The sequence below is a fragment of the Procambarus clarkii genome, chromosome 1 (genome assembly GCF_040958095.1).
Source record: "Procambarus clarkii isolate CNS0578487 chromosome 1, FALCON_Pclarkii_2.0, whole genome shotgun sequence".
Taxonomy (NCBI): domain Eukaryota; kingdom Metazoa; phylum Arthropoda; class Malacostraca; order Decapoda; family Cambaridae; genus Procambarus; species Procambarus clarkii.
In genome coordinates, this window is record NC_091150.1 from 12,533,402 (window position 1) to 12,656,467 (window position 123,066).

Below are 123,066 nucleotides of genomic sequence, written 5' to 3' on the forward strand. Positions count from 1 at the left end.
TGTTTGTTAGTCATTATTTGTTTGGTAATTGAAGGGGCTGGGCCGGGTTAAGTCTTAGAGAATAAGGAGGAGAAGGAGAAGGAGGAGGAGGAGGAGGAGGAGGATGGGAAGGAGGAGGAAAAGGATGAGAAGGAGGAGGAGAAGGAGGAGGAGAAGGAGGAGGAGGAAGAGGAGGAGGAAGAGGAGGAGGAGGAGAAGGAGAAGAAGGAGGAGAAGGAGGAGGAGAAGGAGGTGGGGATTGGGAACTTTTAAAAGTCATAGAAATTGTACTGGAAAATTTATCTAGATAACTAATTGGAGGAGGAGAATGAGAATGAGATGGTGGGTGTGTTGTGGCAAGGAAGGAAGATTGATCTAGAGAAATTAGAGGAGGAGAGTAAGTAGGAGTCCAATTAAAATCTTCATCCGTCATGTTTTTTTCCATATTTTCAGTTTCCAGTAACTCGGAAAAGGACATGCTTCTTTTCCTTGTATCCTGAATTTCAGAATCTGGATCTATAAAAAAAATAAAAAATAAATAAATAACCAGCTATGGCTAGGAAAAACTTTTGCTCTGATTTTTCATTTTATAGCCACCACATCTGTCCTGAGTTTCGGACAAGGAACTCGGCAGTTATACACTTGAATTGATCCTATGAAGTATGTATGATCATCACCATTCTGTATCGCAAAGACTACAAGACTATGGCTAATAATATCTTATCTCTGTGAATGGCTTCCAGGGTCACGGCACCTTAAAAACAGAAAAGACTTGCAACTCACCTTTTACTTTACTGGAGAAATCTCTTGCTAAACCCTTAGAGAGGTGATTTATAGTAGGGACCCCATGGTCCATACTGTTGGGTGTAGCAGGGACACACTGATGTGTGTGGAACCTCGAGTCCTTTAATATTTATACCCTGACAGGATGGGACTCTCCCGGATGGAGGCAGGGGGGTGGGGGAACTCCGTTGAGACCACTAGAACGCACAACACCACCCTGACACATCGAAATAATACTCTTACCTTTTAAAAAAATGAATACAATTTCACGAAAGATATTTCTTCTTGTTTTGTTATCAGTACGAGTAATAGTTAGTCACAATCCCCATTTATATACTGAATGTGCAGTCAACGAAAATGGAAAAAGATTGACAATATTTCAAGATTCAATTAAATTTTGGTTTGTAAGAAATAACCTCAATTTTATAATATCTATTTATTACGATAGAAATTTAAATGAATTATTAGGATATAATAATACAGAACAACATAAATGGTTAAATGCAGAGTTAAAATTTGGGAATGTTTCACAACTATTTATATTAAATAAATTTCAATTACCAATGAAAAGACGACTGAATCAAAATACAACAAGTAAATTAATAGGAAGATTTGTAATATTTAGCCATATCAATATTCTTCTAGGTTGCTCTCAAGGCTGGCCATACAGAAAATTATCATCATCAATGAAATATGATTTACAAATTGCTGCCTCAGGTAAGGAAGAGGAATATCTTATTCTGACGCCCTTAGCAGATACCTATGTTAAGTTTTTAATAAATGGTCAAAGAAAGACACTATGTTTGGATCACAGTCATTCACAAATAAAGGTTGTGAATAATGTTAATAAATTATCAGAAAAGTGTGATACCTTAAATAGAATGTCGTCTGTTGTTATCAAATTTGTGTACGATGAGAATAATATTAAAATATTGGATGAACAAGATAGCATTCTTGACAATATAACAACATATAATAATAAGACTCGTCCTATACTTAAAGTTCTTCGAGAAGATTTAAATGGGACACTGTATATAGCACAGTGTATTGGTAATTGTAAAAAAAGTATTGATTTGCATGCTATTACCTATATGCATCAATATTTGTTTGTTTTGAGTATAATAATAATTATAATTTCAGTAAGTTTATTAATTATTCAATTATATTATATTATATGTGTTAAAAGTAAAAAAAAAAAAAAAAAAGGCAGGAAGAAATAGGAGAGTATATTTCATACGAACTTCCCGAACCACTTTAAACTAAAATTTATGTTAATAATCATCAACATCCCATCAAAAACTTAAACTATTTCTTTATCAATGTCTAATGTATCAAAAAATGCCCCAAACCCAAAACCCAAAACAACCATTGGAATTTAAAACACAATTCTTGAGATAATCCAACATGATTTGATTGATGTGTATAGTTAATCTGGTATACTAATAATGGTGTTTCCTCTTTGAAAAGAAACGATCTAGTACTACTTACTATCGGATATATATAGCAAATATCTTCATTTTTACTAAAAGTTCGGCTTGAAATGAAAGAATTCAACAATGTTAAGTTAATAGGAAGTGCACACTGGTTGTTTTCTACTTTACGTATTTCTACTCTACTTATTCCTTTAAAGAGTAGAATTTCTTTAGTATGTTGAATACCACGATTCAAATGACAAATTATTCTTCCCTCTAATGTTTCCAAAGGGTTATTTAATTTAATCTTAACCGTGGTCATTTTACATTCATATATTTTACATCCTATATAGTATTTATTAGGATCTGGAAAAGTTTCGTATAATAAGCGTCCCTCTGTTTCTTCATTTATATCTACATTTATATTTAATTTTGGATATAAGAAATAAGAGTATGTATAACATGCACCACATGTTATTGAAAATGAAATATTATAAACAGTTGGGATCATTACTATTTCTTTAAATAATTTTGTTTTTGATTGTTGATGTCTTGTTTGCCATGTAGGATGGAATGGGTCATTTATAAATGTCATGTATGGAGTTTTAATAGATAATGGAGCCCATGGAATTATAGAATGAGCAAAACAAACAGTAGTAATTTTTCTTACGGTCAATATTAATAATAATACTAATAATTGATTCCAATCCATTACCTTAATTTATAGGATTAATGACTTTGATTTTCTTGGTCGCACACTTCTTTATATATATATATTTTGGGAGGATATTGCTCCTGTTTATTATGCAAATCGAACCTTAAATAGTTGGCTTTATTGATGTGTGTTATTAAACCAAAACAACCGTATACCCCAAAAACGGAAAACAGCAAGTAATTATTAATTATTATTATATACGTTTATGTTTTGGTGGCTTTGATGTTCTGCCGGATCGATTTTAATGTTTTTAAAAGTATAATAAAGGCTCGATTAAGTCCAGGTGGGGCATTCAGGGTTAAATAAACTTTTTCCCATTTATTCAATCTCGTGTTGTCCTTTGCCTGGTTGGCACTGATGATAACATAGCTAATTCTACCTGTTAACAGGTAGTGGATTTTTTTTTATATTTATTCATTATAAAAGGATATAGATATTTTTTATTAGGTAAGATTACAATTATGATTTCAATCCATACCCCTAAAATGAAACTTGCCAGCTACATAATTGGTCAAGCAAGAGGATCAGCTGCCATTTGTGGAGAATATGCCTCTGCTACATTAGGCGTGTTGAATAATTATAAAGATATTAAAATATATTGCCTCATTGGGAAGGACTGGCTTGTTGATAAACTTTCAAACTTCATTCCCATCGAATATTCAGGTTATACACTTGTAAAAAATGAAAAAAACAAAAAAAGGAGGGTTCATAGCAATCGCTGAATTAATACATCCGGAAGATGTACCAGTATTGATATACTTTATTGAGTCTCCGTCAATACGAGTATTGCTACCTAAAAACTACATTACATGGAAAGAACAAATTACATCAAAGTTCACAGTTGCAAATGGTACCCTTGACAATGGAGAACCTCCCAACTTTTCCGATATTGTTGGGAGATTTTATGAAGAAGTAATAAAAACTATGGATACTGATGCCGAAAGATGTGGAATTTTTCCTTCATTTAAAACAGATCAAAAAGTTTGTAAATTGTATCCAGTAGATCTAAGGTTGACATTTATTCATCCCCGTTTTGAAATTAAAAGGAAACGAAAAATCTGTGAGTGGTTTAATGAAGATGAGTATAATATTCCATTTCTTTCAATATTCGAGAGGTTAAAAATACCTGACCTTTGTAATGCTTCTTCAACGACATTACATGAAAGGGAAGGTACTGCAAAGAGGACTATAAAATGTAAATTACAAGGCAAGAAAATTCCCATTGGTCTCTGTGTACCTTCGCTAATATTATACAAATTTGGTTATAAAAGGGCTGAAATATTGAAAGAGCCTATAACCTTAGGCATAATGGCTTTAGGAACCAGTAATCAGAATATGGACGAAAAAACTTATGTCATGGGAGCCTTAAAGAAAAGATGGAGTTGTACTCGCAGGAGGAGTGGGCAAATAAATAAGTATCCACAGTATGTAAAGTGTTATGAGCCAGTTGGTCTCGTATATGAGTCTCAGATATTTGATAGATTCAGTCATAACCTAATTGATGGTTATATAATATCAAATAATGATGACCAATACTTATTCAGCCCATATGTCTGTCTTGGGTTACTGACTCGAAATATCAAAATCCTTCCTGTCATATATACTCATTTGCTATTCACCAGAGGAAACGTTTTTGTAATTCAGAAGTCTGATGTAATCTGGTGTGTTCTCGGAAATTGCAAAGTGGCTCCTCCAAATACTATAGTTAATTGTATGAATGACCTCTAATTTTTTATAGGCTTTAGGGGACGTCGCACTTGGCCTACAACTTTCAAGTTTGTTTAAGTTAATTTGTTTATATTTGAGTTAATACGAATTAACTTAAATAAACTAACACAACAAGAAAATCAATCTGCCTTATTAGGCAAATGGGGTCTTTTTTGCATAGTGGCTGAGAAGTACGTTCTATGCCAGAGAACAAACGTCTCGGCCTACTGTGCAAGAAAGACCCCATTTACCTAATAAGGCTGAGTTCATTAGATTATTTTTAGTCTCCTCACCTGTGTTCTATACTCTGTCAGAATCGATCAAAATAACAGTTTGTGAACTGGTAATAAATAATAAGCCCAAATACAAAATATAATTCTTTACTGATGAGTATTTAAACCAAACCAACCATATATATATTGAAAAACGAGCGAAACGGCATTTTACTTTTTGGTGCTATGAGTTTTTACATAAATTTTCATTATGCCGGCATTTTTTGGTACATTTCTGATTATTTCTTTTGCAAATACATCTATGATTTAAACAAGATAAAAGTTTACAGTGGCATACTAATTGTTTCAAGTGCCTATCATCACTGAGAAAGTAATTTGATTGTCTACGAACAATCTCACGAAGCCCAAGTTGTTGATTCTTATTAATTTCGTTTGGCATTATTCTTTCGATTGTTTTATCAAAATCGTTTCTTGATAGATATTGGTTAATTGTTCCAAATTTTGTAGCTACACGATATAAATCTCTTTCATTGTCTATTTCGATGATAATTCCACTGATTGTTCGCATTCCTGTTTTGTTTTCCCTATCTTCTTTAGGTATTATCACATTAACAGTATCATATAGGCTAACAGGTGGTACATTTGCCGATGACAATTGTAACATTTTTGAGGCATTAGTTATCTGACGCTCATAAACTTTGCTTCTAATAGTTCCTAAATTTTCAATATGTAAATTATATGAATCGTTATTTACTTCAGAATTATTATTATCATTAGGTTTACCATCTTCTAAATTACATAATCTTCTATTTATTATTACTTTAGGCGACAGCACAATACCAGGTGATGATGGTGTTGGTGGTGATAATATAGGGGGTAATGAAGGTGGCGGTATTTGTGGCAGGGATAATATGGAAGTAGAGGCAGTTGTAGCACCAGCAGCAACAATAACAGTAACCTCCTCAACCTCATCAAAAATTATTTCTTCCATGTCTGGCAACGGTGAAGAAATCTGACGCAGCAGCGGACTTGATGATGACAGGGAATACTGCAATTATATAAAAAAAAAAAAATTTTAGTATACAGAAATTAATTGAGGACTCTTGTTTTCCAAGGTTGAACTGAAAACAAAACCAATAAATATTAAGGAATTTTACCTTTGCTTCTTTGCCTCTTTTTTCTTCATCCTCTTTGTCGTCTTCTTCTTCTTCTTCTTCTTCTTCTTCTTCTTCTTCTTCTTCTTCTTCTTCTTCTTCTTCTTCTTCATTGTCATCATAGTGACAGTTATTGAACAATTGGCTATATATTGAGGGCGAAAGACGAATCTTCATAACTATTGGCGGTTCTATACCAAAAACTGCCTTGTAAGGCGATATGCCAATTCCAGGTGAATATGCTGTGTTTTTGGTGAATTGCACAAAGGGAAGTCCAGCTGACCAATCTCGCGTTTGATTCTCACACATCCAACTGCCAAGCATTTTGATTACATTCCCATTTGCACGTTCAATGCTCCCTTGGCTCTGTGGATGACGAGGTTTGCTATTAATGAGGAGCATGTTGGGCCACATTTCGTTTTTTAGCTCTTGAATGACCTCTGCCACAAATTCACGGCCGTTATCGCTCTGCAGAATTCGTGGGGCTCCCAAGAGAGCAAATATATCGAGTAAGTGGCGTGCCACTTCAATCGCCCGTTTACTGCGAAGAGCTCGTAAAACCGAAAACTTTGTTAAATGATCCTGATAATGTAAAATATATTAATACACACATCCTCCTTCTTTTTGCATATTTATTAAGTCCATTTGTCCTCGCTCCACAAAACTGGTCGATACAATGGGCCGTATTACCCCCTTTTTTCGTCGAGGAAGTCGTTTCAAATTGCATATGTGGCAGAGTGAAATAAAGAGTTTCACCGATTGTTGAGTGACGTTAGCGATAGTTTTACTTGCTTCAAAATAAGTTCTTTTTTCTCCTCCGTGACAAGCTGCTCTGTGTGCATCATAAATCGTATCATACAATTGCCCTTGATGTATGAAACGACGACACATCCGGCCAGGATCAGCTGTTGTTGTTCCTGTTGTTGTTGTTACAGCCGTAGTAGAATGACGATTGTCACTGGTCAGTTTACGCTTGGTCCCCCGCTTCATTCTTCGTTCAGTTTCGTCGATGGTTACTAAGACGTCATCCCCAAATAGATTTTTGACATCATATCGAGACAATAGATCATATTCATGAGATGTCTTTGTAGTCAGTTTCAATTTAGCATTTTTGACTTCCTCAATGTATTGGGCTAATTTTTCTCGAGTGAAAATTTTCCGGCTTCCATGCCCACCTTTTTCCAACATTTGGCTAATTTTTAATTCAAATTCCTTTTTTTGTATCACCTCTTCTTCTCTCTCACACCCTTCATTAACTTTTTGTCCCAAAGGTAAAGACGTGGATGATGAAGGTAATGGTTCTTCATCAACACTAGTATTGTTATTATCACTTCTTTCTTGTTGTTTCTGTCCACATGTTAATGGAGAGGAAATTGTAGGTGTGTCCTCCATGCTGGAGCAAAATCGACTGACTCTGATATTATCCCTCACACGCTGAATATTTTATATTGACCAATCACTGGCAGGCTTTCTTGGTTAAGCTGGCAGTTTACAGTTCGTGCTTATTTGACTAAATTATTCCCAACACAAACATTGTTGTTACATTCTAGGTCAATTATTTCAAGTTTCCGTTAAAATGTCAGTGTCATCAATATCTAGCAAAATTATTATAATACTTTGCCTAATGGGCAGAGTGCACTTATTGTATGTGGAAAAAAAAAAAAAGGAACTAGACTAAAATTTAATTTATTGACTATCATCAATTCAATGTGTGTGTTGCGGGTTACAAACAAAAAATCAGTGTAGCATCATACCCTCCCTGAGAGAGTGAAATATCATCAGTTCAATGTGTGTTGCTGGTTACGAACCAAAAAAATTCAGTGTAGCATCATACCCTCCCTGAAAGGGTGGAGGGAGGTGTTAAACAATGATAGGGTTAATTACCAATGTTTGAATGTGGTTTGGGGAAGTTGGTTGACGGTTAGCCAATTTCCTTAACTCTCAAAACTTAGCTGATGTTCGTCTTTATGTTAACGACCACTTGTATATCTTCCTTAAGTATGTTAACTATAGCCTGAAGTGCATCCTGCTGCCATTTTAGGTATTGTGATATATCCTGCACTTTGTCAACAACCAGTCCATATCGTTGGGCTCGCGGAAAACTACCAGGCTTTATAGACTGAGCCATTAGTTCATTCAAACATCCCTTGAGGTCCTGCAGCTGCATATACAAGTTTTCTAATCGCAGTCGAATCTGATCCTCTATTTCTTCTAGTGGTAGATTTTTTTTCCTTTCAACCTCTTGTGCTGACACCAATTTTAGAACTCGGCGCATTATATTTGTCTGTTTCAACTTAAAATTCTGAATGGTAACTTTAATTGTCGTCTGCATACAACTTAATTGTCTTATTTCATCCATAATATTCTTCATACTATTATGAATTTTATTGCCATATTCTTCTTGATACTTGAACTGTTTCTGTAATTCCTGAAATCCCACTTTTACAACAGGTATCAATTTCTTTGGGTCAGGATTTTTTTGCTTGCCCAGTTCCCACAATGCTGGATCAATTCCTATAAACAATAAATAATTTATTTTAATTTTTAATTCCACAAATGTAGGTACAATAAAAAAATACCCCGTAATATCTTCACTTTTGTCATTATGTCACGATAAGTAGATGGATTGGTCATATCAAAATCATTTACCTCTTTGCGGTGTATCAAGATATTTCTTCATTTGTTGTTCAGTTTAAGTCATCATTGGAATAATCTGTTCAATAAACAAATTCTGAAACAGAAAAAGTAGGCATTTTTGTCTCTGTCTGGCTATCTACCTGCCTGTCTATCAAAAAACGTTCCATTAATAATGTCCCTTTTAAGCTAATTTGATTATTTAAGCCAACCTGATATCAAATCCCATTAAATAGATTGGTGCAAGCTATAATAAGGCTTACTTAGGCTTACCTTAAAAATTGGATTGTATGATGCTCTTAACATATGACTAAAGGTGTCAGTGGTAGATGCACGTTGAATCTCTCCTAGAAGGTATATTATAATATAGAGCAGTTTGCATAATACCATACTTGAAATCATTTTTTATGATAATTATTATTAGGGAAAACATTATAAAATCTTTAAATTCTTTTACCATTAGGAAAAACTTGCTGAATGTAAAATCTGAAGTTCGTTTTGTTTGGTACTTCAGCAGCAAAAAATTCATTAAGAACAACTTCATTACCTCCGAATAATAGACTCAATGCTGAAATAACTTCCTGTTTGTAGGCCCTGGAAGAATAAAAAAAAATAAAAAAAACATTTTTTAATGTTCACGGATCCTAGTCATATTTAACACTGAAAAAATATTAGAATATTATACAAGTATATGATTATTAATTACTTACTCCACTTCTGAAAGGCCCCTTCCAATTATAATTTGCACAATACCATCTTCATTACGATAATTGGGAATTTTTTTATAGCAAACTACTTTGAAACGACAATATGGATTTTCAGATGTGAACTCTACAGGTGACATATTGGACGAATAATAACCTGGAATAAAATTCATAAAATTATACTTTATTTTAATTATATACATTTTACAATATTATAAACAACTAGTCAAATCTACTAAGTTTTCCATAATGGTTTACTCACTACCTCATCGAAAAAAAAAAATCCACATATTTACCTTTACCAAACCCCCAAAAAGCTTGAAGTTGATTCCACTTTCGCAAGACCTCATCATTTTCATTATTGAAGTAGGAAGGAGCACAGATTGCAATATGTAATGCCATTGATGATGAGCCCGGTTGTTGGTGAAGCATCTGAAACTGATGATTGCCCCTATTTGATTCGACCAGTGAAATAAAAACAATGTACATCGAATCCTCACACATTATGGTGAAACCATTTAACACACCATCTCACCAAATGACCTGCAACAGATCACAATTGCCTTATGATATATTAATTTAACTAGTCAGTGGTATGAAGAAAACATTCAATAAAACATATCACTAACTAGTACAAATCAATAAATATCCAGCGGCAGGCCTCCGTTGCAGAAATAGGAAAGCGTCTTTTCTTCACAGAAGTTCGTTTGTCAAATATTATGGAAAAAAAACAAAAAAAAACCACTTAAATCAATATCATAATGCGCTTCTGTTGATAGGTCGAATTAAAAATTTTAACAATAATATATATCCAGCAGACAACATTGAGTTAAGAACCACACTTCTTTTTGGCAAGACGATACTTTATAGTTGATCTGGTGGTTTTCAGTCTATGACAAGCAGGCAACCCACAATCATCATTAACACATGAAGACACATGTGTATGCAAGAGGGTTGAATATAAGATTAACACCGAACAATGTGGATGTCTAGAAACTACTACATGATGACGAACCCGGCGAAACATTAGACAAATCGGGGTACAAGTTTTTTTTTGACATGATGCACTGTGGGCAAATTCATACAGCAACACATCGGTTCCATCGTGGTTAGCAAACCATTCTAATATTTGTAATAAACTTTGAGTATTAATTTCACAATAACGTTGTTTTTTTTATATAGTCTCAGGCGTTATATTAACCAACTTTCTCAAAGCCACATTTTCATCATTGGAATGGATATGGTTTTCTATTTTAACAATAATAGACTTGCTAGTTGAAGTAGTATCTTTTTTCTCTTTTATCTTCTTCTCTTCGGCTCCCTCACTGATATCGCTAATATCATCCTAGAAAGATTAGATTTCATCACAAATGCACCTGAGACATTATTTATTTATTTATTATAATATAGTGTCCAAAGCTTCACCATGCTTATCATAAAATAACTTTTAGGTACTTACACCACAAGATTCCTTGGATAGCTCCATTACACAGTAGCCCGTATTACTACTGAACAGGATTCTGGCATACTGGTTGACTGGACTGGATACGGAGGCTCTTATATATTGTATCACCGGCATATTGCATGGAACTTAATGTAATGATTCATTTCTCTCTTTGAATTATATTCATTGGTGAATATAAAATAGAAAAGTTGATTCAATGGCGATAACCAAACTTAGTGTTTACATCGGACGATAGTAGCACTGCTTGGTAATCATGTGATATGTTGATATTTTATAAAGAAGATTATGGTTTTGTTATTATGTCCATAATTACATACCTCATATTTTGTAGTCTTGTAATTAATGGAAAGAGAGAATGTAAGGTATTTAATTCATTATTCATCAAGTCAAAATATAAATATGATAAGTAAAATAGTAAAAGATAATAGATATATATTTTTATTTTTATATTAAATTATTTATATTCTATATAAAAAAAACATGTTCTATTCCATCCATCAACTAATTAACTAAAAGTCTGAATCTAATGTAAAAAAAAACTGTATTGATCTGAATTCATTACACCATATTTTAGATATTCACTTACTTTTTTTTCAAAAAAATTAGTTTTCCCTTCTAATGAGATATTTTCCATAAAGTCAAATGGATTTTCTACATTATAAAGTTTCTTAAAACCGAGTTCAAAGAGAAGTCGGTCAGCCACAAATTCTATATACTTCCCCATTAGATCACAGTTCATACCAATAAGTTTGATTGGCAAGGCATCTGTTAAAAATTCTTGTTCAATCTTCACAGCATTATCAATGATAGAATATACATATTTCTGATCAGGCTTATTAATCAAGTACTTAAATATCAAGCAAGCAAAATCTGTGTGTAACCCTTCATCTCTAGAAATCAGTTCATTACTGAAGGTTAGACCTGGCATTAAACCACGTTTTTTTAACCAAAATATTGCAGCAAATGAACCACTAAAGAAAATACCCTCTACTGCAGCAAAGGCAACAATGCGTTCGGCATATGTTGCCGTTCTATTGGTAATCCTCCTTAGAGCCCAATCAGCTTTTTTCTTAACAGCTGGCAGCGTTTCAATAGCATTAAATAATCTGTTCTGCTCCTGTAAATCTTTTATGTATGTATTAATAAGTAAACTGTACATTTCATTGTGAATATTTTCCATGGCAATCTGAAAACCATAAAAACACCTCACTTCTGGTATTTGTCCAAAACTCTTTTACAGCTATTACCAATTCCATTTTCTTAGCAAAAGGCATTGATGGTACTTGATTTTTATAGAGGTAGTTAAAAAGATTTTGGGCAGTAAGACGTCGATAAGAAAACAAGCGTTTCAAGTCTGAAGTATAACATAAAATTATATTTAGGGCCTCTTGAGAACTTTTAGGTGAAAGGCAATGATTACCTGTTGATGTCTGAGCCAGACATCTAATATCTTCAGGGCTCAGTGTTTTTAACAAATCACGTACATTGGCTTCATAAGGGGAATTTATGAGGTTCATAACATATAGGAAGGAATACAACACTAAGAATGGAGATAAATAATATAAAAGTCTATTTATTTACTTACTTCTTTATTTATTATATAAATATATAGAAAGTACATTAATGTACATAATAAAACTGAATGTAGCCTCCAAAAAATATCATTGAGTCAATGTCGCTATAGAGCGACACACACAGGACACTGTCTCTGACCACACCCTTGTCGAGTCCACTTCCTCCACACCTATCGCACTGTAATAATCCATTCCGTGTCCAATCATTGTAAGAGTCACTCACCACTGATAATTGTACTTTTGACCAGAAGAGGGCGCCTTCTTTTCCCATACTTGTGGGTGACGGCTCATAGATAGCAGCGCTGCCATCGCTTTTCCATTCTCTGTGGAGGCGTCGGGTCCATAACACAATTACAATGAGAGCCATATTTATAAATCGTGAAATAGAAATACTCACTCATTGTTAACAAAATTTATTTAGTGTTGGGGTTTGAATAGGGTAGTATCATCATATCTTTGTCTCAAATTTCCCAAATAATAGGTAATTGGGATTAACATAGTAGTATATCAAAAGGCCCTTCTTACAATAATGTCAGTCCAAAAATTAAAACTCTTTATTGAGGATTAAGTTATTATATCTTAGCCAATAGCCAAGGCTACCTACCATGCTACCTACCACCAAAGTACAGCTCACCACCCATATATTTTCCTTCAATGTTGGAATGATTGGAATTACCAATATAAAATTTCAAGTCATATATACGATATATATGGGAATTTAGGGGATATTACAAAAAAAACATACCAATTTAAAAACACCATGTAAAATAATTATAACATTTAAAATTGTGAAAACAATTGTTAATATAATGAAAAATTTCTTAACAAATAATGATATCGTTTTCTTCGTGTGTGTAATACCTATATAAATGGTCCCATTTGTAACATATTTACTGTTATTTATATTTAAACTATTATCAAGGATTGTAATGTTATATTTTTCATATAACCAACACATTATGACATTCAAATTATCTTGTAAATTATTACACACCTGAGTTTCGTTATTGATACCTCCTACTATTATAGACAAGTAATTCCAACATAGTAGTATATTTTTATAATCCCACAATACAGAAAAATTTCATATATTTAACAGGAGTCCTAATCATATATGCATCTTTAATAAAAGATAAATTTTGTACATTTTCATTATAACTTTGTACATTTTCATTATTATAATAACGGCATTCTATTAAAATTGACGCTAAGTTAGTTATGTTTATTTGGTTTGGAAGTATAATAGATGAATTTCGTCCTATTAGTATATATACCTGTATAGTGTCTTTAAAGTTTAACTGGAACTCGAACCATTCTTGTTGTGATACTAAATCATATATATTGAAAAGTTCTTCATGTTTATATTTAATTTGCTCATCACCTCTATCAAACCAGTATTTAATTGAATCTTTCAATACTATAACTTCATTGCAATCATACTCTTGATTCATTGAAATTACTGGAATAATTAATAATAATAATAATAATATTAATATTAATAATAATAATAAAAGGGTTGGAATCATTTTCAAGCCACAAAATAAACTAAAAATAATATAACATTAAAGCTTGTTTTTATATTTTAATCTTTCAACATTTAGTAAAAAATATATGGTTATGGATGTCATTATTAACAATCAAGGAAATCAGCGACCAAAAGCAGATCTAGAGCAATATTATTTTCAATTGGAAATTCAGGATCAGTAGTAATCTCATTTTTCTTGAATTGAGTATTGTAGGTGAAATATGTACACGCTTTTTGAAGAAGATATGATCTGAAGAAATAAAATAAAAAAATAAAAGTATTATAATTATTTATTTATTATATACAGTTTATATGTTTCTCTAAATAACAGTTTATCTTTAAATATAACAGTTTATATAATAACACTTTGTTCTAACAGCTTTATACTTATGGAATTGTTTTAAAATGGATTTCATTTTTTTCATTTTCAATACACGTTGTTGAACTTGACATCATAGCTTGAATTAAATTTGAGGTGAAGGCATCTTTCCTTTTAATGATGAATTCATGGTCATCACAAGATATTAACTTGATGTATGTGGAATTAGGTCCTTCACATCCACCATAGAAAATCTGGTAATATTGTGTTAGTGTTTTTTATCTTCAAAAAACATTCAATCCTATTTTACATCATCTCATCATGATAAAACTCAGTATGTATATTGTGGAGGTTTCTCTACATTTAAGTTATCATTTTTCATAGCTAACCAAATTTCTTCGGAATGGGGTTTACTTGGATGAAAAAATTCATTTACAAGAAATTTAAGAAATATTTGAGCATCCTCAGTAACCCACATATTACAACAATTGTTTGCATAAACATAATATATATGAACATATACCAAACAATTATTATACTTAATTCTTGCTGTTATGGTGGAATACCAACCATAATAAATGAAATAATTATATATCCGGTCCATATGGTCATATTTAATAAAATCTTGAAATCCGGATTCGGATAATTCTTCTTTAGTGAATGTACATTTTTCTAAGCATTCAACTTTACATTTAGTTTCAAGAAATATCCTATCTAGCTCACTTTTCAATTCTTTAAATTTTTTAAAATTAGAGTCATATTTAAATGGAGCGTCAAATTTATTTCTAAAAAACTTGATTTTTTCATATTCCTCTTCATTTACCTTTTTATCTTCATCTTCTTCTTCAATTACCTTTATATCTTCATCTTCTTCTTCAATTACCTTTATATCTTCGTCTTCCTCTTCAGTTACCTTTTTATCTTCATCTTCTCCCCTTTCTTCATCTCCCTTTTCATCTTCAACTCCTTCTTCATTTACTTTCCTCTCTTCATCATTTCCCAATTTCTCAATGCCAACTGCTTCCTCATTACCAATATCCATTTGGTTCATTTTTACCAACCTGAAAAATATATATATTATAATTGAAATAGTCTGGTGTATTGAAATAGACTAAGATGATCATCAATCTATTCAAGGAGAAACAGAAACAATCTCAATCAAAAATTGAAAGTTATCTACTACTTAAAGAAAAAAGAAAAAAAAAAACACTGAAATACTCACGCCTTATTTACGCCTTAGTAAGTGTTAATATACTACACCACAATGGTTGTAAGAATAACTTTTAGAAGTTCACTGTAGTAATATCCAAAGAAAGGCAGGATGAGAATTGAGATACAGCTCGGATCCCACCTCCTTTTATACAACACACACACACACACACACACACACACACACACACACACACACACACACACACACACACACACACACACACACACACACACACACACACACACACACACCCACACCAACACAAAGACACACACCCACACCAACACAAAGACACACACACACACACACACACAAGGACACACACACTTACACACACAAAGACACACACACACACACAAAGACACACACACACACAAAGACACACACACACAAAGACACACACAAAGACACACACACACACAAAGACACAAAGACACACACAATGACACACACACACACAAAGACACACACACAAAGACACAAAGACACACACACTTACACACACATAAAGACACACACAACGACACACACACACAAAGACACACACACAAAGACACACACACACACACACAAAGACACACACACACACACACAAAGACACACACACACAGGCCGGTACAACAAAGACCGAGACCGAATGATAAAGATAGTGTTTGCAAACGAGAACACAAAGGAGAAGATCCTATCAAGGAAGAGCTCCCTGAAAAACGTGGGAAAATTAAAAAATGTATTCCTCCAAAGAGACATGACAAGGGAGGAGAGAGCCGTGGGGGCAGAAGCAAGGAAGAGGCGCAGGGCGAGAGGGGAAAACCAGGAAGTCACAGCTCCCAACCCAACACCCCCAGAGGCGAGGGGGGAACCCACAACCAGCTACCCAGTAACGCCAGAAGGGAGGACAACCCCGCCTCCCTCCTCTGCATAGAAAACCCCCCTACCCCAAACCCTCCCTGCCCCCACTCAAATGTTCAGCAAAATCTCCCTCCCCCCACACCCAATCCCCACCCTTCTACCCCTCCCCTCCTCCCGAGTCCTCCCTCCCCCCCTTTCCTTCCCGTCCTCCCTCCCCTTTCACCCCATACCCTCCCTGTCCCTCCCCCTTCACTGGATCCCCCGCACCTCATCCCAGTATCCTCTGAGACCCTGTTATCCACCTCACAGGTCCTCACACCCATGGAACAGCCTCCCCCACCAGCAGAACACTCACCAAGGAGGCGATTTGAGAAGGGACAGAAGAAAGTGAGCCCCAAAGCGATGTACACAAACATAGATGGAATTACAAATAAAGCAAATGAGCTTGGAGAACTGGTACTAGAGGAAAACCCAGACATAATAGCCCTCACAGAAACAAAGATCACGAAAACGATAACAAATGCAGTGTTCCCACAGGACTATTATGTTATGAGGAAAGAGAGGGAAGGAAGAGGTGGGGGTGGTGTAGCTCTGCTGGTAAGACAAGGCTGGGATTTTGAGGAGATGGATATTCAGGGCTGTGAAGGTTTTAGTGACTACATAGCAGGTACTGTAACAAATGGAGGGAAAAAAATTATAGTCGCAGTCATATATAATCCACCACCAAATGACAGAAGACCTAGACAGGAATATGATAGAAACAACATGGCCACCATTAACATAATAGAAAGAGCAGCTTCTGTTGCTAGCAGGAATGGATCTGGACTACTAATTATGGGAGACTTCAACCATGGGAAGATAGATTGGAAGAACAGAGACCCGCATGGAGGACCAGAAACATGGAGAGCTAAGCTGCTGGACGTGGCAACAAGAAACTTTCTAAGCCAGCACACCAAAGAACCAACAAGAATGAGAGGAGAAGATGAACCAGCAATGCTTGATTTGATATTTACCCTAAATGAATGGGATATAAGGGAAGTTAAGATGGAAGCGCCCTTGGGAATGAGTGACCACAGTGTATTGAACTTTGAGTACCTGGTAGAGCTAGGACTTATCTCCCCCCAAAAAGAACTAGGAATCAAAAGGCTGGCATACCGAAAGGGGAATTATGAACAGATGAGAAGTTTCCTAAGTGAAATACCTTGGGACACAGACCTCAGAGACAAGTCTGTACAGGGTATGATGGACTATGTTACCCAAAAGTGTCAGGAGGCAGTAAACAGGTTCATCCCGGCCCAAAGGGAAAAATCCGAGAAGCAACAGAAGAATCCATGGTATAATAGGGCATGTATGGAAGAGAAGAAACTGAACAAAAAGGCGTGGAGGAACTTCCGGAATAACAGAACACCAGAAAGCAGAGAGAGATACCAGAGAACCAGGAATGAGTACGTCAGGGTGAGAAGAGAAGCAGAGAAAAATTTTGAAAATGATATAGCAAACAAAGCCAAGACCGAACCAAAGCTACTCCACAGTCACATCAGAAGGAAAACAACAGTGAAAGAACAGGTATTGAAACTTAGAACAGGCGAGGACAGGTATACAGAGAATGACAGAGAGGTGTGTGAGGAACTCAACAAGAGGTTCCAGGAGGTCTTCACAATAGAACAGGGTGAGGTCACTGTGCTAGGAGAAAGGGAGGTAAACCAGGCGGCCTTGGAGGAGTTCGAAATTACGAGAGAGGAGGTCAAGAGACACCTGCTGGATCTGGATGTTAGAAAGGCTGTTGGTCCAGATGGGATCTCACCATGGGTACTGAAAGAGTGTGCAGAGGCACTTTGCCTGCCACTCTCCATAGTGTATAGTAAGTCACTAGAGACGGGAGACCTACCAGAAATATGGAAGACGGCGAATGTGGTCCCAATATACAAAAAGGGCGACAGACAAGAGGCACTGAACTACAGGCCAGTGTCCTTGACTTGTATTCCATGCAAGGTGATGGAGAAGATCGTGAGAAAAAACCTGGTAACACATCTGGAGAGAAGGGACTTCGTGACAAATCGCCAACATGGATTCAGGGAGGGTAAATCTTGCCTTACAGGCTTGATAGAATTCTACGATCAGGTGACACAGATTAAGCAAGAAAGAGAGGGCTGGGCGGACTGCATTTTCTTGGATTGTCGGAAAGCCTTTGACACAGTACCGCATAAGAGGCTGGTACATAAGCTGGAGAGACAGGCAGGTGTAGCTGGTAAGGTGCTCCAGTGGATAAGGGAGTATCTAAGCAATAGGAAGCAGAGAGTTACGGTGAGGGGTGAGACCTCCGATTGGCGTGAAGTCACCAGTGGAGTCCCACAGGGCTCTGTACTCGGTCCTATCTTGTTTCTGATATATGTAAATGATCTCCCGGAGGGTATCGATTCATTTCTCTCAATGTTTGCGGACGATGCTAAAATTATGAGAAGGATTAAAACAGAAGAGGACTGTTTGAGGCTTCAAGAAGACCTAGACAAGCTGAAGGAATGGTCGAACAAATGGTTGTTAGAGTTTAACCCAACCAAATGTAATGTAATGAAGATAGGTGTAGGGAGCAGAAGGCCAGATACAAGGTATCATCTGGGAGAGGAAATTCTTCAGGAGTCAGAGAAGGAAAAAGACTTGGGGGTTGATATCACGCCAGACCTGTCTCCTGCAGCACATATCAAGCGGATAACATCAGCGGCATATGCCAGGCTGGCCAACATACGAACGGCATTCAGAAACTTGTGTAAAGAATCATTCAGAACTTTGTATACCACATATGTCAGGCCAATCCTGGAGTATGCAGCCCCAGCATGGAGTCCATATCTAGTCAAGGATAAGACTAAACTGGAAAAGGTTCAAAGGTTTGCCACCAGACTAGTACCCGAGCTGAGAGGTATGAGCTACGAGGAGAGACTACGGGAATTAAACCTCACTTCGCTGGAAGACAGAAGAGTTAGGGGGGACATGATCACCACATTCAAGATTCTGAAGGGGATTGATAGGGTAGATAAAGACAGTCTATTTAACACAAGGGGCACACGTACTAGGGGACACAGGTGGAAACTGAGTCCCCAAATGAGCCACAGAGATATTAGAAAGAACTTTTTTAGTGTCAGAGTGGTTGACAAATGGAATGCATTAGGAAGTGATGTGGTGGAGGCTGACTCCATACACAGTTTCAAGTGTAGATATGACAGAGCCCGATAGGCTCAGGAATCTGTACACCTGTTGATTGACGGTTGAGAGGCGGGACCAAAGAGCCAGAGCTCAACCCCCGCAAACACAACTAGGTGAGTACAACTAGGTGAGTACACACACACACACAAAGACACACACACACACACACAAAGACACACACACACAAAGACACAAAGACACACACACAAAGACACACAACACACACACACACACAAAGACACACACACACACACAAAGACACATACACACACAAAGACACACACACACACAAAGACACAAAGACACACACACACACACAACGACACACACACAAAGACACACACACACACAAAGACACACACACAAAGACACACACACACACACACACACAACGACACACACACACACACACAACGACACACACACACAAAGACACACACAAAGACACACACACACACACACACACACACACAAAGACACACACAAAGACACACACACACACACACACACACAAAGACACACACACACACACACACATTTTCTGATACATAAAACGTATTCTCACACAGGAATCACACACACACACACACACATATTCTGACACACAAAACGTATTCTCACACAGGAATCACACACACACACACACACACACACATTCTGACACACAAAACGCATTCTCACAAACACACACAAAACACATATACACACACACACACACACTCATTCTTACACACACACACACACACACATACACACACACATAAAGACCAACACACACACACACACACACACACACACACACACACACACACACACACACACACAGCTCCTCCCCTCAGTCACTCTTTGACATCCGGCACCCACAAGCATATATACACACTTGGTTATTTAAATCTAGATAAGGCAACACTATTTTAAATCATATAGACATCTAATGTATAAAAAAATTCATTTGAAATTAACTAGAAAGTTGGAAGTTTATGAAGAATGGTATATAAACCAGCAAAAGATTAAACATGAATACACCCAACAGGAATAATTTTTTGTGACATTAACACGGAATCATGTGACGAAGGGAATTACATTCGTATTTTTAGTGATATTGATGACCAATGATAATATTGTTTAAGAACCCGAAATCCCCATCTCTTAATCGACATCATTCAAACCGGGAAAAAAGGATGAAATTGTAACGTTTATCAATCAAGATGAAGGTTTATTACCAAAAGCAGCAGCAACACCACCACCACCACCACTTAAAAACATTGGTTCACCATCTTAGTATAATGTTTCTTTCTATAATAAAAATCCAGCCCCTCTTTTTTTATATATATATATATATATATATATATATATATATATATATATATATATATATATATATATATATATATATATATATATATATATATATATATATATATATATATATATATATATATATATATAAAATGTATAAAAAAAAATCCCAAAATCAATCCTTAAAATGGATTCTGACCTATCACACCTACCATCACCATCACTACCACAATCACCACCGACACCGACTCCGCCACAATCACCACTGCAACCAACACCGCAACAATCACCACTGCAACCGACACCGCAACAATCACCACTGCAACCGACACCGCAACAATCACCACTGCAACCGACACCGCAACAATCACCACTGCAACCGACACCGCAACAATCGCCACTGCCACCATTCAAAGAAGATAATACTGAAAATTTAATGATTGTGGAGGATCAAACAAACATATTTATTAATAATCAAAATGATGAAGAAGAAAAACGAAAATATGTTCAATTTATACAAGAAAAAGTTTCAAATTATAAAAACAACTTTCATAATTCCCATTCACCTTAGCTTTTCAAATTAGCTTTTATGATCATTAATAATATGGTTATCCCGTATTATAATTCTTCAAAATGTCCAAATAAAATTTCAGATGCAATTTACAAACAACTTATTTTAATGCCGAATGAGCAAATTTTTCATGATGCATTGATTAATTATTATAAAGAAAATCCTATTCCTCTATCACCAAATTGGAAAATTGACACCACAAATTTAAATAATTTACAGTTGTATTATTTGTATCACATGTTAATACAATCTGGTTATGATATTGAATATAGCAATTCACACTTATTCTCCATATAATTAAATTGACAAATAAGTATTTTAATAATAAGTAGTATAGAAATTATATATATTTTTTTAAATACCTTTATTCTTATTGTAAATATTATTTAAAAAAAAGTATCACTACAGAGAGTATATCAATTCGAGTTGGATATATGTGGTACCTAGTAGCCAGAACGGACTTCTCAGCCTACTATGTAAGGCCTGATTTGCCTAATAAGCCAAGTTTTCACGAATTTATATGTTTTCTCTAATTTTTTTCTTATGAAATGATAAAGCTACCCATTTCATTATGTATGAGGTAAAAAAAAATTTATTGCAGTTAAAATAAACGTAGATATATGACCGAACCTAACCAACCCTACATAACCTAACCTAACCTAGGTTAGGTTAGGTTAATATAATATATGTTAAGTAACGGCCTATTGAATGAATCTCAATCATCAACTCCCCACTGTATGATATATGACTCACGCCGTTTACCCGCGCTTCTTTGAATTTCTTCACTTTGACATTCAGAGCACTGGGCAGAAATCACATTACATCAACATCTATCTCTGACCATCCCATTGCTTTGCTTTGTTTTAATTAGACAGTCGGATTCCCCTGGTCCATGCCACTTTCGAGTTGATTACTATATATGATGGTCAATGTTGGAAACTAGTTCAACAAACAATTTAGTTATCATCGAACCTATATCCAATATTTGCATTATGAATTTCAATTGTGATGATGCTGGGTACCCATACATCTTCAGTAGAACCCATCCAGAACCATTTTGGGTTTATGTGGTATGTTTTTCATATCTTTTTTTTTGGGGGGGGGGGGGGGGGACACTAGTACTAGTTTCATTTAGTCTTTATCATTCCCAACCAACTTTCAGTTCAGTCAAACTTCTCGTATCCTAAAACAAAAACAAAAACAAAAACAAAAATAAATTAATAATGAACCTTGATATTTAGCACGTGCATTTTAACTAACATAAATAAATTTGAAGAAATAATGTACTATTAACTCATCACCTCTATTCTTCTCTTAATTTCAATTGCATCATCTTTATTAATGAAGGTGTATTATTATTCATATTTATTGGCGGTTCTATACCAAAAACTGCCTTGTAAGGCAATACGCCAATTCCACGTGAATATGCTGTGTTTTTAGTGAATTGCACAAAGGGAAGTCCAGCTGACCAATCTCGCGTTTGATTTTCACACATCCAACTGCCAAGCATTTTAATTACATTTTCTTTTGTACATTCAATGCTCCCTTGGCTCTGTGGATGACGAGGTTTGCTATTAATGAGGAGCATGTTGGGCCACATTTCGTTTTTTAGCTCTTGAATGACCTCTGCCACAAATTCACGGCCGTTATCGCTCTGCAGAATTCGTGGGGCTCCCAAGAGAGCAAATATATCGAGTAAGTGGCGTGCCACTTCAATCGCCCGTTTACTGCGAAGAGCTCGTAAAACGGAAAACTTTGTTAAATGATCCTGATAATGTAAAATATATTTATACACACATCCTCCTTCTTTTTGCATATTTATTAAGTCCATTTGTCCTCGCTCCGCAAAACTGGTCGATACAATGGGCCGTATTACCCCCTTTTTTCGTCGAGGAAGTCGTTTCAAATTGCATATGTGGCAGAGTGAAATAAATAGTTTCACCGATTGTTGAGTGACGTTAGCGATAGTTTTACTTGCTTCAAAATAAGTTCTTTTTTCTCCTCCGTGACAAACTGCTCTGTGTGCATCATAAATCGTATCATACAATTGCCCTTGATGTATGAAACGACGATACATCCGGCCAGGATCAGCTGTTGTTGTTCCTGTTGTTGTTGTTACAGCCGTAGTAGAATGACGATTGTCACTCGTCAGTTTACGCTTGGTCCCCCGCTTCATTCTTCGTTCAGTTTCGTCGATGGTTACTAAGACGTCATCCCCAAATAGATTTTTGACATCATATCGAGACAATAGATCATATTCATGAGATGTCTTTGTAGTCAGTTTCAATTTAGCATTTTTGACTTCCTCAATGTATTGGGCTAATTTTTCTCGAGTGAAAATTTTCCGGCTTCCATGCCCACCTTTTTCCAACATTTGGCTAATTTTTAATTCAAATTCCTTTTTTTGTATCACCTCTTCTTCTCTCTCACACCCTTCATTAACTTTTTGTCCCAAAGGTAAAGACGTGGATGATGAAGGTAATGGTTCTTCATCAACACTAGTATTGTTATTATCACTTCTTTCTTGTTGTTTCTGTCCACATGTTAATGGAGAGGAAATTGTAGGTGTGTCCTCCATGCTGGAGCAAAATCGACTGACTCTGATATTAACCCTCACACGCTGAATATTTTATATTGACCAATCACTGGCAGGCTTTCTTGGTTAAGCTGGCAGTTTACAGTTTGTGCTTATTTGACTAAATTATTCCTGTAAGACAACACAAACATTGTTGTTACATTCTAGGTCAATTATTTCAAGTTTCCGTTAAAATGTCAGTGTCATCAATAGCTAGCAAAATTATTATAATACTTTGCCTAATGGGCAGAGTGCACTTATTGTAAGTGAAAAAAAAACAAAAAAAAAAACAAGGAACTAGACTAAAATTTAATTTATTGACTATCATCAATTCAATGTGTGTTGCGGGTTACAAACAAAAAATCAGTGTAGCATCATACCCTCCCTGAGAGAGAGTGAAATATCATCAGTTCAATGTGTTTTGCTGGTTACGAACCAAAAAAATTCAGTGTAGCATCATACCCTCCCTGAAAGGGTGAAGGGAGGTGTTAAAAGTAAAACAATGATAGGGTTAATTACCAATGTTTGAATGTGGTTTGGGGAAGTTGGTTGACGGTTAGCCAATTTCCTTAACTCTCAAAACTTAGCTGATGTTCTTCTTTATGTTAACGACCACTTGTATATCTTCCTTAAGTATGTTAACTATAGCCTGAAGTGCATCCTGCTGCCATTTTAGGTATTGTGATATATCCTGCACTTTGTCAACAACTAGTCCATACCGTTGGGCTCGCGGAAAACTACCAGGCTTTATAGACTGAGCCATTAGTTCATTCAAACATCCCTTGAGGTCCTGCAGCTGCATATACAAGTTTTCTAATCGCAGTCGAATCTGATCCTCTATTTCTTCTAGTGGTAGATTTTTTTTCCTTTCAACCTCTTGTGCTGACACCAATTTTAGAACTCGGCGCATTATATTTGTCTGTTTCAACTTAAAATTCTGAATGGTAACTTTAATTGTCGTCCGCATACAACTTAATTGTCTTATATCATCCATAATATTCTTCATACTATTATGAATTTTATTGCCATATTCTTCTTGATACTTGAACTGTTTCTGTAATTCCTGAAATCCCACTTTTACAACAGGTATCAATTTCTTTGGGTCAGGATTTTTTTGCTTGCCCAGTTCCCACAATGCTGGATCAATTCCTATAAACAATAAATAATTTATTTTAATTTTTAATTCCACAAATGTAGGTACAATAAAAAAATACCCCGTTATATCTTCAAATTTGTCATTATGTCATGATAAGTAGATGGATTGGTCATATCAAAATCATTTACCTCTTTGCGGTGTATCAAGATATTTCTTCATTTGTTGTTCAGTTAAAGTCAACATTGGAATAATCTGTTCAATAAACAAATTCTGAAACAGAAAAAGTAGGCATTTTTGTCTCTGTCTGGCTATCTACCTGCCTGTCTGTCAAAAAACATTCCATTAATAATGTCCCTTTTAAGCTAATTTGATTATTTAAGCCAACCTGATATCAAATCCTATGAAATAGAATGGTGCAAGCTATAATAAGGCTTACTTAGGCTTACCTTAAAAATTGGATTGTATGATGCTCTTAACATATGACTAAAGGTGTCAGGGGTAGATGCACGTTGAATCTCTCCTAGAAGGTATATTATAATATAGAGCAGTTTGCATAATACCATAGTTGAAATCATCTTTTATGATATTAATTATTATTAGGGAAAACATTATAAAATCTTTAAATTCTTTTACCATTAGGAAAAACTTGCTGAATGTAAAATCTGAAGTTCGTTTTGTTTGGTACTTCAGCAGCAAAAATTTCATTAACAACAACTTCATTACCTCCGAATAATAGACTCAGTGCTGAAATAACTTCCTGTTTGTAGGCCCTGGAAGAATAAAAAAAAATAAAAAAAAACATTTTTTAATGTTCCCGGATCCTAGTCATATTTAACACTGAAAAATTATTAGAATATTATACAAGTATATGATTATTAATTACTTACTCCACTTCTGAAAGGCCCCTTCCAATTATAATTTGCACAATACCATCTTCATTACGATAATTGGGAATTTTTGTATAGTAAACTACTTTGAAACGACAATATGGATTTTCAGATGTGAACTCTACTGGTGACATATTGGACGAATAATAACCTGGAATAAAATTCATAAAATTATACTTTATTTTAATTATATACATTTTACAATATTATAAACAACTAGTCAAATCTACTAAGTTTTCCATAATGGTTTACTCACTACCTCATCGAAAAAAAAAAAATCCACATATTTACCTTTACCAAACCCCAAAAAAGCTTGAAGTTGATTCCACTTTCGTAAGACCTCATCATTTTCATTATTGAAGTAGGAAGGAGCACAGATTGCAATATGTAATGCCATTGATGATGAGCCCGGTTGTTGGTGAAGCATCTGAAACTGATGATTGCCCCAATTTGATTCGACCAGTGAAATAAAAACAATGTTCATCGAATCCTCACACATTATGGTGAAACCATTTAACACACCATCTCACCAAATGACCTACAACAGATCACAATTGCCTTATGTTTGTAAATATATATTAATTTAACTAGTCAGTGGTATGAAGAAAACATTCAATACAACATATCACTAACTAGTACAAATCAATAAATATCCAGCGACAGGCCTCCGTTGCAGAAATAGGAAAGCGTCTTTTCTTCACAGAAGTTCGTTTGTCAAATATTATGGAAAAAAAAAAAAACACTTAAATCAATATCATAATGCGCTTCTGTTGATAGGTCGAATTAAAAATTTTAATTAACAACCACACTTCTTTTTGGCAAGACGAAACTTTATAGTTGATCTGGTGGTTTTCAGTCTATGACAAGCAGGCAACCCACAATCATCATTAACACATGAAGACACATGTGTATGCAAGAGGGTTGAATATAAGATTAACACCGAACAATGTGGATGTCTAGAAACTACTACATGATGACGAACCCGGCGAAACATTAGACAAATCGGGGTACAAGTTTTTTTTTGACATGATGCACTGTGGGCAAATTCATACAGCAACACATCGGTTCCATCGTGGTTAGCAAACCATTCTAATATTTGTAATAAACTTTGAGTATTAATTTCACAATAACGTTGTTGTTTTTTATATAGTCTCAGGCGTTATATTAACCAACTTTCTCAAAGCCACATTTTCATCATTGGAATGGATATGGTTTTCTATTTTAACAATAATAGACTTGCTAGTTGAAGTAGTATCTTTTTTCTCTTTTATCTTCTTCTCTTCGGCTCCCTCACTGATATCGCTAATATCATCCTAGAAAGATTAGATTTCATCACAAATGCACCTGAGACATTATTTATTTATTTATTATAATATAGTGTCCAAAGCTTCACCATGCTTATCATAAAATAACTTTTAGGTACTTACACCACAAGATTCCTTGGATAGCTCCATTACACAGTAGCCCGTATTACTACTGAACAGGATTCTGGCATACTGGTTGACTGGACTGGATACAGAGGCTCTTATATATTGTATCACCGGCATATTGCATGGAACTTAATGTAATGATTCATTTCTCTCTTTGAATTATATTCATTGGTGAATATAAAATAGAAAAGTTGATTATCCACCTTAGAGCCCAATCAGCTTTTATCTTAACAGCTGGCAGCGTTTCAATAGCATTAAATAATCTGTTCTGCTCCTGTAAATCTTTTATGTATGTATTAATAAGTAAACTGTACATTTCATTGTGAATATTTTCCATGGCAATCTGAAAACCATAAAAACACGTCGCTTCTGGTATTTGTACTTCTTGGCAGAAACGTTCAACAAGATTTTCATTGACGATACCATCTGATGCGGCAAAAAATGCTAGAACATGTGAAATGAAGTGACGTTCCTCTTCATTAAGTTTCTGTTCCCAATCTACAATATCCTTTGACAAGTCTACTTCTTCAACTGTCCAAAATGATGCTAGCGCCTTCTTATACATTTTAAAGATATCATGATTTTTAATTGGGAACAGTGTAAAACGTCCTGGATTTTTAATCAAAAAGGGTTCAATCATCTGAAAAAATATATAAATAAATAAATAAAATATTTATTTTAACATTGTGTTCACTATCATAGCATAATAAACGAATGAAATTATTGAATTTTGAGTAAAAAAGAGATTAATTTACTACGTACATGTTCTTCCATCCTATATTTTATGTAAACTAAAATAGGTACACATACATATATATATATATATATATATATATATATATATATATATATATATATATATATATATATATATATATATATATATATATATATATATATATATATATATACATATACATACACACACACATATATATACTGTATATATGGTTAGGAAGCCGAAAAAGTTAGGTTAGGTTAGGTTAGGTAGGTTAGGTAGTCGAAAAACAATTAATTCATGAAAACTTGGCTTATTAGGCAAATCAGGTCTTGTATAGTAGGCTAAGTGCTTTTCTTTATTTTTGATAATTTGTTTCCAATTTGTTTATTTGAATTATTACTATTATATTACATTATAATCATGATTTATTGACTTAATTGTGTTAGTTTAGTTTAATGTTATGATAGGATAGGGTAGAAAATTTCTGGAAAAATATATGAATTTTGTTAAAATTTGGCTTATGACCTAGTAACATGAAGAGAGCAGGCAAAATAACCTTGCTCTTTTCGTTGACAGGGCTGGAGCTTATTACTCTGGCGGTGTCTTGTGCTGCTTTTCTTTGACACGCTTCCCAATGAGCAGTATCCATTATAACACCAGGCAGTAATACTTCCTATGTTTTGAAGGCATGCCAATTGAACCTGATTGTGACTCACTGCTGCGTTTGTTGCTATTTACTTCAGTAACAGTATATTCACTCTCTGGGAGAACTTCAGAAGGGTATATAGGGGGTATTTCATTGTTCCAAGTATCAAGTAGATTTGCTCTCAATTTTTCTGAATTGATACTCCCTATATCTTCTGTTAAAATATTTAAAGATTTTAAATGATTAATACTAATGTCTGCAAATTCATATGAAAGATACTTATTTACCAATACAATATTTTGTTCCCAGTCATTCATACTTAAAATAATCTTAACATCTTCAAAATGTTTTAAATTAAAGTTTTCCACTTTATTTATTGAGGGCCAAGTAATTGAAGCACATTTTATAATAATTATTTCACTGTTTTGAAGATCAATTAATACGTCGGTGTTATAAATATATGTGGGGGGCTTCTATGGGGTACTGGTACTATTAAGGGGTAAGGGTAGTTAGAAGACAAGAGTATCAAATATGGGAGAGCTAAAAGGCCCGGCCCCCAAAATAAACTATCCACAGTAGTAATAACTTGCTACTAGACCATATATGTTAGTCTAAGGGTTGATCAATGCGCTCCCACATAGGAAGAAGGGATACTCTGTAATTCATGTACTTATTTATTAACCCCTTAACAACCCCCCATATACACTCACACCAATAACAATAATACTAACTTTACCACACTATCTTACGTTAAAAGCCTTGGTCCACCTAGACAGGATACAAGGTTTACACTAATAACAAGCTAGGGTAAAGTACTACTGGATAAGCACTGAAGCTGGATGCAGCTTAGGGTAGTGAGACCATGTGGTACCCTAATACAAAACACAACACTTAGGGGTACCCAAAACACTGGCAAATACTATCCCCAGGTCTCACCAATATTTACTACCAGAGTAGGCACACTTAACACCATATAATACTTAACTTAAGGGTACAGGAACTTAGGGTAAGGGAAATAAGTAAGAGGAGAAGGGAGGAGATTAGGGGTGCAGCCACAGAGTAGGTCTAGTCCGCACGAACACCAGCCAGAGAAGAGAGAGCTCCTAGCGACCAGCTGGCCTCCCTCATGTCGTGGTGCCGGAAGGAGCCTAATTGATCGTGCAGCTAAGCACATTAAAGATCTTTCCCTATGCAATGTATTGTTACTTTACAAATGATTAGAAAGTATTAGTAAGCAAAGTTGGTGCCTATGTTATTATTTAATAATCAACCCCCAGCTCAGTCTTTAAATGCTCTTTGAGAAACAACAATAGTCTTACGTCTGGCAGGGAAGATACAAACAATTGCCGCTAGTGATGCACCCAACTGTACTACCAGAAAGTTTAATAGCTCAATTTTGACCTCTGGTTTCCACTGGAGAACCCAGGGTCGTAACACTCCTCCCCCCTTCAGAGAAAAAAAAATGTGACTACTAGAATAGTAGTCATATTTTTTGTAAGAGTATACAGAGAATAAAAAGAAAAAACATATGACAAAAACAAAAAATCAATCAAAAACAATTTCTCTGCAAAAAAAAAAAATACAAAGGAGTTCTCTGAAAGAAAAAAAAAACATACACAAAAAAATAAAAGAACAGGGAAGTAAATAAATTGGACACGGAATATTTAATGTCACAGGAGAACCTAAAAAAAAATTAACTAAAGCATGACAGTTGGTAAATGGCTTTCTGTGGCTCAGATGAATGTTATTCAGGCAACCGGGACAGAGTGTCGGCTATCACGTTGAGTCTGCCCGGTAGGTGGGTAATGGAACGATTGAAGTCCTGTAGGTACAATGCCCACCTGAGGATGCGTTTATTCTTACCCTTCATCTGAGTCAGGAAGACTAGTGGGTTATGGTCCGTGTACACTTCTACTATATTACCTGTGAGGTAAACTTCGAACTTTTTACATGTTAACACTAGCGCCAACGCCTCTTTTTCTACCACTGAATAATTGCGTTGCGCCTTGTCGAATTTCAGAGTAATAATATACTGGGTGTTCCACCTGATCATCCCCAGTTTGCAACAACACTGCACCAGCACCCGAGTCAGACGCGTCAACATGAATTTTAAACGGTCGGTCGAACCTTGGACTAGCAAGCACTGGGGCGGAAGCTAAGATCAATTTCAAATTTTTAAATGCCTCTGCACAGTCTGATGACCACTTAAATTTAACGGCTTTCCGCAACAAGTCTGTGAGAGGAGTGGCAACACTGGAAAAGTTCTGACAAAAACGTCGATAGTACGCACACATACCGATAAATCTTTGAACGTCCTTTTTAGACTTTAGTACTGGATACTCCAGAATGGCACCGATTTTATCTTGCTGAGGTAACACTTTTCCTTGGCCCACTTCATAACCGAGGTACGTCACTGTGCCTTGGCCAAAATGACACTTTTTAGCATTTAAGGTAAGATTTGCCCTTTTCAAGATGGCAAACAACTGGCGTAACCTAGCTATGTGGTCAGCCCAATTACTGTCAAACAGCACGATATCATCTAAATACGCCCGACAATTTGGCACCTTAGCGAGTAGAGAGTTCAAGAGTCTCTGGAACGTGGCCGGAGCATTACGCAAGCTGAACGGTAACACTTGATACTCAAAAACACCCTCGGGTGTCACAAACGCCGTTAGCTGTTTAGCACGTTCAGTGAGTGGGATTTGATAATACCCCCTCGAGAGGTCGAATTTCGAAACGTACTTGGCATTTCCCAACTCGTCGATGCAGTCCTCGAGGAGGGGCAGCGGATAGGCATCCACAATGGTCACCTTGTTGAGCTGCCGATAGTCGGTGCATAATCGCCAGGAGCCGTCTGGTTTGGGGACCAAAAGGCAGGGCGAGCACCAAGAGCCCTGGCTCGGCCGGATGAGGCCGTGCTGGAGCAAGAAGTCGACCTCCTTCCATACGATGGCCTTTTCTGGACTCATCCGATAGGGTTGAAGGCGAATGGGAGTGTAGTCCGTCAACTCGACATCATGGCAAATGGCATCAGTCTGGGTCGGGACCTCCCCGAACAGACTGGAGAATTCATCAACCAACGACTGCACCTCTTCACGTTGGGCCATCTGCAAATGGGACAGTCCCTCCACATCATTCACAGAACTAGAATTATTGAAAATGAGATTAGTTGGGTCCCCAGAACAATCATCCCCTCTCTCACTGGAAATGGAAACATTGGTTAGTGCAATGGGCCTGGGGCCCTGGAACTTCTTCAGTCGATTTACATGTATGAGCATTACCTGGTTACGTTTGTCAGAGTGCCTCACTTTGTACGTGAGGTCCCCAGTCTTTTCTGTCACAATGTAGGGGCCTTCGTACTTGTGGGACATAGTGTTCCCTAGTCGAGGCTTTAATACCAGGACAGGGTCGCCAGGCTGAAATACCCGTAACTTAGATTTAGCATCATTACGTTCTTTCATCTTTTCTTGGGCCTTGCCAAGATACTTTAATGCAGCCGCCTTGCAGTCCTTGAGTCTCTGGTGGTGTTGCGCAAAGAAAGCCGAACCTTCGGTTAACGTTACGTTCCCTAACAGATTCTCCTGTAACATTTGCAAGGGTCCAGGAACTTTATGGCCAAAGACTAACTCAAAAGGAGAACAGCCCAGTGAACTTTGTAATCCCTCTCTGGCCGCAAACAAAACATACGGTAAATTCTCATCCCAGAAGGTGTGGGAACTCTCGCACGATGTCTTCAACATCTGCTTCAGAGTTAGATGGAAACGTTCAATTACCCCCTGACTCTGTGGATGGTATGGGCTGGAAACCTTATGAGTTATTCCATGTTCCTTACAAAATTGCTCAAAAACATCAGACTTAAAATTAGTACCATTGTCAGTTTGCACGATCCGAGGCAGTCCAAAAGTGGAAAAAAATTGCAACATACGAGCAACAACAGTTTTTGCTCGGATGTTCCTTACAGCAAAAGCCTCTGGGTAACGAGTAGTGCTACACATCATCGTGATTAGGTAAATATTACCAGACTTAGTTCTAGGTAATGGTCCAACACAGTCCATTACCACATGAGAAAATGGTTCCTCTGGCACAACAATAGGCCTTAGAGGAGCTTTAGGTGGAGTCTGGTTTGGTTTCACAACCAGTTGACAAACAACACACGCATTACAAAATTTTGCCACATCGCTTTTCAGCTTGGGCCAGAAAAAATACTTTAAAATTTTGTGATACGTAATATTTATACCTTGATGTCCCTCCATAGGATCATCATGAGCAGCTGCCAAAACTCTTTCTCTATAGCAGGTCGGCAACATAACCTCGTGTACTACCTCCCACTCATTTGACAAGGGAGCACTCTGTGGTCTCCATTTTCTCATCAAAATCCGATCATTGTAGTAGTACCCAGTTGCTGCGTCTACAATTTCCTCCATAGAGACAGCTGTCTCATGACAATCTGCAAGAGTGGGGTCAGCTTTCTGTAACTCACTCAAGGAGGCATCTAGGCCTTGGTCAGATGCCATTGGCCGAGGCTCAACAGTGTTCTCCTCCACCTCCCCACTACTCTCTGTAGATGGCGGTGGCAGGCTCTCCACAATGTCCTCGGCCACGTCATCGAGTCGGGCCATGAATGTGTCCGCAAGGTCCACTTGGTTTTCACCACTCGGAAAGCTCCTCGTGACCTCGGGATTTACCACCTTGGCAAGCACAGGGCTGCCCTTACATTTAAGTTCCATAGACCTGGTCACCGCGCACGCAGGGTACACAACATTATCCTCTGCGGCGGGTGGATCCAGGCAAACCTTAAGGGTAGGCAACATAATAGGCAGTCTGGAGTCCCCTACCTTATCCCCTGCTAAATCATTACCAACTATTACATCAACATTAGGGAAAGGTAGGTATGAAGTGACTCCGACTGTACAAACACCCTTGTGGAAATCAGATTCCAGGGTAACCTTATGTAGGGGTACTGCTCGAGTATCACTAGTGACACCCTCGACCAGTACCACCTCTCCAGTGTCGAGAGTGTTGGCACCTTGCAACGCACTCTCTAAAATTAAAGTCTGGATGGCACCGGTGTCTCGGAAGATCACCACGTCCTTCCAGGAAGAACCCTCAGACAAAAGTAGTCTCCCTTTCGATAAGAATGGGGTAAGCAAGTCCAACCACTGTGGGTTGGAAGTCTTACTCCCTAACCCTTCCGAAGGCCTCAAGCCCTGTGTCACAACTAGAGCATTGGGTCTTTTTTCTGGGTACAGTTGCCAACAACGGCTAATATTGTGGTTTGAACGATTACAGTGACCACAAAAACGTCGGGGAGAAGAGACATTACTAACAGAATTACCCTTCGGTTCACCCTTAGGTGCCGTGGGGCTAGACACTTTAACAGGGTTAGTTATGTCTGAAACAGAAGGTGCATTAGGTAAAGGGTTAGAATGAGCTGGTCTGGACTGGCTGTGGGTATAAGTTTTGCTACTCTGTGGGGTATAATTATTTCTATTGGGCCGTTTGCCCGCCAATTGGTAGTTTTCTGCCAACTTGGCCAAATCCCCTATTTTAGAATTTAACTCTATCCTTCCTTTAATGTACTGTGAAACATTCTCTGGCATAATATCTATAAAATGCTCCATTAAAATTAAGTTCCTGAGAGCCTCGTATGTTTCGGCTTTCGCCGAGCGAATCCATCTATCAAACAATCGAATTTGATCATTCACAAATTCAGTGAGCGGTTGGTTGTGAGTAGGCCTAAGGTTACGATAAACTTGGCGGTGAGCTTCAGGAGTAATTTCATATGCCCGGAAAATACATTCCCTGACTTTATCATATTCGAAACACTCGTCGTCAGGCATGTTTATGAAAATATCTTGTGCTTTACCCCTAAGTCTTCCCTGTAGGATTTTCACCCACTCTTCCTTTGGCCAGTTCATGGACATGGCCAATCTCTGAAAATGGTTGAAAAACCTTTCAGGGTCTGACTCGGAAAATTCAGGCAAATTATGCTTTTTCTCATAATGCCTGGGATTTGAATCCCCGGCAGGTGGAGGTCCAGTGGCATTCGCTCTAATTCTAGCCTCCTCGGTTTTGAGTTTTTGCTCCTCTAATTTTATTTTTGCTAACTCTAAAGCTAATTCTCTATCCCTATGAGTTGCACTTTCTGCTTGGCTAGGCTGGCATAAAGGTGTATCACTTGCCAATAGTTCTTCATCAATACAATGTTGTAATATTTCATTCACCAAAGTCCACTTTTTATCTGCGACATTTAATTCTAGGTCAAATTCCTTGCCTAACAATACTAAATTAGACTTGGTAAGTTTCTTTATCTCTACTGCTGAAGGCTCCCTTGCCAGTCTTTGCATTTCAGAAGACATCACTAATAATTTCAGTTCCCAGCCAAAGAAAAAATTAAAAAATAAAAATTGGAAAAAAACAAAAATTTGCACGGCCCCTAACACAAGGCCACACTAACCTTAATCGTGAAGGAATCCAGCTGGGTGTCAGTAAGTGCAAGAATGTCCTTTGCTAGATGAGCTGGACCCTAGGCTAGCTCACAACCGTTCTGCGGAAAACAAAAAATTTTAATTTTGGCACTCAAGAATCTAATTTTTTACACTTATAATGTTCCTCCCGGACTGGCCAACCACTTGTTATAAATATATGTGGGGGGCTTCTATGGGGTACTGGTACTATTAAGGGGTAAGGGTAGTTAGAAGACAAGAGTATCAAATATGGGAGAGCTAAAAGGCCCGGCCCCCAAAATAAACTATCCACAGTAGTAATAACTTGCTACTAGACCATATATGTTAGTCTAAGGGTTGATCAATGCGCTCCCACATAGGAAGAAGGGATACTCTGTAATTCATGTACTTATTTATTAACCCCCTTAACAACCCCCCATATACACTCACACCAATAACAATAATACTAACTTTACCACACTATCTTACGTTAAAAGCCTTGGTCCACCTAGACAGGATACAAGGTTTACACTAATAACAAGCTAGGGTAAAGTACTACTGGATAAGCACTGAAGCTGGATGCAGCTTAGGGTAGTGAGACCATGTGGTACCCTAATACAAAACACAACACTTAGGGGTACCCAAAACACTGGCAAATACTATCCCCAGGTCTCACCAATATTTACTACCAGAGTAGGCACACTTAACACCATATAATACTTAACTTAAGGGTACAGGAACTTAGGGTAAGGGAAATAAGTAAGAGGAGAAGGGAGGAGATTAGGGGTGCAGCCACAGAGTAGGTCTCGTCCGCACGAACACCAGCCAGAGAAGAGAGAGCTCCTAGCGACCAGCTGGCCTCCCTCATGTCGTGGTGCCGGAAGGAGCCTAATTGATCGTGCAGCTAAGCACATTGAAGATCTTCCCCTATGCAATGTATTGTTACTTTACAAACGATTAGAAAGTATTAGTAAGCAAAGTTGGTGCCTATGTTATTATTTAATAATCAACCCCCAGCTCAGTCTTTAAATGCTCTTTGAGAAACAACAATAGTCTTACGTCTGGCAGGGAAGATACAAACAATTGCTGCAAGTGATGCACCCAACTGTACTACCAGAAAGTTTAATAGCTCAATTTTGACCTCTGGTTTCCACTGGAGAACCCAGGGTCGTAACAGTCGGCAAATGTTTTTCTTACATTTATCGATGAAACATTATCTAATATAAGTAAAAATGAATTTTCCACTAAATGATACAAGTTGATTGTTGGATTAAAGTTTTGTAAAAATTCCACTTTTATTTTTAAATTATTTCTCCATATGACAATTTTATCCCACACTTGAATTATATTTTGGGGGGCTGTTAGTATTATAACAGAATATTTTCTGGGGTAGATTTCATATTGCTTTTTCATGGTTTCCAAAAAAAAAAAGCAACTGCGCCACCCTTGCTGACAGTTGGGATCTTGAAGAACAAATAGAACCAATATCACCATCACTTTATAATTATCTGAAAATGATAAAAAAAAAATAGTTCCTTGTATATTATAAGCTCATAAATATATAAAGATGTGTTGATACAAGAGTAGAATGAATAATTTGTTCCACAAGAACAAATCTACATACCTTATTTTTTATATAATTATCTTTTTAGTAATAATATTTAAACAGGTTACTATATCATGCTTTATAGTATTATAAATCCTACATTTTAACCGTGATCCTAAATTTAACCACAGCAAATGGATCCTTCATTATATTAATATTTTTTGCCCACATTTTACATTTTATAATATTTTCACCTGGGCTAAGTTTCAATTGAATAGGAAGAAGTGGGGCATAATATCCATCTATATGTTCCTTGGTTGGAAAATAATAAACAGGAAAACCTTGCGGAGTATATTTGTTTGGACTATTAACCCAAATATGTGAACAAGATACCCATACACATTTTGGTAACTTATTACCATTAGCAATTGAGCTTTTCTTCATATTTTCACGCAGGCTTGTAATCTCATGATCTGCAGAGGGTGGAAGATCTTCAATTCTATCATATACATTAGGTAAAAAATTTGGAAGATTACGAATAGATAATCAAATTATCGGTGTTAAGGTATTAAAATACCAATTCTCTTTTCTAAATTGATCAAATATGGATGTATCAAATTTACAAAATACATTATTATTTTCATCATTAGGATTAATCGTTGTATCATCATTACAATTAACTGTATTTACATGAGAAATCATAACGTAACCACGATTTTGGTCCATATAATACTTACTTTCAAAGACAACATACAGACCAGCAGGTTTAGTATTAGTTTTTGTAATGAAATTCATTGACAGTTGAGGATGCTGAGTTGAAATTGTTGACCTATTTCTTGAATAATATAAATATATAATTAAAAAGATCACAATTAAAAATATCATAAATATTATAATATATAAGGAATTTGATAGTGACATTATTATTTTATTTTATATAAAAAAATGTCTCTCACATCTAAACTAATAATGTATACTAATGATTATATTATATATATAACGAAACAACATTCTTGTTGACTTAGTTGTGTTAGTTTTGATACGACGGTCATTTAGTCAATATGTGAGGTTACCTGCAGGGGTCACGACTATCCTCAGTTCTAATCTACACATGAATAATCTTCCATTTAGACCACCACACAGCTGAGTGGATACGAACATTAGATAGCGTCTTTCACCCTGATACCCCTGTTTCATAGCAGTGCTGTCAGGGGCTGCTTCCTGGGGGTAGAAATAGGCCTGGTCTAGGACTGGTCTGCGGGGACACTAAATAGTCCCTAAATCATCTCAAGATAATCTCAGGATATTTAGTATATATATATATATATATATATATATATATATATATATATATATATATATATATATATATATATATATATATATATATTAAATTATTGTTGACTCGAGCTCCTTCTTTATCTGTGATATAAATGCTAAAATTATATTGATCTCATTTTCAATTACATCAGTTAGAATATTATCTCTGTGTGATGTTAATGTTTCACTAAAGGCTTCCTCAAGAACTGTTGGAGTATAATTCAACAAATGAAGGCAACCATAATTATGAACATGTTGAGCCACATTACATTTGATTTCATCTGTATGGAATGAGCTGTAAATAATCTGTGCATGACATAAACCATATGGATTCTGGCAATTCAGTTGTTGATTAACATTATTAGATATTGGTGATGGTGGAGATGATGTTAGTTCAAGTTGAGATGGTGGTTGGGAAGAAGAAGGTAGTCTAGGATTATGAATAGGTTTTTGTGATGTAACTTTATATGGATTTTGGGAGTGAGTGGGTTTTAAGGTAATATTCCCTTGTAAGGTCAAATAATTGCGTACCAATGTATGTTGTTTATGTATAACTCCTCCACCATTAGCAATCCATATAATAGTTACAAATAGAGAGTGTAACATATCGAGAAGTAGACGACAATTACTTTGAGCTAAATAATTATGATATATTTTGAAGTCTTTGCTAGCTATTATTAAATTTTCTTTGCATTTAACTTTGATTCTATTTAGAGTATTACTTTCAATATTTTCAATATTTTCAGTACGTTGTATTAAAGATTGGGGATGAGAAAACACAATATCTTTAATTTTTTTGGTTTCAGCATGAGGTGAAAATAAATAATGAAGGAGACTAAATGACATAATATAAAATTTCCCTGTTTCAGAAACCAGCAAACGATTTGGATGTATTAGATAGGGAAAATATTTAATTATATTAAATACTTGGTGAATTTTATTGATCAAATCGCTCAATTGGGTTAAATATATTAAACGCTTAGAAATAGAAAATAAATCACACAAGCCCAAAATGGGACGAATTCCCAATAAATCAGTATTATGATCTTTACTATCAATTGCACAATCATTAGTTCCTAGCTTCCACATATTATCAAACATTTCTACCGATCGACCATCTATAAGTCTAAATCTGTGAGAGGGATTTGCAACAAGGGAATTTAGATCATGTTCATTTAAGAGATAAAGTGGCGTAATATTATTCTTGAAACCACCTAAGAGTAAATCAGCTGTAATTTGGCCATTGGTTTCGTGAGAAAAAATATGATGAGGGCTAATGTATATTATCTGAATTTCTTTAGGTATAATTTTCTTTGAAAGATAAAGTGAATCTAATGACTGGCCCAGTATACCTAGTGGCTTCATTTCACATAATACAGGATGTATATGGAGTATATTATCTTTTCCATAATATTGGAATGAAGAAAAATTTGAAAGTTTTAAACATAAATTTTGATTCATAATTAGAGTTAGGCCTAGTAAAAACTTGTCATTGATCTTATTATTATCAATTAGAAGATTTTTATTCATTTTTTTTATAACCTATACCAATTTCTTTCTATGATTAAATAGTTGTTTTCTTTGTTTATTTGTGTATTTGCGATTTACCATAATTTTTCTGAAATAAATTCTAAACAGCCCACTGGTGTGAAGCTGGTACAACACACTAGTGTGTCTGGTGACTGGTACAACACACTAGTGTCTCTGGTGACTGGATCACTTATCAGTGATCTGTTGTCTGGCTCCCCTGGTATAAATATACAAAAACAGAGCTGTGGTAAACACCTACAGTAACAGACCATGGTAAATTTATAGAAGAAAATTGAAAATATATTTTCAAAAATTATGGTAAATAAATAAATATATGCTTGTATTAGAATTTTTTCATTATATATGAAGTTATTCTTATTATAACAAAACAGGGTTCACATGAAAACCATATAGATATAGCAGATTGGATGATTCCATTTTTTAAAAAATATTTTACAGATTGTCTGTCATATAAACCATAAAGGTATTTTTATGGTTAGGTATTTAGTAGTGTCAATATTGTAGCCTTACCTAAATATCTATATGACCAAACCTAAAATCAACCCTACCTAAATATGAACTGATTTAAAAAAAAAAAAAAAAAAATATAGTTCAATTTAAAATGAACATATCATAGAATTTTTTAGCCTTTGAATATTCAAGAAAGGTACACCTAACACTTGTAAATGTAATTTTTCCTGTATTTATGAAACCATTGACCAGTCCTTGTTCAGTAGTCACTGTCCCGATAATCACTTCCGAACATGAGTATTGAATATCAATCTGACTTCCTGTTCGTTGGTTATCATTGACTATAACAGCATGTCCAAACATGTAATCACCACATTCATTATGGGTTAAAACATTAAATTTCCTAAGAGTATCATGTGAATATGCTGGATCTCTTAACAATGATAAACATAAATTTATGTAAGTGTCTCGCTTTAGTGGAATAGTTGATCTCATATTCCAGCAATCTTCCAACTTGGAGATGATATAAATTTTCCTTTTACCATGAATACCATGGACACTGATAAGCATGTCCACCACTTTCTTTACTCGCTCATTAATTAAAAGTTCAAAAAATTTATCTTCAAAAGTGGGATTTTTCTTGATAATTTTAGGGGTTTTGTTGATTTTGGTGATTTTGGAGGACGATACCATGATGATTATTGCTAGAATATCCTCCTGAAAAAAACATGAAAATAACGTGTTTAGAAAATAGATCTAAATGGGACCAAACCATACTATTCATGTCATATATACACCAATTCCATTCCATTTTAGTTTGACTGAAATAACTACTTGCCTTTTAGTGCCACTAGTTATCCTTGTGATGAGTCTAGGAACCTTAATGGTTATATCTTGGTACAGAACCCATATTTTATATCTTTGTTAAAAAAAAAAATATATATAATATTATTCAAAAGTACATAATGTTATTACACAATCTTTATCTTGCGATTATATCAATTAAAATAGTATATTTATAAATCAAAAAGAATATCCTGACAGAATACGTCTACATCCCGGAGAAGTAAAGTCTATAGATTTCCCTTATTCTGTTATTTATTCGTTGTTAATCAAAAAACCCATTTCAAATTTTAATTTCAAACACTTGACATGAAGGTAGACTTGGAGGTTTATGTGTACTAGCATGTTTTAAATTTATCTTTATATACATTATCTTCCATACATGATCATTTGGACTGCATACCATACCCGTTTCTTGTTCAAAAATTCCCACACATGAGTTTCGGATATGTATGGTGCCACAACAACTGATTTTGACCATACCAAAATTGGATTGATAAGCTTGTATTCCATTTTCTAAATTAGGACTGAACTGAATCTTATACTCTTGAAATGTTTGTTTTAAAAGTTGGAAAGTATTTCCTCCTCCAAAAGCATGTCTCTCACTATTTGACTGGCCAATTAAGTAAATATCAGTGTAACTGTTGTCATAAAAAATATCACCTCGAAAAGTATCTCCGGGTTGGTGGAAACACTCTGGCTGCAAACGATTAATCATTCTAAAATACCACTTACAAAATTTTTGTATAAACTCGTCACTTCTTATAACTTCCATTTTATGTTCTACCGGGGAAAGAACACCACATACAAATTTGTTTTTTTCATTAACAGTTCGAATAGAAGTTTTAGGAACATCATCACATAAGACAGGTTGGTTTTTTTCATTATTTGTTTGAGTAAAAGTTTTAATTTCACTCTCTTCTGTCTGATGCTGTAATAGTGTACTTATATATGAATCACATTGACATTGTACTGTTCCTAAATTTGTACGTTCTGCAGTACCCATAAAACTACATTGTTTAGGATTTTTAATTATATTCTTGGTTTCACCAATTGTATATTGAATAAAACTTGGATTGGAACATAAAATGATGTTCGTATTTCCAGGTATTAAGAGTTGGATAGCACTTGTAATTTCGGTTTGGGGGTTTGAATGTGCTCTACCTTGTTCAGTTGAATATCCGATACCTATTTTACCATGCTGCTTTGTCCAAAACTCTTTTACAGCTATTACCAATTCCATTTTCTTAGCAAAAGGCATTGATGGTACTTGATTTTTATAGAGGTAGTTAAAAAGATTTTGGGCAGTAAGACGTCGATAAGAAAACAAGCGTTTCAAGTCTGAAGTATAACATAAAATTATATTTAGGGCCTCTTGAGAACTTTTAGGTGAAAGGCAATGATTACCTGTTGATGTCTGAGCAAGACATCTAATATCTTCAGGGCTCAGTGTTTTTAACAAATCACGTACATTGGCTTCATAAGGGGAATTTATGAGGTTCATAACATATAGGAAGGAATACAACACTAAGAATGGAGATAAATAATATAAAAGTCTATTTATTTACTTACTTCTTTATTTATTATATAAATATATAGAAAGTACATTAATGTACATAATAAAACTGAATGTAGCCTCCAAAAAATATCATTGAGTCAATGTCGCTATAGAGCGACACACACAGGATACTGTCTCTGACCACACCCTTGTCGAGTCCACTTCCTCCACACCTATCGCACTGTAATAATCCATTCCGTGTCCAATCATAGTAAGAGTCACTCACCACTGATAATTGTACTTTTGACCAGAAGAGGGCGCCTTCTTTTCCCATACTTGTGGGTGACGGCTCATAGATAGCAGCGCTGCCATCGCTTCTCCATTCTCTGTGGAGGCGTCGGGTCCATAACACAATTACAATGAGAGCCATATTTATAAATGGTGAAATAGAAATACTCACTCATTGTTAACAAAATTTATTTAGGGTTGGGGTTTGAATAGGGTAGTATCATCATATTTTTGTCTCAAATTTCACAAATAATAGGTAATTGGGATTAACATAGTAGTATATCAAAAGGCCCTTCTTACAATAATGTCAGTCCAAAAATTAAAACTCTTTATTGAGGATTAAGTTATTATATCTTAGCCAATAGCCAAGGCTACCTACCACGCTACATACCACCAAAGTACAGCTCACCACCCATATATTTTCCTTCAATGTTGGAATGATTGGAATTACCAATTTAAAATTTCAAGTCATATATACGATATATATGGGAATTTAGGGGATATTACAAAAAAAACATACCAATTTAAAAACACCATGTAAAATAATTATAACATTTAAAATTGTGAAAACAATTGTTAATATAATGAAAAATTTCTTAACAAATAATGATATCGTTTTCTTCGTGTGTGTAATACCTATATAAATGGTCCCATTTGTAACATATTTACTGTTATTTATATTTAAACTATTATCAAGGATTGTAATGTTATATTTTTCATATAACCAACACATTATGACATTCAAATTATCTTGTAAATTATTACACACCTGAGTTTCGTTATTGATACCTCCTACTATTATAGACAAGTGATTCCAACATAGTAGTATATTTTTATAATCCCACAATACAGAAAATTTCATATATTTAACAGGAGTCTTAATCATATATGCATCTTTAATAAAAGATAAATTTTGTACATTTTCATTATAACTTTGTACATTTTCATTATTATAATAACGGCATTCTATTAAAATTGACGCTAAGTTAGTTATGTTTATTTGGTTTGGAAGTATAATAGATGAATTTCGTCCTATTAGTATATATACCTGTATAGTGTCTTTAAAGTTTAACTGGAACTCGAACCATTCTTGTTGTGATAGTAAATCATATATATTGAAAAGTTCTTCATGTTTATATTTAATTTGCTCATCACCTCTATCAAACCAGTATTTAATTGAATCTTTCAATACTATAACTTCATTGCAATCATACTCTTGATTCATTGGAATTACTGGAATAATTATTAATAATAATAATAATATTAATATTAATAATAATAATAAAAGGGTTGGAATCATTTTCAAGCCACAAAATAAACTAAAAATAATATAACATTAAAGCTTGTTTTTATATTTTAATCTTTCAACATTTAGTAAAAAATATATGGTTATGGATGTCATTATTAACAATCAAGGAAATCAGCAACCAAAAGCAGATCTAGAGCAATATTATTTTCAATTGGAAATTCAGGATCAGTAGTAATCTCATTTTTCTTGAATTGAGTATTGTAGGTGAAATATGTACACACTTTTTGAAGAAGATATGATCTGAAGAAATAAAATAAAAAAATAAAAGTATTATAATTATTTATTTATTATATACAGTTTATATGTTTCTCTAAATAACAGTTTATCTCTAAATATAACAGTTTATATAATAACACTTTGTTCTAACAGCTTTATACTTACGGAATTGTTTTAAAATGGATTTCATTTTTTTCATTTTCAATACACTTTTTGAACTTGACATCATAGCTTGAATTAAATTTGAGGTGAAGGCATCTTTCCTTTTAATGATGAATTCATGGTCATCACATGATATTAACTTGATGTATGTGGAATTAGGACCTTCACATCCACCATAGAAAATCTGGTAATATTGTGTTAGTGTTTTTTATCATCCAAAAACATTCAATCCTATTTTACATCATCTCATCATGATAAAACTCAATATGTATATTGTGGAGGTTTCTCTACATTTAAGTTATCATTTTTCATAGCTAACCAAATTTCTTCGGAATGGGGTTTACTTGGATGAAAAAATTCATTTACAAGAAATTTAAGAAATATTTGAGCATCCTCAGTAACCCACATATTACAACAATTGTTTGCATAAACATAATATATGTGAACATATACCAAACAATTATTATACTTAATTCTTGCTGTTATGGTGGAATACCAACCATAATAAATGAAATAATTATATATCCGGTCCATATGGTCATATTTAATAAAATCTTGAAATCCGGATTCGGATAATTCTTCTTTAGTGAATGTACATTTTTCTAAGCATTCAACTTTACATTTAGTTTCAAGAAATATCCTATCTAGCTCACTTTTCAATTCTTTAATTTTTTTAAAATTAGAGTCATATTTAAATGGAGCTTCAAATTTATTTCTAAAAAACTTGATTTTTTCATATTCCTCTTCATTTACCTTTTTATCTTCATCTTCTTCAATTACCTTTATATCTTCGTCTCCCTCTTCAGTTACCTTTTTATCTTCATCTTCTCCCCTTTCTTCATCTCCCTTTTCATCTTCAACTCCTTCTTCATTTACTTTCCTCTCTTCATCATTTCCCAATTTCTCAATGCCAACTGCTTCCCCATTACCAATATCCATTTGGTTCATTTTTCCCCACCTGAAAAATATATATATTATAATTGAAATAGTCTGGTGTATTGAAATAGACTAAGATGATCATCAATCCATTCAAGGAGAAACAGAAACAATCTCAATCAAAAATTGAAAGTTATCTACTACTTAAAAAAAAAAGAAAAAAAAAAGAAAAAAAAAAACACTGGAATACTCACGCCTTATTTACGCCTTAGTAAGTGTTAATATACTACAACACAATGGTTGTAAGTATAACTTTTAGAAGTTCACTGTAGTAATATCCAGAGAAAGGCAGGATGAGAATTGAAATACTGCCCGGATCCCACCTCCTTTTATACAACACACACACACACACACACACACACACACCAACACAAAGACACACACCCACACCAACACAAAGACACACACACACACACACAACGACACACACACACACAAAGACACACACACACAAAGACACACACACACACAAAGACACACACACACAAAGACACACACACACACACAAAGACACAAAGACACACACACTTACACACACAAAGACACACACACAAAGACACACACACAAAGACACACACACAAAGACACAAAGACACACACACTTACACACACACTTACACAAACAACGACACACACACACACACACACACACAAAGACACACACACACACACACAAAGACACACACACACACACACAAAGACACACACACACACACACACACAAAGACACACACACAAAGACACACACACAACGACACACACAAAGACACACACACATACAACGACACACACACACACAACGACACACACACACACACAACGACACACACACACACAAAGACACACACACACACAAAGACACAAACACACAAAGACACAAAGACACACACACACACACACACACAACGACACACACACAAACACACACACACAAACACACACACACACACACACACACATACACACACACACACACACACACACACACACACACACACACACACACACACACACACACACACACACACACACACACACACACACACACACACACACACACACACACACACACATTCTGACACACAAAACGCATTCTCACACAGGAATCACACACACACACACACATTCTGACACACAAAACGTATTCTCACACAGGAATCACACACACACACACACACACACACACACACACACACACACACACACACACACACACACACACACACACACACACACACACACACACAAGGACTGGGAGAACAAGGAACCGCATGGAGGCGAGGATACGTGGAGAGCCAAACTATTGGAGGTAGTGACAAGCAACTTTTTAACCCAGCATGTCGGAGAACCCACAAGGATGAGAGGAAATGACGAACCAGCAAGACTCGACCTAGTCTTCACTCTGAACGACTCCGACATAAGAGAAATCGGTTTTGAGGACCCAGTAGGAATGAGCGACCACAGTGTACTGGTGTTTGAGTACTTGATTGAAGAAGGGTTATTGAACTCGAGGAGGGATACCGAAACCAAAAGGTTAGCATACCGAAAGGGAAACTATGAGGGGATAAGAAAATTCCTAACAGATATAGCATGGGAAACAGAGCTCAGGGGAAAGACGGCCCAAGATATGATGGATTACATCACGCAGAAGTGCAAGGACGCAGCAAACAAGTTTGTCCCAGTCCAAAAGGAAAACAGAGAAATGAAGATGAGAAACCCATGGTTTAATCAAAGATGTAGGCTAGCTAAGCAGCAAAGTAAAAGGGCATGGAGAAACTATAGGAATAACAGGACACTGGAGAGCAGAGAAAGATACCAGAATGCCAGGAATGAATATGTCAGGATGAGAAGAGAGGCAGAAAGACAATACGAAAATGACATCGCAAGCAAGGCAAAGACTCAGCCTAAATTGTTGCATAGCCACATTAGGAGAAAAACAACAGTAAAGGAACAGGTTATGAGATTAAGGATAGGGGCGGAAGGATTCACTACAAATGACAAGGAAGTGTGTGAGGAATTGAATAAGAAATTCCAGGAGGTCTTCACCTTAGAACAAGGAGAAATTCCAGAGGTAAGTGAGGGAATAGCTAACCAGGAACCACTGGAAGAGTTTGAGATTACCAGTGGGGAAGTAAGGAAGTGTTTACTAGAGTTGGACGTGACGAAGGCTATAGGCCCAGATGGAATCTCCCCTTGGGTTCTAAAGGAAGGAGCAAGAGAACTGAGCCTACCACTCTCCATAGTGTATAACAAATCACTGGCAACAGGGGAACTGCCAGATATTTGGAAAGCAGCTAACGTAGTCCCGATATACAAGAAAGGGGATAGACAGGAGGCACTGAACTACAGGCCAGTGTCCCTAACCTGCATACCATGCAAGCTGATGGAGAAGATTGTGCGAAAAAAACTAGTGGAGCATCTGGAGCGAAGGAACTTTGTAACACAGCATCAACATGGGTTCAGGGATGGCAGGTCCTGCCTCACAGGGTTACTTGAATTCTACGAACAGGCAACAAAAATAAGGCAAGAAAGAGAAGGGTGGGCAGACTGCATATTTTTGGATTGTCAGAAAGCCTTTGATACAGTACCACACAAGAGGCTAGTGCGAAAGTTGGAGATGCAGGCTGGAGTGAGAGGGAAGGTACTCCGGTGGATAGAGGAATACCTAAGCAACAGGAGACAACGAGTCTGTGTGAGGGGTGAGGTCTCAGATTGGCGAGACGTCACAAGTGGAGTCCCGCAGGGGTCAGTCCTTGGACCTATACTGTTTCTGGTATATGTAAATGATCTCCCAGAGGGTATAGATTCGTTCCTCTCAATGTTTGCCGACGATGCAAAAATTATGAGGAGGATTGAAACAGAGGATGATAGTAGGAGGCTACAAGATGACCTGGATAGACTGAGTGAATGGTCCAACAAATGGCTGTTGAAGTTCAACCCGAGTAAATGCAAAGTAATGAAACTAGGCAGTGGAAACAGGAGGCCAGGCACAGGATACAGAATAGGAGATGAAGTACTTAATGAAACAGACAGAGAGAAAGATCTAGGAGTTGATATCACACCAAACCTGTCTCCTGAAGCCCACATAAAGAGAATAACGTCTGCGGCATATGCGAGGCTGGCTAACATCAGAACGGCGTTCAGGAACCTGTGTAAGGAATCATTCAGAATCTTGTACACCACATATGTAAGACCAATCCTGGAGTATGCGGCCCCAGCATGGAGCCCGTACCCTGTCAAGCACAAGACGAAGCTGGAAAAAGTCCAAAGGTATGCTACTAGACTAGTCCCAGAACTAAGAGGCATGAGTTATGAGGAAAGGCTGCGGGAAATGCACCTCACGACACTGGAAGACAGAAGAGTAAGGGGGGACATGATCACAACCTACAAAATCCTCAGGGGAATCGACCGGGTAAACAAGGATGAACTATTCAACACTGGTGGGACGCGAACAAGGGGACACAGGTGGAAGCTGAGTACCCAAATGAGCCACAGAGACGTTAGAAAGAACTTTTTCAGTGTCAGAGTAGTTAGTAAATGGAATGCATTAGGAAGTGATGTGGTGGAGGCTGACTCCATACACAGTTTCAAATGTAGATATGATAGAGCCCAATAGGCTCAGGAATCTGTACACCAGTTGATTGACGGTTGAGAGGCGGGACCAAAGAGCCAGAGCTCAACCCCCGCAAGCACAATTAGGTGAGTACAATTAGGTGAGTACACACACACACACACACACACACACAAACACACACACACACACACACACACACACATTCTGACACACAAAACGCATTCTCACACAGGAATCACACACACATTCTCACAAACACACACCAAAACACATATACACACACACACACACACACACACACACACACACACACACACACACACACACACACACACACTCATTCTTACACACACACACACACACACACACACACACACACACACACACACACACACACACACACACACACACACACACACACACACACACACACACACACACACACACACACACTCTCATTCTTACACACACACACACACACACACACACACACTCTCATTCTTACACACACACACACACACACACACACACACACACACACAAAGACACACACACACACACACACACACACACACACACACACACACACACACACACACACACACACACACACACACACACACACACACACACACACACACACAGTGTGTGTCCTTGACTTGGTGTAGCTGGTAAGGTGCTCCAGTGAATAAGGGAGTATCTAAGCAATAAGAAGCAGAGAGTTACGGTGAGGGGTGAGACCTCCGATTGGCGTGAAGTCACCAGTGGAGTCCCACAGGGCTCTCCCAGAGGGTATCGATTCATTTCTCTCAATGTTTGCGACAATCCTGGAGTATGCAGCCCCAGCATGGAGTCCATATCTAGTCAAGGATAAGACTAAACTGGAAAAGGTTCAAAGGTTTGCCACCAGACTAGTAATCGAGCTGAGAGGTATGAGCTACGAGGAGAGACTACGGGAATTAAACCTCACTTCGCTGGAAGACAGAAGAGCTAGGGGGGGGGACATGATCACCACATTCAAAATTCTGAAGGGAATCGATAGGGTAGATAAAGACAGTCTATTTAACACAAGGGGAACACGCACAAGGGGACACAGGTGGAAACTGAGTGCCGAAATGAGCCACAGAGATATTAGAAAGAACTTTTTTAGTGTCAGAGTGGTTGACGAATGGAATGCATTAGGGGGTGATGTGGTGGAGGCTGACTCCATACACAGTTTCAAGTGTAGATATGACAGCCCGATAGGCTCAGGAATCTGTACACCTGTTGATTGACGGTTGAGAGGCGGGATCAAAGAGCCAGAACTCAACCCCTGCAAACACAACTAGGTGAGTACAACTAGGTGAGTACACACACACACACACACACAAACACACACACACACACACACATACACACACACACATACAAAGTCACACACATAAAGACACACACACACACACACACACACACACACACACACACACACACACACACACACACACACACACACACACACACACACACACACACACACACACACACACACAAACACACACACACACACACACACACACACACACACACACACACACACACACACACACACACACACACACACACACACACACACACACACACACACACACACACACACACACACACACACACACACACACACACACAGATGAGAAGAGAGGCAGAAAGACAATACGAAAATGACATCGCAAGCAAGGCAAAGACTCAGCCTAAATTGTTGCATAGCCACATTAGGAGAAAAACAACAGTAAAGGAACAGGTTATGAGATTAAGGATAGGGGCGGAAGGATTCACTACAAATGACAAGGAAGTGTGTGAGGAATTGAATAAGAAATTCCAGGAGGTCGTCACCTTAGAGCAAGGAGAAATTCCAGAGGTAAGTGAGGGAATAGCTAACCAGGAACCACTGGAAGAGTTTGAGATTACCAGTGGGGAAGTAAGGAAGTGTTTACTAGAGTTGGACGTGACGAAGGCTATAGGCCCAGATGGAATCTCCCCTTAGGTTCTAAAGGAAGGAGCAAGAGAACTGAGCCTACCACTCTCCATAGTGTATAACAAATCACTGGCAACAGGGGAACTGCCAGATATTTGGAAAGCAGCTAACGTAGTCCCGATATACAAGAAAGGGGATAGACAGGAGGCACTGAACTACAGGTCAGTGTCCCTAACCTGCATACCATGCAAGCTGATGGAGAAGATTGTGCGAAAAAAACTAGTGGAGCATCTGGAGCGAAGGAACTTTGTAACACAGCATCAACATGGGTTCAGGGATGGCAGGTCCTGCCTCACAGGGTTACTTGAATTCTACGACCAGGCAACAAAAATAAGGCAAGAAAGAGAAGGGTGGGCAGACTGCATATTTTTGGATTGTCAGAAAGCCTTTGATACAGTGCCACACAAGAGGCTAGTGCGAAAGTTGGAGATGCAGGCTGGAGTGAGAGGGAAGGTACTCCGGTGGATAGAGGAGTACCTAAGCAACAGGAGACAACGAGTCTGTGTGAGGGGTGAGGTCTCAGATTGGCGAGACGTCACAAGTGGAGTCCCGCAGGGGTCAGTCCTTGGACCTATACTGTTTCTGGTATATGTAAATGATCTCCCAGAGGGTATAGATTCGTTCCTCTCAATGTTTGCCGTCGATGCAAAAATTATGAGGAGGATTGAAACAGAGGATGATAGTAGGAGGCTACAAGATGACCTGGATAGACTGAGTGAATGGTCCAACAAATGGCTGTTGAAGTTCAACCCGAGTAAATGCAAAGTAATGAAACTAGGCAGTGGAAACAGGAGGCCAGGCACAGGATACAGAATAGGAGATGAAGTACTTAATGAAACAGACAGAGAGAAAGATCTAGGAGTTGATATCACACCAAACCTGTCTCCTGAAGCCCACATAAAGAGAATAACGTCTGCGGCATATGCGAGGCTGGCTAACATCAGAACGGCGTTCAGGAACCTGTGTAAGGAATCATTCAGAATCTTGTACACCACATATGTAAGACCAATCCTGAAGTATGCGGCCCCAGCATGGAGTCCGTACCTTGACAAGCACAAGACGAAGCTGGAAAAAGTCCAAAGGTATGCTACTAGACTAGTCCCAGAACTAAGAGGCATGAGTTATGAGGAAAGGCTGCGGGAAATGCACCTTACGACACTGGAAGACAGAAGAGTAAGGGGGGACATGATCACAACCTACAAAATCCTCAGGGGAATCGACCGGGTAAACAAGGATGAACTATTCAACACTGGTGGGACGCGAACAAGGGGACACAGGTGGAAGCTGAGTACCCAAATGAGCCACAGAGACGTTAGAAAGAACTTTTTCAGTGTCAGAGTAGTTAGTAAATGGAATGCATTAGGAAGTGATGTGGTGGAGGCTGACTCCATACACAGTTTCAAATGTAGATATGATAGAGCCCAATAGGCTCAGGAATCTGTACACCAGTTGATTGACGGTTGAGAGGCGGGACCAAAGAGCCAGAGCTCAACCCCCGCAAGCACAATTAGGTGAGTACAATTAGGTGAGTACACACATACAAAGTCACACACATACAGACACACACACACACACACACACACACACACACACACACAGCTCCTCCCCTCAGTCACTCTTTGACATCCGGCACCCACAAGCATATATACACACTTGGTTATTTAAATCTATATAAGGCAACACTATTTTAAATCATATAGACATCTAATGTATAAAAAAAATACATTTGAAATTAACTAGATAGTTGGAAGTTTATGAAGAATGGTATATAAACCAGCAAAAGATTAAACATGAATACACCCAACAGGAATAATTTTTTGTGACATTAACACGGAATCATGTGACGAAGGGAATTACTTTCGTATTTTTAGTGATATTGATGACCAATGATAATATTGTTTAAGAACCCGAAATCCCCATCTCTTAATTGACATCATTCAAACCGGGAAAAAAGGATGAAATTGTAACGTTTATCAATCAAGATGAAGGTTTATTACCAAAAGCAGCAGCAACACCACTACCACCACCACCACCACCACCACTTAAAAACATTGGTTCACCATCTTAGTATAATGTTTCTTTCTATAATAAAAATCCAGCCCCTCTTTTTATATATATATATATATATATATATATATATATATATATATATATATATATATATATATATATTTATAAAATGTATAAAAAAAATCCCAAAATCAATCCTTAAAATGGATTCTGACCTATCACACCTACCATCACTATCACTACCACAATCACCACTGCAACCGACACCGCAACAATCACCACTGCAACCGACACCGCAACAATCGCCACTGCCACCATTCAAAGAAAATAATGCTGAAAATTTAATGATTGTGGAGGATCAAACAAACATATTTATTAATAATCAAAATGATGAAGAAGAAAAACGAAAATATGTTCAATTTATACAAGAAAAAGTTTCAAATTATAAAAACAACTTTCATAATTCCAATTCACCTTTCAAATTAGCTTTTTATGATCATTAATAATATGGTTATCCCGTATTATAATTCTTCAAAATGTCCAAATATAATTTCAGATGCAATTTACAAACAACTTATTTTAATGCCGAATGAGCAAATTTTTCATGATGCATTGATTAATTATTATAAAGAAAATCCTATTCATCTATCACCAAATTGGAAAATTGACACCACAAATTTAAATAATTTACAGTTGTATTATTTGTATAACATGTTAATACAATCTGGTTATGATATCGAATATAGCAATTCACACTTATTCTCCATATAATTAAATTGACAAATAAGTATTTTAATAATAAGTAGTATAGAAATGATATATTTTTTTTTAAATACCTTTATTCTTATTGTAAATATTATTTAAAAAAAAGTATCACTACAGAGAGTATATCAATTCGAGTTGGATATATGTGGTACCAAGTAGCCAGAACGGACTTCTCAGCCTACTATGTAAGGCCTGATTTGCCTAATAAGCCAAGTTTTCACGAATTTATATGTTTTCTCTAATTTTTTTTCTTATGAAATGATAAAGCTACCCATTTCATTATGTATGAGGTAAAAAAAAAATTATTGGAGTTAAAATTAACGTAGATATATGACCGAACCTAACCAACCCTACATAACCTAACCTAACCTAGGTTAGGTTAGGTTAATATAATATATGTTAAGTAACGGCCTATTGAATGAATCTCAATCATCAACTCCCCACTGTATGATATATGACTCATGCCGTTTACCTGCGCTTCTTTGAATTTCTTCACTTTGACATTCAGAGCACTGGGCAGAAATCACATTACATCAACATCTATCTCTGACCATCGCATTTCTTTGCTTTGTTTTAATTAGACAGTCGGATTCCCCTGGTCCATGCCAATTTTGAGTTGATTACTATATATGATGGTCAATGTTGGAAACTAGTTCAACAAACAATTTAGTTATCATCGAACCTATATCCAATATTTGCATTATGAATTTCAATTGTGATGATGCTGGGTACCCATCCATCTTCACTAGAACCCATCCAGAACCATTTTGGGTTTATGAGGTATGTTTTTCATATCTTTTTTTTTTTTTGGGGGGGGGGGGGGACACTAGTACTAGTTTCATTTAGTCTTTTTCATTCCCAACCAACTTTCAGTTCAGTCAAACTTCTCGTATCCTAAAACAAAAACAAAAACAAAAGCAAAAATAAATTAATAATGAACCTTGATATTTAGCACGTGCATTTTAACTAACATAAATAAATTTGAAGAAATAATGTACTATTAACTCATCACCTCTATTTTTCTCTTAATTTCAATTGCATCATCTTTATTAATGAAGGTGTATTATTATTCATATTTATTGGCGGTTCTATACCAAAAACTGCCTTGTAAGGCGATACGCCAATTCCACGTGAATATGCTGTGTTTTTGGTGAATTGCACAAAGGGAAGTCCAGCTGACCAATCTCGCGTTTGATTTTCACACATCCAACTGCCAAGCATTTTAATTACATTTTCTTTTGTACATTCAATGCTCCCTTGGCTCTGTGGATGAAGAGGTTTGCTATTAATGAGGAGCATGTTGGGCCACATTTCGTTTTTTAGCTCTTGAATGACCTCTGCAACAAATTCACGGCCGTTATCGCTCTGCAGAATTCGTGGGGCTCCCAAGAGAGCAAATATATCGAGTAAGTGGCGTGCCACTTCAATCGCCCATTTACTGCGAAGAGCTCGTAAAACCGAAAACTTTGTTAAATGATCCTGATAATGTAAAATATATTTATACACACATCCTCCTTCTTTTTGCATATTTATTAAGTCCATTTGTCCTCGCTCCGCAAAACTGGTCGATACAATGGGCCGTATTACCCCCTTTTTTCGTCGAGGAAGTCGTTTCAAATTGCATATGTGGCAGAGTGAAATAAAGAGTTTCACCGATTGTTGAGTGACGTAAGCGATAGTTTTACTTGCTTCAAAATAAGTTCTTTTTTCTCCTCCGTGACAAACTGCTCTGTGTGCATCATAAATCGTATCATACAATTGCCTTTGATGTATGAAACGACGACACATCCGGCCAGGATCAGCTGTTGTTGTTCCTGTTGTTGTTGTTGTTGTGGTTGTTGTTGTTACAGCCGTAGTAGAATGACGATTGTCACTGGTCAGTTTACGCTTGGTCCCCCGCATCATTCTTCGTTCAGTTTCGTCGATGGTTACTAAGACGTCATCCCCAAATAGATTTTTGACATCATATCGAGACAATAGATCATATTCATGAGAAGATTTCCAATTCAGTTTCAATTTAGCATTTTTGACTTCCTCAATGTAGTGTGCTAATTTTTCTCGAGTGAAAATTTTCCGACTCCCAGGCCCACCTTTTTCCAACATTTGGCTTATCTTTAGCTCAAATTCATGTTTGCTGCAAAATTCTTCGTTTTTCTTTTGCTTTGATATCATCCTATCACTATTTTAATTTTATTTCAATATGTTTATTATATAACCACCAAGTTTTTTTTTTTTACAAATCGCCTAGAACACTAGTGATGATAATGGAATTTGAATTGAAAAGAAGAGTTTGAGGCCTTTACTGTAAACCTGAAGAATCTCGAAATATAAATAAAAAAAATATATGTATATATAATGCTATGCCTAGTAAATATATAATATGGTCAGACGGATTTAATAAATTTACCATTCATTAATTACATACCAAAATGAGTGGACAACATAGCATGAAAACATTAGAAGGTTTAAATTTCTAAATAAATTTAAACATTTTAAAACAAAATGGGTTTTATTATAACAAACAAGAAAATCTATGGAAATGTATAAAGTGTCATTTGTCACTTACATTCAATATAAATAGTAATGCAATTGTATATCCAGAACATAATTGTACATTTATTTCACAAATTAAAACACCTATCAGAATGTTTAACAACATTTTTTTTTTGAAGTTTGAAAGTGCACGTCTAGACACATTTAACAATTGGAAATTCCCATGGATTTCCCCTCTAAATTTAGCAAGGGATGGATTTTTTTATCTTAAAAGAAACGATGCATGTGCATGTATTTTCTGCAATACAGTTATCAAGAACTGGCAAATAAACGATATTCCACATAATAAACATAGACAAAGAGTTCCTTATTGTCCATTTATCATAGGAAAACCCGTTGGTAATGTCCCTTTAGAGTTATGTGAAGTTATTCTGCAATCCAATTTAGTCCTCTCATTGTCACCTCATTGTCCCGGTGTCGATCGAACATATGAAGATTGTAAAAATCGCCTGGAAAGTTTTAGCACATGGCCACTTACATTACCAAACTCAGAAGATCTAAGTTCAGCTGGATTCTTTTATACAGGTCTTAGTGATCATGTGAAATGTGCTTTTTGTAATCTTGGGCTATGGAATTTTGACATTTCTGACAAGCCTCTACTTCTTCATATTCAATGGAATCCGGAATGTAGCTTTCTGAAAAGTTTCATGGATTTATCCTCGAACAAGATTGAGATTACAATTCGAAAATTTCGAGAGGTATCTGTAAATGATAACAAAAATCTCATTCAATCTTTAATTGAAGGAATGGATACCATATGCTAAACCATTTACCATGATAATATACCTCGAGATATTATACATAGTATTGTAAAAGAAACTATAGAAAAAAAAGAATTTGTAGTATTGTTTTCATATATTTTATTTCGGTATAAATGTCAGGAAAAACAATTTTGGAAAAATTTGGTAAAAAATTTTCCTCAAATAATAAAAGATATGGAAACTACCACAACCCAAACAACACCCCCACCATCACCCTACCCAAACCCCACCAACACAACAACCCCCACAATAACCCAAACCCCACCAACACAACAACCCCCACAACACTGCCACCACCACCACCACCACCCTCCCAAAACCCAACCAACACAACAACCCAAACACCGCCGCCACCACCACCACCACCACCACCCTCCCCAAACCCCACCAACACAACAACCCCACCACAACTTTTATAATCACCCACACCCACAATATACACACCCTAATCTCACCACCACCCCAACAACCTTGCCACACCACCACCACCACTCCCTACTACACATTACTGAATATAATCCATGTTCCGTTAGAATACAAAAAATATATAAATTATTATATAAACACCATTCATTTTTAGATACAAAATAGTCAGTATGTCATCTCAGTATTGTAAAGAAACTGATTTTTATTACAAAAATGCACATCTTCCTCCCACTATAAATATGCCATTAATACAATTAAAACCAAACCAATTAAATTATGATAATAAAACTAAAAAATCTTTAGGGCTTTTATATGTAGATGCCAGTCAATGTTTTAGCACAGACGAAAAAGTTATATTAAAAAAATGTAAAATCCTAATGTTACATTCTCCATCATACTTTTATATTTCGTATCTTAATAATAAAAGTTATCGACATAAATGGAATGATAAAACGAAAAATGTTATTATTTTTGAAAATTCGTCCCCCATGAGTCAAGCCGAATATGTTAATTTATATCAACATATGTTTGGTAATGGAAATACAATAGAGGGGGAGTATACACTTCCTCGTGGTCAACCTGAAAAAATTGATCAAAAGATTCCGATAATTACCCAAATTAGAGAGTTTATGGAAGAAACACATTGTTTTCATTTAGATTTTATACCAATTATTAAAAGAATTAAATTGGGGATGATTCATAATAACCAATATAATTTACAAATGATATCAGAGGAATGGATAGCACTGAATGGTAAAACCTATCAGTGTGATTATAGTATTTTAATTGAAGCTGAAAATGCAAATAATTTAATTCAATTTACGCACTCTCGGTCTCGATGTTTAAATTGGATACTTGGAACTTTAGGATGCATTTTCAACCTAAATGATAAGAAGACCAACAACCGTGCAATTAAGAATTATATGCATCGTTTTCCTTTCAGTCATCGCTTAGATGAAGAAAAAATTGCCTGTTATTTCCCACTTGAAGAAGCCCTAATACATATAAACAGCCATCGACTCAAAACACTAATACCCTTCAATAGTGAAACATTAATTAAAACTATAATTAAAAAAATAAAAGAAAATCGTTAAATAAAATGGCACATCCTCATCTTTCAACAACAACAACGGCTTCAGGAGAGAATCATCAACAACTTCCTCAGTTACTACCTCAACCTCATGTTATGGATTTGAGAATAGCTAACAGAGTACATGAAGAATCTTATTGGAATCCAATGCCAACCACATTAACAACTCCCGCAATTAATGAGAGACATGATAATAAGGAAATATCACAGGAAAAAATGAATGCCGTTAAGAAAGAAACAAATTGGCCCCTTTCTATTATGTATCTGTCTTTTTTGGTTGGTTTATTAGCCACCTTTTATCTTTTGGGAACAAATATTTCCAAATCATTAATGTCATTAGTAATTGCTATTATGGCTCTTTTATTAATTACATTTATCTTAACTTACCATCAATATCAATATAAAGCAATTGTTTCTTATGCCCAAAAAATCGTTCCTCCAGCTAAACAGCTTATACATCTATTAAATTATTAAATTATAATTAAATTTCATAGTCATTTTATTATTTTTCTCCTATATAAAAAAGAACAAAAAAAGATATGTTCGGTAATAAAATATTCACATATTTTATACTTATTATATTAGTTATCTTATGTTTGTTTATTACAATAACATCTGTTATGAATGTATATGATAAAACACCATTTATGGATTCAGTTAAATCTGATGATCACAGGAAATGTTATGGGGTCACATCATGCCATAGCTGGGCTAATTTCAGTAATTCTCGTTATTTTAACAACGATTAATACATATAAAATTATAAACCATGAAGAAAGAGACCAAATGAATTTTGAAGCACAGTAAATTTAATAAAGTATTCGAAAAAAATTGTTGTAATGTATGACATTTACCAAGTCATAGAAACAGGTGCTTGCTTTATTCTTTTAATACAAGTGTAATCAATACTGATCATAAAATTACATAATTTTTTTTATTATAATCATAAAAACCTACAGTGTGTGTGTGTGTGGGTGTGTGTGTGTGTATGTGTGTGTGTGTGTGTGTGTGTGTGTGTGTGGGTGTGTGTGTTGTAAAAAGAAATATATTAAATTTGATATATACAAAATTCATATTCTATAATGTTTACAATTTCTAAGATCTAACTGTACATTTATTAATTGAAGGTGGTGGTATGCCTAATATAATAATAATAATAATAATAATAATAATAATAATAATAATAATAATAATAATAATAATAATAGAAACTCTGGGAGAATGGTAATTCGAATGTAAGTTACAAGTTACTAAAGAGATATTCATCAAATCCTTATTCTCAATAATGGATCCTAAGTGAGTGGGTAAAACGACACATACAGAGGAAGAAACAAACAACGGGTAGGTCTCCCGAAACCCATTTAAACCTATTACTTAAAACAATAACAACCACCAAAATAAATATATATATATATATATATATATATATATATATATATATATATATATATATATATATATATATATATATATATATATATATATATATATATATATATATATATATATATATATATATTTTATACTTATTATATTATATATATATATATTATATATATATATATATATATATATATATATATATATATATATATATATATATATATATATATATATATATATATATATATGTCGTACCTAGTAGCCAGAACGCACTCATCAGCCTACTATTCAAGGCCCGATTTGCCTAATAAGCCAAGTTTTCATGAATTAATTGTTTTTCGAGTACCTAACCTACCTAACCTAACCTAACCTAACTTTTCCGGCTACCTAACCTAACCTAACCTATAGAGATAGGTTAGGTTAGGTTAGGTAGGGTTGGTTAGGTTCGGTCATATATCTACGTTAATTTTAACTCCAATAAAAAAAATTGACCTCATACATAATGAAATGGGTAGCTTTATCATTTCATAAGAAAAAAATTAGAGAAAATATATTATTTCAGGAAAACTTGGCTTATTAGGCAAATTTGGCCTTGTATAGTAGGCTGAGAAGTGCGTTCTGGCTACTAGGTACGACATATATATATATATATATATATATATATATATATATATATATATATATATATATATATATATATATATATATATATATATATATATATATGTCGTACCTAATAGCCAGAACGCACTTCTCAGCCTACTATGCAAGGCCAAATTTGCCTAATAAGCCAAGTTTTCATGAATTAATTGTTTTTCGACTACCTAACCTACCTAACCTAACCTAACCTAACTTTTTCGGCTACCTAACCTAACCTAACCTATAGAGATAGGTTAGGTTAGGTTAGGTAGGGTTGGTTAGGTTTGGTCATATATCTACGTTAATTTTAACTCCAATAAAAAAAAATTGACCTCATACATAATGAAACGGGTAGCTTTATCATTTCTTAAGAAAAAAATTAGAGAAAATATATTAATTCAGGAAAACTTGGCTTATTAGGCAAATTTGGCCTTGCATAGTAGGCTGAGAAGTGCGTTCTGGCTATTAGGTACGACATATATATGTATATATATGTCGTGCCTGGTTGCCAGAACGTTGTATTTGGCCTGCTGTGCAAGGCCCGATTTGCCTGATGGGCCGAGTTTTCATGAATTTATATTTTTTTTTAATTTTTTTTCTTGTGAAGTGATGAATCTGTCCATTTCATTATGTATGGGTTGATTATTGGAAATTTGAGTTAAAACTAACATAGATATATGACCGAACCTAACCTAGCCCCTAACCTATCGTAACCTAACCTAATTAACTTGTGTATGGTGAAATGGACAGATTTATCACTTCGTAGAGGAAAATTGGAAAAATATATAGATTCAGGGGAACTTGCCTCGTTGGGCAGGTCGGGCCTAGCATAGTGGTCCAGGTGTGGCTTTCTGGCTGCTAGATGTAACATATGTCTATTATTTTTTTTTATAATATGCTAAACGAAACCTCTCAATGTTCAATAATTCTTAGCCATTTATTAAAAAAATTGTGGGAATATCAATTATGCGTTAGAAGCTGGAGTGCTGGTGGAGGTGGAGGTGGTGACAGTGGCACCGCTGTCGTTAGCAGCTGGAGTGCTAGTGGAGGTGGTGACAGTGGCACCGTTGTCGTTAGCAGCTGGAGTGCTGGTGGAGGTGGAGGTGGTGACAGTGGCACCGCTGTCGTTAGCAGCTGGAGTGCTGGTGGAGGTGGAGGTGGTGACAGTGGCACTGCTGTCGTTAGCAGCTGGAGTGCTGGTGGAGGTGGTGACAGTGGCACCGCTGTCGTTAGCAGCTGGAGTGCTGGTGGAGGTGGTGACAGTGGCACCGCTGTCCTTAGCAGCTGGAGTGCTGGTGGAGGTGGTGACAGTGGCATGTGCTGTTGGGAGGGTGGCACTGACATCTTCTGATTGTGGAGAGATGGTGTCGCTGTTTGTGGATTGGATTCTCATCCACATTAAAAATAAAATAATTAGTAAACATATACCAACAACAAATATATAAATGTTCATTTTTTTTATAATAACCAAAACAAAAAAGATATTAGAGGGTAATTCATAAAAAATAAAAAACAACAACTAAGTATTTTGGGTAATTGCCATATAGACCGTTTATTGGCAAACATTACATTAAATTATTAATATAATTGAAAAGTTTTAATTATAATATAAATTACCATATACATCCTTGTGTTTTAGGTGGGGTATACAAATTTACATACTGATTAAATGACATTGAATCGCACAAATCTTGTGGTATATGATGTACATCATTAGGAGGTTCTATTTGGAAGTTGTGGATGGATGTATCTGCTTTTATAGTTTTATCAACAACTTGAAGATATTCAGAAGGATCTCGTATTTGTACTAAATAATTAGGTTGAAGAGTTGTAATGTTGTTTCCCGGTGTTACTTCAAATTTCCTAAATACCCCAACACTGCGATTCATAATATTTTGCTAATGGGCAATGGTATTTTTTAATACTAACATCTCATTAGAACATAGGCTCTTGAGAGTAACAAAACCGATTTGATCTGAATATACTACATTAGGCGATGCTATTTCAAGAATATTTGTGCCATTTTCGGGATAGTCTGAAAAAATATCTATACCATTGGGTTTTTCACCTGCAAGATTATGATTGATATCAAGTATTTTTGAGGGAGACATTCCAATGGCAATATCAAAAATAGAATAATTAACATTATTTATATCAACAGGTTTATTCAGGTCATCATTAAACTCTGAAAAGTAATTTTTCAAATTGTCTATATTTGCTTTTAAATTCTTACGAAACATTTCCGAATCATTAATATGTTTCTCCATAGCAATATCAGCGAGATTAGGAGAGGTGGTAGTATTTAAGTCAGGAAAACTGTCTGGTTTAATAGGATCTCCAGGTTTGAGATTTGTATTAGGTGTCATGGTATGTGCTGTATTTACAAATCGTTTATGAGGTGGATATTTAGTACCATCTTTAAGTCCTCGTTTCAATTTTTCACAGGCTGTAGTTGATTTAGGTTCCGTACTGTCAGTAAACACGGCCTTCCCTTTATTATTAATGATGAGAATATTATGTGGAGTAGTGATACACTCATTATTGAGTGGAGGGTATTTTTTAAGATCTTCCGGATTATTCGAGAGGGCAACCGCTATGGCTAGAAAATCATGTATTCGATGTGTGGACAAGGGTTCATAACAAGCAAAATTGGTTTGATTCAAATATAATCTACTTCCATCATTATCTGTTATAGTTTTCACTTGTAAACGTCGCTGTGATTGAATTAGTTGAGAATAATATATGTTTAAAACTGAATTTACATCAAAAATTTTTAGTAAAACTAAATTTTCTTCACCTTTAGCTGCTTTAACAAATTTATGAGGTGGAAAAGTTATTAATTTATTCTTGTCAGTTGGTATAGGCTCACCTTTGTAATAACCATTATCAAGAGAAGCAGGGAGAGCGTTCATAAACTTTTCATAACATTCCAATTGGTCTTTAATGTTATTATTATTGCAAGGAACAGTTTCCTCTGTATCAACCCAAATTACTTTAACCCCCTGATCTATGAGATTTGATGGCATAGCTAACATCTGTAAAAAGATTTTTGAATCAGGGATTAGAATATTACCTGGATGAAAAGATATATTCATAGCATTTTGCATGTTAGGATAGACTTTTTGATTAACATTATAACTTGTTAAGACATGAGCCATTGGTCCTAAATTATAAGTTTTATGAGGCCCAGTTTTGTTGGAACAAAATGAGTCTTTAAAATCTTTCACCACGTCTGTTGATAACAAACCCATTTTTAGATATAAACAGGGTGGACATATAGCAGACAAACTTTTTTAAATATTATGTACTGGTTTTTCCCGTGCTTTTCTATACAAATCTTCAATTTGTTGTAAATGATAATCTTTTTCTTCATATTTTAGGTCAGGAAATAGAGCGTGAATACAAACACATTTAGAAGAATTACCTATCATATTTAATTGTTGACCCAAAGCTTTTATGAAAGAAGCACGTTGGTTAGGGTCACTGATATATCTAGTCATATCTTGAATTTTGGAAAGAACTTCAGATATTTCTGGATTAATTTTTGGATTGGCCATTATTGATGTTATAGATGAATTCGGAGTTATACCAACTACTGATTGTTGTGTTATGGTGTTTGTTTGTTGGTTTTGTGCTGGTGGTGGGTTTAATGGTGGGTTTGGTGATTATACAGGATTGGTTGTATTTGGAATCCCTACAGGACTATTCATATTTTCATATCTTTTTTATTATAAACTAAAATAAAAATGTAAATAAATGTCTTCATCTTTACCTCAATCACCGACATCATCACTTTCAATAAAAAATCCCATAGTTAATTCTGATGTCATTAATATCATTTCTAAAATTAATGATGATTCACTCCAACATAATTTAATTAGAACGATGATTAGAGAACAAATAAATATGATAGGTACTCAATGTATTTGTAAACATGCAATTTTACCTAATGTAAAAACAGAAGATAAAGATTATTATTTACTTCAACTTGAACAACTCTATATGAAAGCCCAAGAAAAATTATCCAAATCCAATACCTATATAAGTTTATCTGCCATATGCCAACCATGTTTGTATGTGAAAATGGGTTTAATCTTTCGGGAAACTTTAAATGATTTTCATTATATTGAAATGTGTCATAATAACATTAGAATACACACCTATAATTTAGGATATTTCTGGCATGCTCTATCTAGTTTCGGTATTAATTACAAAATTTATCCCCAAATTAAACTAACACAGAACATATCTTTCTTCACTGGTAATATTATCTTACCCAATCCCAACATTTTGTTACAAATTTTAGCTATGCCATCAAATCTCATAGATCAAAATATTAAAATTGTTTGGGTTAACACTAAAGAAATAATAGACGAAATAAATGAAATAAATGTTGACGATTTAACTAAAATTTATACAAAATTTGTAGAAAGTCTCCCATATCCTTTGGAAAACGGTTACTATAAACGTCCATTAAAAAAACAACAATGGAATGACAATGAAAAGGGAATAAGCGCTCCTCCTTCTTCACGATTTATTAAAGTTATAAAAAATGATGATTTTAATTCAGTGGATTTAAAAATCTTTGCTATTAACAATATAATGAGTATTTATTATGCTCAGTTAATTAAATCTCAGCAACGGCTCTTACAAATAAGAAATAATCGATTGTCATACTGTGAACCATTATCGACACATAGGACTCATGATTATATAGCTATAGCAATTGCTCTTTCTGACTCCATCGATGATCTTAAAGAATTACCGCCTCTCAATGGTCGATGTATCTTCACGATGCATAACATTCTTATTGTTAACAGACAAGGAAGAGCTATTTTTACTACAACTACTACCAAAAATCAATCCACTGAATGTATACAGTTAAAACGAGCTCTTAAACCTAAAATATTCACCCAAACCAATACCAGTTCACCCAATGTATTACAACAACTCAAAAATCCTGTTAGACCTATAGATATTCATCCCCCTTCTTTTATACATGAGACCAAATTTTCTTATCTGTCTCATATTGCAACTGAGAAACCTATGGTTAAAACGTATCAAAGTCATTTAACTTCAAATACTGATAATTTAAAACGGTATTTCAATACATTTAATGATGATCTAAATGTGGATGTGGTAAATAACATTAATGATGTTTCCATTCTCGATATTGCAATGGGAATGTACCCTAGTAAAATATTAGATATTAACTTGAAACCGGAAAAAAATTCAAATATTGATATTTCCACTGACGAATCCAATGGAGAATGTATGATTAGGATATTAGAAACCACCCCTCCTAATACTGCTTATTCATCTCATATAGGATTCATTTCCCTTACAAATATATGCAGTAATGAAAAATTAGTTTTAAAGAATATGGCAACATTTTTACCTAATATATTAGCTCGAGATACTGGCACAAACTTCATTTCTAAAAATTCTCTAGGGAATATTACCCATAATAAAAATTTTTTGGCTGAAATGAAAGATCACAACGAGTTTATTGAGTCCATAAAACAACCAAATTAACAAAGTAAAATAAAATAAAAAAAATGACTTCAAAATCAACCTTGGATATTATTAATCTTAATGATGCCCTTAAAAATAAAAAATATTAAAAAGCTTTTCAAATTTATTTAGACTTTGAAAAATCTATTCTAAAAACACTCTTTGTAAATGAAATTAAAATTATACCCGAAAATGAAAATAGTCCAGAGAGACTAAACCCATTTCCTTTGATAATATGTTCAACGCTGTTCAAATTAGCATTACAAGAAGATAAGAAAAATGATATAAAAGAATTTAAACCGAAAGAAAATCTTCAAAAATTAAATGAATTCTTTAAAAATACCGATAATATTGACCAAATAGTAGGTTCATCCCTCATTAACGATCTACTAACCAACCTTATACATTGTGCAATCAATGAACTTGAAAACGAAAATATGGATGAACCCAATCTCACGGACAGAATTTTTGGTGTATATAAATTATTTGAACAGTTTCTATTTGCCCTTGAACGTAGTAATCTTTATACACCATTTTCAATCTACACTCAATTGATTTACCTTTGTTTTCTGTTATGCAAAGGCATGAATGAACTCATAAAAAGTTGTGTAAATATGAATACAATCTCTAATTCAAAAATAAATGAAATTCAAAACACATTTCAAAATAATGTAAACCAATTGGAAAACAATAATAAATTTTGTATACAACAGTTACATGAACATTATCAATGGCAACTAAAAAACTCTCAAGAAATTTATAAAAACAACATTGAAGAAATTTACAGAAAAACAGAGGAAAGTAAAAATGAATTATGGAAAAGGGTTAACCTTTCAACTATTGACACTATACATGAACAAGAACTAATGTTAAATAACCAACTTGAATTAATAGAAAAAATCATATCCGAAATAAAAACGTATGGAATGAATGATGATGATGATGATGATGAATTAACACAAGATGACCAACGATCATTGAGTCCTAGGGATACAAACCAATCGCTCTTTGACCATTCCAATGTCAGCTGAACACCATATTGTTGCTTCTCCAGCCGGGATTCTGCCTTAGAAGCTTTCAGGCATAATCCCACGAGTACCTACTTAATCAAACTTATAGAAATATAAAATAGATATTAATAGTACTACCATCATTAAGTTGAAATTTGTATCCATATAAGGGGACGGCATTGTCTACTTCTGATCATATTACTATTTTCTACCTTGTTTCTATTTATCATTGATAACTGATCGTTTTCAAGCATAATAATATAGTAGTCACTGTTTATACTTCTTTTGTTTTGTATAGTCGGAGTTGCTACTATCCCAAAGATTTCTCTTTCACAAAAACATATTAAGGATAAGAGAGCTGTGTCCCCATATGATGGGTACTGGTCTAATTTTCCTGGTGTGGATGAATCTGTTCCATTATTATGATTATAACTATTATTGGTTTTGCCGTTTAAGCCTTTAGAACGAATGAACATATAAATATCATTTATTTGATGAGGGGGTATATTGAAAGCCCCAAATTCTTTCACCACGTCATATATGGTATAAGGTTTGATAGATATCAGTCGACTGTATTGCTGTTTGACTATTCCATCATCATAATTTGTCTTATAACTCTTTCTTTTCCTTCCCAAAGCATTATAAACAGCCCAGTTATCTATCAGTATGGCTCTCATATCTGAATATTTAGGGTATTTATTGACAATATATTTATATGACTTACTAACACCATATTTATTTTTAGATAAAACACAGTCATAATACATTAAAATATGTGTAAAATATTGACACATGTTCAATAAAGTTAAAACATTTTGAATATATGATCGTTTTCCTGCTGTCCATAAAATAAGAATATTGTGTTTGTTGGTGGCTTTCATATAATCTAACATCTCATATAAAAATGGCCGTGTATATACTGAGGGAAAACTATCTGACAAATTCAGTTGTAAATGTTGTTGTTCATCATATATGGCTAATGTATTATCAAAATAAAAAACAAGAAGAGCTGGTGCTCTTTTTTCCTCGTTAAGATATCGTACATATTTATAAAAAAACATATCTTGAGTAAAATCTTCAGTATCTAACATTTGTTTACTGTTAAAATAATTATTAATATTATCATTATTATTATTATTATTATTGTCATCATAGTTTATTGGTGACAATATATCAGTAGTAATTGTAGATGTTGCAGTGGATGTAGTTGTTGTTGTTGTTATTGTTATTGTTGACGTTGTGTCACTAGTTGTAATAATTACATTAGTATCACTAGTTATATCAGAAGGAAAATATGATAAAAGTGGCTTTGTAGTCATATTCCACGACATTGTTTTCTTATTTTTTAAAAATTAATTAAATTGTTATTAAATTGTTTTTTTATTGGTCTTTGAAGGTAACAATTGGTAACATGGGATGCCCGAATAATGTGGAAGGAACATGTTTTATTACTTCTTCAATGAAATGTTTGTTAGAGTGTCGCATTTTCTCAGTGGGAAGTATATTTTTATCAAGTAAACATTTTAAATGAATCATGGCATGAACAATAATAACACAGACGTTAAGAGCTGACATTCCCATTCCATTTAGACTAGTGTTGAACATTTCTCCATTAGACATATTTACAAATGTATTATATAAAATACGATGGGAACCTAACACCTTATATCGTTTATCAGCTCCAGGCATAACCAAACTATAAGCATCTAGGCCACTTACAAGAGACCGATCATTATCCTTGTTTATATAATTTTTATCATCATCTGTTTTTGTTTTATATATGTTTATTAATTCATTTATTGAATAAAAAATATACACATTATTAGTAGTATTGTCCAAATAAAGATTAATATGCTCACAATCTTGAGGATAGAGGAGTTTACCATTTTGATCTCTATCACCTTCTAACGCCAAATTCAAAATTTCCTTATTTACTTCTAATACATTTTCCTTATAGTCGATAAAATGATAATTTAGTGGGGGTGATCTTAAATTTTTTTGAATTTCAAACCAACCCTCAAACAAATATTGATCAGCAGCTCCAAACAAATTTTCAATTGTTCTAGACATAAGTTGCTGAGCCACATGTCCCATAAATCTAATCCAGTTATGATAAACTTTATTTATAATAAATTGAGCACTTTCATGTGTATAAATTAAAGCTGTTATTGGTTCAGCTTTAATGATGTTACTCTTACCTAAACACTCCTCAATATACTGTAAACGTCTTTCAACTCTAGCTATTCGCGTTCTTTCCTCTAAATCATAATCATCAATATAAACATCCCTATTAAAGTGATTTTTCTCGTTTTTAATGTGACCATCTCGGTTTACATGATATGCGTCACTAGAGGGTAAGAGTCCACCTGCTGTTTTGACAAATGGTATGCGGTATCGTTGTTGTTGTTGTTGTTGAGATTTTCTTCGATTTTGTTCACTTTTTCTTTCACTAGTTGTTCTTGGTGTTGGTGTTGGTTTAGATTCTGTTGCTGTTGTTGCAGCTGTTTTGTTTTTTCTAATTTTATTATTAGATTCTTCATTTTCACTGGGATTGTAAATTCCTCCTTTTGATGGGAAATAGGCCATTGAGACAAAATTTTCAATTTTTTCTTTTTCCTCTTTCTCTTTTTTTTAAAGAGGTTATTATTATTATTATTATTATTATTATTATTATTATTATTATTATTCATTTTTAACTATAAAGAAAACCTTAAGAGTGAAAATAATATCGAGGAATAAATTAAAATTCAAAAGGAGTCGTATCACGTGATTATATTATTTTTAAAATTATTTCAGAACTACAACAGAAAGGTGTTCACCTGCTGAAACCTCATGCGTGTACTGAGGTAAGTACAATTCAACCCTTCCTCTTTCTCCTAGCATCAGGTCAGCACAGGTGGTGGTGTAAGAGCAGCATGATTGAAGTTGGTCTTTGGAGCGCCGCTACTCTGTGATAACTCAAGGAGGTGACAGTCTTTACTGAGCCGCCATTCTCCACCTCGAGAGTGCTGGTCTTTGCCTCGGGAGTGCTGGTCTTTACTGCGCCTCCATTCTCCGCCTCGGGAGTGCTGGTCTTTACTCCGCCTCCATTCTCCGCCTCGGGAGTGCTGGTCTTTACTCCGCCTCGGGAGTGCTGGTCTTTACTGCGCCTCCATTCTCTGCATCGGGAGTGCTGGTCTTTACTGCACCTCCATTCTCTGCCTCGGGAGTGCTGGTCTTTGCTGCGTCTGCTGCGCTGTCGCTCTATGCCTCGGGAGTGTTGGTCTTTACTGCGCCTGCTGCGCTGTCGCTCTGTGCCTCGGGAGTGTTGTCGCTCTGTGCCTCGGGAGTGTTGGTCTTTGCTGCGCCTGCTGCGCTGTCGCTCTGTGCCTCGGGAGTGTTGGTCTTTGCTATGCCGATGTTCTGTGCCTCGGGAGTGCTGGTCTTTGCTGCGCCTACTGCACCTGCACCGGCGCTCTGTGCCTCGGGAGTGTTGGTCCTTGCTGTCCCCCTCGAATTGTAATCTCATATCAAATCGTACCACATTTACCATATAAGATGACAAAAAAAATAAAAAACAAACAAAAAAGAACATCATTTATTATATTGTATTCACAACATAGTTTTACATAACATATTTGATAAAATATAATAACTTGAATAGTCATCCTTTGACTGAAGAAGACAAATCACAATCTTATGACAAATCACAATCTTATGAAAATTTGTAATGAGGAGTCTCAGATGATGATATAGAGTTAATTTTTTTTTTTTTTTTTTTTTTTTACCTCATCCATGACTAGAGGTTCCTGTTCCCTCATTTGTAGAAAAGTTTCTGTTCCAGCACTGAAACTCTGAGTGTCCATAAAGATTAATGATATCTGTTGAAATGAAAAACTATATGTTTTAATAATACTTTTTACACTTTTATATATATATATATATATATATATATATATATATATATATATATATATAGTATATATATAAACGAGCTCCAAGCGAGGTATCTTCCCTTCACAGTGGAGAACTAATACAAGGAATATAAGGTTGAGGGTTGTCTTATATATCATACATGGCCATGTAGCCAATAATTTTCAATTTTATAATTTTCTTCTATCTGACTTTGGGGAAGTTCAAGTTATTGTGGATGAGGAAAAAGAGAGAGAATGAGAGAGAGAGAGAGAGAGAGAGAGAGAGAGAGAGAGAGAGAGAGAGAGAGAGAGAGAGAGAGAGAGAGAGAGAGAGAGAGAGAGAGAGAGAGAGAGAGAGAGAGAGAGAGAGCATCTAATTATTACTAACACCCAAGAGGTCATGTCCTCTGCCTTCATTAACCATTAATAAAAAGTCTATGGTTTACGAACTCCACAGTAATTATTCTTTACATCCTTTCTGGTCTTATAATTATATAAATTTACACCAGTTAGTTTCTTTAATAATTTCTTCTTCTTCTTCAGGTGTCAAATCGTTAGTTATATGAAATATTTCTCTGATTTCTTCTACTGTCAATTTTTTAATAATATTGGCAAACATTTTGATTCCTTTGTCAGTTAGATCTTTAATATTTAAGTAATCAGCTGCCAAAATTATTGGCAACAATGTATCTTGTTCAAAAAAATCAAAATCCCATTTTGAAAATGACATTATAGAACTATCATTATTATTGTGATGGTAACCACACCATTCAATTATTTTTTTTTAAATAATAGTGTTTACATTTGGAAGAGGAATAGCTTCATCATTGGTATCATCACTCAAATCATTTAAAATGGTTTTTATAACACCACTCTGTCTGATAATATCATATTCTACTTCAAAAATATCACCATCACTACTTTGCAGTTTTATGATTGAATAAGGAGGAGGAGGAGGAGGAGGAGGATGTGGTAGAGAGGAATAAGAACTTGTTGCCATTATTTATTTCAGTCTTTCTTGACTCAGTTGTAGAAGAGAAATACCCCAAATGAGGGATTTCATAAAATCTGAGGGTTGAAATGAATCCTGTTGTAGTTCTTGGTTGATCGGTAAATGCTTTCAGTGAAAGACTGCAATAGAAAATGTATTTTCATTAAGATGAGACTTGGGAAAATATTGAATGATATAATGAGAACCGAGAAGTTTTAAACTTGCTTCTTTATCATTAAGATATTTTTTACTTTTATTTACTAATTGATGTGGATCCCACTTACCCTTTAGATTTTTAGATTGAAGCTGAGAAGAAGGTATCACCAATATGGGTTCTAAGAGCAAAAAGAGAATAGATGACCAATGATAAGCTACTACTAAACCACTGTCAGCAAGACTGAAGATACTAATAGGGTGGGGTAAATTAAAAACAGGTGGTATTTTAGGTTTTAGCATTGTAGTTGCAATCCAACCTGGATTGGTAACAATTTCAGAAAAATTAGAAATCGAGGTTGGAATAACCCAAGTGCATGGCAAATCACTGGTGAAAAATGAGAAAGATACTAATCCTTTCTTTCTTTTCAAAGTATCATAACCTAAGAGCAAGAGTCCTGGTAATTGGCGTAGTCGGCATCTTCCTGCTATATATTCATTATGATTATGGTTTTTATCATTAGAGAGTGAATTATATATTTGGCTACAATATTTCAGAAACATGGTAACAATTTGATAAAATCCTTTATTGTCATGTAGTGGAAGGTAATAATGTTCATCAAATTTTGAATTATTCTCTGAGGAATTATTAATACTCCACGACCAACTTTCATAGGAAAAAGGCATATAACTGAAAGCACATACTTTTAAGGAATTAACTTCTTTTTGACATATAAACATTCTCTATTTTTTTAATATTTTTTTTATATTTCTGATCTTTAGGTAACAAAATAACAAATAAAACAGCTATATATTTTATTATGTTATATTTATAACAATTACAAAATGGGCTAAAAATAGAACATATAACTAACTACATACATAATGAATCAAGTAACCCTAAACAAAACCATGAACACTCTGACATTGTTTGTTTTTTAATATCCTTAACTATTTTCAAAATAATTATTTTTTCTTCTTCTGTATAATTAGCAAGTGTTTTTTTAGAGAACTTGGCTAAATTTCTAAGGGAAACAACATTTATTTGACCATTATATTTATGGTTACATTTATATACCATCTCATTAAGTAAACTCATATAAAGCCAAGAATTAGACATTTCTTGTTTAATACCATTTACAATTTGAGGATAATACTTAATCTCTTTTTTGTGGTCGTTTATAAATTGAAAACTGGATGCATGCCAAGACATTTTATGTAGATTCTGTAGTGTGTAAGCTAAAGATGCTACAAGTGATAATTTATTTAATTCACATGCACCAATAATATTGGGGTGTAAGAAAAAATAATCTAGTTCGTTACTCATCTTTTGATAAATTTCTTGGCATAGATGTCGTTGGTAACTTATCATTTCAAAATGTATTTGAATTTTGACTTTATTCCATAAAAAATGGGTAAATTCTTCAACCTTAATATAAACTTTTTTATCCGTTTCAATTGTTTGGTCTTTTATACGAAGAATAAATTTTAAATCAGCATTAATTATATATTTTTCATTAATGGCTTTTGTTAACAACAAATATTCAATTTCTTTTTGGACATAAGTTGGAATAAGTGGGGTAGCACATAACTCCCATACCATATCTCTAATACACATATCAAAATTGATCATTGAAGAATATTTGTTCATAAATCTATCCTTTAATTCTGGTGTAAGAAACATAGAAGTAAAATTATCTGTTTCAGAATTAGGTATTATTTCATATATTTCAACCATTTTTGTTACTTATTCTTCAGCTCCTCTTTGTGTTAATGGTTCATATACATACTTCTTTTATACTATATACTACTACCCATCTAATAATGTAAATCTCTATGACTTTCAAAATATCCAATTTCTCTCATAAAATAATTATCCCATATAATATTTAGGATCTTAATTCTTTTTTCTCTCTTTCCAAAATATACAATTTCTCATTTATATTATTCAATAACGTATTTATATTCTTAATGTTTTGTTCTCTATTACTTTCCATAACAATATCCAATCTTTCATTTATATAATTCAACCTCTTATTTAGGATATTAATTCTTCCGTCTACGATAGCAAATTGTCTTGATATAACTTTATCATGTAAACAACAACACCCAATATATTTTTCTTTTACTTGGATATTTTTGGGATTAATCTTTTCTATAAAATTTCCAGATTTTGGTTTAGCTTCTTCATTTACCTCTTGATTTTCTTCTTTAGAAAACGTCCGTTTTCGCTTCTTCCCACCTTCTTGGGACGTCTGTCGGTCTTCAATGGGGCCTCGTGTTCTTTTTAAGTTGGTTACACTTTTCCGGGGCTCTAGATTTTGTTCTTTAGAAGACTTCTTCCCGTCTTCTTGGGCCGTCTGTCGGTCTTCAATGGGGCCTCCTGTCCTTCTTAAGTTGGTTACACTTTTCCGGGGCTCTAGATTTTGTTCTTTAGAAGACTTCTTCCCGTCTGTCGGTCTTCAATGGGGCCTCCTGTCCTTCTTAAGTTGGTTACACTTTTCCGGGGCTCTAGATTTTGTACTTTAGAAGACTTCTTCCCGTCTTCTTGGGCCGTCTGTCGGTCTTCAATGGGGCCTCCTGTCCTTCTTAAGTTGGTTACACTTTTCCGGGGCTCTAGATTTTGTACTTTAGAAGACTTCTTCCCGTCTTCTTGGGCCGTCTGTCGGTCTTCAATGGGGCCTCCTGTCCTTCTTAAGTTGGTTACACTTTTCCGGGGCTCTAGATTTTGTTCTTTAGAAGACTTCTTCAAAACAAAGTTTTTTTTTCTTTAATTTGTCCATTTTCACATGTTTCTTCTGGAGGTGGTTATTATTTCATTCACCCGATGATTCTGGAAATGAAGCATTAATTTAAAAATATAATTTATATATTTTTCATCAACTATTATATAAGAACTTACAAAAGCTTATTTTTTATACAATATTATGGGTCTTCATTTCTTCAACAAATGTTTAACTTATACCAAGATAATGTTAACTGTTCAAAATGACAAAGAGCTAAATCAATATTTAAAGAAATTCTTTCCTTCAGGTCTTAGCCATTTAAAATATATTGGGATTGATGGTTCCGTTTTTTTCCATGCACATACCATAAAAGGGAAACAAGTTGGAACAATTGATATCAATGCTACAGCCCAAAAAGTATGTAATATAATTTGTGCCTATTGTGATATTGTCATGAATTTACTAAGTAACAATAACACCGATGATGATGATGATCATTTTTTTTTTTGAGATATATACAAGAGTTGTTACATTCTTGTACAGCCACTAGTACGCGCAGCGTTTCGGGGTATCATAATACCCCGAATCTATTATATCATATATAATAATATATTATATCATAATATATTATATCATAATTATTATATCATAATAATAATAATAATACTAATACTAATACTAATAATAAGGGAAGAACTTGTAATAATATGATAATACACTTTGTTATGGATGGAAAGTCTCTCTTTACAAAAAATCGTAGCAATCAACAAAAATCAAAAATCAATCAACAAAGTAATCCATCATTATTAAATTTATATTCAAATAATCACATAAAAGTTTTAACTAAAACTATAAAATTAATTAAATAATAAGTAATTATTTATTACCTGTTAAAAACCTTAAGACAATTATTGTATTGAGTAGTAATATTTGTTCCAAATTCATCCTGAGGATTGAAATTCACATATATTCTAGGCTTTATTACAATGGGTTGTCTATGCCGATTAATTATATGGGCATGTCTCTTTTCGCAACTTACATTTTTATAGTAACTGGGTAAAATATCATGAAGTTTACAAAAATTTAACTGGGATAGGTTGGTCGTATGAGAGAGAGAGTATTTTAATTGGGAATTATGAACAATAGCAGTTTTAAATAAACGTTTGGCTTCCATCCAATCAGATAAATTTGTAAATGTCCATAATATGATCTTGATTTTATCTTTAGCTTTAGGAACATATTTCCATTCATTACACCATACATCGTTAATCATTAGATTTGTTATTATATAATGCAAAATATCAATAATTAATCTTTCATTACACACAATGAAAACTGGACGTTGAATTATGGAAAAAAACATTGTGTTCAGTAGCAATGGTTTTAGCAGCAAACAATAGGCATTCAATCACCTCATAACCAGCAATAAAACCTGGCGAAGAGTACTGGTTGGAACATTTTTCTATAATTTTTTTATCATTCGAATTATATATGGCAAGTTTTACAATTCGACAATAATTTCCAGTTTTCTTGTTCTGCAGACTCATACCAACTCCCTTGTTAGATATGTAGAATATGCTTTCCTGATCATCTACAGGGATATTTACATTTGTCTCATGTAATGAATATTCAACATATATATACATATCATGGGCCATAAATGGAAGTTTAATTTTTTGTCTTTTCAATACATCTGCCATTTTAGGAAGATTGTGGTGGTGGGGAGGATTGGGATGTTTGCTGCTGTGGTGATGACTGAGAGGTGAATGGTAATTGGGTATTGGGAGATTGTGGTATATAAGGATTTTGATGAGTATGGGTGGGGTTGACAGTGGGAGGGGGAGGGGGAGGAGGAGAAGGATGAGGAGGAGGAGAAGAGGTAACAGCACTTGTTGGAGGAGGATGGGAATGATAATAACAGTAAGGAGAAGTGGGGGTATATTGACACTGACATTGATAATAAGAACTAGGGAATTGTTGATGGGGTGAATAATGGAATGAAGAGTGTGTATGTAGGGGCAGTTGGGTTGGTGGTGGTGGAGGTGGTTGTGCATATATTATGGGTGGGATTGTTTGTGCAGAATTTGTAAGATTTTTTAGTTTTTCATCAAATAATTTACTGATTTCTTCAGCCCTCTTTGTTGATTCTTTTAAATGAGTTTCTTCATTTAGATGCTGACAATTTTTAATGTAATCGTCAATTATATTTAAAATAACTTCATTCTCTACATTTTTAGTCCATTCTAAAGCTGGTCTGGCAGGGAAAACAGGAAGACTAATCAATAGTTGTGTCAAAGAATTAATAAGAGATTCTAGAGTTTCTTTGGTAACATAATTTAATGTATCATTATCTGTGAGAATGGGTAAATTTCCCGGAATTAACGGAGTATTTAAAAAATTTGTAATGTCATCAGTAGAATTGATAGGAAACTGTAAAGGGTTAGTAATCATATCATTCCCAACAACTTTAAAATTTATTAGATTATTAGAAGAACTATTCATGTTTTAGCATAAGATTTTTTAATATGATAAATAATATAAAAGGTATTTATTAAGACAATAAGTTATAATTATTCCAGCTGTCCTGAACTGAGCTCGGACCGGGGTATCTCATAATCATGGCAGATGATACTAAATCCACCCTTATTACATCTCCAATTGAATTAATAGACAGACTAGGAAAAGAAATTATTTATTATGCTGACAAATGTTTTTTGGACATACCCCAAGTTAAGATTTACAGTTTGTGTATGGGTTCCAATTGTGTGCAACTTAAGTATGATATTCGTCTAACTGCAAATGCGGTATCCCCTTGCTGGATATATGATCCAATGGAGCATGAGGATGAGGAATATGGTCATTTGGAATCTGAATTTTGCAATGCCCATATTATACTTCTTTGTAATCTAAGTGAATCAATACTAAATTCTATTTTGACAGGTTCTCTTACATTGAAAGATGTTAGAAAAACATTGCTTATATATAAGTTTGATGAGACTTTGTTGGATTTTGATGTTAGCCACATGGATGAAATAATTAAGGAACATCCCATTTCCTATAATCGAATTCCATATACCTATTTGGATTACTCATTCAATGGAACATCAATAAAAGAGGTTTGGGGAATACAAAACTCCCCTGAAAATATTTCTAAAGACCACCACCATAGAGAGTCATTGGTTTTGGATAAATACAAAACTATTGTCAGTTTGTTTAATAAACACGAAAACCGAGAGGGCACTTTGACAATTATTACTGGTTTAATGGCCTCAGGAAAATCGTCTCGACTTTTGCAACTTACTCAAACACATTGCAGAGAAAATAAAAATAAAACCATTTTGATTTTGCCTAGATATGTACAATTAAAACAAATAAAATGTCGATCAATAATTCCGACTGAAATCCAAATCCGGAGTGAAACTTACTTAGATTATAAAGACTATATTCTTCACTTTGATACTATTTTTATCGACGATGCTCATTTGTTTTATCCAGAAAATTTAACTGAATTTGTTCATGTATGTCAAGGTTGTGGAATCGATGTGATAATTGCAGGACTGAGTGTATCATCATTTAGAAATGATACATTTAAAGGTTTTGTTTTTTTAATGTCTCAGGCTAATAAAATAGAATTACAAACAACATCCTGCACTCTATGTAATTATCGTACAGCCAAGATATCATTTCGGTTTAATTGGCGTAAACCAAGTAATTTTGTGGGTGATCATCGTAAGTATTTAAGTGTGTGTTCTCCTTGTATGATTGAATTAGCCCCATACTTTCTATGTCTTGGAAAAAGTAATTTTGACCAAAGTGATTTGGATAAAATGTGTGGTACTATTTTATAATTATTTATATATGTTTCTAATATATATACAGTTTGAAAATTGTTATTATCAAATGACACATCCCAACATTAAAGAATTTATAAACTGGGTTAAAACAGATGGACATATATATATATATAAAAACAAAATAATTAAAATTAAGCATAAAAATGAACTCACTGTAGATCTTAAATATGATAAAGAAAATGGAATTTTCCTTGATGATGACGGTATAGTCTATTTCCCAGAAGTAAACAATGAAAATATTAATTCACAAATAATTAGAGTAAAAAGTAATCAGGTTCCATTATTTAGCCACCGTCCACAATTTATTTCACAAAAGAGAGAGAATGAAGATAATACTGAAATTCCTCCGAAAAGGCAGGAATCTTTATAATAAAGCTGATTATAACTGAAATAGTTTATCCAGATTCCATCTTTCAATATTAAATTTATCACACTCCAAATTTTGAAAAAAATTAAGTCCATTTTCCCCTTCAACTATTTTTGTTGATATTGTAAACAACATTTTGTTGTACATGTCGCTAATATATTGACCTCTAAATTTTACAATAAACATTAAATGACATAAACTATTGTAAATGTTTTTGTTGATGGACAGAATAGGATTATTTATCAGAATGTTAATTTTATCTTTACTCTTACAAATATACTTAAATGTTTGTATATTTTTGTTTTGAAACATTTTAAAAAAATTCACATCATCTCTAGTTACTACTTTTAAAGATGAAACACTAAAAATGTTATAAATATTGTAAAAATAATACATAGAAATACAATAAAGACTTAAAACATAAATGAAATATTTTAAAATAACGTTATTAATATTACTACTATTATCAACCAACATTTTCATTACATTTACAAAATATAATTTAATTATATTATCCTCTTCAAACATGAGGTAGCTATTTACAATCTTATTAAATCTCTTACTACTGAAGTTATTGATTTCTAAAAGATTATTAATATCAACATCATTTAGACTGATACTACTACTGATGCTACTATCACTATTATTAGATTCTTCCTGGTTTATAGGTCGAAATACTTCATTAAAATATATAGAAAGGGGAGGTGGCGTTGTTGGCTGTTTGTCATCTGATTGTCTTTCCATTTCTTCAATGTACTTTATTAATTCGTAGTCACAGGGGTATGTTTCCTGGCACGTGAGTCTATCTATAGTCACAGGGATATATTTATATTCCCTGGCCTGTGGGTATAGTAGTCACAGGGGAATTTTTGGGATTCCCTGGCGACGCAGTTATCGTAGTCAAGAGGGGTAGTGGGGCTGGGTGTTGGACCATGCACAGCGTGTGGCTCTAAAGAGATCAATGTGTTATGGGCCAAATCCAGTCGAGAGAGAGAGAGAGAGAGATTAAGTATTAACCACATACGTAATATATAATATACCTGGATGAGCAATAGGTTGCCGGGGGTCAATTAAATCATGATAATCAGGTGGAGCCACATTAGGTACAACCTCACCTGGGTTCCTAAATTGTCCACGTGTATCTAGTCGAACTATATGACCTGGTTGAGTGAGCATAGTTAAACCAAAATACCACCCCTCAGTTACTCCCAAGGGATTAAGGGTAGTAAGTTCATGCCAAATACTCTCTGAGTAAAAGCTGAATACAATTGGATGGCCCCAAATAGCATTAGATAGTCGACGATCGTCAGTCGTCTCATAAAAATGCTTGTCTTCATATCCAGGACTAACCGCTAATCGATAGATATATAGGGGATAAGTTTCTTGCCGGCGCCTATAATGATTAATCAATTTTGTCTTATGAACAACAGGCCACTCATCTCCTCGTTCATCATGTCTCAAACGCCATAGTTTTTGGTGTGGATCAGCTTTAATGTGACGATTCATCCAATCACAGGCATTTACCTTTGCTATTGCCGGTTGATCTATAATAAATTCAACATCACTTTTTAATGTTGATTTGGCTTTAGACATCAGGGGTTGGAAAAGGGGTTCGAGTTCATACTAAGTGTGCATTTGTAAAGGTTTGCCACCATTCTCTAGTGTATAGTAAGCCAAATCAACTCGATGAGGGTCCATTGTGTTATGACCAATTTTCACACAGGCATTACTAATCAAATTTTTTTCACGAAACAGGCCAACTAATGAAGGAATTAAAACCTCAACGTAACCACTGAAATAGTCACATGAGCAACCATATCCTTCTACATATTTATTAATTTCATTGTAATTATTTTCATTTAATGCGTCGTACACGCAAGGTGCCTTGGTATCAGATGGAACATTTGTTCTATATAAAGCGTTAGTAGTTGTGGTGGTCGTGGTGGTGGTGGTTATGTCTAGAGAGGAAGAATTATTATTAAGGTGAACATGGATACAAGAAGGTTCCATTCCTTCTAAATTCGGTACTGTTTCAGGAATAGAACATTCTACACATATGCCTTCTTTGACTGGATTAAATTTAGATATGTCTACAATATTCAGATCATGAATCCATCCAACTTTTTTGCATCCATTATCTATAGTAAGTTTGGACGTGGATTGATCACAATGTTTTCCACTAAATAATCCATGAGTTGTACATTCACATGTGAAATTGTAATCTTGCCATATTAATTTACCTAATGTGGTTGAACATACTGGAACTGTAGGTATTTTTAGGGGATTAGTAGGAGATATTTCAAACCAATATCCATCCTGCCAGGAGGCACTAGCTGGTAATATTTCATTACCTTCTTTAGAATATAAAGGATAAGGTAAAAATATACAACACTGATTTAGTTTCATACCTTCCCACACTTTACAGGCTTGATGATGATTGTCATCCTGATGATGTCCATATGTTGATAAAATTAATAATGGATTATTATCTAATGCATCATCATCGCTTTCAGCCTGATCAATATACCATTCTAATGACGATATATTTTTTAGTCTTGTTATACCATAGTGAAATAACTTTCTTTTTCTTTGTATCGCCTCACCTCCTATAATTATTGTACATATAAATAAGTAAATTATTATAAGAAAATAAATAATAGTAATCATTTTTATTTATTTCTTTTCATTGTCATATAATGTTCACGTGGTGAATCATAAATAGAATTCTCATTCATATATATAGTGGCTGAAGGTAGAGGATGAAAAGAAGGTGAAGAAGAAAAAGAAGAAGAAGGAGGAGGAGGAGGAGGGAGAGGGGGTAGAGGAGGATAGGGGGGAAGATTAGGGGGTAAAGGAGGATAGGGGGGGAAGATTAGGGGGTAATGAAAAGGATGACATTATTAATGGGGTGGATTCTGGTTGTGTATTACTACTAGTTGTTAAAGTCATAGTGTTAACTGGAGTTGTAGTTGTAGTAGTAGTAGTAGTAGTAGTAGTAGTAGTAGTAGTAGTAGTAGTAGTAGCATTACAATAGTGTTTATAACAATAATGAATTAAACATATAGTTATAATAATATATATATAATTAATATGGATATAAGGCATATACATAAAATAATAAAATATTGATTTATTATTGACAAATAATACACATCGATTAAATGCATGTGTGTATTGGGATTATTATTGTTCTCAATGATTTTTTTCAGGAAATTAGTAGATTGATGTGTATTTATTAGTATCTTATTTAGATGTGAAAATACCGTATTATAATTATAAAATAACCTTAATCCATCAGATGATGTTTCTGAAAAATTTGAAAAGGCATAGCATGCCCTACTCAATTCTAATAAACTAACACCCGGATATAATATATGTTGTTGATATAAGCGATGACTAATATTACCACCACATAATATGTTTAATTTTAAGATATTATTAATAGAATAAATCCAAATTCCAGGTACAATACGTATAAATATAGGATTGAATTTTTGTGTTAATTTATAATTACATAATTCTAAAATAGCCTCATCAGATTGATTAAAAGCAGCACTAATACAATTGTGAGATTTGTGTGAATTTAAATTAAAATATGAAAAACTAATGATGACTAAGGTACTATTAATAACATCAAAGTTTTCCTTTGACATTACCATATACCAATATTCACTTTCAATTTGTAATAACGTTAAGTACTTGTTATCTTCAACTTCTAAAGATGCACTCCATTTTTCGTTAATATTTGTATAAACTGGTATTACTGAATACAAAAATCCATGATTAGGTGGATTATTGGTGGTAACTATGGCAAAATAAACTACTAATATAAACCTGTTATCAGTATAATATACTGACACCCGGCAGAGTTTATAATAAATTGACATTAAATCATCAATTGATGAATCATTAAAGATCAATTTTTTTCGATTTCGAATCTGAATTAAGTCCTTTTCAAATGGTAAACGATTGAAAATATATCTTGAGAGTATTTATGGTACTATGTATAAAACTGATATATACACACAATTCTCTACGATTTAATTCTGTTTTGTTAATTGAATTTAACATTTCAATTGTTTCCTTGAAAAAAATAATTTGTTCAGAAATAATTTCTTTATGTGGATATTTCCATACAAAATGATCATTGGATATTATTGTATCAGAATTTTTTAAAAATTTATATTTTTTATAAGTTCTTGTTGTCGATTAATAATTCGAATAAGTTTATAAATTCCATTAAATGTTTCAAAAGGACATTTTTGCTTACAACTATTCAAATGAGTTAAAAATTGATTGAAAATGTTTTCATAAATTGTAAAGTTGAAGCTATAGAACAATCTTTCCTGTGAATCTACTAACAGTGTTTTATATTGGCGGGCAAAAACAACACCAGGTTTGATAATAACTTCAAGTTCATTACTATCCACACTCCCTGATGCTATTAAAATTATTATGAATGTTAACATTTTTTTAAACAAAATTTTAAGTTTTTTTTTACATAAAAAAATGGATACGAATTTTAACTGGCATAAAAAACCATCAAATGTTTTTGTAGCCTCTCCACCTAGTTCACAAATCGTATTTCAGTATAAAGACGAAGATGATGTCCATAAAAAAACATGTACACTTTCAATTAAAGAAATACTCAACACTCCTGGAGGGGATGTAATTATAACTTGGGCCAATCGTAAATACAGTAGTGACCTATTCAAACTAAAATTAAATTCATTAACTTCTTTGGAATCAACTTTTACGGAACACAAACAAAAGGAAGAAGATACACGTATTGTGGGATGTCTTCCAGTGGTTCTTCTAGATATATCTACAACAGAAAATAATCTTATTCTAGATCCCAGTAGATTAACTAATTGGTTTATTCAAATCATAAGTCGAGTGATCCCCATTGAAACTATCCTTCCACCAGAATTAGTCAGGGAAGTTAACATGACGTTTTATATACGTGATACTAACATTTTTCTTCCTAGACATGGTGTGATGACTAACATTCCAGATCTTATATTTTCCGCTCTCAATACACTGGAAACTGAAAATATATGGGAATTAGGCGATAATGGAGAAAAATTAAGCCATGAATTGCTATCAATATCATGTATATTTAAACTCTTGATTCCCAAATTACAAAGTATATTTATTTCTTCACACAGAAAAAGAAATATTTCTGGTAAGATAAAAAGTGGAAAATTCAAAATGTCTCCTGAATTCCAAAAAATACTTCATGAAAATAATTTATTAAATAAAATTGAAAAGTGGTCAGAAAATTCTCTTAAATTTATATCTGACAAACTTCGTGAATATTCCGTATTTTTTCTAAATAAACTGGGCGATGTAAATGATACAAATATATGGGCAGTTAAAGAATTTATAAATGTTGCTCAAAAATCTGAAACCATCCCAATCTATTTTAATGAAAATATTACTTTCCGCATTATGATTCATGCCATTGGTGAAATATTTCATTCTCTCTTTACAGATATATTGCCAAACGAGTCAATGAAATCAGCAATTCATGGCGCACTATATCACACGGTTTATCTCCATGATTTAAAACTATTGGATACTTTTAAAAAATATTTATATATTCCTATTTTATATCGCCTAATATATTCTTGCTATAAAATTAATTCACCATTCATAAAACCATCACTTGCATATTTATCTGAGAACCATAGTGATATATATCACAGTCTATTAGAATATCAAAATAAAAATCCTTTATGGCAAGGAAATGAGAACACTGACCTGATCGCGTGGATGGAGATCAACTGTGAATCAAGTGTGGATCGGCTCTGTCTCATTGCCTCACAGAGCGAGAAATATCTGAATGATGAAAAGTTTATGGATGCTTTATATTGGACAGTTTATGACATATGAGGACAAGCTTTAGACTATTATATAATTTTCCTCCTAATTGTATATAAAAATAGCTTATCCCTTAGAAATATAAAGTTAGGCAATACCATGAGCAAAGAAAATAAAACACTAAACTGTAAAAATCTAGTTTCTCCTTTTTTCTGTATATTTGTATGTTTTTATGATTATATACAAAATATTCCACCTCATCTCATTACGGTGGATATATTAAATAGTTCCGAATTTGGAGAATTACCACAGTACCGTCACATTATCATTACAGCATTAAGCGACTTTTTTAAGGGAAACGAAGATATATTTTCGTCACTATTAAAAGATTAAAACACAAATTTAAAAAATAATTCACAAGCACAAAAATATTGGGATGACATTAACAACCCATACCCACAGTTTCACTGAAAAAAAACAAACACTCTGGTATAATATATAAAAAAAAAAAAAATCTGTTATGGTAAGGAAATGAGAACACTGACCTGGTCGCGTGTGGAGAGCAACTGTGAAGAATGTGTGGAGGGGCTCTGTCTTGTATATAGCCTGACAGGAAACTGTTATCATCTCATTGAATCCCGTTTTCTATTTGAGTCCTCCTCTCTCTCTCTCTCTCTCTCTCTCTCTCTCTCTCTCTCTCTCTCTCTCTCTCTCTCTCTCTCTCTCTCTCTCTCTCTCTCTCTCTCTCTCTCTCTCTCTCTCTCTCTCTCTCTCTCTCTCTCTCTCTCTCTCTCTCTCTCTCTCTCTCATTCACTCTCTCTTTCTCATTCACTCTCTCTTTCTCATTCACTCTCTCTTTCTCATTCACTCTCTCTTTCTCATTCACTCTCTCTCTCTCTCTCTAAAATCTTAAGGCTGCTTGGTGACCAAGTTGACCTTGTGGATACGTTCATGGCCCGACTCAATGACGAGGCCGAGGACACAGTGGAGAGTCTACCATTACCTCCTGCCACATCTGCCCAAGGCATGGGTACCACCTTGAGTGAACTACAAAAGGCTGACCCTAGTCTTGTAGAATGTCATATGTCATATGTCATATGACTTAGCTCTCTCTAAAGAGGAAATTGAGGATGCAGCCACTGGTTATTACTACAATGATCAGATTTTGAGCTTCAGGATGGCCATAATGAGGTGGAATGTAAGCTGTTAGCTAAAAATATTAATGACCTAGTTCCATTTGATAGAATTAAATTTAATATCAATGTGGAAAGTGATTAGTAATAAGAAGGAAAAGAGGACGAGGATAAGGAGGGAAAGGATGAGAAGTCAGGATTGTGTTGGGACCTTCAGTGAGTGGTCCACACTTGATTAGTGTAAAACAGCTAATAATAATGTAATGATATAAATTGTCGTTTCCCCAAATCTCAAAGTGCTGAATCTGTATTATATATATATATATATATATATATATATATATATATATATATATATATATATATATATATATATATATATATATATATATATATATATAATAAGAAACCAAGACTATTTTTTTTCTAAATATGAGCTTCAAAAAGGGAGGAAGATATGATGGATTTTTTCTAGTTAATAATTTAATAAAGTCTCAAGCAATTACAGCCCCTTCTATTCTACAATTTGCTGCTGCCAATTATGGTTTAGATGATTGTCTAGGTACTCGACTGCTTTTAGAAAAAAGACAAGGATTTGGTGGAAACAAATGTATAGAAAAATTTAATCTAGGAAAATATATATACCAGTCTTATCAAGAGGTCAATGAATTGGTAATTGAATTCGGCATTGGTTTAAACTATTCCCTTAACTTTAATAATAATAATAATGATAATAGGGTAAATCAACAACAATCGATTGCCATATATGCTGAAACCCAGAAAGAATGGCTTATTGCAGCTCTTGGATGCCTTAGACAACGGGCATTTGTCGTCAGTCTTCCAACAAACTTGCCCCCCAAAACAATTATCAATTCTCTTTTGGAAACAGAAATTCGAATTATTATTACCTCTTGTGGACCGTTATTAGCTAAACTCCAAAAGGAAATTTTACCTACTTGTCCTCAAATAGATTATGTCATTATCTTAGATGATCATATCAATAAAATAGGACCAACAGTTTCACCATATAAAACGAGTGACAATTTTAACATAATTTCATATTATAGTTTAATATTTGCCGGCAATGAAAATGAGGATATATGTAAGGATAACATTAAATATATTGATGAGAGTGATGTGGCATTTATCATGTATACCTGTGGTACTATTGACGAACCTAAAGGAGTGAAGTTAACTCATGGTAATATTTTCTCTGCGGTATCAGCATTTTGTATTCGTGCTGATTATCGACAATTGGGGAACTTATACTTAGCATATCTTCCATTGGCTTATGTCACAGAATTAATAATTGAATTATCTTGTATTGCTATGAATATTACAATTGCCTATTCCTCACCCTCTACATTAACATAAGAACATAAGAACAAAGGTAACTGCAGAAGGCCTATTGGCCCATACGAGGCAGCTCCTATTCTATAACCACCCAATCCCACTCATATACTTGTCCAACCCGCGCTTGAAACAACCGAGGGACCCCACCACCACCACGTTACGCGGCAATTGGTTCCACAAATCAACAACCCTGTTACTGAACCAGTATTTACCCAAGTCTTTCCTAAATCTAAACTTATCCAATTTATACCCATTGTTTCGTGTTCTGTCCTGTGTTGATACTTTTAATACCCTATTAATATCCCCCTTGTTATGTCCATTCACCCACTTGTAAACCTCTATCATGTCGCCCCTAACTCTTCGCCTTTCCAGTGAATGCAACTTAAGCTTTGTTAATCTTTCTTCATATGAAAGATTTCTAATTTGGGGAATTAACTTAGTCATCCTACGCTGGACATGTTCAAGTGAATAAATATCCATTCTATAATATGGCGACCAAAACTGAACTGCATAATCTAAATGGGGCCTAACTAGAGCAAGATATAGCTTGAGAACCACACCAGGTGTCTTGTTACTAACGCTGCGATTAATAAATCCAAGTGTCCGATTTGCCTTATTACGAACATTTATGCATTGATCCTTTTGTTTTAAATTCTTACTAATCATAACTCCCAGATCCCTTTCGCAATCCGACTTCGCAATCACAACACCATCTAGCTCGTATCTTGTAACTCTATCATCATTACCTAACCTCAGAACTTTACATTTATCAGCATTAAACTGCATCTGCCAATCCTTTGACCATTTCAAAACCCTATCTAGATCAACTTGAAGTGATAGTGAGTCCTCCTCCGAATTAATTTCCCTACCGATTTTCGTATCATCGGCAAATTTGCAAATGTTGCTACTCAAACCTGAATCTAAATCATTTATATATATTATAAACAACAGAGGTCCCAGGACAGAGCCTTGAGGCACTCCACTTACAACATTTTCCCACTCTGACTTGATTCCATTTATACTAACTCTCTGTTTCCTTTGGTATAGCCATGCCATGTCAGTGTTGTTATATTATCATAGCAATATGGAAGTTGTAGTGAAGGACCTGGTGACTCTAGTGGGAGCCCTGAGGACAGAGTTGGACTCTCTGCGGGAGGAGGTGCGTCAGCTTAAAAAACAACGAGAAGTAACGAAGGAGGAGACCAGCAGTAAAGGGACCTCGTCTTGGAGAGTTGCGAAAGACAGGGGCCTTAAGAAGACTTTGATAAAGCCGCCTTCAAACGCCATAGCAACTTCAAATTCATTTGACGTTTTGGAGGACGAGTGCTGTGGAGAGACTGTGGATCGCGCAAAAGGGAAAGCAACGAAGAGAAAGGAAGCGCAGGCCCCTCAGAAAGTAAAGGAAGTACCTAAGCAAACATTAGTTGTGGGAGATTCCCAGATAAGGTATTTGGATAGAACGTTTTGTGCTAGAGATAGGGGGAACAGGTTAAGGGTTTGCTATCCCGGAGCTGGCATTGGTGATATTATAAACAACATGAATGATATTATGGCTGGTAATGGGAACAATCCCATTATTTGCATTAGCGTGGGAGGAAATGATGTTGGTCGAGTCAGGAGTGAGGAACTGATTCAGAGGTATAAAACAGCCATAGAGTTAGTTAGGAGCAAGGGAGGAATCCCGATCATATGTGGCATTCTTCCAAGAAAGGGAGTGGGAAATGAATGGATATCGAGGGCACTTGGTGTCAATTGCCGGCTGGAAAGATATTGCAAATCAAATACAATATCTTTCATAGACAACTGGGAACATTTCTATGGAAGAAATGAAATGTATGCTCGTGATGGGGTGCATCTATCGAGAGCTGGGGTTGTTGCTGTTGCGAACTCGCTAGAAGAAGTGGTTAGAGGTGTTTGTTTGGGTTTAAACTGTTAGTAGATAGAGGTATGGGAATTGATTTGGAGGAAGGAGGTAATAAAAGTATGTGTTTGTGGGAGAAAGGAATTGCCAAAACGATCAGGGAAAGAGAAGGTCCGCAAAATAACAATTCACTTAGTGTATATTACACTAACAGTAGAAGTCTAAGAAATAAAATTAACGAATTAAATGCTCTTGTCTGTACAGAAAAAATAGATATTATTGCACTTACCGAAACGTGGATGAATGTAGAAAATAGAGAACTATTAGCTGAATATCAAATATATGGATTTAAACTATTTCACACAGATAGATATATTAGACGAGGAGGTGGAGTAGCCATATATGTTAGGGACAATTTGAAATGTAGTCTCAAAGAGGGAATCAAAACAGAGCCACACACAGAAACTATTTGGATTGAAATAAACGAAAAAGCTAATAATATTATAATGGGAGTAATATATAGGCCACCAAATTTAGACAGAATGGAAGCAAAGCATCTATGGGATGAAATATCTAGAGCATCTAGATCTAACAGTATTTATGTCATGGGTGACTTTAATTTTAGCGGAATAAACTGGTTGAACAAAACAGGGAATAGTGAAGCAGAAGATTTTCTAGAATTAATTGACGATTGCTTTCTTACGCAACACATTAAGGAACCAACACGGGAAAATAATATTTTAGATTTAGTGTTAACTAACAGGGAAACGCAAATTAATGACATCGAAATAGGGAGTGAGCTAGGGAGCAGTGATCACAAAGAAATCAGATTTAGCATAGAATGGAATAGACCAGTAGGAGAAAATTCTGTTAAAGTGCCAGATTTTCGAAAAGCTGATTTTAATAGCCTAAGAAATTTTTTGGGTCAAATTGATTGGAAAGGCTTGGGTATGGGGTGTGGGCCGGTCTTGGAGCGAGACATGAACCCAGCGATAGGTGACTTAAATGGGTATTTCGATGTGGATTCAATATATAACTTATTTAAGAATATTCTAAACAAAGCACAGGAACGTAGTATACCATACAAATTGAATAGATCGTATACTAATGACCCAAAGTGGATAACAAAGAATTTGAAGAACCTTATAGGTAATAAGAGAACTTGGTACAAAAGGATTAAAAATGGGGAGGTCACTTTAGAACAGGAATTCGTACAACTGGTTAGAAATGTTAAAAAAGAGATAAGGAAAGCAAAAAGAAACTATGAAGTTCGCATAGCAGGGCAAGCAAAGACAAATCCTAAAGGGTTTTTTCAGTTATATCGTACTAAGACTAGGGAAAGGATAGGTCCATTAAAAACTGAGACAGGTCAAATAACAGATAGTGATGAAGAGATGAGTAGTATTTTTAATAAATATTTTGTATCTGTATTTACTAAAGAGGAACTTAACAATATGCCTTCAGCCGAACAAGTCTATGTGGGTGGGGACGAGGACAGGTTGACGAGTTTAGCAGTTACCAGGGAGGATGTTCTTAAACAAATAGTAAAACTCAAACCAAACAAATCCCCAGGGCCGGATGAAGTGTTTGCTAGGGTGCTTAAAGAATGCAAAGAGGAGCTTTGTGACCCACTGTCAACCATATTTAATAAATCAATAGAGTCAGGCAGAGTGCCAGAGTTTTGGAAAGTTGCTAATGTGATACCAGTTTTTAAGAAAGGAGATAGATCACTTGCGTCTAACTATCGACCAATTAGCCTAACGTCTATTGTGGGAAAGTTACTCGAATCTATAATAGCAAATAAAATTCGTCTTCATCTTGAAAAACATAAATTAATAATTGAGTCGCAACATGGTTTTATAAATGGCCGTTCATGTTTAACAAATTTGTTATCTTTTTATTCTAGCATTGTTGAGGCAGTTGATAGTGGTAAGGATTGCGATGTTGTATACCTTGACTTTAGCAAAGCTTTTGATACAGTGCCACATGAAAGACTGATTAAAAAAATAGAGTCTCATGGTATTGGGGGTGCTATATTAAGCTGGATTAGGGCATGGCTATACCAAAGGAAACAGAGAGTTAGTATAAATGGAATCAAGTCAGAGTGGGAAAATGTTGTAAGTGGAGTGCCTCAAGGCTCTGTCCTGGGACCTCTGTTGTTTATAATATATATAAATGATTTAGATTCAGGTTTGAGTAGCAACATTTGCAAATTTGCCGATGATACGAAAATCGGTAGGGAAATTAATTCGGAGGAGGACTCACTATCACTTCAAGTTGATCTAGATAGGGTTTTGAAATGGTCAAAGGATTGGCAGATGCAGTTTAATGCTGATAAATGTAAAGTTCTGAGGTTAGGTAATGATGATAGAGTTACTAGATACGAGCTAGATGGTGTTGTGATTGCGAAGTCGGATTGTGAAAGGGATCTGGGAGTTATGATTAGTAAGAATTTAAAACAAAAGGATCAATGCATAAATGTTCGTAATAAGGCAAATCGGACACTTGGATTTATTAATCGCAGCGTTAGTAACAAGACACCTGGTGTGGTTCTCAAGCTATATCTTGCTCTAGTTAGGCCCCATTTAGATTATGCAGTTCAGTTTTGGTCGCCATATTATAGAATGGATATAAATTCACTTGAACGTGTCCAGCGTAGGATGACTAAGTTAATTCCCCAAATTAGAAATCTTTCATATGAAGAAAGATTAACAAAGCTTAAGTTGCATTCACTGGAAAGGCGAAGAGTTAGGGGCGACATGATAGAGGTTTACAAGTGGGTGAATGGACATAACAAGGGGGATATTAATAGGGTATTAAAAGTATCAACACAGGACAGAACACGAAACAATGGGTATAAATTGGATAAGTTTAGATTTAGGAAAGACTTGGGTAAATACTGGTTCAGTAACAGGGTTGTAGATTTGTGGAACCAATTGCCGCGTAACGTGGTGGAGGTGGGGTCCCTCGATTGTTTCAAGCGCGGGTTGGACAAGTATATGAGTGGGATTGGGTGGTTATAGAATAGGAGCTGCCTCGTATGGGCCAATAGGCCTTCTGCAGTTACCTTTGTTCTTATGTTCTTATGTTCTTATGCCCTAATCCAGCTTAATATAGCACCCCCAATACCATGAGACTCTATCTTTTTAATCAGTCTTTCATGTGGCACTGTATCAAAAGCTTTGCTAAAGTCAAGGTATACAACATCGCAATCCTTACCACTATCAACTGCCTCAACAATGCTAGAATAAAAAGATAACAAATTTGTTAAACATGAACGGCCATTTATAAAACCATGTTGCGACTCAATTATTAATTTATGTTTTTCAAGATGAAGACGAATTTTATTTGCTATTATAGATTCGAGTAACTTTCCCACAATAGACGTTAGGCTAATTGGTCGATAGTTAGACGCAAGTGATCTATCTCCCTTCTTAAAAACTGGTATCACATTAGCAAATTTCCAAAACTCTGGCACTCTGCCTGACTCTATTGATTTATTAAATATGGTTGACAGTAGGTCACAAAGCTCCTCTTTGCATTCTTTAAGCACCCTGGCAAACACTTCATCCGGCCCTGGGGATTTGTTTGGTTTGAGTTTTACTATTTGTTTAAGAACATCCTCCCTGGTAACTGCTAAACTCGTCAACCTGTCCTCGTCCCCACCCACATAGACTTGTTCAGCTGAAGGCATATTGTTAAGTTCCTCTTTAGTAAATACAGATACAAAATATTTATTAAAAATACTACTCATCTCTTCATCACTATCTGTTATTTGACCTGTCTCAGTTTTTAATGGACCTATCCTTTCCCTAGTCGTAGTACGATATAACTGAAAAAACCCTTTAGGATTTGTCTTTGCTTGCCCTGCTATGCGAACTTCATAGTTTCTTTTTGCTTTCCTTATCTCTTTTTTAACATTTCTAACCAGTTGTACGAATTCCTGTTCTAAAGTGACCTCCCCATTTTTAATCCTTTTGTACCAAGCTCTCTTTTTACCTATAAGGTTCTTCAAATTCTTTGTTATCCACTTTGGGTCATTAGTATTCGATCTATTCAATTTGTATGGTATACTACGTTCCTGTGCTTTGTTTAGAATATTCTTAAATAAGTTATATATTGAATCCACATCGAAATCCCCATTTAAGTCACCTATCGCTGGGTTCATGTCTCGCTCCAAGACCGGCCCACACCCCATACCCAAGACTTTCCAATCAATTTGACCCAAAAAATTTCTTAGGCTATTAAAATTAGCTTTTCGAAAATCTGGCAATTTAACAGAATTTTCTCCTACTGGTCTATTCCATTCTATGCTAAATCTGATTTCTTTGTGATCACTGCTCCCTAGCTCACTCCCTATTTCGAGTAACTAACAAAAGTCCGCAGATCTTGGAAGGATGTCATGGGGATTTTATTGAAGCTCAACCTACTTGTGTTTTTTTTGTATCCTCTATGTTAAAATATATAATGAATGGAATTACAAAAAATAATTATTCAATTTGGGATCATATAGCCTTTGAAAAAAAAAATTAAACTGAAATGGATTACTCATGTTTGGGATAAATATATTTTACGGAAAATATGTGAGCAGTTTTTTGGTAATCGATTGATGACAGTTATCATTGGAGGTGATTTAATTTCAAAAGAGTCATACCAAAAGCTTTGAACGCTATTCAATTGTTCAGTAATAATAGGGTATGGTACCACAGAAACTACGGCTTGTATTACTAGCAGCAACAAAATTGATGATGTTTTACATTGTGGTGATCCTAATTATAGAGTAAAACTATCATTAATTGATTGGATTGAAGGAGATTTTAAAATGACAGATAAGCCGCATCCTAGAGGGGAAGTTGTAGTGAGTGGTCCTATGGTGGCCCGAGAATATTCAAGGATTACTGGAAAAGGAGATGATGGTGGAGACTTTTTCTTATTCAAAAAAGGTATTTGGAGTTTTAAAACTGGTGATATTGGGGAGATTAATTGTGAATCAGGAATGTTACGCATAATTGATCGTAAAATAAATTTCCAGAGATTAAAGAATGGCGAATATGTAAGTTTAGGTGAGATCGAATCTCTCCTAAAGACTCACCCTCTAATTGATAATGTATGTGTTTATGTTTATCCAAATTCTAATATAATCTTAGCTTTAGTTGTGCCATCGCCTCCTATGATTATAAAGATGAGTACCCATTTAAATATTCATTCGTCAGATGTAAGGGTACTTTGTCGACATTCCTGTATAATTAAAACCATTTTAAATGAGATTAGGGCTTATGGTAGGAAATATGGAATTTGTCATTTACCTTCAGCAGTATATCTCTGTCAATTTCCGTGGACTCCAGAATCTGGTTTGGTTTCCTTAACTTACAAAATTAGGCGGCATGTCATTTTCAAATATTATGAGGAAAAATTGAAAGCCATGTATGTGGCCCTTTTAAAATAAAAAACATAAGAGGGAATTTTAATGATTGATTATCCTCCTCCTCGTAGTCTTAATACCAAGTGGAGGGTTGAATCCTTTTGAATATTATAATCACTTATAGTGTGTTGATCATCTAACTGTTTCCCGGAAAATATCAACCTCTGTTGATCTGGTGGTATACCTTCTTTATCTTGAATTTTGTTTTTTACACTTTGAATAGATTCATTAGACTCCACATCTACTATTATTGATTTTCCAGATAAAGTTTTCACAAATATTTGCATTTTGGTAATTTGTTTATTTATATATATATATTATTTTTTAATAATAATATATAATTTTATAATAATAAAAAATATGAATGTTGAACATAACTCTTATGATTATAAAGGATATCTCAATAAATTTGAAGAGTTAAAAATGTACCAATTAAAGTTAACTTATTACTTATTTGATCAAACTAGAATATTATGTTATAATATTACTATTGAAGTGGAAAACATGATTGAATATACAAAAAAAATACAAATTATAACAAGTAATATTTATGAACATAATCAATTTAGAATTCTTATGTATCTAATTAAACATAATAGGATTCCTGTTCAACTTGCATCGAGTGATGAAGAAGTATTTTCACATATTCAAAATAAAAATAAACATACTTCTATAATTATGACTGAAAAATCTTATCATCATCTTATAGTTATGAAACATATTATTTTAAAATTATTTAAATTCGAAAAAGATCTATTTTATTATATATATGTTTTGTTTTCCAAATTATTATTTATTATAAGTGGTATGGAAAATTATACAAAAATATTTAATTTTTGTATTCTAAATAATTAATGTTGTTATCACATCTTCTACTTTTTAATATACTTTTCAATCCTTTTTTAGTATTTTTTTTATTTTTGGGTATAAAATAAATAGTTTTAAGAGGGCTTCTGCTTTGGTTTGTTTTACTCAATCTATTATTTAAAATTTGATCTCTTTTGTTCTTTTTAGGTTGATTTGACCTTAAACTCAAATTTTTTGGACTATTATTCCTACTGCTACTACCACTACTACTACTACTAGTACTAGTACTAGTACTAGTACTATTTTGACGTATTTTTTTCATATTTATATTTCCACGATTTTTATTGCCTGTTATACTACTTTTTTTTCTTCTACTTTTATTTCTATTTATATTTTTACTTCTACTTCCACTTGTACTTCTACTTCTACTTTTACTTCTTTTACTTTTAATTCTACTCCTACTTCTACTTTTATTTTTACTACTTTTACTTTTACTTCTACTACTTTTACTTTTACTTCTACTTTTACTTCTACTTTTACTTTTACTTCTACTTCTACTTTTTTTGTTCAAAATTTTATTGTTTTTTGCCAACATTATTTCTCTATTTTTTGTATAGAAATATTTATAATTAGTTAAAATATTCTTTAATATATCTGAAGGATTATCTTTGATTAATTTATAGGGAAAAGATCTTATTAGGTTATGATTATTTTTATATTTATTAGGTAAGTAAGCTACCATTGCCGTTATTTTATTAGATACAATATCTGTTTTTTTATGTAAAGATATCACAAGTTCATAATGTAAATGAGTAAGATCTTTAGTTTCTATAATATGTATATTATTTGTATTTTTATGATAAGGTTCAATGACTCTGTTAATTAATTTACTGATATGCATAGGACTGTAAAAAGGTGTGTATATGTCAAGTATTCCAGATTCAATTATTGGTTGGTCCTCATTATAAAAACAATTATTTATAAGATGATGTATAATACTGTTCTTTATTATATTAATGTCTTGTGTTTTTTGCATGAGAAGAGTATGCCATAAATTTGTAAGAAGAGAAAAGTAAATTAATTTCGAATCAAAACGTTGTAGTAATTTGTAAGATTGAGGCGCCTTTTGTTTTAATATTTTAATAAACATTTCTGGATCATATTTAATTGTATGATAACTAATTAAATTTGAGGCTGGTTTAGTAGTTAAACCAGCGATATAATATATTTGTTGGATGAAAATTTCAGAATTGTGCTCACTCCAAAATTGAACTTGATGATTGCTAATACTAACCTCATCTATATTTTTTGTTATTGAGTACATTATATAAATTAATCGATTGAGAGCTAACCTACAAGATGATTCCGATAAACCTGGATATAAATCATCAATATAAGTATTATTTTGGTTGAATGTCAACCTTAATAAATTCTTTTCTGAAGAATTATTATTAATTTGGTATATATATTTCAGTGATGTAGTCATTATGCTTATTATTTTTTATTACTATAAAAAAAGCACCCCATAATCAAAATAATATGTAAACTAATTTTCCAATATCTACTACCTCTACTTATATCCCAACAATTATAGGTGGATGTGATGAAATTGATTAAATGAAAACGGGATTTACATAATAGATATTTTGCATGTATATGGATTAAAGTTTAACTTGTTTAAATTGTTATAAAAAACTTGTTCTCCCTTAACTTCATTACTTTCATTTTGAGACTCCTTCCAATGATCTGGTGGTATATATGCCAGATAATATTTAACTTCATACATATGAGTATCAGTTTTTATAATATCATTAAATTTTTGTAATAGGGAAAAATGAAGTTCTATCGCTTCTTCCTTAGACATTTTACTAACATTACAATTTAAGTGTTTCATATTTCTTACTTCATTTAAATATTTGGCAAAATTTTCTGGTGTATATATTGGAGATTTTTCAACACAAAAACCTACTTTATAAATATTTTTACATGTTGCTTTCATTATTTTACTTAATTTTCCAATTTCATCAATAAGATTATTTCTAAGAGCATTTTGCCACTCATTATCTTTTTGTACAGTTAAAAATGTCCATAAATTAGTTAGTAATTTTATATAAATGAATATATTTTTATTTTCACTGTTTCTAGAAGCTGATTTATTAATTTTTTCAGTGTATTGTGCACAATAATTTGAAAGAATACCATTATCTGAAACATGAGCTGGATTTATCTTCCATTTAAGATTTCTACCGATTCCTCCCAGGCCAACAATGTCATATATTTTTCGGATAATGAGCAAATCTCCACAAAACGACGTGGGAAAATGATAGGAGCCATCAGCTTGATAACATGAACCACGGGATCTGGGTTCATAATTGGTATTTATAATTATATACATTGATAATGTAATATACTGGTGAATTAACAATCTTAATGGTAAAGTTTTACAATTTACAAATGTGAAGAATTTCTTGTTAAATGTAATGTGATTTATATTTTCAGATACTATTACCTTATATTTACACTCTTTTACCACATCATTCATCGTGATAGAATATTTAAATGGAAATAATATACGTTTGTTATATCCAATATCCGAAGATGATCTCCTTCTAGTGTCTGGGCCTGGTGAGGTTCCCCGTGTTCGTTGACGGGTGTTGGTTCGGTTTGACTTTGATTTTTGGGGAGTTGAAGTTGTAAAATCTTCCAGTGAATCATCATCATCCTGTGTCGTGCTGGTTCGATTTAGCTTTGATTTTTTTGTCTTTGGAGTAGAAGATGAAGTTGAGGGGTTATTCAATTCTTCCAGTTCCCCTGAAGTATCCGAATCATCATCATCCTGTGTCGTGCTGGTTCGATTTAGCTTTGATTTTCTTGTCTTTGGAGTAGAAGTTGAAGTTGAGGGGTTATTCAATTCTTCCTGTTCCATTGAAGTATCCAAATCATTTTCCTCCATCTCTTCTGTATCACTTAATACTGGATTTTGATTTGACATAATTGTATCTATTTTTTTATAATATACTAAAATTTTATTTGATAATGTATTTGGTTCCAGCCAAAAAAAAAAAAAAAAAATCGCCTATGTTATACAGATACATTTTTATGAGGAAGAAAGGGAATAGGGTGGGGTACTTCAAATAGTATTGGCAGCTGGAAGTCAGTCTCCTAAGGTATCAAACAAATATATGTACAAATAATAAAAACAAAATAATGTTATTAAAATTATAAGAATAAGAAATATGGTATACTGAAATATATTTAATTTAGATTTTTGTTTTCTTTTTCAATATGATGAAAACGGTTCAGGATATAATGATTTTGGTTTGAAGTAAAAGTTTTGGGTGATGAATAGTCACCATTTCGATGCCAATATATTTCAAGAGGAAATGTATTTGACATTCCCCAATTATGTTCTAAGAGGGACTCATGTACAATATTTGATATTGTTAATATAAATCCATTTTTCTTGCCATATTGAATAAATGCTAATGTTAAGGCAGCTACAAAAGCAGATTCCTTTTGAGTAAAAGATTGAATATATTTATGTTTTTTCTTAAAAATAGAAAGAAAATGTATTTTAGGAACCAAGTGTAACTTTTTAATATCAAAGTCAATTAAATTATTAATTAAAGGTTGGCCTTCATCATCAACTAATTCATAAGGTATTTCATCAAGTTCATTCTTTTCTTTTATTTCTCTAGTTATAGTATATATATATATATATATATATATATATATATATATATATATATATATATATATATATATATATATATATATATATATATATATATGCATGTTTTTATTACATTGCAACTATGGAATTTAAAAAAAAAAAAAAGAACTTTATAAACTTTTGGAACCAGGAACTGATATTACAGCTTTTCTCTGGAAAATGATCCAACATACTTCAATTCAGAATCAATTAGATTCAACACATGATATGTACAAATTAACTACTACTACTATTACTACTACTACTACTACTACCACCACCACAAACACTACCACTACCACTACTAATAGTACTCCTACTACTACTACTACTATAATGCCATATTTTACCTATCCTATTAATTAAACATCATCCAATTCGGTATATTCAGGATTAATAGATGATTGTAAAAATATTAGTGATAGTTTATACTTTGTACAACATAAATTGCTTGAATGTCCTCTTATCCCAAATATTTTCGATCCCATTTTCAAACGTGATATTGCTCTTTATGAAAATAAATCACTAATAGGCATAAACAACCTCATTGACTTGCGAATGGCACGAGTATGGTGTGAATACCTAATGACAAATAAAATCAAACGATACGGAACCTGTCATAATCATCCGATCTTCAACAATTGTCCCGGGTGGTTAATTGATGCTGTTCATCTACAGATTGCCAACCCCAATATCTCTCTAATATATTCTACAGATATTAGAGGGGTTAATAAACATCTTGGTCAACTATGTAGTTTAATAAATTTACATCATATATTTAGACGCTTTGAAAACATTAATATAAATTATTCTGCATTACTTCTCCAATTAACGGTGTTATCTAATGCCTCTATTAATTCCATAAATCGAAGAGGAAATAAATTTCCCGCCAATATTATTTCTGCGACAAGTTTTGAGGATGTTAAACGTCAAATTATGGCCACTGAACGTTCAGATTTACTTCGAGATGATATGAGTTCCTTTGTATCACGTCTTACAACTAATCTCCCACCGCCAGTAGGAACTAATTTCTTTAATTTGATTCTAAAAAAAAAACTAAATCATCAGTTTAATATACAATCCCCCTACCATGTATCAATCATGTTTATATATTTTTTGTAATTGTATCAAATGTTTTTTGTATTCTTTATATGTTGAATCTAATAATTTCTTTCCTTTTTTCGTATATGTTCCATTCTGAAATTCTTCAAGACCTTTTTTAATACTATATTTAGTCTTATGAGCTGTTTTGTGAAGAGCATGAGGAAAGGCCTCGCCCATTTGGGATCGTTCTATAAATAAATGTTGACCACAATTCTTACTGGGAATTAGATCATAGGGGCAAGTGGATATCTGACAAGCATTTGTTAAGATTTTAACATCATTTCTGAATATATATATATCATGGAATGATGTTTTCTCACAATTAAACAATCCCATCTGATGGACTTTATCCATTATTTCCTTAGGTGTCATTGGATTCAATATTGGTGAACTTTCATGTATGACATCACCCAATTTTTTTCCACTTTTTTTTATAAATATCTCTGAGATTCCATTTCTCTATGACTTCTCTAATCATCTCATTTCTAATATTAAAGCGACATTTATCATAGTCCTCAATTTGCTCAAATTTTTTTAGTCTTTCACGAGAGCTTGGAAACTTCAAAGCATGATACAAACATTTAAAAAAAAAAAATGTCATTAAACAACTCATTCAATACTAATTCGATTTCATACTCTTCAAATTCCTTAATCATCTCTATGACAAATATCCTCAAAGTTTTTAAAGACAAATCTCCTGCATGAGACCATGAATAAAAGGCTGCAATTTTCTCACCATTTATTTGTATTTCCTTTAAAGGAAAAATATTGGCTGGACAAAGTTTGGTCACATCTAAATGTTTTAAAGCTTTTCGAACTTCATGTAATGTATAATAATTTTCTATATTATATTCAGATTCTTCAACATTATGTTCCAAACATTTCTGCTTCTCTTTCTTATATTTATCAGAGGTGATAAAAAAATGTGAGTAAGGATACTCAAATTTGCCTTTACAAACACATCTGCCCACATATTTTAAAATGATTATTTTCATGATTCTCTTTATTAAAGTCTTCATATACTGAAGGGACTCTGGGTTATTATCTCTCATCATCATATACATTATGAACATGGGTTTAATTAGCGTTTCACACTTAAGAGATATTCCATCAAATTTTAAAATACTCTCTGTCATTAATGCTTGATTTATATTATTTTCACTTTTCAAAATCTCCCAATATTTTTTCAGTTTCCATCGTTTCATGTATCCATTAACAACAGTAGCTTGAATACTATTAATTATTCTACAAACATACTTGGGCCGGCTTTTAATTGGATACTTCTCAAAGAGTTTTATCAACAAGACAGCTAATGATCCTAGATGAGCATTGTGATCCTTAATAATCGGATTCCTCAAAACTGCAAAAGTCATCATTTTAGCAAAAAGGTTAGTTTCCATCAGTGATCCCATAACATGAGCCTCCTCAGGTGTGAAAATTGGTATAATAGCATTAAAGCGAGTTTCTTGTTTACCATTAATTATTTCAATTTCATTGTATTTATGACCAACTTCCCCATATATGTTAACAAAATCCACAAGGGCTGTCACTCCAATTAAATCAAAGGGGGCTTCAACAATTTGAATAATATTATATGACCAAATATTTAAGACTGTACAGTTTAAGTTACGAAAAAGTACAGGAATGCCTGTTATGTTCCAAACAGTCGATAACTGGAATTTATTGACTGAATTTAACAGTGTTAGAAATTTTGGTTCTTGTAAATCACTGACTGTTGAAGTGAGAGAAATCCTACAACAATTTTCCGGTAAAACTTGTAATGCAAGAATATGGTGTTTTACTTTTTCAAATATTTTCACAAAATCATCTATATCCTTTTTAAAGTCATTGTCAGTGTATCCTTTTAGTTGATAGGCCTTCTTTGAATAGTAGTGACTTGATACTGTTATTGAGTTCAAAACTACACCAGCTAATTCCATTTCTTTAAGATATTGTCCTTCCTCAATAAGTTTCTTTATTCCATTGATTTTTTCCCTGAGATTAGTTTCAATATTGGTGTAAACTCCCTTAAAACGCCCAGTAAAATTACCTCTTACATCTTTTATGTTCATAATCCTTAGAAATAGTTCATCACAAATTTTCTTTTCTATGTTAATAATCTCTCTCTCAAAAAAAATTTCTCTTTGTCTTTGTTATAAATTTGAATTATTCTCCGATTCCATTGTGTAATCAGTTGATCCATTATTTTTACATTTAAATCTTGAAATTGTAAATGAAGAATATATTCAGTTTTGCTATTTGTAAACATGTATATTTTTTCACCATTATATTGTTTAAGATAAACATACTCATCAAGATAAAATTCACTTTCTAATGTTCCACCAGGCAATAAAGAGCCTTCTACAGATAAACGTATTTTTACAGAACTGCAATGACTACTTATATTCTTCATTACATCTTCCATATCATCCTTTTCAAGTACTTGAAATAAATTTGGTATTGTATTTCCAGTATTAAGTTGTGCTTGTAAAAATAAACTCTGTTTAACTGGATATTCTTTTCCAATTTCTAACACAAAAATTCACACTTTTTTCCAACAGGACATTTCATTTTTTCAAGTTGAGTTTCAGCCTTATCTCTTGATACACTATGGAAGCCATCAGTAATAAAAAACACTTTAATATCTTTTGATTGACAACTTTCAATTTCCTCTTGAATTTTCTTTAATGCTCCGATTAAATCAGTAGAACTATTTCTAAAATCACTTTTTTGAATCTGTGGGCTACATCCCTTTTTCTCAATAACATCACTAAAGGTATACCTAACAGTTTCATTTCCACACTTCTCTAAAATAGGAGCCATATACTTATTCCATTGGTTCATTAATGCTGACCAATAAACACTCATTGAAGTTGAAGTATCAATCATCAGTATATTATATGATAATTGGGTAAAAAGGTCAGGGAGAGTAGAAGGTAAATGTAGAATAACATCCATCCTTCCTTCAGCCTGTAAAAAAAAAATTTCAATGTATTTTCATAAATATTATTAACATTTTCGGCTACCTAACCTAAATTAACCCATAAAGACTACTAGGTACGACATATAATAATGAAAGAGAATGATAACTAATACTTACAATTTGTGAGGAAAGAAGATGATAAGCTTCAACCTTTACATTTATGGGAATAGATATTTCAATTCCATTCATTTTTCTGGTGAAAAAGTTGGTGGTAATGAGCTGAGAAGATAACTTAATGAATGTTATCATTCGGTATCATTGGTATCCATACGCTTCAGTATGACAGTCAGAGCATCCTCAACTGATTGTCATTCAGGAGGTATCCCACATTATAAGTCAGAGCATCCTCAACTGATTGTCATTCAGGAGGTATCCCACACTATAGTCAGAGCATCCTCATGATCGTCCTTCAGAAGGTATGGCTCCACAAGCAATTCTCTTTTCCACCAATAGACGAAAGTTACGAGCCTGCAAAATTCCAACGTTTTAAAGTTTAATACTTTTCCCTATTTCACTGTTAAACTGGAGGTAACGAGGGCTTATCTTGGCCCCAGCCTCTTTGCTCTCCATGTGAATTAGCACAAATGAACAGCCTAAGAGTTACATTCACTAATATATATACTGTCAGAATGATATGACGTCATTTCCTCTTAAAAGATCATTATGATATTATATTAAAAAGTAACATCTTTTACCACTTTTTCAGTACTGATTTAATGCGACGTACACACAAGGTGCCTGTGAGTTACTACCATAGTGTTCGACTGTAGTCATATTTATTTTCCTGATACCCAAATTTTTGGTTGGTGTCGAGAGACGACTCTGTATGATGGTGTATTCCAGACGTCTGTTAAGATCGATGTTGAAGGATATGTTGTTGGCTGAAGTAATAAACAGAGAAAATAAATTTTCCCATAATCCTTCTCCTTATACAAATGGTGGATTCTCTACTGTCTGCTCCCATCTGTTGACATCATAGTATTTTGGGGTTACCAGGAGTAGGGGGAGAGGTTTAACAATCTCATCTCATCCTGATATTTGGCATAGGTACATGACTACTTTCCTTCATTTTGTTCTATTATTTAGATTTTTTGTATCATAACCTTTATAGAAATTTGAATTGGATTCAAGTTTATTAAAAAATAATATGATAATTTTACCATCATTAAAAAAAAAAAAAAAAAAAAAAAAGAGAGGAGGATAATTGATATTTTTGAAGGAAGGAAAGAAGAGAACGAACTGTAGTAGTATATAATGGTCTATTGGGATTATATGAAAATGGTGGTTCCTTCTCCAGTTTCTCCTTTTTTTTTCATCCACCTCTTCTACCATATCCATATCTTCAGACCCCTCTACCTTAATGTTCAATTTTATATTTTTAAATATAATGTTCCTTGTCTCAATTTTAAATTCCACTTCATTGTTACCTTCTTGAAGTTCAAGTTTCATTACCACAAATGGCGGTAATATAATCTTCTTCCATTGGGAAATCATATTTTGAAAATCCCTGTATAAATAAATCTTGACTGGCTGCATGGGTACATGATATCCAGAGTCTATTCATGTAAATTGGTTTGGATTCATTTTGTGATCTTACTCGTATTGATTCTATATGATTATTTAACTGGACATCTCGTATTTCACTCAAATCAGTAACGTCAACACTATCTGAAATATTCCATGGAAATATTAAAACAATTGGGTTTTTGGAATAATATCCTTTATCATATACACAATTTTGCAATATTTTATTTATGTGAAAAGATTCACTATTATGCCAATATTTGTAAGCATTATTATAATTAATAAGAAAGGTATTAAAAGGTTTTACTATGGTATTTTCAATTTCAAATTTATTCTTAAGATTATATGATAATGGTAATGTAGGAACAATGAAAAAACCTGATTTTATTCTTATATCTTCCTCAATAAAAGGGAAGAATAGTGATTCTAAAATTGATTTCCTGTTGTATTGTTTCCCTGTTTGAGTCATAGAGAATTGTACCAGTTCCTGAGGCACAGAATTTTCTATTTGACTAATTGAAGAAGATTGTAATAGGCCTTGAGGAATTTCTTTGCCTCCTCCTTCACTTCCTCTTCCATCTGCATCTGTTCCTTTGCCGCCACCTCCTCCTCCTTCACTTCCTCTTCCATCTGCATCTGTTCCTCCTCCTCCTCCTCCTTCACTTCCTCTTCCATCTGCATCTGTCCCTCCTCCTCCTCCTCCTTCACTTCTTCTACCATCTGCATCTGTTCCTTTGCCGCCACCTCGTCCTCCTCTTCCTTCACTTCCTCTACCACCTGCATCTGTTCCTTTGCCGCCACCTCCTCCTCCTCCTCCTTCACTTCCTCTACCACCTGCATCTGTTCCTTTGCCGCCACCTCCTCCTCCTCCTTCACTTCCTCTTCCATCTGCATCTGCATCTGTTCCTTTGCCACCACCCTCCTCCTCCTCCTCCTCTCCTTCACTTCCTCTTCCATCTGCATCTGTTCCTTCACCTCCTCCTCCTCCTTCACTTCCTCTTCCACCTGCATCTGTTCCTTTGTCGCCACCTCCTCCTCCTTCACTTCCTCTTCCATCTGCATCTGTTCCTTCACCTCCTCCTCCTCCTCCTTCACTTCCTCTACCACCTGCATCTGTTCTTTCACCTCCTCCTTCACTGCCACTTACACTTCCACCTGCTGCATCTATTCCTTTGTCTCTTCCTCTTTCTCCTCTTTTACATAAATAAATAATTATTATAACTGTTATAAAGAATAATATTATTATTAAAAATACAGTCATTGCTTATTGTTTTTTATTTAGGATAATTCAAAAAAAAAAAAAAAAACTTTTTTCAAAATACTCCACCTCATATCTAAATTAAAGAAATAAAATTGTTCTGCGCAGCTGAGTTGACAGCACATTGGATCGAAATCCCGGGTGCCCGCGAGAAACATTAGGTAGAGTTTCTTTCACCCTGATGCCCCTGATTCCTAGTAGTAATTAGGTACCTAGGAGTTAATCAGCTGTCACTGGCGGCTTGGTCTAGCTAGAATCGGGTCACGGGAACACTAAATAGCCCAAAATCATCTCAATATAACCTCAAGATATTCCCGTTACCAGGGTCATGTACAAATTATCATTAAAACATTAATATTGTTTTTAGAGAAATACAAAAAATGGAAAAGCAGCAGCAACAACAGTGTCTTTTCAATTATAAACTGTTTTTTTTATAATAAAAGGAACATAAAATTTCCAGCCATTTTATGTTTACCAACATTTATATTATATACGTTTTCAATAATCTTAGATTATTACATTCAAGCTCTAAACCCTTCTTATCAAACCAACTCATCAACTATTCAGTCCGCCAATAATATCTTAACTTCATCCTTTTTATATACACTTCAAACAGTCGTCAATATGGTGGTTTATGTAGATGATGAAGATGGTGATGATGACAGAGATAATAATGGTATCCAACTAAAAAGTCCCAAGGAACTTCATAATATTTTCTTATTCGAGGCCCAGTCTATTATTAACAGTAAAATTTAGAATAATAATAAATATAAAATTAAGCCTTCATTCTTTGCTTTAGAAACCTATATAACAAATGATATCAGTCGCTTAAAATATTTACAACAACTTTTTCAGACAAACTTTCGCATTAATGGAGTTTCAAATTTGGTAGATCTTCTGAATAAACTAGAAGCTGATGGGGCAGTACCTCTTGTTGAAGGCGAATTATCTCTCATTTCAACAGCCACATCTAAATTTCCACCAGGTTCATTGCATTATACGACAGCTACCACAAAAACATATCCTTTGCCTCAGCGTATGGGTACAAAATTTTGGGGCCCATTTTATTGGCGAATATTCCACACACTGGCCAAATATAGCCAGAAAGATGATCGGTTTACAAAAGATTCCAACATAGCATATGTTATAAATAGCTATCCTAGCCTGTTGCCCATTATTGTTCCATGTCCACAATGTCGACAACATTATTACATTAATATTCGTCCCAGTAAGCTGTCTGATAATTTATGTCAGTTGGAAAATTCAACTCCCAACGATATATATTCTCATATTCATAACAGTGTTACAGAGAATTTAATTCCCCTAAAATAATTGATACAATAGATCTTAGGTCAGCATTCATTAGGAGTATTTTGTCTAAACAAGATGTGGTTGATGTCTCTGTTCTAACATACATTACATTAGTGTTAGCTTTTGTATAAAAAGATACAAAGGAAGAGGATTCTGAAGGGTCTTTTTTGCTGCTACTGTTGTCAGTAACCACAATAAATATATATGTTTTTTGAAGACTGGGCCGGCTAACTTCATTTTCAAATTGTTCGACTAGCCGCCTGATATTTAGAGGTGAACTATTATAATGAGGTACATTTAGTAACTCTTCGTCTTCATTGTATCCATTTGCATTACCATGCGTCACATAAATAACAAGAAAGGAATTGGTACATATTGGTAGTTTGGGTGGAAGTATCTCTAACATCTCTAATAGATCATCATAAGTGCCATTATTCTCATTACTTTTTGATGGTAAATAGAGAAGCTGATAATTAAGACTTTTTAAAATAGTTTCAATATTCTTCATTATTGTCAGTTTTCTATGTTTAAATATACTATCAACAACAACACCAGCATAACAACCATCTGGAGGAGGTTGATATAGTGATGTAATCTGTCCTATGTCTATTTTGTTCTTCAACATGTTGAACTAAATTATAGTGAATGAAATGGTAAGCTATATATATATATACATTAGGAAAAAAAATATGTTATATATTTTTGTTTATTATATTATGGTGGTTATAGTTATAATTTTATAATTCATATAGTTTATACAATTTTTTAATATTCTATTTTAAGTTTCTAAGGGAATTATGATGGTGATCAAAATGGAACAATGATATGAGATATATAGTGCTTGAAATTTTTCTTCTTCTTCTTTTTCTTCTTTTCCATCATCATCTGTTCTATTACCACATTTTTTTTTTTGGGGGGGGGGGGGATGGATAAAGTTGGAGTTGGTGGTGGTTGTTTTGGTGGTGGTGGTGGCAGTAATTTAAGTACCTAAGGAAATGATGGTGATGGTGAAGATGGAGGGGTGTTAAAAACAACTTTTTCTGATGAACATAATGGATCTTGGATAAGGTTAGCGTCTGTTTTTGCTGTGGATGTTGATGGAGATGGAGATATAAATGCTTGCGATGATTCTTCTACTGATAACTCTGAAGCCGAAATTTCTTTTCCTTTTCCTTCATCAGGTTCCATTACCACAACTTCGGGAATGGGTATATTTGGAATTGATGGTGGCAATGTTTTTTTATAAAACTTAATCAAAATACTTTCGCATTTGTCCATTTTTTATCTTCATGCCCTGCAATGATGCGGTATTTACTTTCTTCTCTTTGACTTTCTTTAAATACATGAAAAGTTTCATCCACTTTTTGGATAATTTCTTCCTTGGTTTTCAGTTTCCTATTACCTGAATTGTATGTAATTAAATATTTTTCGTCTTCCTGTTCTTCATTAATAATCATTAAATTACGATATAGAGCATTAGGAGATTGTGATTTCCTTTTGCGTGATTGTTTCTTGTTAGTTAATTCAACCACTTCAGGTTGATTAGCAATTGCTGCTATGTCCATAACTGATGCTGAAGCTTTAGTTTGAGTGGGATTCTTCCTAACCATTGTAAGGTTTGGGAGTCAGAGAATAAATAATATCAGAAGGAAGGGTACTGTACTTTATATAGATTCCATAAGAGCCCATCCTTGATATCGTAACGTATTTTCTAAGAGAATAATGTATAATTTGATAATATGAATTCTTTTTAGGAGTTTGTATAAATAATAACTGAATTGTCTTCGAATAAAATCAAGAATAAATTCACATCGGTAATGATCCCATTTTCCATTTATTATTAAAAACCCAATATTTTGACATATATCTATATATGTGTCAAACATAACTGATATAATATTATTAAATTCACTATCTAACATATCAAACATTGGCAAATACATATGCTTTATATTATAATTATAAAGATTAATTGAATAATTTAATATATCAATAAAATATTTACCAACTAAAATTTTAACTTGTGATTCAGTAATAACATCTCCCATTATTTTTTTATTTAATAAAAAATCAAATGGTATGGTAAATAAATTTGTTTTTGGTATACGACTACACTCAGGAACAGTACTTACTGTGATTACAGGAGCAGATGAACTGGTCTATAAACCCTCATAATTTGCCTGTTTATATACCTTCCATCCCAGGTATACAATAATTACTATCTCTATTATAATCTCATTTGTGTTATTATTATCTTTCCATAAAATATAGTGAGACTAAGACGTGGAGGTAGGGGAGGGGGAGGGGGGTGCATCCAAGAATCTCTCTATCAAGTCGATAATATGGCCAGATTGTCGACGTCCTTATTTTTGCAAGCGTCCATGAACACATCATCTTCTTCATCAGTGAGGTGTCGCCACTGCCATCCTTGACCCCGACTCAAAACTTAATTTAACCCCCCAAAAATATAAAAATTGGTGTTCTATGATAATGTATAAACACTATAAACCTCATTGAGATGGTAACTAAAATACAAAGTTAGTTGGTATAGTTTGACAACCTGTTGTAACATATCTATATTTATAATATAATAATTAATATATGGTCAGTTTAAATGTGCATTTTTTTATATAAAATAGGATGAAATAAAATATTAATATACAGTTATTCCTCATCATTGATATTTGCACATTGAGCACATATTAAATCAAAACTATTAAAACGTGTAAATCTTACCGCTACCATATCACACCAATTGATTTTTTGTTTTAGAGCAAAATATTCATCCTTTAGAGATTTAGAACAATGAAGACAGTAGTGGCGTTCACTTATATTAATTTCATTAAATGTCGCCAATTGTTGTCCAAGAATTGTATTAATATCTTTTTCAAATGAATTATTCAGTTCAATTTCCAATACATCAAATTTTAAATTGTTAGTGATTGTTGCAATCATATGATGTTCACAAATTACATCTTTTCCTTTAAATAATCGAACTAATGAAAATGTTGGCATAGTTTGAAATGTTATTAACATATCTGTATAAATGATATAATAATTATAACTTGGATGATATTCACCATTAAAGGTTCATTTTGATTTTAACCAAAATATAAAATCTGGTGTTCTATGATAAGATAATGCATAGGCACTATAAATCTCACTGTAAGTTAACGGAGGTGGTAACCAACAATTGCATTCACCATCATATTCATGTCGGTCATATAAATTATATATAGAGAGAACATCATCTAGAAATCTTTGAAAACTCCCATCTATTGTAATAACACAAAATTTTTCCATAGAAGAATTACAATAATGGTCATAACAGTACATATATATACTTGAAATAGATGAACAAATAACTAAAACATTGTCTTCACACTCCTTTCTTGCACCTGACACATTTCAGTACTTACAGGAATTATAAAGTTACGTAGTCCCAAAATACAATACATAATCCAACATAAATCCTGATTCCTCTTACTTACCATTAGTAGATATACATTAATATTTAAATTATAACAGGGTTTATTTTGTTCAGATAAAATGTTTCTAAATTTGATTACTGAAATTTCTTTCACTTTTTTTCTCCAGTCTTCCTCCCTATTAATATCAGAAGAATCTGTCATAAGCACCAATACATCAAAAGAAAAAGAAAAAGAATTAAACATAGAAATGAACAAATAGCATTTTGCGGTAACTGTTGTACAAGTGGTGATTGTGGCTGCGATTCGATAATTAAAAATTGCAAAGATGAATGCCGCTTTACTATCTTCAAAACTATACTGACTATATCCACTCCAGGAACATAATCGACACGTGTAATTTCACCTTTACTTGGAACATGATTGATTAGAAGGGCCTGTTCACAATAATATGTTTGTTCTGACGATTGAAGAATTATATTTTCGGTCAGATAGGTGCAGAATGTACCTTATAATGATTAATATTAGATTGCTGTAAGTTTTGAAAAGAAAAAAGAAAAAAACTTGTATATCCATAAAAAATATCCATTACAGTTGACGTGGGATACATTCGAAGACAAATATTTAACAATTGTAAAATTTCATCTGTATCCCGAGAGAACATTGTCATAGCTGTCACTAAAGACCACACTTTGTTTTTGTTTATCATACCTTTTAAAGGATGATTAACACTCGTCATTGTTCTTAATGTTGATGTAAACATAGGATGATCATTCAATAACTCAAATAGTTCAGAGACTTTTTTTTCTTGACCCATTTTCGACCAGTTATTCATTTTAGTCTCGATCATCTTTAGAAGGCCTCTCATACAGTATCTTCCATCGGTTATGTTGTATTTGATGTAACATAATTGTGCCACAATATAGGATGCATTGTAAAGAGACAAATTACCATCTTCATTGCTATGTAGAAGTGGACTAGGGAAAAGAGTATACGAATCCCATATTAATCGATGATAAAGAGTGCGGAATGGCATGTATGACGAGTCAAGAATAACATGGCTCCAAATTTTACAAACTCTGGAACAAATAAATAAAAGATGACGATATGGAACCAGTGCAAATATGTTTTCTAATAACACCTGTGGTAGGGACGACATTTTTTGGATTAGAGTTTGCATCAACACCTGTTGTATTACAGTGTTCAGTAAGCAAAACAGTAAGTAATTTAAGTAGGGTAGTACTAGTAGTAGTCTTTTTTTTTAATCAGGGACTCAAATCTCTTTTTTTTTCAACTATCCATCAGGGTGTTTGTGACTGTTGTCACATCTGCAAACGTTCAATGTTGAATATACTATCCAATATCATTGGATACTAACCAGAAAACTAATCAATATCGACATAGTATAGAGTATATAGTATAGTGCTGGATACTGGAAAACAATCCAACATTGAATGACTCATTCAACATTGAATTACTCATTCAATATTGAATGGTATTCCAATATTTAATATAATATCCAATATCACTTAATACTGGAAAACTACTCAACAGGATAAAAACAATAACATATTTGACTTTGGTTGCATAATTACTTTATTTTTTAAAAATATCTGAATTAAAAATCATATAATTAAAAAAAGAGAAAATTAAGAATGAATAATCTACTGTCAACAATTATTATGTTAATAATATTAATTATTTTCCTAACAGTTATAGTAGTCATTAATTCACGGAAAAAATCTAAAAATACTAAAAAATTATATAAAAAGGAAAACAATTACAATTCCATCAGCCATGACACATCACCAGAGTCCATTGAGCTATCTCAACAATCTTCCCTCAGTCCAACAGAAGCTTCTAAAGTACCTCAAGAATCATTAACGTCCATTGAACTATCTCAACAATCCTCCCTCGGTCCAACAGAAGCTTCTAAAGTACCTCAAGAATCATTAACATCAGTCAGCAGAACATTAACAACTGAGGCCTCCGAACTGCCTCAAGAACCTCAAGAAACATCACAAACTGAGGCCCCCAATCTGCCTCAAGAAACATCACAAACTGAGGCCTCTGAACCACCCCAAGAAACATTACAAATTGAAACCTCTGAACCACCCCAAGAAACATTACAAATTGAAACCTCTGAACCACCCCAAGAAACATTAACAACTGAGGCCTCCGAACTGCCTCAAGAACCTCATTTAGAAACATCACAAACTGAGACCTCTGAAGAAACATTAACAACCGAGGCTTCCGAACTACCTCAAGCAAGTGAAAATGAGTCCTCTGGCGTTCCTCACGTCATCAGTCAAATGGAATCCGTCGAACAACCTCATGAATTACTTCAAGAATTATTACAATCCTCCACAGATTCGTCTGAACTTCGAAAATCCAAAATGAAATCCAAACCTATACAATCATTATTCTCGCCATTTATCGAAGACATAAAAACTTATAAAGGTCTCTTTATTGTTCCCAAACCACCAATTTCGTATAATCCTAAAACTATTACTGAAACTGATAAGACACTAATTCAACCCTTTAATAAATTCCTTAGTTATTATGATGAAATCCACAAATACTTTACCAATGGTTATTCTGCATATTACATAAATAAACTATGTACAAATTCTAATATTGATAGGGGATATTATACAAAAAATCCAATTATATTAATATTTCCATGGAATTTCCATAATTTCATACCTGATATTTATACAGATCGACATGAAATAAAAGACGTCAAATTAAAGAACAATTTAGATGCATCACGTAAAAAATTTCGAAAGGAAGGAAAACGATTTTACATGAACAAATTGTTGATATCATGTACCCATGCTGCAAGTCAAGATATATTTAATTGTGGATTTTATTTGGACAGTTTCCCAATGAAAGAAAATTCACTACCCCCATTCGTGGTTATGAAACTTGAACTCGAAGACGGTCATAATGAGGTGGAATGTAAAATGTTGCGCTAAGAATATTAATTCCTCAGACACATTTGCTAGCATTAAATTTAACATTTATGTGGAAGTCGAGAAAGAAGAACAAACAAAAGAATCACATAGAGGAGGAGAATTACAACATGCAGGAGAAGGAGTAGGAAAGGTAAAAACTTCACAAACGTAGAAGGAGGAGGAGAAGGAGGAGGAGGAGGAGGAGAAGAAGAACCACAAACAGTTGGAGGAGAAGGAGGAGGAGGAGAAGGAGGAGGAGGAGGAGAAGAAGAACCACAAACAGTTGGAGGAGAAGGAGGAGAAGGAGGAGGAGGAGGAGGAGAAGAAGAACCACAAACAGTTGGAGGAGAAGGAGGAGGAGGAGGAGGAGAAGAACCACAAACAGTTGGAGGAGAAGGAGGAGGAGAACTACAAACAGTTGGAGGAGAAGGAGGAGGAGGAGGACCACAAACAGTTGGAGGAGGAGGAGGAGGAGGAGAACCACAAACAGTTGGAGGAGGAGGAGGAGGAGGAGAAGAACCACAAACAGTTGGAGGAGGAGGAGGAGGAGAAGAACCACAAACAGTTGGAGGAGGAGGAGGAGAAGAACCACAAACAGTTGGGGAGGAGGAGGGGGAGAAGAAGAACAAACAGTTGGAGGAGGAGGAGGAGAAGAAGAACAAACAGTTGGAGGAGGAGGAGGAGGAGGACGAGGAGAAGAAGAACAAACAGTTGGAGGAGGAGGAGAAGAAGAACAAACAGTTGGAGGAGGAGGAGGAGGAGGAGGAGGAGAACCACAAACAGTTGGAGGAGGAGGAGGAGGAGGAGAAGAACCACAAACAGTTGGAGGAGGAGAAGAACCACAAACAGTTGGAGAAGGAGGAGGAGGAGGAGAAGAACCACAAACAGTTGGAGGAGAAGAACCACAAACAGTTGGAGGAGAAGAGGAGGAGGAGGAGAAGAACCACAAACAGTTGGAGGAGAAGGAGGAGGAGGAGGAGGAGGAGGAGGAGGAGGAGGAGGACAAGAACCACAAACAGTTGGAGGAGAAGGAGGAGGAGGAGGAGAAGGAGAAGAACCACAAACAGTTGGAGGAGGAGGAGAAGAAGAACAAACAGTTGGAGGAGGAGGAGGAGGACGAGGAGAAGAAGAACAAACAGTTGGAGGAAGAGGAGAAGAAGAACAAACAGTTGGAGGAGGAGGAGGAGGAGGAGGAGAACACAGGAGGAGGAGGAGGAGAACCACAAACAGTTGGAGGAGGAGGAGGAGGAGGAGAAGAACCACAAACAGTTGGAGGAGGAGGAGGAGGAGGAGAAGAACCACAAACAGTTGGAGAAGGAGGAGGAGGAGGAGAAGAACCACAAACAGTTGGAGGAGAAGAACCACAAACAGTTGGAGGAGAAGGAGGAGGAGGAGGAGAAGAACCACAAACAGTTGGAGGAGAAGGAGGAGGAGGAGGAGGAGGACAAGAACCACAAACAGTTGGAGGAGAAGGAGGAGAAGAACCACAAACAGTTGGAGGAGAAGGAGGAGGACCACAGCCCCACCGAAAAAAAGATAAAAAAATGGATTCAGTTTAAAGGAAGAAAACTTATTTATCTTGACCCAGACGCTGGTCTTATAGAGTCATTTTAATTTTATTTACTCTGATATATAAAAGGCCCCGGAGATTTTATATACTCTGGTATATAAAACGTCAAAAAAGTATATAAAATTATCAATTGAATATAAAATTAAAGGTTCCCACCAGGCTTCTGTGCTGGCTAGGGTTCAAGTCTCCTGGTGGGAAAGTGTTCTAAAGTTGTATAACTTCACTCTCGTGTTTAGGAGAGTTGTGAATCAAGCATAGACACAGTGTTCTCCCATATTAACAGGGACTTGATGAAAAACGTAAAAATGATAGTCATCCTTAAGAATTATTTGACTCTAAAATTCAGGGATGGTCAACTTCTTGGGCTGCTCCCAAGAGAACTGTTGCCGTCCAAAATGTCCATAACACGAGGTATCACTGTAAATTGGTCTCTTTAAGCCCAGCTCCTTGACAATATGTCCTAGTCGTAGATCAAAGTTGTGGTTAACAATCTTCAGAAGCTGTTTTGATGTGTACTGTGAGGTGCCATAGTGGAAGATGCTGATGCTTATGGGGTGCACAACACTAATGGCGTAAGATTCCTGAACCAAACAGCGTCTACATAATTGTTTTTCACCAGTGACTTGGCAACCCATCGGGCGGCATAGGCCGCTGAGCGGTCAATCTTTGTGTAATCTTTGCCAGAGAATGCTCCCTCGCCGTGAGCGCCCCACCCACTGTAAGTGTGAACGATGATTTTCCTACCAGTTAGCCCAGTGTTACCTTGAGATCCACCCATGATGAATTCTCCGCAAGGGTTGATGTGGTATTTCGTTTGAGTATCTATATATTTTTCAGGAATAATGACCTTGATGACCTTCTCTATAACCTCGTGTTACGGCCCTCTCGGGACGCAACGGGGTTCTAAGAACATAAGAACATAAGAACAAAGGTAACTGCAGAAGGCCTATTGGCCCATACGAGGCAGCTCCTATTCTATAACCACCCAATCCCACTCATATATTGTCCAACCCGTGCTTGAAACAATCGAGGGACCCCACCTCCACAATGTTACGCGGCAATTGGTTCCACAAATCAACAACCCTGTTACTGAACCAGTATTTACCCAAGTCTTTCCTAAATCTAAACTTATCCAATTTATATCCATTGTTTCGTGTTCTGTCCTGTGTTGATACTTTTAATACCCTATTAATATCCCCCGGTTATGTCCATTCATCCACTTGTAAACCTCTATCATGTCACCCCTAACTCTTCGCCTTTCCAGTGAATGCAACTTAAGCTTTGTTAATCTTTCTTCATATGAAAGATTTCTAATTTGGGGAATTAACTTAGTCATCCTACGCTGGACACGTTCAAGTGAATTTATATCCATTCTATAATATGGCGACCAAAACTGAACTGCATAATCTAAATGGGGCCTAACTAGAGCAAGATATAGCTTGAGAACCACACAGGTGTCTTGTTACTAACGCTGCGATTAATAAATCCAAGTGTCCGATTTGCCTTATTACGAACATTTATGCATTGATCCTTTTGTTTTAAATTCTTACTAATCATAACTCCCAGATCCCTTTCGCAATCCGACTTCGCAATCACAACACCATCTAGCTCGTATCTTGTAACTCTATCATCATTACCTAACCTCAGAACTTTACATTTATCAGCATTAAACTGCATCTGCCAATCCTTGACCATTTCAAAACCCTATCTAGATCAACTTGAAGTGATAGTGAGTCTCCTCCGAATTAATTTCCCTACCGATTTTCGTATCATCGGCAAATTTGCAAATGTTGCTACTCAAACCTGAATCTAAATCATTTATATATATTATAAACAACAGAGGTCCCAGGACAGAGCCTTGAGGCACTCCACTTACAACATTTTCCCACTCTGACTTGATTCCATTTATACTAAACTCTCTGTTTCCTTTGGTATAGCCATGCCCTAATCCAGCTTAATATAGCACCCCCAATACCATGAGACTCTATTTTTTTAATCAGTCTTTCATGTGGCACTGTATCAAAAGCTTTGCTAAAGTCAAGGTATACAACATCGCAATCCTTACCACTATCAACTGCCTCAACAATGCTAGAATAAAAAGATAACAAATTTGTTAAACATGAACGGCCATTTATAAAACCATGTTGCGACTCAATTATTAATTTATGTTTTTCAAGATGAAGACGAATTTTATTTGCTATTATAGATTCGAGTAACTTTCCCACAATAGACGTTAGGCTAATTGGTCGATAGTTAGACGCAAGTGATCTATCTCCTTTCTTAAAAACTGGTATCACATTAGCAACTTTCCAAAACTCTGGCACTATGCCTGACTCTATTGATTTATTAAATATGGTTGACAGTGGGTCACAAAGCTCCTCTTTGCATTCTTTAAGCACCCTAGCAAACACTTCATCCGGCCCTGGGGATTTGTTGGTTTGAGTTTTACTATTGTTTAAGAACATCCTCCCTGGTAACTGCTAAACTCGTCAACCTGTCCTCGTCCCCACCCACATAGACTTGTTCGGCTGAAGGCATATTGTTAAGTTCCTCTTTAGTAAATACAGATACAAAATATTTATTAAAAATACTACTCATCTCTTCATCACTATCTGTTATTTGACCTGTCTCAGTTTTTAATGGACCTATCCTTTCCCTAGTCTTAGTACGATATAACTGAAAAAACCCTTTAGGATTTGTCTTTGCTTGCCCTGCTATGCGAACTCATAGTTTCTTTTGCTTTCCTATCTCTTTTTTAACATTTCTAACCAGTTGTACGAATCCTGTTCTAAAGTGACCTCCCCATTTTTAATCCTTTTGTACCAAGCTCTCTTTTTACCTATAAGGTTCTTCAAATTCTTTGTTATCCACTTTGGGTCATTAGTATACGATCTATTCAATTTGTATGGTATACTACGTTCCTGTGCTTTGTTTAGAATATTCTTAAATAAGTTATATATGAATCCACATCGAAATCCCCATTTAAGTCACCTATCGCTGGGTTCATGTCTCGCTCCAAGACCGGCCCACACCCCATACCCAAGCTTTTCCAATCAATTTGACCCAAAAAATTCTTAGGCTATTAAAATCAGCTTTTCGAAAATCTGGCACTTTAACAGAATTTTCTCCTACTGGTCTATTCCATTCTATGCTAAATCTGATTTCTTTGTGATCACTGCTCCCTAGCTCACTCCCTATTTCGATGTCATTAATTTGCGTTTCCCTGTTAGTTAACACTAAATCTAAAATATTATTTTCCCGTGTTGGTTCCTTAATGTGTTGCGTAAGAAAGCAATCGTCAATTAATTCTAGAAAATCTTCTGCTTCACTATTCCCTGTTTTGTTCAACCAGTTATTCCGCTAAAATTAAAGTCACCCATGACATAAATACTGTTAGATCTAGATGCTCTAGATATTTCATCCCATAGATGCTTTGCTTCCATTCTGTCTAAATTTGGTGGCCTATATATTACTCCTATTATAATATATTAGTTTTTCGTTTAATTCAATCCAAATAGTTTCTGTGTGTGGCTCGTTTTGATTCCCTCTTTGAGACTACATTTCAAATTGTCCCTAACATATATGGCTACTCCACCTCCTCGTCTAATATATCTATCTGTGTGAAATAGTTTAAATCCATATATTTGATATTCAGCTAATAGTTCTCTATTTCTACATTCATCCACGTTTCGGTAAGTGCAATAATATCTATTTTTTCTGTGCAGACAAGAGCATTTAATTCGTTAATTTTATCTTAGACTTCTACTGTTAGTGTAATATACCCTAAGTGAATTGTTTTTGCGGACCTTCTCTTTCCCTGATCGTTTTGCCAATTCCTTTCTCCCACAAACACATACTTTTATTACCTCCTTCCTCCAAATCAATTCCCATACCTCTATCTACTAACAGTTTAAACCCAAACAAACACCTCTAAACTTCTTCTAGCGAGTTCGCAACAGCAACAACCCCAGCTCTCGATAGATGCACCCCATCACGAGCATACATTTCATTTCTTCCATAGAAGTGTTCCCAGTTGTCTATGAAAGATATTGCATTGATTTGCAATATCTTTCCAGCCGGCAATTGACACCAAGTGCCCTCGATATCCATTCATTTCCCACTCCCTTTCTTGGAAGAATGCCACATATGATCGGGATTCCTCCCTTGCTCCTAACTAACTCTATGGCTGTTTTATACCTCTGAATCAGTTCCTCACTCCTGACTCGACCAACATCATTTCCTCCCACGCTAATGCAAATAATGGGATTGTTCCCATTACCAGCCATAATATCATTCATGTTGTTATAATATCACCAATGCCAGCTCCGGGATAGCAAACCCTTAACCTGTTCCCCCTATCTCTAGCACAAAACGTTCTATCCAAATACCTTATCTGGGAATCTCCCACAACTAATGTTTGCTTAGGTACTTCCTTACTTTCTGAGGGGCCTGCGCTTCCTTTCTCTTCGTGCTTTCCCTTTTGCGCGATCCACAGTCTCTCCACAGCACTCGTCCTCCAAAACGTCAAATGAATTGAAGTTGCTATGGCGTTTGAAGGCGGCTTTATCAAAGTCTTCTTAAGGCCCCTGTCTTTCGCAACTCTCCAAGACGAGGTCCCTTTACTGCTGGTCTCCTCCTTCGTTACTTCTCGTTGTTTTTTAAGCTGACGCACCTCCTTCCGCAGAGAGTCCAACTCTGTCCTCAGGGCTCCCACTAGAGTCACCAGGTCCTTCACTACAACTTCCATATTTGCTATGATAATATAACAACACTCAGGAGCTCCGGTTAACACAACCTCTCACTGTGACTTCACCTGACCGACTTCTCACTCTGATGTTGTTAGAGGAAGATATATGTATCCGTTCCAAGCCAGTAGTGGCTATCAAGGGATGAGATCCGTGACGCAAGTAACTTAAAAGGGAGTAGGGAAAGAAAGTTAAGAACTTAATATTATAATGTTCACCATCACCGGTTAAATATATAGAATAAAAGAGTACACAAGGGGGAGGGGTATTAACACTTTATAAGGGGATCATGCACAATCTAGTCTTCTGCTGAAGACTCTTGATCAAGAAGCTAGGTGCTGAGTCCGCGGTGCTTTCTTCGTGGCCTCAAGACGTGTCTTCTGAGAATGCCGAGCCTACCCTGGCCACAGGTCAGCCAAAACACAGGTCCACTGGGGGCACCGTCGTGGAGGCCGTCAACCACACGTCCAGCAGGTCTGCTGGCAGGTACTGAGCCACCAAGGCTGGTACGGCCACTCCACGAACGATAAAAGGGGTACGCCCTAGACAGGAGTCTCGTGTGATATCACCAATCACCCTCCTGTCCTCAATACCCCAGTGGATTATCGTCTCCAACAGTCGGTCCCGGGTAAATCCTTTCACTGCCACTCCACTGGCAGGCAACACACCACAGTGTTCTTCCGGGGGGACGACGTCACAACAGCTGCAGCAAACTTCACAGTATGGAGACTGGCTGCCTCGGGTAGACTGACTCAACCTTCAACACAGTGGTCCCAGGTCGGCTCTGTAAGCAGGACACGTCATCAATAACTGGGACACTAATACATCTCACTTACGGGCTCGGGCACAAACACCTGACGTATCCAGTCCATAGATGGCGCTGTCGTCGGAGCACCACCTCACCAGAGGTCAGGAGCGGCGGTTTGAGCGCTGAACCAGACTGGAAACTGGTCCTCGAGGCCAGTACTCGCTGTCCTCACTAGGTGTCGTCGTCCGTTTGGCGGGGGTTTCGGGAGCTGACCCACAGATGGCGTAGTTGTTACTGTTCCTTGCTCGGACGCTGAATCCGGGTTCGTAAACCTCGTCACGCAAAGCTTCGACAGTAATTTGTTCCGAGTGCTGTACAGAAGCGACAACAGTGTTCACTCTTTTGGGAATAACAGCTCCTTGATCGAAGGCATACTGGCATGTGACTTGAGTCTTACAGTCAGGTCGCGCCCACCAGAACGTCCCATCTCTTCGCAGCTCTGCAATCTTCTGATTGAGATGGTGTGCCAGCATAATAGTTAAGGGCATGCACTCATCGGTCTCATCAGTGGCATAACCAAACATCAGTCCCTGGTCCCCTGAACCAATGTTGTCATCACTGCGCCCGATGTGTACACCATTAGCAATCTCCGCATACTTTTGCTCCAGGGCCAGAAGAATATTGCAGGTCTTGTAGTCAAAGCCCTTCCTGAATCATCAAAACCAATTTTCTTAACAATATCAACACAATTTGTTGATAATTAACTTGGGCCTTGGACGTAATCTCCCCACAGATCAGGATCATACCAGTTTTGGTACACGTTTCACAAGCAACTTTGGCGTCAGGGTCCTGGCTAAGATGGGCATCAAGCACTGCGTCGCTGATCTTATCGCAAATTTTGTCGGGGTGGCCTTCGCCTACGCTTCACTGGTGAAGAGGAACGTCTCATGATCTCCATCCATGTCTCAGCGCACTATCCTGGGGAACGAAAATGTTACTTCTAAGTACTCTTGAATTTGGGACCAGGTTTCCTTGGCTAGATTTTAACTAAATAAAAATCCGTTATGTAAAGGAATATTATTAAAAACATTGACTAATTGTGTGAAGAGAGAAAGAGAGAGAGAACGCTAACCTGGTCACATGGAGAGAGAGCAACTGAGCAACTGTAAAGCAAGTGTGCAGCTGCTCTGTCTTATAACAAAACTGTGAGTCAAAAAAGAATATGGATCATTTATTTTATTTTGAAATGATTATAAACCATTAAAAAAACCATTATTACTCATTCTAATTGGAAGAGTGAATGTATAATTTGGTAACCTGTAATCCTTAACTCTTAATGAACATAATTATCCATCTGGTGAAAGGGATAATAATAATATTGTGTCAATAATTATAGAAGTATTTATTATAGTTATAATTATCATATATAAAAATATAATAGAAGGAACAATAAGATTTGAAATTCAATTCATATATTCCAACCGGTCTCCAAGGTAAACAGCCTCTGTCAAATGGTAGATAAGATACATTATAAATCATCCTTATTATATGTGTTAACAAAAAGCTGCTGTACGTGTGGACATTTGTATCCCAGATTTTTCTCTATTATTAATTCTCTCCGCAACCACCACATTCTCTTTTTTTTTTTGGTTCATAATGATTGAGATGACGATGATGTTCCTAATAATACTTATAATTTCTAGAAGAGTCTTGGGTATGAAGTATTCAATATGGTCTCCCTCAGCGCCTTCAGCTGCCAACACATCTGCGCATTCATTTCCATAGATTCCAACAAGGGAGGGAATCCACAGGAACTTGACAACTCTTCCCTGGTTGGTTAGTACCTTCACAACTCTCTTAATTCAGCGACTATTGAAAGATTCTCGTCCCGATCTTTATTTAGGCTTGCAGTGCTGCTCTCAAATCGGTGCAAATCACTGCACCAGTAGATTCTGTTCAATAATATACCTTAACGCCATAGCAATGGCAGTTAACTCTGCTTGTGTTGAAGAGGTATAGTTCTCAATGCGCGCTTTTTCCTCATTTTTGGTGGAAAAAATACATCATCCTTCTTAATTACCGTGTATGCTGCACCCGCCCGGCCATTAATAGGATTAGATGACCCATCAGTGAAGATTTGATCTAGTTCACTCCAGCTTCATTATAAATTTCCTTAAGATACTTGTGGCTTATTTCTTGGGGTACCATGTTGGTTTTTTCTTTACCATATCATGATGATAATCCTGCACAAGTCATTCAGGGGATCCACCCAGGGAGGTAATCTTTCTACAGGCATGAGCTCACGAGTTGTTGAAGTAGGTGAAGATCTTCAAGATAGCCGACTGCTCTGTGA

At 34.8% G+C, this 123,066-nt stretch overlaps 1 protein-coding gene and 3 pseudogenes across 1 annotated transcript; 1 reads left to right on the plus strand and 3 right to left on the minus strand.

Moving 5' to 3' along the window:
• Nucleotides 1-3,092: 3,092 nt before the first annotated feature.
• On the minus strand, nucleotides 3,093-9,146 carry LOC138359132 (nucleoporin p54-like; annotated as a pseudogene).
• Nucleotides 9,147-11,295: 2,149 nt separating this feature from the next.
• Nucleotides 11,296-98,365, minus strand: LOC138359146 (ribonucleoside-diphosphate reductase subunit M2 B-like; annotated as a pseudogene).
• A 12,040-nt stretch (nucleotides 98,366-110,405) lies between these two features.
• On the plus strand, nucleotides 110,406-113,093 carry LOC138359156 (110 kDa antigen-like). The gene is made up of 3 exons (XM_069318019.1): nucleotides 110,406-110,430; nucleotides 112,407-112,960; nucleotides 113,064-113,093. Exons 1-3 carry the CDS (start codon nucleotides 110,406-110,408, stop codon nucleotides 113,091-113,093), a joined length of 609 nt encoding a protein of 202 aa, XP_069174120.1.
• Nucleotides 113,094-115,591: 2,498 nt separating this feature from the next.
• LOC138359169 (S-adenosylmethionine synthase-like) lies at nucleotides 115,592-121,675 on the minus strand (annotated as a pseudogene).
• Nucleotides 121,676-123,066: the final 1,391 nt, after the last annotated feature.

Bases quoted from the DNA above. Each gene is read 5' to 3' on its own strand.
- LOC138359156 (XM_069318019.1), top strand. From the start codon at position 110,406: ATGCATAGGCACTATAAATCTCACT. The intron at 110,431-112,406 runs GTAAGTTAACGG...TTTTCCTAACAG, and splicing joins TAGGCACTATAAATCTCACT to TTATAGTAGTCATTAATTCA. The intron at 112,961-113,063 runs GCAAGTGAAAAT...AATCCTCCACAG, and splicing joins AGGCTTCCGAACTACCTCAA to ATTCGTCTGAACTTCGAAAA.